This window comes from Salvelinus alpinus, chromosome 31 (genome assembly GCF_045679555.1).
Source record: "Salvelinus alpinus chromosome 31, SLU_Salpinus.1, whole genome shotgun sequence".
Classification (NCBI taxonomy): Eukaryota; Metazoa; Chordata; class Actinopteri; order Salmoniformes; family Salmonidae; genus Salvelinus; species Salvelinus alpinus.
In genome coordinates this window covers 28,694,567-28,811,154 of record NC_092116.1, presented here as the reverse complement: position 1 = coordinate 28,811,154, position 116,588 = coordinate 28,694,567, and the positions used below count along the sequence as shown (strand labels likewise).

General features: G+C 42.0%; 4 protein-coding genes across 4 annotated transcripts; 1 reads left to right on the top strand and 3 right to left on the bottom strand.

Moving 5' to 3' along the window:
• Positions 1-10,687: 10,687 nt before the first annotated feature.
• LOC139561449 (zinc finger protein OZF-like) lies at positions 10,688-13,087 on the bottom strand. Its single transcript, XM_071378549.1, has 2 exons — positions 12,818-13,087; positions 10,688-12,473 (listed from the first exon to the last, which is right to left on the bottom strand). The coding sequence occupies exons 1-2, from the start codon at positions 12,981-12,983 to the stop codon at positions 11,386-11,388; spliced, it is 1,254 nt and encodes a 417-aa protein (XP_071234650.1). The 5' UTR covers positions 12,984-13,087; the 3' UTR covers positions 10,688-11,385.
• A 6,813-nt stretch (positions 13,088-19,900) lies between these two features.
• Positions 19,901-57,548, bottom strand: LOC139561603 (zinc finger protein 665-like). The gene is made up of 6 exons (XM_071378824.1): positions 57,224-57,548; positions 47,123-47,940; positions 38,871-39,011; positions 28,745-28,888; positions 27,201-27,420; positions 19,901-25,004 (listed from the first exon to the last, which is right to left on the bottom strand). Exons 1-6 carry the CDS (start codon positions 57,393-57,395, stop codon positions 23,926-23,928), a joined length of 2,574 nt encoding a protein of 857 aa, XP_071234925.1. The 5' UTR covers positions 57,396-57,548; the 3' UTR covers positions 19,901-23,925.
• LOC139561442 (zinc finger protein 3 homolog) lies at positions 36,027-42,458 on the top strand. Its single transcript, XM_071378540.1, has 2 exons — positions 36,027-36,302; positions 38,935-42,458. The coding sequence occupies exons 1-2, from the start codon at positions 36,137-36,139 to the stop codon at positions 40,434-40,436; spliced, it is 1,668 nt and encodes a 555-aa protein (XP_071234641.1). The 5' UTR covers positions 36,027-36,136; the 3' UTR covers positions 40,437-42,458.
• Positions 57,549-70,653: 13,105 nt separating the features above from the next.
• LOC139561453 (chorion transcription factor Cf2-like) lies at positions 70,654-74,738 on the bottom strand. The gene is made up of 2 exons (XM_071378572.1): positions 74,459-74,738; positions 70,654-72,026 (listed from the first exon to the last, which is right to left on the bottom strand). The coding sequence occupies exons 1-2, from the start codon at positions 74,622-74,624 to the stop codon at positions 71,119-71,121; spliced, it is 1,074 nt and encodes a 357-aa protein (XP_071234673.1). The 5' UTR covers positions 74,625-74,738; the 3' UTR covers positions 70,654-71,118.
• Positions 74,739-116,588: the final 41,850 nt, after the last annotated feature.

Here is a 116,588-nt window from a genome sequence, read left to right as displayed (position 1 = left end):
CACAGCTGTAATCGTTGCCAAAGGTGATACTAACATTTATTGACTCATTTTCAAAAAAATTGGAAACATTTCTAAAAACACGTTTTCACTTTGTCATTATAGGGTATTGTGTGTTGATGGGAGCGACAAAAATACATTTTGTATTCCGGCTGTAACAACAAAATGTAGAATTAGTCAAGGTGTATGAATACTTTCTGAAGGCACAGTAGCTAAGTACCTATTTTACGTTGTGGTATCTCTGGAGGGATCCGCAGCAGTCTCCGTAGCCGATCATTCTCCTCCTGGTATTCAACTACCGTTTTCTCAACTGCCCCGAAAATCTCCACAGCTGCCGCCGTTAAACGCTCATTTAAAAACACACTCAACAACTGTAGCTTAGACATTTTCAGTCGAATGAGAGTTGGGTAGCCTATTTAGTAGAGTCAGTATGTATTTCTTTACCCCACACAAGGAATGCAAAATCAAAACAGAGTCGTTTCCAATCCTACTTCCGTGTTCTAGTCAAGGAATTTTAGAAAACTCCTTGATTTTAGTGGGTGGCAAACCCAGAAACGCACAGCAACGCCGCCAACTGGATGGGAGTTTAACTACTGTGCAAGAAAGTTTACAGACCAGTAGTAAAGGGAAACCATAAATACATGTACACAAACAGTGGTTATCATAAGTATAGGATAATCTGTCATAATCAATTCTTCACCAGGAGTCGACTGTATATCAGCGTTAACTTTGGCAGCTATTTTAGATTTAGTTTTAGTCAGGGGTGAAAGCAATGCGGTATGGTCCGGTACGGCGTTCCAGACAAATAAATAGTGGGAGTAGCCCGTACCGGTAAAACATAAGCCTATCACAATAATTAAAACAAAATGTCAAGAAAACTGTAGGCTATTACACACGTATTTATCATTACGCATGTCAGAGGAATTAACAATTTGCGAATGGACTTGTGGTATTGCCTACAATCCAAAATGCAATGTGGTTCTATGATAACACTGACATTTTGCCAAGGCAGAGATGAGTGGCCGACACCAAGATGCGCGCGGGGACAACTGTGAACGCATAAATTCTGGCCCTAATGACAATCGGCCAATGTCATTACACTTTTTGGTGTTTTGTGTAAAATAGGTCTCTTTCCATTCACCACTGTTTGTAGGCTGGAAATATGGTAGGGGAGAGCGAGGTATGTTGACACACTTTTCACACTGTCTAACATTTACTTGGCACAATACATCACAATGGAGCACAATACATCACAATAGTATACATGTCATACCAAATGAAATAAGGAAGTCTTGGGCACATACAGTGGGGAGAACAAGTATTTGATACACTGCCGATTTTGCAGGTTTTCCTACTTACAAAGCATGTAGAGGTCTGTAATTTTTATCATAGGTACACTTCAACTATGAGAGACGGAATCTAAAACAAAAATCCAGAAAATCACATTGTATGATTTTTAAGTAATTAATTTGCATTTTATTGCATGACATAAGTATTTGATACATCAGAAAAGCAGAACTTAATATTTGGTACAGAAACCTTTGTTTGCAATTACAGAGATCATACGTTTCCTGTAGTTCTTGACTAGGTTTGCACACACTGCAGCAGGGATTTTGGCCCACTCCTCCCTACAGATCTTCTCCAGATCCTTCAGGTTTCGGGGCTGTCGCTGGGCAATACGGACTTTCAGCTCCCTCCAAAGATTTTCTATTGGGTTCAGGTCTGGAGACTGGCTAGGCCACTCCAGGACCTTGAGATGCTTCTTACGGAGCCACTCCTTAGTTGCCATGGCTGTGTGCTTCGTGTCGTTGTCATGCTGGAAGACCCAGCCACGACCCATCTTCAATGCTCTTACTGAGGGAAGGAGGTTGTTGGCCAAGATCTCGCGATACATGGCCCCATCCATCCTCCCCTCAATACGGTGCAGTCGTCCTGTCCCCTTTGCAGAAAAGCATCCCCAAAGAATGATGTTTCCACCTCCATGCTTCACGGTTGGGATGGTGTTCTTGGGGTTGTACTCATACTTCTTCTTCCTCCAAACACGGCGAGTGGAGTTAGACCAAAAAGCTCTATTTTTGTCTCATCAGACCACATGACCTTCTCCCATTCCTCCTCTGGATCATCCAGATGGTCATTGGCAAACTTCAGACAGGCCTGGACATGCACTGGCTTAAGCAGGGGGACCTTGCGTGCGCTGCAGGATTTTAATCCATGACGGCGTAGTGTGTTACTAATGGTTTTCTTTGAGACTGTGGTCCCAGCTCTCTTCAGGTCATTGACCAGGTCCTGCCGTGTAGTTCTGGGCTGATCCCTCACCTTCCTCATGATCATTGATGCCCCACGAGGTGAAATCTTGCATGGAGCCCCAGACCGAGGGTGATTGACCGTCATCTTGAACTTCTTCCATATTCTAATAATTGCGCCAACAGTTGTTTCCTTCTCACCAAGCTGCTTGCCTATTGTCCTGTAGCCCATCCCAGCCTTGTGCAGGTCTACAATTTTATCCCTGATGTCCTTACACAGCTCTCTGGTCTTGGCCATTGTGGAGAGGTTGGAATCTGTTTGATTGTGTGTGGACAGGTGTCTTTTATACAGGTAACGAGTTCAAACAGGTGCAGTTAATACAGGTAATGAGTGGAGAACAGGAGGGCTTCTTAAAGAAAAACTAACAGGTCTGTGAGAGCCGGAATTCTTACTGGTTGGTAGGTGATCAAATACTTATGTCATGCAATAAAATGCAAATTAATTATTTAAAAATCATACAATGTGATTTTCTGGATTTTTGTTTTAGATTCCGTCTCTCACAGTTGAAGTGTACCTATGATAAAAATTACAGACCTCTACATGCTTTGTAAGTAGGAAAACCTGCAAAATCGGCAGTGTATCAAATACTTGTTCTCCCCACTGTATGTTGTATTCATTACATCTTCATATCTTATTTCAGTAGGGAGTTGTAGACCGTTAAATATAGAGTGTGCACTTGTGACAATTTATCCCATCAGCGGGTAAATTGTCACACTACGTCTGGTAAGTTATCACATTGGATTATCAACAAATAAGAACAGCCTGTCTGAGCTAGTGCTAGGCAGGGCTGGAATGGTGCTGGGGCCTGGCAGGGCTGAAATTGTGCTGGGGCCTGGCAGGTTGGTGCTGGGGCCTGGCAGGGCTGAAATGGTGCTGTAGCCTGGCAGGGCTGAAATGGTGCTGGAGCCTGGCAGGGCTGAAATGGTGCTGGAGCCTGGCTGGTTGGTGCTTCTCCTTTGAGCACTTCGTATGCTCAACAAAATGTTTCAGGAAGTCAACAAAGTGCACATCTTTCATCCACCCAGAGGCATTTGCCCCTCCTTTGCTGCCAGGTGGCCCGTTGATCAGGAAATGATCGCAGAAGTTGACACGGGGGGAATAAAAACCAGCCCTGTCGCGGACCCCGATGTCTTGCTCCCAGACAAACTAAACAACTTCTTCGCTCGCTTTGAGGACAATACAGTGCCATCGACACGGCCCGCTACCAAAACCTGCGGACTCTCCTTCACCACAGCCAACGTGAGTAAAACATTTATTCGTGTTAACCTTCGCAAGGCTGCCGGCCCAGACGGCATCCCTAGCCGCGTCCTCAGAGCATGCGCAGACCAGCTGGCTGGTGTTTATGGACATATTCAATCAATCCCTATCCCAGTCTGCTGTTCCCACATGCTTCAAGAGGGCCGCCATTGTTCCTGTTCCCAAGAAAGCTAAGGTAACTGAGCTAAACGACTATAGCTCCGTAGCACTCACTTCTGTCATCATGAAGTGCTTTGAGAGACTAGTCATGGACCATCTCACCTCGACCCTACCTGACACCCTAGACCCACTCCAATTTGCTTACCGCCCCAATAGGTCCACAGACGACGCAATCACAATCACACTGCCCTAACCCATCTGGACAAGTGGAATACCTATGTAAGAATGCTGTTCATTGACTACAGCTCAGAATTTAACACCATAGTGCCCTCCAAACTCGTCATTAAGCTCGAAACCCTGGGTCTCGACCCCGCCCTGTGCAACTGGGTCCTGGACATTCTGACGGGCCGCCCCCAGGTGGTGAGGGTAGGAAACAACATCTCCACCCCGCTGATCCTCAACACTGGGGCCCCACAAGGGTGCGTTCTCAGCCCTCTCCTGTACTCCCTGTTCACCCATGACTGCATGGCCATGCACGCCTCCAACTCAATCATCAAGTTTACAGACAACACTACAGTGGTAGGCTTGATTACCAACAACGACAAGACAGCCTACAGGGAGGAGGTGAGGGCCCTCGGAGTGTGGTGTCAGGAAAACAACCTCACACTCAACGTCAACAAAACAAAAGGAGATGATCGTGGACTTCAGGAAACAGCAGAGGGAGCACCCCCCTATCCACATCGACGGGACAGTAGTGGAGAAGGTGGAAAGTTTTAAGTTCCTCGGCGTACACATCACGGACAAACTGAAATGGTCCACCCACACAGACAGCGTGGTGAAGAAGGCGCAGCAGCGCCTCTTCAACCTCAGGAGGCTGAAGAAATTTGGCTTGTCACCAAAAACACTTACACATTTTTACAGATGCACAATCGAGAGCATCTTCTCGGACTGTATCACCGCCTGGTACGGCAACTGCTCCGCCCACAACCGTAAGGCACTCCAGAGGGTAATGAGGTCGGCACAACGCATCACCGGGGGCAAACTACCTGCCCTCCAAGACACCTACACCACCCGTCACAGGAAGGCCAAAAAGATCGACAAGAACAACAACCACCCGAGCCACTGCCTGTTCACCCCGCTATCATCCAGAAGGCGAGGTCAGTACATGTGCATCAAAGCTGGGACCGAGAGACTGAAAAACAGCTTCTATCTCAAGGCCATCAGACTGTTAAACAGCCATCACTAACATTGAGTGGCTGCTGCCAACATACTGACTCATCTCTAGCCACTTTAATAATTAAAAATTGGATGTAATAAAGGTATCACTAGTCACTTTAAACAATGCCACTTTATATAATGTTTACATATCCTACATTACTCATCTCATATGTATATACTGTACTCTATACCATCTACTGCATCCTGCCTATGCCGTTCGGCCATCGCTCCTCCATATATTTATATGTACATATTCTTATTCATTCCTTTACACTTGTGTGTATAAGGTAGTTGCTGTGAAATTGTTAGATTACTTGTTAGATATTGCCGCATGGTCGGAACTAGAAGCACAAGCATTTCGCTACACTCGCATTAACATCTGCTAACCATGTGTATGTGACCAATAAATTTGGATTTTATTTTAATATAAAATACGGAGGTATACTATTCCCTGTGGCTGAGACAGCACAGGCCAGTGTGACGACAGGTTCCCCTTTCAGCGGAGGCCAGTCTGACGACGGGTTCCCCTTTTCAGCGGAGGTCAGTGTGACGACGGGTTCCCCTTTCAGCGGAGGTCAGTGTGACGACGGGTTCCTCCTTTCAGCGGAGGTCAGTGTGACGACGGGTTCCCCTTTCAGCGGAGGTCAGTGTGACGACGGGTTCCCCTTTCAGCGGAGGTCAGTGGGACGACGGGTTCCCCTTTCAGCGGAGGCCAGTGTGACGACGGGTTCCCCCTTTCAGCGGAGGTCAGTGTGACGACGGGTTCCCCTTTCAGCGGAGGTCAGTGTGACGACGGGTTCCCTTTTCAGCGGAGGTCAGTGTGACGACGGGTTTTCCCTTTCAGCGGAGGTCATTGTGACGACGTGTTCCCCCTTTCAGCGGAGGCCAGTGTGACGACGGGTTCCCCTTTCAGCGGAGGTCAGTGTGACGACGGGTTCCCCTTTCAGCGGAGGTCAGTGACCCTACTTGTTTGAATCCACGTCTGCCCACCACTTTGCCAGGTTTATGTCCATTCCATATGTCTCCTGGTCCAAATTGATATCTCTGTAGCACTTCTGCTACATTGTCGTAGAACTCTTTAAGAACCCTGTAAACCACTCCAAGTTGCACTTTTTCTGCCCCCTTTTGCGCAAACTTCAGCTGGTGTGCCACAGAAAACTGGTAGCCTCACTTGGCGACAGACCAAAATAAATGTCAGCTGACCTAGTAATATACTGAACAAGCTGCATCTCCAAATCAGGTGAAAAAAAACTCTACCGTGGCTAGTATAGCCAACCACGGTTGTTGGCGTGGCTGTCTGACTTTCAACTTCTTCTCTGGTAACCTTGTGACAATACCTAGTCAGAGTACGGTAATTTATGTCGAAATACTTTGCTCCTGATTGATTTGTTCTGCAAGTTCACCTGCCTCACTGCCTTTAACATTATGCCAGGTGGTGTGCTGCCATTCTCGGTCTTTCTTTTATAATTTCTAACCTTCCTTCCTTCCTTCCTTCCTTCCTTCCTTCCTTCCTTCCTTCCTTCCTTCCTTCCTTCCTTCCTTCCTTCCTTCCTTCCTTCCTTCCTTCCTTCCTTCCTTCCAAAACACATTTCCTCATTGCAATTACGTATTCATTACATTACATATCATTGTTGCCACAATGCAATTCATAACACCACATGCAATTCCACCTGGCTACCCCTACCCCGGTCAACTGCCCTGCACCCCCCACAGCAACTCGCCCAAGCCTCCCCCATTTCTCCTTCATCCAAATCCAGATAGCTGATGTTCTGAAAGAGCTGCAAAATCTGGACCCCTACAAATCAGCCCGGCTAGACAATCTGGACCCTCTCTTTCTAAAATTATCTGCCGAAATTGTTGCAACCCCTATTACTAGCCTGTTCAACCTCTCTTTCGTATCGTCTGAGATCCCCAAAGATTGGAAAGCTGCCGCGGTCATCCCCCTCTTCAAAGGGGGAGACACTCCAGACCCAAACTGCTACAGACCTATATCTATCCTACCCTGCCTTCCTAAGGTCTTCGAAATCCAAGTTAACAAACAGATCACCGACCATTTCGAATCCCACCGTACCTTCTCCACTATGCAATCTGGCTTCCGAGCTGGTCATGGGTGCACCTCAGACACGCTCAAGGTCCTAAACGATATCATAACTGCCATCAATAAGAGACAATACTGTGCAGCCGTATTCATCAACCTGGCCAAGGCTTTCGACTCTGTCAACCACCACATTCTTATCGGCAGACTCAACAGCCTTGGTTTCTCAAATGACTGCCTCGCCTGGTTAACCAACTACTTCTCTGATAGAGTTCAGTGTGTCAAATCGGAGGGCATGTTGTCCGGACCTCTGACAGTCTCTATGGGGGTGCCACAGGGTTCAATTCTCGGGCCGACTCTCTTCTCTGTATACATCAATGATGTCGCTCTTGCTGCTGGTGATTCTCTGATCCACCTCAACACAGACGAGACTATTCTGTACACTTCTGGCCCTTCTTTGGACACTGTGCTAACTAACCTCCAGACGAGCTTCAATGCTATTCAACTCTCCTTCCGTGGCCTCCAACTGCTCTTAAATGCAAGTAAAACTAAATGCATGTTCTTCAACCGATCACTGCCCACACCTGCCCGCTCATACAGCATCATTACTCTGGACGGTTCTGACCTAGAATATGTGGACAACTACAAATACCTAGGATTCTGGTTAGACTGTAAACTCTCCTTCTGGCCCCACATTAAAAATCTCCAATCCAAAATTAAATCTAAAATCGGCTTCCTATTTCGCAACAAAGCATCCTTCACTCATGCTGCCAAACATACCCTCGTAAAACTGACTATCCTACAGATCCTTGACTTCGGCGATGTCATTTACAAAATAACCTCCAACACTCTACTCAACAAATTGGATGCAGTCTATCACAGTGCCATCTGTTTTGTCACCAAAGCCCCATATATTACCCACCACTGCGACCTGTATGCTCTCGTTGGCTGGCCCTCGCTTCATACTCATCGCCAAACCCACTGGCTCCAGGTCATCTACAACTCTTTGCTAGGTAAAGCCCTGCCTTATCTCAGTTCACTGGTCACCATAGCAGCACCCACTCGCAACACACGCTCCAGCAGGTATATTTCACTGGTCACCCCCAAAGCCAATTCTTCCTTTGGCCGCCTCTCCTTCCAGTTCTCTGCTGCCATTGACTGGAACAAACTGCAAAAATCACTGAAGCTGGAGACTCTGATCTCCCTCACTAACTTCAAGCTCCAGGTGTCAAAGCAGCTTACAGATCATTGCCGCTGTACATAACCCATCTGTAAATAGCCCATCTATCTACCTACCTCATCCCCATACTGTATTTATTTATTTTGCTCCTTTGCACCCCAGTATCTCTACTTGCACATTCATCTTCTGCACATCTATCACTCCAGTGCTTAATTGCTATATGGTAATTACCTCGCCACTATGGCCTATTTTATTGCCTTACCTCCCTTATCTTACGTCATTTGCACACCTTGTATATATACTTTCTACTGTATTATTGACTGTATGTTTTGTTTATTCCACGTGTAACTCTGTGTTGTTGTCTGTGTCGCACTGCTTTGCTTTATCTTGGCCAGGTCGCAGTTGCAAATGAGAACTTGTTCTCAACTAGCCTACCTGGTTAAATAAAGGTGAAATAAAAAGTTGTAAAAAATTAATGACACTGTATGAAGTAGTGTGTGTGAGTGTGTGTGGATATACTGTCTCATACAGTAGGCATGCAGTGTGTTAGCACACACACACACACACACACACATCAGAGCCTGTCTTGTGTAGTCCAGGGACATGTCTGCTGCTCTAAACTATACGTACATATAATAATCCATTTACTGTAACCATTTAATACTATTATCAAAGCTGATTACACAATATCACAATGCTTTTTGAGCTATGTGTCTATGTATACTGGGGCAAGTTGTCACATGTGAAGACTTGTCCCAAGGTCATTGAGACAACTTGCCCCAAACTGACATGTGTGCTAATGTTGGCTAAATCTCAAGGTTAGCTCAACATAGAACTGCAGCTAAAGTATCAAAAATACACATTATTGTCTCCTCTACTCAGTGTAAAATTATAATTTTTGAACATTCATACCTCACATAGTTGTATTGCATAAAATGTATAGTGGTACATTTTTTACTTTTGAAGGGGGGAAAAAATTAACTTGTGCTCCCCTCAGATTAGAGTGACCTTGACCACATGTGAACAGGAAGTTGACCATAGAACATAGTCACAGAAAGTAGCTGTTTGATTTGAGCTAGCGCCTCTAGTGTTGGAGGTATGAACAGTTTACCCGCGTGACAACTTACCTCGCTCTCCCCTATGTTGCGAGTGGATGAACTTGCAAGGGTAGCCTAGTAAAGCAGCTCTTTGAAGTGATTGTTTAACAATCAGATGAAAACATCATGACTGGTTGTGTTTATGCCACAATAAAAGGTAAAACTTTAAAAAGTTAAATGACAAATCTTTACGACTAGGCCCACAGAGATCCTATTGAATTAATAGGGGTTCTATATGGAATTCTATGACTAGAATCATAAAAAATAAAATATGAGCCTATTTTTATGGGACCTCCTATGTGTGCACACATACTGTAGGAGGTCCCATACCGGGAAGAAATTCAATCTGCTTTCATCCCTAGTTTTAGTCTTAAAATATATAATATAATGCAGATTTTTTTTTGGGTTGCCTGCACTGAAAACGTCTATATCAGTGCGCTAATACAGGACTAGTAAAGGCCCAGTGCACTACATTTGTGAGCAAAAAAATATACATATACTTTTTTTCATTCAGATTTTTCAGGGGGGTGCAGCACCATCACGACAACTACTTCCCACAGCTATGCCTCCTTCTCAACACTCATTGGAGGAGAATGTCAGAGAGGCTGGACCTCTGGCTTGCTCATCCAATAGGTTTTAAGAAGGAGGCGAAAAGAGACGTGAGAGGACGCAAGGAGTACGCAATTGAGATTCTCCCGGACAATGAAATTTAAAAAAAATTACCTTTTTATACAATTAGATTTGCTAAACTCTTGCGTCCTCTCTCCTCAGTCCTCTCTCGCCTCCTTTTGAAAAAGGTCAAAGTTAATCGAGGAGAGTCAGCGAGCAGAGTGAAAGTGGATGGAAATGCGCTTGTTTGAAATGAGACGGTCCTCCACTCTTTCATCATTAGGCAAATTACGTTTAGTAAATACGTTTCGAACACTTTTTTTCTTCTTAAATCTGCATTGTTGGTTAATTAAAGGCTTGTAAGTAAGCATTTCACTGTATGGTCTATACCTGTTGTATCCGTTCATGTGACAAATACAATTTGGATCCCAAACTAAATGTGTAAAGTGCTCAAAACAAATTAAGTTCGTTGTGGAAGCCATTTTATAGATAAAAACAATATGCTACTTATCGTTTTAAAAGTGTTTATGGTTTTCTACTCCGACAATACAACTGCTGATTTAAAGGGGGTGTGGAAGATAGCAAAACTCTTCCGTGGTAGGATACACCTGTACTTCCTCGCCAAAAAATAGGCTACCTAGGAGTGGATGACACTCGACTGTACATCAATACTCCATAAAATATTAAATCAACATCATGAACGAGCAGCAGTAGGTCAACATTTCTGAGAAATACTCTTGGACAAATTGGGGGAGATATTTCCCAGAAAGTAAACATGTTTTAATGTATCAATGACATCAGTCAGACCATTCTCTCATCACCTGAGAGATGGAACAGATGTTAATCGTACTCTCCTTGCGTTGTGTTTTGTTCAAATAAATCACCCAGTGGTCCCAGTTGAGCGTTATTTATTATCTGTTGTTAAATAGGAAACAGCAACGTTAGTTGTGCAGGTCTTAACGATGTTGATGGTTGTCGATGGTAAAATCTGTAGCATGAAAACTAGTAGTGGGCTTATGGGACCATTACATCAGTGCATGCTAGCTAACACACTTATATACAGTAATCATGTAGTAACCAAAAAAGTGTTAAAACAAAGCAAAATATATTTTAGATTCTTCAAAGTAGCCTCCCTTTGCCTTGATGACAGCTTTGCACACTCTTACAATGTAGAAAATAAAGAAAAACCCTTGAATGAGTAGGTGTGTCTAAACTTTTCACTGATACTGTATATGTTGCCACCTTAGGGTCACGCACTACTCATGAAGCAAATGTAGAATTTTAACTATTCAAAAACATAAAATAGCTGCAAATACCATCCATTAAAAAATATATACAGTGGGGCAAAAAAGTATTTAGTCAGCCACCAATTGTGCAAGTTCTCCCACTTAAAAAGATGAGAGAGGCCTGTAGTTGAAGTGTACCTATGATGAAAATTACAGGCCTCTCTCATCTTTTTAAGTGGGAGAACTTGCACAATTGGTGGCTGACTAAATACTTTTTTGCCCCACTGTATATACCAGCCCTACTTAAAAGTGTTGTCCACATCCTGCCTTTTAATTCCCATCTTCTGACAGAACATCTTTGTCCTAATTTTCATCCTGCTTTCCTCCTTTGTGTATGTTTTTCACATGCGTCAGCAGGTTAGTCTTTTGAGTAAAGCTTTTCCCGCAGTCACCACAGCTAAATGGTTTCTCTCCTGTGTGAGTCAGTTTATGCCTGGTTAAGTTCATATTGAGACTGAAGCTTCTCCCACAGTCACCACAGCAAAATGGTTTCTCTCCTGTGTGAGTCAGTTTATGCTTCCTTAGGTTCCCCTTCAGATTGAAGCTTTTCCCACAGTCACCGCAGCTAAATGGTTTCTCTCCTGTGTGAGTCCGTTTATGATCTGTAAGGTGTCCCTTCTGATAGAAGCTTTTTCCACAGACACCACAGATAAATGGTTTCTCTCCTGTGTGAATACCCATGTGCCTGGATAGATCTCCCTTGTGTTTGAAGGTCATGCCACAAATAGGGCAAGTGCAGCATTTCTCCATGTGACAGAGTTGGACATGGGCTTCCGGTTTACAGGTGGAGTTGTACTGTTTATTGGAGAAGTGACATTCGCTGAGTCTCTTCTTGGTAAGAGTCACGTGCCTCTGCAGGTCAGCTTTCAGAGGAAACGTTTCACCACAGTCACGGCAGTGGGGAGTTTTTCTAGACGTGGTGCTGGGTTTGGAACCGTGTTCCCCCATTGACGTGTTTGGATCTAATGGTGGGCTGATGTCAAGTCCTACTGGGTCACTGCTTATGGCTGAACTGTGGCTGGAGGCATTGCTTTGATTATATGGCGATAAACAGGGAATGTGAAGATCCTTAATATGGGTCACAGTGCCAAAAGGTTTCAGATCCACTGGTTTAGAGTGACTCTCTCTGTTCTCCACAGTCTTGGTTTGGGGAAGAGTCAAGGACCAAAGTGGGTCCTCCAGATCACATTCACTTTTCACACAGGAAGGAGTGAAAATGAATTCTATGACATCAGCCTCCAGCCCTGGAAGCTGGTCTGCCTCCTGATTGGTCCTAATTTCCTCTTGTTTCCCTTTCATCTGTGTGGGCTCTGGGTCCTCCTGTCCCAGACTGGGGCTCCACTCCTGCTCAGGGGGAACCTCCTCTTCAGAGACAGAGAGCTGCAGGGAGTCTGGAGGGAAAGAGGGCTAGAGTTTACCTAGACTTTAGACATCAGCATTGGGGTCAATTTTAATTAGGTCAACTGTACTTCCAACTCAATAACTGGAGAACTATAATCTATTTTCGACTATTTCTCAATAAATATAGAGAATCATATTTATTTATAAAGTTTTTCCATTTTTTATTATACATCCAAATCACTTCCTGGTTTTTATGGTACAATTTTTCATCCATGAGCGGTAAATTAAAAACAACGTCTTAAAATGTATGTAATGATGATCACTGTTAGCCGAAACAGTTTATCAATGAGGTAGAAAGAACTATAGCTAGCTATCAGTAAATATACATACGAACCTATTCTACATAGCGGTATCTCTGGTGTGATCCGCAGCAGACTCCGTAGCCGATCATTCTCCTCCTGGTACTCCACTACCGTTTTCTCAACTGCCCCGAAAATCTCCACAGCAGCCGCCGTTAAACGATCATTTAAAAACAGACGCAACAACTGTAGTTTATACATTTTCAGTCGAATGAGAGTCGGGTATCCTATTCAGTTCAGTTAGTGGATATTTTGTTACTCCACGCAATGAATGCAAAATCAAAACAGAGTGGTTTCCAATCCTACTTCCGTGTTCTAGTCAAGGAAATTTCAGAAAATACCTCGGTTCTAACTAGTTGGTGGCAAACCCGGAAATGCACAACAGCGCCGCCAGCTGGATGGGGGTTTACTACTGTGCACGGCAGCCTACATGCAGGAGTCGACTGTATAGCATTAGTTTATACAAGATTAATTCAATATCATGAGTGAGGAGCATTAGGTGAGAATTTGTATTTAACAGGGAGTCATACTGAGACTAAGCCCTGTAATTACAAAAATATACACATTAATACAATATGAAAAGCAAAGCAGAGATACAAAACAGTCATAGAAAACAAACACATACTACAAAACGTCCTCAATCAGCGTCCGAAATGCATTAGAGGTACCAAATCATCACCTTTTGAGAGTTTGAGATTGTTCCACAAGTAAATTGCAAAAAAAACCTCAAAGCTGATTTACCTAACTATAGAGAACGAAGGAATTTCCAGAGTTAGCCATCCTTGTTAAATTGTACTTCTAAAAAGTTATTAATGATGTTAGGTATAGTGGGAGTTTTTGTGAAAAATGTTATGACCTGTTACAGCTCCCTCCCAACTCAACACACCTAGTCTCCCAGTGTGTATCATTTTATGACCTGTTACAGCTCCCTCACAACTCAACACACCTAGTCTCCCAGTTTGTATCATTTTATGATCTTGGATGATATCTGGGAAGAAGCCCTGTCTAGAATTCACTTTTGTTCCATCAATGCCACCAGGTATCAATTGATACAATGCAGGGTCATGCACAAACATGGATACTCTTACTGACAGTTGTGGCTGCTTTGCGTGATGTGTTGTTGTCTCTACCTTCTTGCCCTGTGTGCTGTTGTCTGTGCCCAATAATATTTGTACCATGTTTTGTGCTGTTGTCTGTGCCCAATAATGTTTGTACCATGTTTTGTGCTGTTGTCTGTGCCCAATAATGTTTGTACCATGTTTTGTGCTGTTGTCTGTGCCCAATAATGTTTGTACCATGTTTTGTGCTGCTACCATGTTGTTGTCATGTTTTGTTGCTACCATGCTGTGTTGTTGTCTTAGGTCTCTCTTTATGTAGTGTTGTGTTGTCTCTCTTGTCATGATGTGTGTTTTGTCATATATATATATATATATATATAGGTGGATACCAAAAGCCACCTGCGGGGACAGGCCCCCGTCCCCGCAGATGGCTTTTGGTAGGCCGTCATTGTAAATAAGAATTTCCTCTTAACTGACTTGCCTAGTTAAATAAAGGTTAAATAAAAAATAAAAAAAATTACTCCAAAACAAAACTATATAGAATCTACCTCCATGTTTCTCCAATGTGTGACAGGTGTAAACTATATAGAATCTACCTCCATGTTGACAGGTGTAAATCTTCTTCTATGGTTTAATGGCGGTCCGCAAACAAACGTTCAAGGTGCATACCACCACCTACTGTTCTGGAGTGTGCGATCAATCATGGTTTGCCTAGTTCTGTACCACTAAAATAAATAAACAAATAAATCCCTACTAACGTAGGGACAGCACATTTATCAGAGCAAGATTTCTGAATAGGAAACCGTGTCAGGACTAGTAGGGACACCAGTTCTGACAGTAGCTCCACATACGACGGAAGACGCCATGGTAACGACATCCGTCCGCCTAGTAGTCACACCATTCTGGCAGGTAGCCTAGCAGTTAAGAATGTTGGGACAGTAACCGAAAGGTTGCTGGTTCGAATCCTCGAGCTGGCAATGTGTAAAAAATCTTCTGTTCTGCCCTTGTGCAAAGGGGTCTGATTCAGAGGGATCGTATTAAATGCGCAAGACACATTTCAGTTGAATGCATTCAGTTGTGGAACTGTTTAGGTATCTCTGGGCCTCTCTCTGCACCTGGCATCCACCAAATTATTTGGTGTTCCTCCCCACAATTACAACCCTTAGCCTTCACATTGTTCCCACAGTCACTGCAATCATGACGCAAATATTTTATTTCCTTGACAACACATGTCTCATTCTTTGGCATTCAAAACACTACAATGGGGGTGGGACAAATTCTTGGACATTGAAACTAAGGAATCTTTTTGGGAAAGCAGCTAATCTCATGCTATTCTAGAAAATGTTGCTTTAATGCTGAGAGAAAATGTTGCTGTTTTAAAGTAAATTTCCTGCAATTCTATCTGCTTTCCACCAATCTGAGTCGTGTTGATAACCTTTCCAATGACACCTGAGGGGGGCCAGGTTGGATTGGGCCAGGCACGTCCATGTGTCAGACCAGGGTGTCCTCAGTCGCCGTCCAAGAGCCTAAAGCCCTCCGGAAGGGGAGACAGAGACAGAGAAAATATGAGGGTTTAGTGAGAGCATGACTAAACCCATAGTACACCACATGCACAGGGGGGGGTAGAGAATAATCAAGTGTTGCTGTGGACGCTGGATAATATGACTAACACACACACACACCTGTTTGACCTCGCTGTGATACTGTAGGACTACTTATGTTATCTGTCGGAAAGATATCAGTTTGTCCTCTGACAAATCAACTGTACATTTCGGTGTTCCTCAAGGCTCCGTTTTAGGACCACTATTGTTTTCACTGTATATTTTACCTCTTGGTGATGCCATTCGGAAACATAATGTTAACTTTCACTGCTATGCGGACGACACACAGCTGTACATTTCGATAAAACATGGTGAAGCCCCAAAATTGCCCTACCTGGAAGCCTGTGTTTCAGACATAAGGAAGTGGATGGTGGCAAATGTTCTACTTTTAAATTCGGACACAACAGAGATGCTAGTTCTAGGTCTCAAGAAACAAAGATATATTCTGTTGAATCTGTGAATTAATCTTGATGGTTGTACAGTCGTCTCAAATAAAACTGTGAAGGACCTCGGCGTTACTCTGGACCCTGATCTCTCTTTTTGACGAACATATCAAGACTGTTTCAAGGACAGCTTTTTTCCATCTATGTAACATTGCAAAAATCTGAAACTTTCTGTCCAAAAATTATTCTCACCAAATTGTAAGCGTTGTGGAGGTCCAGTTTGGTGAAGAATTGGGCCCCTTTGGCCAGCTCCAAGGCGGCGGACATCAGTGGTAGGGGGTAACGATTCTTAAATCGTAATCATGTTTAGCCTTTGGTAATAGATGCAGGGACGCCGACCTACATCCTTTTTCCCCACGAAGAAGAAACCTGCACTAGCTGGGGATGTTGAGGAGCGAATGAAACCTGCCTCCAGCGACTAGCGGATGTAATTGTCCATGACAGCAGCTTCAGGGATCGAGAGCGAGTAAAGATGGACCGGGGAGGAGTTCTATGGCGTAGTCTTATTGACGATAAGGAGGGAGGGTGGCGGCTTGCATCTTACTGAAGGCTTCCCGGAGGTCGAAGTATTCGGGAGGGAGAGCGGAGAAGTCTTGGTCTTCAATGGATGCAGGGGGACGCAGCGAGGCTCTAGGTGGGGGTCTTAGACATTTAGCCTGGCAGTTCTTACCCCAGTCTAGTAGGTGTCCCGTTGGACCAGGAGAGTAATGGGTTATGTAGTGCTAGCCAGGGGTATCCCAGAATAAGGGGATTCTCGGGAGCCGTGATCAAAAGAAAACTAATAGTCTCTGAGTGATTCACCCCAACCTGCAGTAGAATGGGCTTGGTCTGATATTCCACCTGGCCGGAGCCAATGAGGCATCCAGCAAGGCTTGAATCTGCAGAGGGATGGGACATTTCACGCAGGGGATTTGTAATTCTCTGGCAAAGTCTTGATCAATGAAATTATCTGCGGCCCCAGAGTCCACCGCTTCTTGTTTGCCGACTGGGTGGTCGAAGACTCGTCGCAGCTCGGCAGTGAAGGCTAAAATAGAGCTGCAGGATGGTGGCTGCTGGTCCCACACCGCCGTTGCCCAAGCCAGGGCCTTGCCTGAGAGTTGAAAGATAATGTAGGCGATCATGCCCGATCGGTGTGGAACGAGGAGGACTGTAGCTCGAACACCAGAGAGCACTGAGTGAGGAACCCCTTGTATCCTCCCGGGTGGCAGTCATACCGCTCGGGGGCTGGGATCTTGGGTTCCCGGTGCAGGTTCCCTGGAGGAACTACGGCAACGCCTGTAGCACTGGGTGATGAGACTTGGGTATTGGCTCCTCCTGGCTTGAGGTTGGACTGCGGTTGGAGGAGTCGGTAAGTACCCGGAGGGTCTCTGATATTTGGGAGAGTTGTTCTTGCTGCCGCCCCAGCAGTGCTCCTTGGTGGGTTACAACCTTCTTGATCTGGGTGATCTCTACTGGGTGCATGTTTGAGGCAGAAGCTTGCTGTGATGTGGTAAGGTTGGACCCAGGTACAGAGAAAAGACCAGATGAGGAATCAGTAGTTAAGGATAAATATAATACTTTACTGAGAACGGTAGCCGAAGGATTACAGTAACACAGGAAAAACAACAAAAAACACTAAGTCTCAAAAACTCACTCAGGAAACAAATACACACAGTAAACAATTCAAGCTTCTGCAAAGGAAACCAGAAAACACACCTCTTTTAACAGGGAAATCATAATGAATAATAGGACATACCTGAGTGTCACTAATGTCTCTAGGATGGTCTCTGCCGCCCTCTGGTGACAGGTGGAACAAACGACACGGACTGTATCTGCGAGCTGTTGGCTAGAGCGCTTGTGCCAAGAACATGGCTTGCGGAAATTAAACGTAACGAACCCAAAGTTAAAAGTGATTGCTTTTGTATTGGAACCGCAGCCCGGGCATTCTTTTACGTGGAAAAGTGCTTTAAAAAATAAAATAAAATAAAAACTTCTGTGGGTTTTATGGCAGACTACAACCCAACAAGGTGTATTGCCGCCACCAACTGGGCGGGTTGAACAAAAAAAAAAAGTTAAATATCTAATCCATACGTGACAGGGAAACAAATTTATAATCCAACCAAATAAAAATAGTAAAATGACAAACAAAAAACCTCCCACTTCATCCTTCATATCTCCCTTCTCCAGGGTCTGAGAGGGTGGTACAGTTTGTGACGACATCCACAATAATAACATCTATTTTCCTGGACCTTCTCTCCACCTTGGCAGTTCCATTTATCACCACAGCTATAAAGGCTACAAAGTCCACCTTCTTAACCTTTCAAATATCAGGGTCCAGCTGGTGAAAGGAAACCCCTGCAGCCTGCGGTGATGGCCTATCCACCTCCATGGACTCTTCAGGAGCACCATTCACACCCTCAACCCTTTTTAAAAGTTGGACAACCATGACTTTGGTCACCTCGTTTTCTTTTTGCAATACTTCACATTTTCATCACTTATATAACACAGGATATGATCTTTTCCACACCTTGGACATCTCGGTTTCTCCCTACTGCAAACACTTGAAAACACCACAAAAATCTTTTACAATGATCACACTGCATTGATCTTGGGATAAATGCTCTGACTCTGTAGTGTACAGTGCCTTCGGAAAGTATTCAGACTCGTTGACTTTTTCCACATTTTGTTATGTTACAGCCTTATTCTAAAATTGATTACATTGTCCCCCCCCCCCCATATCAATCTACACATAATACCCAATAATGACGAATACATTTTTCTTAATTTATTAAAAATACAAAACTGAAATACACTTACATAAGTATTCAGACCCTTTATTCAGTACTTTGTTGAAGCACCTTTCGCAGCGATTACAGCCGCGGGTCTTCCTGGGTATGAAGCTACAAGCTTGGTACACCTGTATTTAGGGAGTTTCTCCCATTCTTCTTTGCAGATCCTCTCAAGCTCTGTCAGGTTGGATGGATGAGTGTCACTGCACAGCTATTTTCAGGCCTCTCCAGATTTGTTCGATTGGGTTCAAGTCTGGGCCACACAAGGACAACTCCTGCATTGTCTTGACTGTGTCACTACAGAACCTGGTTTGATTCCAGGCTGTGTTGCAGCCGGCCGTGACCGGAAGACCCATGAGGCGGCGCACAATCGGCCTAACGTCGTCAAGGGTTAGGACAGGGTTTGGCTGGCCGGGATGTCCTTGTACCATCGCACTCTAGCGACTCCTGTGGCGGGCCGGGCGCATGCACGCTGACACGGTTGCCAGGTGTTCAATGTTTCCTCCGATACATTGGTGTGGCTGGCGGGGTTGTGTTTCAGAGGATGCACGGCTTTCGATCCTTTCCAGGATGCTCAATGGAGACAGGAAGCACCTGTCTCATAGCAATATGTAAATAAGGTATTTCATATTTTTTTGTTATAGATTTGCAAAAAGTTCAAAAAACCTGTTTTCACTTTGTCATTATGCGGTATTGTGTGTAGATTGTTGAGGAAAGGCTGTAAAGTAACAAAATGTGGAAAAAGTCAAGCGGTCTGAATACTTTCCAAAGGCAGTGTATATATCCTAACTGCACTTGAGTACGGAGAGACTCCATATCTGTCACGTATACTCCCTCTCCGGCGCTCGTCGGTCACGTATACTCCCTCTCCGGCGCGCGTCTGTCACGTATACTCCCTCTCCGGCGCTCGTCTGTCACGTATACTCCCTCTCCGGCGCTCGTCTGTCACGTATACTCCCTCTCCGGCGCTCGTCGGTCACGTATACTCCCTCTCCGGCGCGCGTCTGTCACGTATACTCCCTCTCCGGCGCGCGTCTGTCACGTATACTCCCTCTCCGGCGCTCGTCTGTCACGTATACTCCCTCTCCGGCGCTCGTCTGTCACGTATACTCCCTCTCCGGCGCTCGTCTGTCACGTATACTCCCTCTCCGGCGCTCGAGGTCGCCCGCCTGCTTATTATTACACACACCTATCACCATCGTTACGCTGTGGTGGAAATTCTACCTTTATTAACTAATAATGAGGAGAGGCAAAGTCAATAATTAATCAAGGTATTACTTTTATTAAAAACATTGCAATAAGGAAACTGGTTATACCACAAACAAAGTGAACGGAGTGAGAGCAAAAAGAGTACGGAAGTCTTATATAGACAAGCCTTCTCATACAAACATCTGCTAAACACGTGACCTTATGTATGTGTGTGTGTGTGTGTGGAGAGACACGAAACTAGGTTACAGGGTACAGACTATAATGGAGAGGTTGTCTCAGTCTGTCACAACTGAGTGAGGACAATAGGTGCCCAAAGTGACAGGAAGTCACTCCAGACATACTTCCTCTAACAGTAGGTCAACGGTTCCCCCAAGTTGGGTGAGCAAGCGCCTTTGACTATCGGCCCAGATGATGTATGGTCCTACTGGTCACACACACACACACACACAAAACATTAATATTTCGCCCGGAAACAGGCTCCAAACAGAACAACAGCTTTATCACTGGTGGGCAAGATATAACCTTTACTTTGTCTCCAGTTAAGCTAAGAGGAACCAGTCAGTTTCCCCAGACATCGTGGGGTCATTCTACACACCCACAGAACAGTTAGAACAAACCTCTACTTATGCACACACACTTTTCTATCTTATTATGAGTTTGTAAAAGGAACTATCTCAAGCCCAATGCCTAGTCTTAAAGAACAATATTTTAGTACACTAGCATTAGTAAGGTTAAACAGAAAATACCCTCACAGCCTACACAATAAATAACTTGTAATATTGGTACTAACCATCTGGATGTCACCGTGATACAAGTCATGGGAGCAATATTAGCATTTTTCGCACGTCATGTTTTCTAACATCTATAAGTGACTTTGTTGAGCTTCAAAATCAATTGGATACTTTTGGATGATTTGGACATGTGCGAAAAATGCCAATATCGGTCCCATGAATTGAATTGGGATTTGTGCCAAAAATGCTAAAACATTAGCATGTGGAAACAGTCCCAGGGAATATAAACCAAAGCATGGTTTGTTGTCATACCCTTGTCCATAGACTAGTTACAGGGTAAGGAAACCAATGTGTTATTTTGTAATTTGGGTGAACTATCCCTTTAACCACACTGCTAACCTTATGCCTAACCCTAAATTAAGACCAAAAAGCTCATTTTGACTTTATGCCTAGAGAAGCTAGTAGAAAGAAAAACAAAAGGTTGTCACTCATTAGTTACCACAGTCACAAAGTCAAATCACACCTATTTCTACAATTTCTCTTCTTAAAATCCAATTTTAAACACCCTAACCCTAACTCCACCGTTAACCTATTGCCTAATCCTAACTTTAAATTAAGACCAAAAAAGTAATTTTGGTTCTCGTTTATTTTTTACGATAGACAATTTTGACTTTGTGACTGTTGTAACTAGTGACAACGCAAAACAAAACTGCATTTTCTTCTTCCGTGTATCGTGTTAATAAAAAATAAAAAACACAGCACAGTGCTCCCTGGTGGACGGAGGTCTACTACAAGCTGCAGACCAGTGGTAATATTTTTATAAATTTAACTAGGCAAGTCAATTAGGGACAAATTCTTATTTACAATGAAAGCCTAGCAACAGTGGGTTAACTGCCTTGTTCAGGGGCAGAACAACAGATTTTTACCTTGTCAGCCCGGGGATTTGAACTAGCAACCTTTCGGTTACCGGCCCAACGCCCTAAGCACTAGGCTACCTGCTCTCCCGTGAATCAAATCAAATCTTATTGGTCACATACACGTTTAGCAGATGTTATTGCAGGTGTAGCGAAATGCTTGTGTTTCTAGCGCCAACAGTGCAGTAATATCTAACAATTTCACAACAAAACACACAAACTTAAAGTAAAGGAATTAAGAATATATACAGTTGAAGTCAGAAGTTTACATACTTAGGTTGGAGTCATTAAAACTCGTTTTTCAACCACTCCACAAATTTCTTGTTAACAAACTACAGTTTTGGCAAGTCGGTTAGGATATCTACCTTGTGCATGACACAAGTCATTTTTCCAACAATTGTTTACAGACAGAATATTTAATTTATAATTCACTGTATCACAATTCCAATGGGTCAGAAGTTTACATATACTAAGTTGACTGTTCCTTTAAACAGCTTTGGAAATTCCAGAAAATGATGTCATGGTTTTAGAAGCTTCTGATAGGCTTATTGACATAATTTGAGTCAATAGGAGGTGTACCTGTGGATGTATTTCAAGGCTTACCTTCAAACTCAGTGCCTCTTTGCTTGACATCATGGGAAAAATCTAAAGAAATCAGCCAAGACCTCAGAAAAAAAATTGTAGACCTCCACAAGTCTGGTTCATCCTTGGGAGCAATTTCCAAACGCCTGAAGGTACCACGTTCATCTGTACAAACAATAGTACGCAAGTATAAACACCATGGGACCACGCAGCCGTCATACCGCTCAGGAAGGAGACGCGTTCTGTCTCCTAGAGATGAACATACTTTGGTGCGTAAAGTGCAAATCAATCCCAGAACAGCAAAGGACCTTGTGAAGATGCTGGAGGAAACAGGTACAACAGTATCTATATCCACAGTAAAACGAGTCCTATGTCGACATAACCTGAAAGGCCGCTCAGCAAGGAAGAAGCCACTGCTCCAAAACCACCATAAAAAAGCCAGCCTACGGTTTGCAACTGCACATGGGGACACAGATTGTACTTTTTGGAGAAATGTCCTCTGGTCTGATGAAACAAAAATAGAACTGTTTGGCCATAATGACCATCGTTGTGTTTGGAGGAAAAAGGGGGAGACTTGCAAGCCGAAGAACATCATCCCAACCGTGAAGCACGGGGTGGCAGCATCATGTTGTGGGGGTGCTTTGCTGCAGGAGGGACTGGTGCACTTCACAAAATAGATGGCGTCATGAGGTAGGAAAATTATGTTGATATATTGAAGCAACATCTCAAGACATCAGTCAGGAGGTTAAAGCTTGGTCGCAAATGGGTCTTCCAAATGGACAATGACCCCAAGCATACTTCCAAAGTTGTGGCAAAATGGCTTAAGGACAACAAAGTCAAGGTATTGGAGTGGCCATTACAAAGCCCTGACCTCAATCCTATAGAAGATTTGTGGGCTGAACTGAAAAAGTGTGTGCGAGCAAGGAGGCCAACAAACCTGACTCAGTTACACCAGCTCTGTCAGGAGGAATAGGCCAAAAATCACCCAACTTATTGTGGGAAGCCTGTGGTAGGCTTCCACGAAATATTTGAACAAAGTTAAACAATTTAAAGGCATTGCTACCAAATACTAATTGAGTGTATGTATGTAAAATTCTGACCCACTGGGAATGTGATGAAAGAAATAAAAGCTGAAATAAATCATTCTCTCTACTATTATTATGACATTTCACATTATTAAAATAAAGTGGTGATCCTAACTGACCTAAAACAGGGAATTTTTACGAGGATTAAATGTCAGAAATTGTGAAAAACTAAGTTTAAATGTATTTGGCTAAGGTGTATGTAAATTTCCGACTTCAACTGTATATATTTGGATGAGCAATGATGGAGCGGCATAGAATATAATACATACAGCACCAAAGATGTATTTATTTGTACTATTTTCTACATTGTAGAATAATAGAAGACAAAATATGAAATAACTCATATGGAATCATGTCGTAACCTAAAAAGTGTTAAATAAATCAAAATATGTTTTATATTTGAGATTCTTCAAAGTAGCCACCCTTTCCTTTGATGACAGCTTTGCACACTCACTCAGGCATTCACCTGTCATCACCCTGGGAAACATTCCAAAACAAATGATCAAGAATTCCTGTTATAATGACGTGAAAATATCAACACTTTGAACAGCAGAGCTGTGATTGTCCTAAAAAACTGTGTAGTGTTTGATCACTACCTCATCATTCAAATCAAACTTAATTCCATAAAAATGTTTACATAACTTTCTCACGTCCAATTACCTGAGACCAACAGGAAGTTGCTCTGCTCACATCCTGCTTTTTTATTCCCGTCTTCTGACAGAAGATCTTAGTTCTAATGTAATTTTTTTCTTTCAGTATTCATCCTGTTCTCTTCCTTTGTGGATTTTTTTGAAATGCGTCAGCAGGTTAATCTTCTGGGTGAAGCTCTTCCCACAGTCACCACAGATAAATGGTTTCTCTCCCGTGTGAGTCAGTTTATGCACGGTTACATGTTCCTTGCGATTGAAGCTCTTCCCACAGTCACCACAGATAAATGGTTTCTCTCCCGTGTGAGTCAGTTTATGCACGGTTACATGTTCCTTGCGATTGAAGCTCTTCCCACAGTCACCACAGCTAAATGGTTTCTCCCCTGTGTGAGTCCATTTATGTTTGGTTAGATACTCCTTGCGATTGAAGCTCTTCCCACAGTCACCACAGCGAAATGATTTCTCTCCTGTGTGAATACTCATGTGCCTGGACAGAGCTCCTTTGTATTTGAAGGTCTTTCCACAAACAGGGCAGGTGCAGGGTTTCCCACTGTGACAGAGTTGGACATGGGCCTTCAGTTGACAGGTGGAGTTATAGCGTTTCTTGCAGAAGCTGCATTCACTGGGTCTCTTCCTGGTGTGAGTCACATGCCTCTGCATGTCAGCTTTCAGAGCAAACGCTTCACCACAGTCACGGCAGTGGTGAGTTCTTCTAGACGTGGTGCTGGGTTTGGAACAGTGTTTCTCTAATGGTGGGCTGGGATCCAATGGTGGACTGGGATCCAATGGTGGGCTGGGATCCAATGGTGGGTTGCTGTCAAGTTCTACTGGGTCACTGCTTATGGCTGAACTGTGGCTGTAGGCATTGTTTTGATTATCTGGAGGGTCACAGGGAATGTCCAGACCCTTTAGGTGGGTCACAGTGCCAAAATGTTTCAGATCCCGAAGTGGGTCCTCCAGATCACATTCACGTTTCACACAGGAAGGAGTGAATATGAACTTTATGATATCAGGCTCAACCCCTTGAAGCTGCTCTTCCTCCTGACTGGTCCTGAGTTCCTCCTGTTCCTCTGCAATCTGTGTGGTCACTGGGTCCTTCTGCCCCAGACTGGGGCTCCACTCCTGCTCACAGTGTTGCTGCTCAGGGGGAACCTCCTTTTCAGAGACAGAGAACTGCAGGGAGTCTGGAGGGAAGGAGAGGAGGAGCAGAGTTTACCTACCTAGAGACTTTAGACATCAGGGTTGTTGTCAACTTGAATTTATAAACCAGTAAATTCAAGACTAGGTAAACTATCATTCCAAATCAATACCTGAAAACTATAATCTAGTTTCAATTACTTCTCAATAAATTGTAGAGAAGAAGCAATTTATTAATAATGTTTTTCCATAAAAATAAAAAAAACATACATTTAAAAAAATGTATTAAACAAAAGAGGATTAGTCACAAGCAAACAAGAATACATAAACAATTTACATTGCCAGAAATCCTAAACAAACAAATCATATTCATTAATAATACAACAAGTTTTAATTGCCTTTTTGTTTTTAAATTTTAGTTATAGTGCCATAATGTTTAAATTAATTTATAAAGTGAAAAAAAGTTAGGTTTTGAATTAGACCATTTGCAAATATGAAATGTACCTAGTATCATTAGCAGTTGAATTAAATATATTACATATTTATCTGTCAGAATTTCTGAAATAAATCATTATACAAAACCATAAAATGGTACAACCGATCCTATTTTTTTGTAACAAAATTCTGTATGTCAATCCCAAAAAATTCTACTATAAATACAGGCAAAAATAAATGCAAAATGGTCTCCTTCTCCATTCCACAAAAATCACATTTGTAGTCAATATTCAGCTTGATTCTTTCCAAAACATGTTTCACAGGATAATTTCTATGTAACATTTTAAATGAAACTTCCTTTACCTTGTTACTGATACAATATTTGTTAGCAATTTTCCATGCTTTCCCCCATTGTATATCACCATAGATATTCAACCAAAAGAGTCTTGATGAGGGAATTGTAGTTTCACAAACAATATTCCTACTCTGTTTATTACTACATTTATCTTTGATGTTAATATTGCCAATGAATATATTTTCATGTAAATCTATGTTACTTACTTCAACCACAGAGGAATTTAAAAGAGATACAACCCCCCTTGGAATCGCATCAAAAACAATTGCATATTCTTTCGGGGTTATAGGAATTTTAAACTTATCAAGAAATCCCCTATATGAGAGTAGATATCCATCCTCATTCAGTAACTGACCAACCAAAATAATTTGATTCTCAAACCAGTTAAATCGTATATCTTTGTTGTTCTATATAAAGTATCTGTGAGGGGGGAAATTGTGTTTATATGCTAACATCCAAGCTAAAATTGCCTGTTTATGGAATTTGGCCAACTTAACTGGGATTTTATCAACATCAAAATTACATCGAAGCAAAAATTCTAACCCACCAACAGAATCAACTAAATACTTAGGGAAGACATTCCAAATACTGTTCTGGTTCTTAACATATTTCAGGATGCAATTTATTTTAAAAGTATTATTTAGAGTATTGAATTCTAAAACCTCAAGACCTCCTTGTTCTTGGGTATTAGTGAGAATATATTTTCCTCAGCATTGAAATCAATCGATTTCTTCAGGTTAACGATACCGATAGTGTTATTTTTCACCAAATCCATGATGTCATCTGCGCTCTCTTTGATTTTAGCCGTGAGGATGCGGACGATGTTGTCCTGTAGCTGGCTCAGTGATGGTTCACTTCTCAGCATCTTTGGAAGTTGCTCCTTGGTTGGGGTATTCGGGTAGGAATCAGATTCACCCCCCTTTTTTTAAACTGCAACTGCATATGAGTTTGTTTCAACAATGCCTCTTTTCTCCTTGTAAGTTTCAACATCCATTATCTCAGCAACAGTTTAGTCATGTTCTGATTCCATGCTACTAGCTATGAAGACGCTAGCAGGCTAACTTAACTACACATGCTGAAACTTTTCGTTAGCTAAGTTAGCTTGTTCGTTGGAAATCGTCAAATATATTTCAATGGTTTGATTAATTACAAAATTATTCAAAATAGCTACATTGAATGGTTATATCTATTTTTTTGTGAAAAACAAAACAAATTGCAACTGCAGTGTAAACTATAAACTTTGTGAGAAAACCCTAAAATTGTTCCTCAGCTAGAAATATTACACCCTCTCATCCCGCCATCTCGAGCCTTTTAAAAAGTTACATTCAAATCACTTCCTGGTTTTTGCGCGGTAAATTTAAAAACCACTTCTTAAAATGGATCAAATGGTGGTCAGTTAAATGTATCAATAAAGTAGAACTATAGCTAGCTATCAGTAGAGCTACATACGTACCTTTTCTACATAGTTGATTCTCCGGTGTGATCCGCAGAAGTCTCCGTAGCCGATCATTCTCCTCCTGGTACTCCACTACCGTTTTCTCAACTGCCCCGAAAATCTCCACAGCAGCCGCCATTAAACGCTCATTTAAAAACTCACGCAACAACTGTAGTTTAGACATTTTCAGTCGAATGAGAGTTGGGTAGCCTATTCCGTTCAGTCGGTATGTCTTTTTTTACTCCACACAATGAATTCAAACTCTTTTCCAATTCTACTTCCGTGTTCTAGTCAAGGAATATCTTAATTTTTATCCGTCGTTCTAGTTGTTGACGAACCCAGAAACACACAACAGCGCCACCAGCTGGATGGGGGTTTACTACTGTGGAAGGCAGCCTACAGGCCAGTAGTAAAGGAAAACGATAACTACATGTTGACAAACAGAGGTTATCATAAGTAATGGATGATCTGGGAGAATCAATTATTAATCAGGAGTCAACTGTTTATCATTACTCTATACGAGATGAAAGCAATATCATAAAGGAGCAGCATTAGGTCAGAATTGATGAGAAATACTCTTGGACAAATGCAAGGAGTCCTTTTCTGGAATTATATTTAATATAATATATCAATAACATCAGCCCGACCATTTTGTCATCACATTAAAGACAGTCCAAAAAAAAATATATAGATTTTCCTGTTTCTAATGACGGGAAAATTGAACAGACTTTGTACAGCAGACCTGTGAATGTCCTACAATACTCTATACCGCTTAATCATTACCTCATCATTCAAATCAAACTTTATTTACATACAACGTTTTACGACATTAAATTCATTAAAGATCTATTTATCTGAGACCCATAGTATGAATGGTCTGGAGTTGCTTTCCTTTCCCAAGAGTGTTGTTCACATCCTGCCTTTTTATTCCCATCTTCTGAAAGAAGATTTTCTTTCTTCTGTCTGTTTCTCTCTCTTTGTGGATATTATCCATATGTTTCAGCAGATGAGTCTTCTGAGCGAATATTTTACCACAGACTGAGCAGCCATGTTGTTTCTCTCCTGTGTGAGTCTGTCTATGTTCAGTTAGGTGCTCCTTGCGATTGAAGCTCTTCCCACAGTCACCACAGCTAAATGATGTGAAACCTCATGTGCATGGACAGATGTCCTTTTTGTTTGAAGAGAAGGTCTTGCCACAAAAGGGGCAGGTGCAGGTTCCTCGATTTGAGCGTTCAAATCCAATGGTGGGTTGGGATCCAATGATTGGCTGCTGTCAAGTCCTTCTGGATCGCTCCATATGGCTGAGCTCTGGCTGTAGGCATTGTATTGATTATCTGGAAGGTCACAGGCAATGTCAAAACCCTTTAGGTTGGTCACAGTGCCAAAAGGTTTAGGACTCACTGGTTTAGAGTAACTCTCCTAGTTCTCTACAGTCTGGGTTTGGGGAAGAGTCAAGGACTGAAGCGGGTCCTCATGATCACGTTCACTTTTCACACAGGAAGGAGTGAATATGAACTCTAGGATATCAGGCTCCACCCCTTGAAGCTGCTCTTCCTCCTGACTGGTCCTGAGTTCCTCCTCTTCCTCTTAATTCTGTGTGGGCTCTGGGTCCTCCTGCCCCAGACTGGGGCTCCACTCTTGCTCACAGTGCTGCTGCTCATGGGGAACCTCCTCTTCAGAGACAGCGAGGGAGAGCTGCAAGGAGTCTGGAGAGAAGGAGAGGAGTGTAGAGGTTATACAGCCTTTAGACCAACTGCACCGTCTATACAGTACCAGTCAAAAGTTTGGACACACCAACTCATTAAAGGTTTTAAAAAATAAAAAATGTAAACTATTTTCTACATTGTAGAATAATAGTGAAGACATCAAAACTATGAAATAACACATGGAATAACTACATGGAATCATGTAGTCACCAAAAAAGTGTTAAACAAATCCAAATATATTTTAGATTCTTCAAAGTAACCACCCTTTGCTGTGATGACAGCTTTGCACACTCTTGGCATTCTCTCAAGCAGCTTCACCTGGAATGCTTTTCCAACAGTCTTGATGGAATTCCCACATATGCTGAGCACTTGTTGGTTGCTTTTCCTTCACTCTGCGGTCCAACTTATCCCAAACCATCTCAATTGGATTGAGGTCGGGTGATTGTGGAGGCCAGGTCAACTGAAGCAGCAACTCCATCACTCTCCTTCTTGGTCAAATAGCCTTTACACAGCCTGGAGGTGTGTTGGGTCATTGTCCTGTTGAAAAAGACAAGATAATCCCACTAAGTGCAAACCAGATGAGATGGCATATCGCTGCAGAATGCTGTGGTAGCCATGCTGGTTAAGTGTGCCTTGAATTCAAAATAAATCACTGACAGTGTCACCACCTACACCATCACACTTCCTCCTCCATGCTTCACGGTGGAAACCACACATGTGGAGATCATCTGTTCACCTACTCTGCGTCTCACAAAGACACGGCGGTTGGAAGCAAATCTCAAATTTGGACTCAAATTTACCAGTCTAATGTTTGTGTTTCTTGGCCCAAGCAAGTCTCTTCTTCTTCTTGGTGTCCTTTAGTAGTGGTTTCTTTGCAACAATTCGACCATGAAGGCTTGATTCACACAGTCTCCTCTGAACAGTTGATGTTGAGATGTGTCTGCTACTTGAACTCTGTGAAGCATTTATTTGGGCTACAATTTCTGAGGCTGGTAACTCTAATGAACTTATCCTCTGCAGCAGAGGTGACTCTGGGTCTTCCATTCCTGTGGTGGTCCTCATGAGAGCCAGTTTCATCCTAGCGCTTGATGGTTTTTACGACTGCACTTGAAGAAACATTTTCCGTATTGACTGACCTTCATGTCTTAAAGTAATGATGGACTGTCGTTTCTCCTTGCTTATTTGAGCTGTTCTTGCCATAATATGGACTTGGTTTTTTATCGAATAGGGCTATCTTCTATACCACTCCTACCTTGTCACAACACAACTGATTGGCTCAACAGAAGTAGTAGTACAGGGATATAACATCTACAGATGAGACAGGAATGCCTATGGGGGAGGTGTTGTTGTAAATGTTCAGAGCTATATTCCTGTAAAGCTTAGAGTGGATCTGTTGTGGTTGCAAGTTCACAAGCCTTATCTACAGCCTTAGTTTTACAAGTCAAATAATACCAGGGCATATCAAATCATATAAGCACAATTAACATGTACACAAGCCTCTTCTTTTATGGTGTTGCTAGAAATGGATAATACGATGATAGTTGGAGCTGTATTGTTAGATTTCAGTGCAGCCTTTGATGTTATTGGTCATACATTGTTATTGAAGAAAGTCACTTGCTATAGCTATACATCACCTGCCATCACAGGGTTGCTATTGCTTTACATCACCTGCCATCACAAATCAAATCAAGTTTATTTTATATAGCCCTTCGTACATCAGCTGATATCTCAAAGTGCTGTACAGAAACCTAGCCTGAAACCCCAAACAGCAAGCAATGCAGGTGTAGAAGCACGGTGTCTAGGAAAAACTCCCTAGAAAGGCCAAAACCTAGGAAGAAACCTAGAGAGGAACCAGGCTATGAGGGGTGGCCAGTCCTCTTCTGGCTGTGCCGGGTGGAGATTATAACAGAACTATGCCAAGATGTTCAAAATATTCATAAGTGACAAGCATGGTCAAATAATAATCATGAATAATTTTCAGTTGGCTTTTCATAGCCGATCATTAAGAGTTGAAAATAGCAGGTCTGGGACAGGTGGCGGTTCCATAACCGCAGGCAGAACAGTTGAAACTGGAATAGCAGCAATGCCAGGTGGACTGGGGACAGCAAGGAGTCATCATGCCTGGTAGTCCTGACGTATGGTCCTAGGGCTCAGGTCCTCCGAGAGAGAGAAAGAAAGAGAGAATTAGAGAGAGCCAAGATTTTCAAAATGTTCATAAATGACAAGCATGGTCAAATAATAATCAGGAATAAATATCAGTTGGCTTTTCATAGCCGATCATTAAGAGTTGAAAACAGCAGGTCTGGGACAGGTAGGGGTTCCATAACCGCAGGCAGAACAGCTGAAACTGGAATAGCAGCAAGGCCAGGCGGACTGGGGACAGCAAGGAGTCATCATGCCGGTTTGCCGTGACGTATGGTCCTAGGGCTCAGGTCCTCCGAGAGAGAGAAAGAAAGAGAGAAGGAGAGAATTAGAGAGAGCCAAGATTTTCAAAATGTTCATAAATGACAAGCATGGTCAAATAATAATCAGGAATAAATATCAGTTGACTTTTCATAGCCGATCATTAAGAGTTGAAAACAGCAGGTCTGGGACAGGTAGGGGTTCCATAACCGCAGGCAGAACAGCTGAAACTGGAATAGCAGCAAGGCCAGGCGGACTGGGGACAGCAAGGAGTCATCATGCCCGGTTTGCCGTGACGTATGGTCCTAGGGCTCAGGTTCTCCGAGAGAGAGAAAGAAAGAGAGAACGAGAGAATTAGAGAGCATACTTAAATTCACACAGGACACTGGATAAGATAGGAGAAGTACTCCAGGTATAACCAACTGACCCTAGCCCCCCGACACATAAACTACTGCAGCATAAATACTGGAGGCTGAGACAGGAGGGGTCAGGAGACACTGTGGCCCCATCAGAAGAAACCCCCGGACAGGGCCAAACAGGAAGGATATAACCCCACCCACTTTGCCAAAGCACAGCCCCCACACCACTAGAGGGATATCTTCAACCACCAACTTACAATCCTGAGACAAGGCCGAGTATAGCCCACAAAGATCTCCACCACAGCACAAACCAAGGGGGGGCGCCAACCCAGACAGGAAGATCACGTCAGTAACTCAACCCACTCAAGTGACGCACCCCTCCCAGGGACGGCATGAAAGAGCACCAGTAAGCCAGTGACTCAGCCCCTGTAATAGGGTTAGAGGCAGAGAATCCCAGTGGAGAGAGGGGAACCGGCCAGGCAGAGACAGCAAGGGCGGTTCGTTGCTCCAGAGCCTTTCCGTTCACCTTCACACTCCTGGGCCAGACTACACTCAATCATATGACCTACTGAAGAGATAAGTCTTCAGTAAAGACTTAAAGGTTGAGACCGAGTCTGCGTCTCTCACATGGGTAGGCAGACCGTTCCATAAAAATGGAGATCTATAGGAGAAAGCCCTGCCTCCCGCTGTTTGCTTAGAAATTAGGGACAATTAGGAGGCCTGCGTCTTGTGACCGTAGCGTACGTATAGGTATGTACGGCAGGACCAACTCGGAAAGATAGGTAGGAGCAAGCCCATGTAACGCTTTATAGGTTAACAGTAAAACCTTGAAATCAGCCCTTGCCTTAACAGGAAGCCAGTGTAGGGAAGCTAGCACTAGAGTAATATGATCAAATTTCTTGGTTCTAGTCAGGATTCTAGCAGCCGTATTTAGCACTAACTGAAGTTTATTTAGTGCTTTATCCGGGTAGCCGGAAAGTAGAGCATTGCAGTAGTCTAACCTAGAAGTAACAAATGCATGGATTAATTTTTCTGCATCATTTTTGGACAGAAAATTTCTGATTTTTGCAATGTTACGTAGATGTAAAAAAGCTGTCCTTGAAACAGTCTTGATATGTTCGTCAAAAGAGAGATCAGGGTCCAGAGTAACGCCGAGGTCCTTCACAGTTTTATTTGAGACGACTTTACAACCATCAAGATTAATTGTCAGATTTAACAGAAGATCTCTTTGTTTCTTGGGACCTAGAACAAGCATCTCTGTTTTGTCCGAGTTTAAAAGTAGAAAGTTTGCAGCCATCCACTTCCTTATGTCTGAAACACAGGCTTCTAGCGAGGGCAATTTTGGGGCTTCACCATGTTTCATTGAAATGTACAGCTGTGTGTCATCCGCATAGCAGTGAAAGTTAACATTATGTTTTCGAATAACATCCCCAAGAGGTAAAATATATAGTGAAAACAATAGTGGTCCTAAAACGGAACCTTGTGGAACACCGAAATGTACAGTTGATTTGTCATCACAGGGTTGCTATGGCTTTACATCACCTGCCATCACAGGGTTGCTATGGCTTTACATCACCTGTCATCACAGGGTTGCTTTGGCTTTACATCACCTGCCATCACAGGGTTGCTATGGCTTTACATCACCTGTCATCACAGGGTTGCTTTGGCTTTACATCACCTGCCATCACAGGGTTGCGATGGCTTTACATCACCTGTCATCACAGGGTTGCTATGGCTTTACATCACCTGCCATCACAGGGTTGCTATGGCTTTACATCACCTGTCACCACAGGGTTGCTATGGCTTTACATCACCTGTCATCACAGGGTTGCTATGGCTTTACATCACCTGTCATCACAGGGTTGCTATGGCTTTACATCACCTGTTATCACAGGGTTGCTATGGCTTTACATCACCTGTCATCACAGGGTTGCTATGGCTTTACATCACCTGTCATCACAGGGTTGCTATGGCTTTACATCACCTGTCATCACATGGTTGCTATGGCTTTACATCACCTGTCACCACAGGGTTGCTATGGCTTTACATCACCTGTCATCACAGGGTTGCTATGGCTTTACATCACCTGTCATCACAGGGTTGCTATGGCTTTACATCACCTGTCACCACAGGGTTGCTATGGCTTTACATCACCTGTTATCACAGGGTTGCTATGGCTTTACATCACCTGTCATCACAGGGTTGCTATGGCTTACATCACCTGCCATCACAGTGTTGTAGAGTTATTTATCCAGTAGAACCCAGAGGGTGTTCTTCAATGGAAGCTTCTCTAACGTTAGATATTTATACTGCGTTGTCCCTCAGGGCAGTTGCCTTGGGCTGTTAGTCCAATCAAATTTTATTTGTCACATGCTTCGTAAATAACAGGTGTAGACTAACAGTGAAATGCTTACTTAGCCCTGATCCAGCTCAGAGAGGCCCAGCTCATGAGCTCCATCAGCAGCAGATTGTAATTTAGAATGATAATTGTCTGTGTTTATGCAACAAATGTTAGTGCATCGTATTGCGTTTAACCAATTCTCACCGATTCGTTCCTCTAATCAAACCGAATTGCACTGAATCTTTTCAAACTAAAACGTATCGTTCCTGTATCGGAGACCATGTATTTAGATTTGAAAGGGAAAGATGCAAATCCCTACAAGTTACATTACCCAAAAGGTGAAACGACCCAAGTATCACTACGTAAAGGTTGGTTAATAGTTGTTGTACAATATTGTCAATAGATCCTTTGTCAATGGACCCTCTGCCCGACCTCAGGCACAAGCTTTATCTATGGTGCTGGAGATTCAAGCCAACTTGGCTCTGTAGATCATAGAGATGTATCATTTACGTGTATAATTGAAGTGTTCTCTTTAATTATGTGGTATATAGGTAACCTCTGCCCCTCCTCTCCTTCCCTCCAGACTCCCTGCAGTTCTCTGTCTCTGAAGAGGAAGTTCCCCCTGAGCAGCAGCACTGTGAGCAGGAGTGGAGCCCCAGTCTAGGGAAGAAGGACCCAGAGCCCACACAGATTGCAGAGGAACAGGAGGAAGTCAGGACCAGTCAGGAGGAAGAGCAGCTTCAAGGTCTGGAGCCTGATATCATAGAGTTCATATTCACTCCTTCCTGTGTGAAAAGTGAATGTGATCAGGAGGACCCACTTTGGTCCTTGACTCTTCCCCAAACCCAGACTGTGGAGAACCCGAGAGAGTGACTCTAAACCAGTGGATCTCAAACCTTTTGGCACTGTGACCCACCTAAGGGGTTTTGAATTTGCCTCTGACCCTCCAGACAATCAAAACAATGCCTCCAGCCACGGCTCAGCCGTATAAGTAGGAACACATTTGGACTTGACAGCTGCCCGCCGTTGGATTCAAACACACCAATGGGGGAACCCTGCACTTGCCCCTTTTGTGACAAACAAAAAGGAAATCTGTCCATGCACATGAGGATTCACACAGGAGGGAACCTATTTAGATGTGGTGAATGTGAGAAACACTTCAATCTCAAGGAGCAACTAGCCAGACATACTGTATATGCATTCACAGAGGACAGAAAACATTCAGGATGTAATTTTCGCTTTTAAAAGCTTCAATCAGAAGGGGGACTTAAGGAGGTACATACTGACTCACACAGGAGAGAAACAATTTAGCTGTGGTGACTGCGGTAAAGGCTTCATTTGCAAGGAGCACCTAATTGCACGTATAAAGACTGACACGGGATAAGTTTCGGTCTCAAGCAGAATCTTACCATGCATAAACTGGTAAATAGATCTATGATGGATTTACTGTCGTAAAACATTGTATGTAAATAAAGTTTGATTTGAATGATGAGGTAATGATTAAGCGGTATAGAGTATTGTAGGAAATTCACAGGTCGACTGTACAAAGTCTGTAGAATTTTTCCCTTCATTAGAAACATGAATATCTGGTTGTTGTATTTGGAATGTATTCAAGGTGATGACATAATGGTCTCTAAGGTGATGACATAATGGTCTCTAAGGTGATGACATAATGGTCTCTAAGGTGATGACATAATGGTCAGGATGTTGTAATTTATAAATTATATTAAATACAATTCCAGAAAAGGACTCCTTTCATTTGTCAAAGAGTATTTCTCATCAAGTCTGACCTAATGCTGCTCATTCATGATTATTGATTTGATATTGTATAGAGTAATGATATACTGTCGACTCCTGATTAATAATTTATGATAACCACTGTTTGTCAACATGTAGTCATCGTTTCACTTTACTACTGGCCTGTAGGCTGCCTTGCACAGTAGTAAACTCCCATCCAGCTGGTGGCGCTGTTGTGTATTTCTGGGCTCGTCACCAACTTGAACAAAGGACTTTATCAAATTCCTTGACTAGAACACGGAAGTTGGATTAGATACGAGTTTGTTTTGATTTTGCATTCCTTGTGTGGAGTTAACAAATACATACTAACTGAACTAAACCGGCTACCAAACTCTCAATCGACTGAAAATGTCTAAACAACAGTTGTTGCGTGAGTTTTTAAATGATCGTTTAACGGCGGCTGCTGTGGAGATTTTCGGGGAAGTTGAAAAAACGGTAGTGGAATACCAGGAGGAGAACGATCGGCTACGGAAACTGCTGGGGATCTCACCCGAGATACAACTATGTAGAATAGGTTCGTATGTAGATCTACTGATAGCTAGCTATAGCTATGTTTTATCAGTTGTGGAAAAAGTAGCCAATTGTCATACTTGAGTAAAAGTAAAGATACCTTAATAGAAAATGACTCAAGTAAAAGTCACCCAGTAAAATACTACTTGAGTAAAAGTCTAAAAGTATTTGGTTTTAAATACACTTGTCTTAAGTATCACAAGGAAATGTAATTGCTTAAATATACTAAAGTATCAAAAGTTTACGTATAGCATGGGCCACACTCCCAACATAATTTACAAACAAAGCATTTGTGTGTAGTGAGTCCGCCAGATCAGATGCTGTTGGGATGACCAGGGATTTTCTCTTCAAGTGTATTGGACCATTTTCCTGTTCTGCTAAACATTCAAAATGTAACGAGTAATTATGGGTGTCGGGGAAAATGTTTGCAGTTGAAAGTACATTATTTTCTTTAGGGATGTAAAAGTTGTCAAAAATATAAATACTTATCCCCAAAAATTACTTAAGTAGTATTTTACAGTATTTAACTTAAGTACTTTACACCACTGTATTTGATTGATAAACTGTTAACTAACTGCTCACCATTTCATTAATGAAGTTGTTTTTAATCTTGAGGAGAAAAACATTGTCATGAAAACCAAGAAGTGATTTGAATTTGTAATTCAAAAAAGGATTATAAAAAAATAAGTAGCTCATTCTCTTCAATTTATTGAGACATTTAAAAATAGATTCTAGTTTTCAAATATTGAATTAGAATTATAGTTCACGTAGTCCTGATTTAACTGGCTTAAAGGTTCAAAGTGACTCTAAAGTCTGTATAGGCAGAGATACTGAGAATGGTACAATTTGGGGCATTGCTGCATGTGTGCATTATATATTGGTAAATTTAAAATGTTTAAGCTAAGACAGGCGGGGGTGCTCTAGTACAGTAGGAGGCGATAATGCAAAATAACGTTGTATGCAGATAAACCCAACAGAAGAAGAGGTGGGGCTGACACTTGTAGCTAGCTAGTACACGGGTAGACCTTCTCCCCGACTGTCGGACACTGTTTTCCCGTAGTCCTGTTAACGATGTCGAGGGAAGGTGTTCGGGAAGCGGGAGTGAAGGACACTGTGTGCTAGTAAGGAGAACTCCAGTAGGCGGGGCGACACAGTGTGCTAGCTAACTAGCAAGCTAGCTAGCGCAACACCGATAGACCATGTTTCGACCCCATCTTTTGGGCACTGTTTTCCCGTAATTCTGTTAACAACGGTGTGGGCAGTTTTTCGGCAGTTGGGAGTGAAGGACACTGTCTACCGGTGTCGCCCCTGCCTCCCGCTAGATGGTAAGGAGGACTCTGGTACACAGCAGGGCAAAAAAACTCATAATACTTCCATTCACTTTTGACCCACATTCAAAAGTGTCACACAAGCATGAAGATGTCATGCTCAATCGGGGGGCGTTCATGAAGAAACCAACGGGATGCTGGGAAGGCGTTTATGAAGAAACCAACAGGATGCTGGGTGGGGGGGGCGTTCATGAAGAAGCCAACGGGATGCTGGGGGGGCATTCATGAAGAAACCAAGGGGATGCTGGGGGGGGGGGTTCATGAAGAAACCAAGGGGATGCTGGGGGGGTTCATGAAGAAACCAACGGGATGCTGGGAGTGGCAATGTGGCAATGGTCAGGCTGTCTATTCCTCTCTTTGGATTGGTGGATACATCTCATTATTTGAATACTTTTTTTGAATATTAGAAAAATCAACCGCCTCTATTCAATGGAGAGTGAGATGCTGTGATCACATAATGATCACAGTATTCTAGATAACAGAACAGACTATAATAGCATAGTGTAACATTACTGAAAGACTAAAACATAACAGACTATAATAGCATAGTATAACATTACTTAAAGACTAAAACATAACAGACTATAATAGCATAGTGTAACATTACTGAAAGACTAAAACAGAACAGACTATAATAGCATAGTGTAACATTACTGAAAGACTAAAACATAACAGACTATAATAGCATAGTATAACATTACTGAAAGGCTAAAACAGCACCACATTCAATCGTGCATCACAATTCTTCCAAGTTTTACCGGTGAAACATCCCACGCAGCGTCATTCTGCATAGTTAACCGTTTGATCTCGGTCAATTTCATGGGGATATGCGTTTTGGATCTTCCTGAGTTATGCAGTATTGTTTTTAAGTATCCTACTGTGTTGTCTTGAAGTGAATACATTTTTAGGGCAGATTGGGTTTAAAAGCTGTAGCATAGCCTACCTGTGTATTTTGCCTAGTGGTGCGCACTATTTGGCCTCAAGATCATTTTTTATTTTATTAAATTGGGTTCTGTTATGTACAATGCTTTGATCTTGTTGACACTGATTTACCTTTATTAAACGAGCACCAGAACAGCGTGTTCTCTACATGTAGTAGAATAGACACATAGTGAATGGCAAAGAAGCTTCGGGAAGCTCCAGATCTTTTAGTGAAGGGGACTAAAGATCTGGAAAAGATCCTGCAGCCACTCAGTAATAATGAATCATCTGCTTAACGTGGAAAGATTTTTGGCGGAGTAAACCCTCTCGCTTCGCTTCTTCCTCTCTGGTATAGGTAACTTCTGTTCCTCCTCTCCTTCCCTCCAGACTCCCTGCAGCGCTCTGTCTCTGAAGAGGAGGTTCCCCCTGAGCAGCAGCACTGTGAGCAGGAGTGGAACCCCAGTCTGGGGCAGGAGGACCCAGAGACCACACAGATTAAAGAGGAACAGGAGGACCTGAAGAGCAGTCAGAAGGAAGAGCAGCTTCAAGGGGTGGAGCCTGATATCATAGATTTAGATTTCACTCCTCCTTGTGTGAAAAGTGAATGTGATCTGGAGGACCCACTTTGGTCCTTTACTCTTCCTCAAACCAAGACTGAGGAAAACAGAGAGAGTGACTCTAAACCAGTGGATCTCAAACCTTTTGTCACTGTGACCCACATTAAGGGTCTCAACATTCCCTGTGACCCTCCAGATAATCAAAACAATGCCTCCAGCCACAGCTCAGCTGTAAGCAGCGACACAGTAGGACTTGACAATAGTCCACCATTGGGTCCCAGCCCACTATTGGATCTCAACTCACCATTGGATCCCAGCCCACCATTGGGTTCCAGCCCACTATTGGATCCCAGCCCACTATTGGATCTCAACTCACCATTAAATCCCAGCCCACCATTGGATCTCAGCCCACTATTGGAGGAACACTGTTCCAAACCCAGCACCACATCTAGAAGAACTCACCACTGCCGTGACTGTGGTAAAACGTTTGCTCTGAAAGCTGACCTGCAGAGGCATGTGACTCTCACCAAGAAGAGACTCAGTGAATGCCGCTTCTGCAAAAAACGCTACAACTCCACCTGTCAACTGAAGGCCCATGTCCGACTCTGTCACAGTGGGAAACCCTGCACCTGCCCTGTTTGTGGAAAGACCTTTAAATACAAAGGAGTTCTGCCCAAGCACATGAGGATTCACCAAGGAGAAAAATCTTTAAGCCGTGTTGACTGTGAGAAAAGCTTCAGTCACAAGGATGCCCTAAACTTGCATAAACTGACTCACACTGGAGAAAAAACATTTAGCTGTGGTGACTGTGAGAAAAGCTTCAATCTCAAGAATAACCTAACCAGGCATAAACTGATTCACACAGGAGAGAAACCATTTAGCTGTGGTGACTGTGGGAAAAGCTTCAGCCTCAAGAATAACCTAACCAGGCATAAACTGATTCACACAAGAGAGAAACCATTTAGCTGTGGTGTCTGTGGAAAAAGCTTTAGTCAGAAAGGGGACCTAGGGAGGCACAAACTGACTCACACAGATGATAAACCATTTAGCTGTGGTGACTGCGGGAAAAACTTCAGACAGAAAGGGGACCTAAGGAGACACATACTGACTCACACAGGAGAGAAACCATTTAGCTGTGGTGACTGTGGGAAAAGCTTCAATCAGAAGGGGGACCTAAGTAGGCATAGACAGACACACACAGGAGAGAAACAACATGGCTGCTCAGTCTGTGGTAAAAGATTCATTCGTAAGGCTCATCTGCTGAAGCATGTGAATAACGTCCACAACGAAAGAAAACAGGATGAAAACAAGAACAACGAAAATGAGGATTAAAATCTAGTTAGGACAAAGAGGATCTGCGGTTATAGCAGATGGGAATTAAAAGACAGGATGTGAACACTTAGAAAAACAAAGCAACTCTGCATTATTGACGCTGTGGTTTTTCAAATAAATGAATGTGTGATGGATTTACTTTTTGTGAAACGTTTTATACGAATAAAGTTTTAATTTGAACGATGAGGTAATGTTCAAAGAGTAGCATCCCAGTATTATGGGGATCTCACAAATCTGAGGGATTTACTACAAAGCAGGAGTTAGCCAGCTGGCCATGCCTAAATATTCTGATATCATTTTTAAAAATATATATTTTTTAGACAGATCTAATGGTCTAATTGATTCAACAAACAAAAAAACACAAATTTAAGATTTTTTTAAATGACCCAGAAAAGCAGTAGTTATATCTGGTTGCTTATCAAAGATCAACAGCTAAATCCTTGATTCTGCTTTGTAGTAGACCCCGCTGCTATTACACGTTAGTCATTTAGCAGACGCTCTTATGCAGAACGACTTACAACTTACAGGAGCAATTAGGGTTAAGTGCCTTGTTCAAAGGGCATATCAACAGATTTTTCACCAAGTCGGCTCTGGGATTTGAACCAGCGACCTTTCGGTTACTGGTCCAACCCCCGTTAACAGCCTGGCTACCTGCCGATCCTGTCTAAAGTCTGTTGATGTTTTCACATCATAAAAAATATATATTTTATCTGTTTGTTTTGAAATGTCTCTCAGGGTGATGAGAGAATTATCTGACTGATGTTATTGATACATAGATTTTTTTTTTGTCTGAATTTTTTTTTCATTCATTTGTCCAAGTGTATTTATAATTAATTTTTACCTAATGCATCTTATTAATGGTATTGATTTGATCTTGTATGGAGTAATGATATACAGTTGACTCCTGATGAGTGATGAATTGATTTTCCCAGATCATCCTGTATTTATGATAACTATTGTTCAGGGTTGGGTAGTAACAGATTACATGTAACAGGGATTAGTTCATCCAAATTACAAACAAATAAAGTAATTAATCAACCCGGATTACTTAAAAAAAAAAGTGTAATCGGGTTTACAATTACATTCTTAAAAACAGCTGATTATATTTTCATTCTTCATCTAATATCAATGGCCAGTGATGACTCAATGTGCCTTTTAAAGGAAATTCTGCTACTTTGTGCCGGAGCGGGACCTGTTCCAGAATGTCCCTACCCTATTTATCTGCCATGACCTTCAACAGTCTAATCAACAGATCGGGCAGGCAAGGTTCTCCCTTACTGCTTTTGGCAGTAAAGCGATTGTAAATACAGGAGGTCACATATTGAGGTCGCACGCAAGCGGCTCATAAATCTGTACGCTCAGATTTATGACTAAGTCACAAAAGACAAGTTTGTATCAGTAAAAATACAAACATATAACAATAGACAATTCTCTAAGTAAAAACAGCATAGGATGTCGAATTAAACAGTTAGTATGTCATGAATATTACATTTCCACCACAGGATGTTTTCAGCAGCAAGGACTGGGAGACTAGTCAGGATCGAGGGAGAGATAAATGGAGTAAAGTACAGAGAGATCCTTGATGAAAACCTGCTCCAGACCGCTCAGGACCTCAGAATGGGGCGAAGGTTCACCTTCCAACAGGACAACGACCCTAAGCACACAGCCAAGACAACGCAGGAGTAGCTTCGGGACAAGTCTCTGAATGTCCTTGAGTGGCCCAGCCAGAGTCTTGGAGAGACCTGAAAATAGCTGTGCAGAGATGCTTCCCATCCAACCTGACAGAGCTTGAGAGGATCTGCTGAGAAGAATGGGAAAAGGTGCTTCAACAAAGTACTGAGTAAGGAGTCTGAATACTTATGTAAATGTGATATTTCAGTTTATTTATTTATACATTTGCAAAAATTAGAGTATTGTGTGTAGATTGATGAGGGGAAAAAAAACATTTAAATCAATTTTAGAATAAGGCTGTAATACATAACAAAATGTGGAAAAAGTAAAGGGGTCTGAATACTTTCCAAATGCACCGTATGCCCCCTTTTATTTATCCTACAGTTCTGACTTGGTGTACAGGGAGAATACTGTAAGAATGTCCCATGTAGCTGGCATGCATGCATCAACAACATTTATTTTGCCCCACCAAGATTTACATACTAAAATCGGGTTAAATGCAGAACTTTATTTCAAGAATAAAGTTGAAATAAAATAGTGAATTAAAGTGGCAATATTTGGAGAATAAAGTTAAAATAAAATGTTGTGAATGAAGGGGCAATATTTGGAGAATAAAGTGGCAATATTTGGAGAATAAAGGGGCAATATTTGGAGAATAAAGGGGCAATATTTGGAGAATAAAGGGGCAATATTTGGAGAATAAAGGGGCAATATTTGGAGAATAAAGGGGCAATATTTGGAGAATAAAGGGGCAATATTTGGAGAATAAAGGGGCAATATTTGGAGAATAAAGGGGCAATATTTGGAGAAAAGTTGCAAAATTTCAAGGAAATAAAGTTGCAGTTCTATTTTAAGAGGGGATTTGGTTAAATGCATGTCTGCCTGGCTCCCTATTGCTGGGCACGCCACCGTTGAAATGCCTGAGTTACATGACTTGATGAAACTATACTTTAGAATTGGCTTTAGTAACAAGGAAATCCTTGCTCTTTTAGCACATAATAACCATAGAATTATAAGTATTAGGACCTGGAAAATGTGCCACAGATTATTTTCAGGAGGAACCGTGGTTACATACATAGGTAGAGACGGGCGCTTTGGGTTTGTATGCGTGCAGGTGTGTGTGTGCACTCACGCGTATCAATCTAATGATCTGTTCAGTTGTAAATAAAGAGTAAAAACTCACGGACGATTATTAAAACTCAAACCAAGTTTATTCACCCACTGGGTCACACAGCTGCATAAGACCAAGACATATTCACACAAGTACTGGTATTTATCCCTTTCTCCTCTGCTGAATCTCCTCCTTACACATCTGATGCTAGGCAGAACTTTAGTGATATCTGTTCTTCCTCACTTCATCTGACCTGACCTCGGGGCCCGAAATCCTCACCCCTCCCCAACAGGATGTCCTGTTGACTTGTACCAGACTGTGGCCCTTCTCCTTCCCATAGGATCCCCGATGTCTAACAATAGCATATTCTGACAGAATGTAAACATTCTACATTCCCCTCTCTCCCCCAGTAACATGAATAAGGATATTTCATATTTTCAAGTTTAGAAGTCAGAACCCATCAGATCTAATAACTTGTAATTTCACACTCTTCTAACGGCCACGGTGTGTTATGAGCAGAAAACAAAAAAAACTTTATTGCCGCTGTCACTGAACACGAAGAGAACTGGGGTTGAGTCGCATATACCCGTGGTATATGGTCTGATATACCAAGGCTGTCAGCCAATCAGCATTCAGGGCTTGAACCACCCGGTTTATGTTAGACCATATTTTTACTACAAAAACATTTTTTTTTACTGGTCTAATTATGTTGGTAACCAGTTTATAATAGCAATAAGGCACCCCCGGGGTTTGTGGTATATGGCCAATATACCACGGCTAAGTGGTGTATCCAGGCACTCCATGTTACGTCATGCATAAGAACAGCCCTTAGCCATGCTATATTGACCATATACCACAGCTCCTAGGGCCTTATTGCTTAATCAGAACAGTCAGAATAAGTTAAATCGACATCCATTGATGGAAAATGATCTGGCGAGTTTAGTAAGGGCGATTTATAATTTCTCTTGCCACATTCAAATTCCTTTATTACATCATGACATAGCTCCCAATAACTATTTTGAGGAAAACCGAATTTTGCATTTAACGTCGTTACTACGATATTCCTTCTTATTTGGCTCGACAATGTTATGTGAAAAAAATTGAGGCTAGTTTGTAAGCCTTTTGGGCGGGTTTTCAGTCGTCATTTGGCAAAAAATGTTTACTTAACCTGGCAACCCTGTCCTGAACTATGCTACTTTCTGAGCTAATGGAAGAAAGGGAGGGAATTAAAACGTTGGCTCGAATCTTTTGTATTGAGAAAGTTATTTTGGGATGATAATTAAGTTGAGTGTTGAGGTTTCCAAAACCGTATAGCCATCAAGGATAAATTGTTTTTAGATAGACCGTTTTATACTTAGACAAAATTTCCTCAGCTAAACAAAAACAAGATTCAATGTCTCCAATGAAACACATTGAAGTCAGAAGGGCAAAGGTTTTTGTGACAGACAACTTTTTAAACATGTATGGTGAATTTACATTAAACTCTTCTTTAAAAATGGTGATCACTGCTTGCCTAAACAGTTTATTGAGTAGAACTATAGCTAGGTATCAGTATCAACATACGTACCTATTCTACATAGTTTTATCTCCGATGTCCTCTGCAGAAGTCTCCGTAGCCGATCGTTCTCCTCCTGGTACTCCACTACCGTTTTCTCAACTGCCCCAAAAATCTCCACAACAGCCGCTGATAAACGCTCATTTAATAAACACAGGCAACAATTGTAGGTTTAGCCATTTTGCGTCGAATGAGAGTTGGGTAGCCTACTGGTCAGTCAGTGGGTCTTTATTTACTCAACACAAGCTGTGTTTTGGTCAATGAATTTTAGAAAGCTTATTGGTTCTAGTCAGTGGGTGACGAGCCCAGAAACGCAAAATAGCGTAGCCAGCTGGATGGGGATTTACTACTGTGCAAGGCAGCCTACAGGCCAGTAGGAAAAGGAAACAATGACTACATGTTGACAAACATTGGTTATCATAACTATAGGATGATCTGAGATAATCAATTATTTTATGAATTTATGAGAAATACTCTTGGACAAATGGAATTTATTTAATTTAATGTATCAATTACAACAGCCCGGCCATTATGTCATCACCTTGAGAGACCATTATGTCATCACCTTAGAGACCATTATGTCATCACCTTGAGAGACATTTCAAATCCAACAACCAGATATTCATGTTTCTAATGAAGGGAAAAATTAAACAGACTTTGTACAGCAGAACTGTGAATTTTCTACAATACTCTGTACTGTTTTATCTAGGGGTGCACGATATAATCGGTGAGCATATCGGAATCGGCCAATATTAGCTGAAAATGCCAACATCGGCCCGATGTCTAGTTTAACGCCGGTGTGTAAAACCGATGTCAAAGCTGACGTGCATACCTATATAACGTAGGTAGATGATATAATGACGCCACGAAAAATACAGCGCTACACCAAAAACAAAACCAGAAAAATACTAAACACACACTTCCAACAACTAAACAAGTTGAAGTCCAGCAGTCATTTGAAAGAGTAAGAACATTTCAGCGAGACAACTCAAAGGTGAAATCCATTAACGCCAAGATAATGGAATTCATTGCCTTTGACAATCAACCGTCCTCTGTCGTGGATGATGTTGGCTTTCGCCGACTGGTCGAGCCCCGGGTACACACTATTTTTCAGATGTTGCCCTACCGGAGTTACACAGTATTGTTGAAACGTACATCTATGAGCGTCACTGCTTTTAGCTTCACGACTGACATTTGGACCAGCGATGTCAGCCCCATGAGCCTGCTGAGACTGACAGCACAGTGGGTCCACGAGGATTTCGTCCTGAGAAAAGCCGTATTGCTACCTCAAGAATGTGCTGGTTGTCATACTGCTGCTGCCATTTCAATGGCATTTGAGAACATGTTTGAAACTTGGAAACATGAACACACTTCTAGCTCCATTGGAACAACTGACTGGAGAAATAAGCTCATCAACTGCGTCTGCAGCAGACGTGATACCCTCTGTCATGGCATTTAAACGCTCAACAAAACTGCCAACACAGACCGTGGGGTTAAAACTCTACTAGAGGCTGTGAACAAGGGATTCGGTGGCATTCTCTCTGAGCCTCTTTACTGTGTCGCCACCATGCTCGATGCTAGGTACAAGGACCGCTACCTCGATGCAGACAAAGAAACAGGGTTTACATGAAATGTTAGACACAGCTGGACAAGATGGAAACAGACACAGTGACATTGCGCACCGAGGAAGAGAGGCCACGGACAGACAGCTGAAACTACACTTCAGTAGTTTCATTCTCATAACCATGTATACATAATAATACGTAATACATGTATGATGAAATTCTGGTTGAGAATGAAACTACTGAACAAATTAACGAAACAGCACAGCAAGTAAGTGAAAGAAATAGGTTTTGATTATGTTTTACTGGTAATGGGGACATACGTAAATGCTAACAAAATAACTTTTTGGTCAGTGTGGTGTGTAACCTATATTTAACTAGGCAAGTCAGTTAAGAACAAATTCTTATTCACAATGACGGCCTACCCCGGCCAAACCAGGATGACGCTGGGCCAATTGTGCACCGCTCTATGGGACTCCCAATCACGGCCGGATGTGATACAACCTGGATTCGAACCGGGGACTGTAGTGACGCCTCTTGCACAGAGATGCAGTGCCTTAGACCACTGAGTCATGTGTATGTGTGTGTGTTAACTCTTTAACTGTACTAGAATGCTTAAAAGTCCGCAAAAAAATGTAATATCGGTTATCGGTATCGGCCAAAAATCTCATATCGGTGCACCCCTAGTTTGATCATTACCTCATCATTCAAATCAAACTTTATTTACATACAATGTTTTACGACAGTAAATCCATCAGAGATCTATTTGCCAGTTTATGCATGGTTAGGCTCTGCTTGACACCGACACTTCTCCTGTGTGAGTCCGTATATGTGCAATTAGGTGTTCCTTGCGAATGAAGCCTTTACCGCAGTCACCACAGCTAAATGGTTTCTCTCCTGTGTGAGTCAGTATGTGTCTCCTTAGGTCCCCTTTCTGATTGAAGCTTTTACAGCAAAAATGACAGCTGAATGGTTTCTCTCCTCTGTGAATGCGTATATGTCTGGTTAAGTGCTCCTTGCGATTGAAGCGTTTCCCACAGTCACCGCAGCTGAAAGGTTTCTCCCCTGTGTGAATCTTCATGTGCATGGACAGATTTCCCTTTTGTTTGAAGGTCTTGCCACAAAAGGGGCAGATGCAGGGTTCCCCCATTGGTGCGTTGGGATCAAATGGTGGTCTGATGTCAAGCCCTACTGGGTCGCTGCTTACGGCTGAGCTGTGGCTGGAGGCATTGTTACGATTATATGGAAGGTCACAGGGAATGTCGAGACCCTTTAAGTGGGTCACAGTGCCAAAAGCTTTGAGATGCACTGGTTTAGAGTGACTCTCTCTGTTCTCCACAGTCTGGGTTTGGGGAAGAGTCAAGGACCAAAGTGGGTCCTCCTGATCACATTCACTTTTCACACAGGAAGGAGTGAATATGAATTCTATATCAGGCTCCAGCCCTTGAAGCTGTTCTTCCTCCTGACTGGTCCTGAGTTCCTCCTCTTCGTCTATAATCAGTGTGGGCTCTGGGTCCTCCTGCCCCAGGCTGGGGCTCCACTCCTGCTCACAGTGCTGCTGCTCAGGGGTAACCTCCTCTTCAGAGACAGAGAGCTGCAGGGAGTCTGGAGGGAAGGAGAGGAGGAGCAGAGGTTATCTGAAGTGCCTTCAGAAAGTATTCACACCCCTTCTTTTCCCAAAAATGTTGTTGTGTTACAGCCGGAATTTAAAATGGATTAAATTTAGATTTTGTGTGGCACACAATACCCCATAATGTCAAAGTGGATGTTTTTAAACAAATTAATTAGAATTGAAAAGCTGAAATATCGATAAGTATGCAACCCCTTTGTTACGGCAAAACTAAATAGGTTCAGGAGTAAAGATGTGCTTCACAAGTCACAAAAGTTGCATGGACTCCCTTTGTGCAGTAATAGTGTTTAACATGATTCTTAAATGACTACCTCATCTCTGTGCCCCACACATACAATTATCTGTAAGGTCCCTCAGTCGAGCAGTGAATTTCAAACACTGATTCAACCACAAAGACCAGGGAGGTTTTCCAAAGCTAAGCAAAGAAGGGCACCTATTGGTAGATGAGTAAAACATTTTAAAAAGCAGATATTGAATATCCCTTTCAGCATGGTGAATTTATTAATTACACTTTGGATGGTGTATCAATACACCCAGTCACTACAAAGATACAGGCGTCCTTCCTAACTCAGTTGCCGGAGAGGAAGGAAACCACTTAGGGATTTAACCATGAGGCCAATGGTGACTTTAAAACAGCTACAGATTTTAATGGCTGTGATAGGAAAAAACTGAGGATGGATCAACAGCACTGTAGCTACTCCACAATACTAACATAATTGACAGAGTGAAAAGAAGAAAGCCTGTACAGAATACAAATATTCAGAAACATGCATCCCGTTTTCAATAAGGCACTAAAGTAAAACTGCAAAAAATGAGGCATAGAAATGAACTTTATGTCCTGAATATAAAGCGTTATGTTTGGAGCAAATCCAACACAACACATCACTCTTCATATTTTCAAGCACGGTGGTGGTGGCATCATGTTATGGGTATGCTTGTCATCAGCAAGGACTAGGGAGTTTTTTAGGATAAAAATAAATGTAATAGAGCTAAGCACAGGCAAAATCCTAGAGGAAAACCTGGTTCAGTCTGCTTTCAACCAGACACTGAGAGACGAATACACTGAGAGACGAATGCACCTTACAGCAGGACAATAACCTGAAACACTTGCAAATCTGTGGCAAGACTTGAAAATGGCTGTCTAGCAACTATCAAATTTATAGAGTTTGAATACTTAAAAAAAAAAATAATGTGCAAATATTGTACAATCCAGGTGTGCAAAGCTCTTAGAGACTTACCCAGAAAGCCTCTCAGCTGTAATCGCCTCCAAAGGTGGTCCTAACATGTATTGACTCAGGGGTGTGAATACTTATGTAAATGTGTTTCATTTTCAATTAAAAAATAATAATAATCTAAAAACATGTTTTCATTGTGTGTAGATGGGTGAAGGCACTGTATATACCACATAATTAAATAGAACACTTGAATCATACATTTGAACTATACATTTATAAGAGCTATACAGCCTAGCAGATAGCTAGGGCCAGCTTCTAGACAGAGACTGTATTCTATACAGCCTAGCAGATAGCTAGGGCCATCTTCTAGACAGAGACTGTATTCTATACAGCCTAGCAGATAGCTAGGGCCATCTTCTAGACAGAGACTGTATTCTATACAGCCAAGCAGATAGCGAGGGCCAGCTTCTAGACAGAGACTGTATTCTATATAGCCAAGCAGATAGCGAGGGCCAGCTTCTAGACAGAGACTGTATTCTATACAGCCTAGCAGATAGCTAGGGCCAGCTTCTAGACAGAGACTGTATTCTATACAGCCAAGCAGATAGCGAGGGCCAGCTTCTAGACAGAGACTGTATTCTATATAGCCAAGCAGATAGCTAGGTGCCAGCTTCTAGACAGAGACTGTATTCTATATAGCCAAGCAGATAGCGAGGGCCAGCTTCTAGACAGAGACTGTATTCTATACAGCCTAGCAGATAGCTAGGGCCAGCTTCTAGACAGAGACTGTATTCTATTTACCATCCGGGTGTCTGTGCCTGTTTGGCAACGCTTTTCCCCCGTTGGAGGGTATATCTGTGGTTGATGGACGTTTCTGATAAGGAAAGTGTAGTTTTTATTGCCGAGTGGTGCCCAGGAAATAATTAATTATTAGATGCTAACACACCCCTCTCCCCTCCTCCAAACCAAAACCAGACATGGATGTTAATGTTTACACTAGGGTTGCAAAGGGTCAGAAACTTTCCGGAAATTTTCCATGGGGAGTTAAGCCCGGGAATTTGGGGAATTTTGCTTAATTTCATCAAAAAAGTTAGCTTATAACAGTGAACCTTTTTTTGTGGGATACACAAGGCAATTCTAGATCTTGTGGCATATTTTGGTTAAACAATCCCCAATTCAATGGAATTGCAACCCTCTGCATGCACAGTGCATTCTTCTATCACATGTACAGCTGATTCTCAAGATCTTGCACACTAATGAGATGCTATTGAGCCCACACTACTACACTGTCTGAGCCAAGGACTACGTGCTTTCTGGTAAGTTTTGACTACAATACTGGATGGGGTGAATATATTTTATATGACATACATAATTTTTTGTTAACTAGGAAATAGTAGCCTACAGCAAAGTGTGTTTAAGTCATTTCTAACTTTTTAACAATTTCTGCTAGTTAGCTTTTGCTACCATGTGGGTTTTAGCTTGCTTGAGCCATACATGTTTCATTTTAAAACATGTATCTGTATTTACCTATACATGGAAAAAAAATTACTCCTTTTTTCCTCATCTTTACAGGAAAATGGCACAGGCACTATCTAATGTGTGGAGACATTTCACTGCAGCTAATGTAGATGGAAAAGCTGTGTACATTTGCAAATACTGTGCCAAATCATATGTGAAGAATGCAACAAAGATGTAGAATCATCTGGCCAAGTGCATAAAGTTCCCCAGCGCTCACAACAAGCAACTTCTGACAAAAGTCCCTCTACTTCCATTCGAGGTGAAAATTATGAATCAGACACCTTATCGATAGCAACAGCTCATGGTCCTCCTGGAATCAGAAGTTTTTTTGACTCAATGGAGGAACGTAGTCAGAGAAATGCTGATGAATGTCTTGCTTGAGCTGTGTATGCAACTGGTTCACCTCTGATGCTCACAGGCAATGTGTATTGGAAGAGATTTCTGAATCTTCTTCACCCAGCATACACCCCTCCAACCAGACATGCTTTATCTACTAATTTGCTGGATGCAGAGTTCAGAGTTCAAGTGAAGGTCAAACAAATCATAGGGAAAGCAGACTGTATTGCAATAATCTCTGATGGGTGGTTGAATGTTCGTGGGCAAGGAATAATTAACTACATCATCTCCACCCCTAAACCAGTATTCTACAAGAGCACAGACACAAGGAACAACAGACACACCGGTCTCTACATTGCAGATGAGCTGAAGGCCGTCAATGACCTTGGACCACAGAAGGTATTTGCACTGGTGACAGACAATGCTGCGAACATGAAGGCTGCTTGGTCTAAAGTGGAGGAGTCCTACCCTCACATCAAATCATTGGCTGTGCTGCTCAAGCATTGAAGAGAGCCAAGGAAATGGTCTGGTATGTGAAGGGTCATCAGGTTATAGCAGCAATCTACCTCACCAAGCAAAGTGAGAAGAATAAGAGCACCACATTGATGCTGCCCAGCAACACCCGTTGGGGTGGTGTTGTCATCATGTTTGACAGTCTCCTGGAGGGGAAGGAGTCTCTCCAAGAAATGCCCATATCATAGTCTGCCGATATGGGCCGCTCCATCAAGAGGATCCTCCTGGATGATGAATTTTGGGAGAGAGTGGTAAGCAGCCTGAAACTCCTGAAACCTATAGCAGTAGCCATTGCATGGATTGAGGGAGACAATGCCATCCTGTCTGATGTTCAGACTCTGCTTGCAGATGTAAGAGAAGAAATCCGTACTGCCCTGCCCACTGCACTGTTGCTCTAAGCAGAGGAAACTGCAGTTCTGAAATACATGAAAAGGCGTGAAGACTTCTGCCTGAAGTTGTTGGACCCCAAGTATGCTGGCAAGAGCATCCTGTCTGGTGCTGAAATCAACAAGGCCTATGGTGTCATCACTACCGTGTCTCGCCACCTTGGCCTGGATGAGGGCAAGGTTCTTGGCAGTCTGGCGACGTACACTTTCAAGCAAGGGCTTTGGGATGGAGATGCAATATGGCAGTCGTGCCAACATATCTCATCAGCCACCTGGTGGAAGGGACTTTGTGGATCTGAGGCTCTTTCCCCTGTTGCCAACATCATCCTCCAAATCCCACCAACATCAGAGTGCAATTGGTCCTTGTGTGCGGACACACACACCAAAGCACGCAACAGGCTGACCAATACAAGGGTTGAAAAATTGGTGGCCATCCGGGCAAATTTGAGGCTTTTTGAGCCTGACAACGAGCCATCCTCAACTAGGTTGGAAAGTGACAGTGAAGATGGGGCCTCAGAGTCTGATGTTCAAGAGGTGGACATTGAGGAAGTCCAGGGAGAAGACATGGAAGCCTGAGAGGAAGACAATCAAAGCTTTAGTTTCTAGACTATCATTTTACAGATGTATGTTGAAAACGTTTTTGGGAGACGTGATGTATCATTCAATATTCCCTTTCTTTTGTTGTTCAGTGAAATCATCCCATGTGAAGAGTCAACTCATTTAATTAAAGTTAAATTCTAAAAAATAAAAAATAAAGTTTTTATTTATTGCTATTGGAAGGATTTAATCATTTGCAATTATGTCTATTTATGAAAAGGTAAAAGGTTTATTTTTCTGTCTCCATATGATATGATAAATATATCCAATGCAAAAAACATCTACATTTAAATGGTAATAATATTATTTGGAAATCTATTTCCCGTTAATTCACATGGAAAGTTTTCTCTGTATATTCCCCAAAATGTGCAATCCTAGTTTGCGCCCACTCTCTTCGTTCTACTTCCTGTCTGCAGCTGGGCTAAGTTATGCCCCTGCCTATATCCCATTTCAATCCGTTTTTTATGACAAAGACAACTATTTAATCATGCCCAGTTAATGTGGTAATAGTGGCTATTCTTTTAACCTTGAGGAATATTTTTTATCATAGTCCAATGGTTTATTCAATTCTTCAAATGTTTCATGACTTTGTCAATCAACTTGTTCTTCATGAATCTTAATTATTGTTTCATGTTTCTGTATCAATATGGACTTTGTAAAAAAATAAAGGTCCATTGGAGTCATTTTGACCCCAGCCAAAACATCTAATTCCGCCTATAGTAATGTGAGAAATAGGACCTTCATTTGACTCCAGGTTTCTCTGGAGACATAATTACAAGGTTATCCATACCACCAGAGGGAGGAGGGGACCTGTATTAGTGATTTTTTACCAGATAGACAAATCACCAGCAGATAAATAAACTGAGTATTCAAAACATTAAGAACACCTTCCTAATATTGAGGAGAGGAGCCAGGTTAAAGAAGGATTTTTAAGCCTTGAGGCTATTGAGACATGGATTGTGTATGTGTGCCATTCAGAGGGTGAATGGGCAAGACAACATATTGAAGTGCCTTTGAACAGGGTATGGTAGTAGGTGGTAGTAGGTGCCAGGCGCACCGGTTTGAGTGCGTCAAGAACTGCAACACTGCTGTTTTTTTTCACACTCAACAGTTTCCTGTGTGTATGAAGAATAGTCCACCACCCAAAGGATAAAGCCAATTTGACACAACTGTGGGAAGCATTGGAGCCAACATGGGCCAGCATCCCTGTGGAACTCTTTAGACACTTTGTAGAGCCCATGTCCTGACGAATTGAGACTGTTCTGAAGGCAAGGGGGGGGGGGGGGGGGGGTACAACTCAATATTGCAAGGTGTTCCTAATGTTTTGTAGACTCAGTGAAACTATATACAGTATGCATATGGTGGTGTGTAGAGACAGTATGGACATTCTTTTGGAGAGATTGGAAACCCAAATTAGTCTACACGGACAAGTTCTGGCCTGGTTTAGATCTTATCTGTCGGAAAGATATCAGTTTGTCTCTGTGGATGGTTTGTCCTCTGACAAATCAACTATAAATTTCAGTGTTCCTCAAGGTTCCGTTTTAGGACCACTATTGTTTTCACTATATACACTGCTCAAAAAAATAAAGGGAACACTTAAACAACACAATGTAACTCCAAGTCAATCACACTTCTGTGAAATCAAACTGTCCACTTAGGAAGCAACACTGATTGACAATAAATTTCACATGCTGTTGTGCAAATGGAATAGACAAAAGGTGGAAATTATAGGCAATTAGCAAGACACCCCCAATAAAGGAGTGATTCTGCAGGTGGTGACCACAGACCACTTCTCAGTTCCTATGCTTCCTGGCTGATGTTTTGGTCATTTTTGAATGCTGGCGGTGCTCTCACTCTAGTGGTAGCATGAGACGGAGTCTACAACCCACACAAGTGGCTCAGGTAGTGCAGCTCATCCAGGATGGCACATCAATGCGAGCTGTGGCAAGAAGGTTTGCTGCACATTTGTGGCCTGCTGGAGGTCATTTTGTAGGGCTCTGGCAGTGCTCCTACTTGCACAAAGGCGGAGGTAGCGGTCCTGCTGCTGGGTTGTTGCCCTCCTACGGCCTCCTCCACGTCTCCTGATGTACTGGTCTGTCTCCTGGTAGCGCCTCCATGCTCTGGATACTACGCTGACAGACACAGCAAACCTTCTTGCCACAGCTCGCATTGATGTTCTGGCCTTTCTAGGGAGTTTTTCCTAGACACTGTGCTTCTACACCTGCATTGCTTGCTGTTTGGGGTTTTAGGCTGGCTTTCTGTACAGCACTTTAAGATATCAGCTGATGTAAGAAGGGCTTTATAAATAAATTTGATTTGAATAGTGTCATCTACACACAATACGCCATCACACACACCATACGCCATCACACACACAATACGCCATCACACACATACACACAATACGCCATAATGACAATGTGAAAACATGTTTTTCGAAATGTTTGTTAATATATACAGAAATGTATCTAATGTACATGAGTCAATACCTGTTAGAATCTCCTTTGGAGTCGATTACAGCTGTGAGTCTTTCTGGGTAAGTCTAAGAGCTTTGCACACATGGATTGAACAATAGTTCAAAATATTACAATATTTCAAAAAAATTAAGTTCTGTCAAGTTGGTTGTTGCTCATTGCTAGACAGCCATTTTCAAGTCTTGACATAGATTTTCAAGCCGATCTAAGTGAAAACAGTAACTTATGCCACTCAGGTACATTCAATACAGTCTTGGTAAGCAACTCCAGTGTATATTTGGCCTTGTGTTTTAGGTTATTATCCTGCTGAAAGGTACATTTGTATCCCAGTGTCTGTAGGAAAGCAGACAACCAGGTTGTAAATAAAAACGAGGCTGCATTACAGCCTTACAATGGATATTCCCACCCTGAGCCCCGGCCTGCTCTGCTCTTGCTGATAAAAACAGTTTTACTGTGTGCTGCTTAACCAATGGCTGTGCTGCGTAAGCCTACAGTGGAAGGTCGGGAATAGAGTCTAAGGCTTCTTCCAGATTTCTGTTATTGATTGATTAGGCCTAGTTCCAAAAAAAATCCTCTGTGTAATCACAGCATTTGGAGATATTTTAACAAAACAATTTTGTGGTAAGTTGACCTAGTTTTTTGACACTTTGAAAAAGTTGTAGACATATTCCAATGAAGTTTGATCTATAATTGTTTTTTAAATATACAAGTAGGAAACCCTTAAGATAAATAATCCACTTGTTTAGAGAGAAAATGTTAGATCATTTTTGAGTAAAATAGTAATATGTTGGATGAGTGTGTTTGGGGCAACCCCCCCCCCCCCTCCCCAGGGACTAGTTACCTCTTTATGGTTATGAATGTGTTTCTACCTGTCATCTAGACAATGACCAGTGTATGCTAACTTGCTAGCTAGCAACTTCACTAGCAGTAAATGCTAGCCAGATAGTTAGCTAGCAAACTTACTACCAGATCGTCTGAGGTAAAATACAGTAAAAAGATAATGTAACTTAATTGCAGTTGAAATGTTTCCACTAGCTAGCTATGTTTTTAAGAGAGAGCTTTTCAATTGGCACCTCTGCCCGTTTTCAGTCACAGGTGGGGACTGGATTAGGTGTGAGCAGTGCAGGAGGTGGGCCCATGAGTTGTGCTCCAATTTGACTGGGGATAGCTTTATTTGTGACCATGTAAATGTGATATTTCTTATTTTTTGTAAAGCACCACTCATTTGAAGGGGGGGTGTAACTAAAAAAAGTGTCAACCGTAACCGTAGCCATTTATTTCCCTTAATAGTTTATTCACCTAAGCGTGACCTTCATCCACATACTATCCCCCCCAAACATTGCTTTTTTTGTGTCAGCAATTAGACATTGTCTTAGGGGGTCTAGTTACACCCTAGTACCCTACCATGCTGCCTCGTTGACAAGATGTCACAATGGTCCAGATTACTGTTCGAATTTGAGGTCACTCTTCCCTCCCCGCTTTCGCACGATGACGTGACAGGCCGGGGATACCCCGGGCCAGATTAATCGAGCCCCCTCTATATTAGCCCACACAGCTACAAGGGTCCACTTTCATGCCAGGTTTAAGACCTCATATTGAAACCCATAGAGACCCTAACTGATGTAATATATAATTTTCCAATTATCAACTTCGGTTTAGAGACAAGCTTCATGTAACCTGTAAACAAGGGCGGCTCCGTTTACCCCACTCTGCTCTAGGCGGTAATATCTCTCTAGGAGCTGATCTGATCCGTCGTCAGTATTGTGAAACAATTAAACATTAAAGTAAGATTTGAATAGAGAAAGCTGGTCTGAGAGCAGGGCTGACTTTCTTTCGATCCTATATGTAGTTCTATCGACACGCACTCCAACGACGCACTAGTGAATGTTCTCTCTGCTTGGTGTTTTTGGAAACGTATGTGACATCTTCGGCCGTTTTAGGAAGGTTGTCACAAGTTACCACATCCACAAAGTCATAAACCCCGCCCATTTCTTCCATTTCTCTTCTTAAAACGTTATTTTAAACCTAACCTTAACCACAGTGCTAACCTTATGCCTAACATTAAATGAAGACCAAAAATTAAATGTTGGTTTTCATGAATTTTTACGATATAGCCAATTTTGACTTTGTGGCTGTGGTAACTAGTAGAAACCTTATAGGAACGATGCATCTTAAAAACACTCGTAAGCTTAAATTCCATCGCTATTGCAAAACCAGGCGTTCAACTACAGCTAGCTATCAGTAGATCTACATACTAACCTATTCTACATAGTTTTATCTCCGGTGTGATTCGATTCCGCAGCAGTCTCCGTAGCCGATCATTCTCCTCCTGGTACTCCTCTACCGTTTTCTCAACTGCCCCGAAAATCTCCACAGCAGCCGCCGTTAAGCGCTCATTTAAAAACAAACGCAACAACTGTAGTTTAGACATTTCAGTCGAATGAGAGTTGGGTCGTCTATTCAGTTCAGTCAGTATGTCTTATTTTTACTCCACTAAATTATTGCCAAAACAAACTCGTTTCTAATCTTACTTCCGTGTTCTAGTCAAGGAATCTTACAACATCGTTTGTTCTAGTGGCTGGCGATCCCAGAAAAACACAACAGCGCCGCCAGCTAGATGGGAGTTGAATACTGTGCAAAGCAGTTTACAGACCAGTAGTAAAGGAAAACGAGAACTACACAGTAGCGGTGCGTGGGTAAAATCACATGGGAAGCCAATCCAGGAAAAAAAAGAAGCCATATTACAATCTATGTGTGGTGATAATTGAGTTGTTTGCTCTATAACCTTTTAGTTCATACGCGTTGCGACCGTGATATATAGGTCTAAATAAAGGCCAAGACAATAAGAAGACACAGTGGCAGAATAAATTCAACCACACCTATGTTTAAAAAAAAAAACGAAGAGCAACCTCTGTTTGGTGAAGTCCTCAAAGAATATTGCATGTTACAAACAGTTACCTGACCTTCAGCATGGTCAAGCAAGTTAATGTTTCAGACATTTTCGGGCCACTAAACAACTATTGATTTAGAACCACAGTGTTACTGCAAGTTACAAAGAAAACAGCACTATTCCAGCACCATTTCAACTACACTTACAGTGACAACTAAAAGAAAACAAAAACGATTTAGTCCAATCAACGTAAGCTAAATGTGATGTGGCTGTCCATGATATTGATTTCTGTGTGTGTGCGTGCAAGTAGAAAAAACATGTTGACTCACCCTACTTGCAGAGAAAAGCCAATACCATCCTCCTCTTTCATGTTGACTAATGCTCTTAACACTCTGTCATGCAGTACACACTTTTAGGTTTTGTTGTCTTAGGCTACCTTACTAAAATGCTAGCCTAACTACCTTTCAAGGGCAACAATGCACCAGGCCAGCTAGTTAACATTAGCACACTACATCTAGCTATATGTTGAACTTCCATCCTCTCAGCCCAGGGGCACAATGTAAACATTTATGGTTGGATCAGAATCGCCGTTATAATCATTGGCCAGAACAAATAATGAGAGTTAAACAACAAGTCCAAATCCCTACCTCCATCAATGGCTAATTTAGGAAAGGAACAAATTTAGCTAGCCAATAGAGGACGACAACACAAGGAGATGCAACAATTCAAGTTTTTTTCTGTCAATAATGACGTTTGGCTTGTGATGTGATTGGTCTGAAGCCAAATCCAAACTGGCTTGCCTAAACACTTTTTTTGGTGCGCCAGGACCATTCAGAGCTGAGCTCACTCAGTTTAGCTCATCGCCGATTAGCTGTTATTTTTAAGAAGGGAGGCCAAATGCTTGCTGGCTTCCCTTGCATTCATTGCTACGGGAGGCAACAATGTCATACTCTTTCTGACCAGACAGCATCAGATAGATACGCTTCACGTACTGAGACAGAGGGACGCTGTTTTGTTTACTAGGATGATTTCTCCGGTGAGACACATTAAGCCGCTTGCAAATCGAAGGAAATGTATTAAACACAGAGAGACGAAAGAAAAACAATATTTTGTATGTATTGTATGTATTTTTTTCTCTGTCAATTTTGGGGGGAAGCCTGGCTGCCCTTGGCACCCATGAATACATGCCACTGTAACTACATGTACACAAACACTGGTTATCATAAGCATAGAATGATCTGAGATAATCAATTCTTCATCAGGGGTCAACTGTACAGCATTGCTCTATACAAGATCAAATGTAAGATTTCATGAATGAGTAGAATTGGGTCAGAATTGATGGCAAACACTCTTGGAGAAATGCTTGTTGTGTTATTGACTGTACGTTTGTTTATGTGTAACTCTGTGTTGTTGTTTTTGTCGCACTGCTTTGCTTTATCTTGGCCAGGTCACAGTTGTAAATGAGAACTTGATCTCAACTGGCCTAACTGGTTAATGCGATTGCATTAAGAACAAGTGTATCTTTAATTCTGTGTAAAACATGTATCTTTCATCAAAGTTTATGATGAGTATTTCTGTTATTTGACGTGGCTCTATGCAATTACTACGGATATTTTGGAGGCATTTCTGAACATGGCGGCAATGTAAACCGAGATTTGTAGATATAAATATGCACATTATCGAACAAAACATAAATGTATTGTGTAACATGATGTCCTATGAGTGTCATCTGATGAAGATCATCAAAGGTTAGTGATTAATTTTATCTTTATTTCTGCTTTTTGTGAGTACTATCTTTTGCTGGGAAAATGGCTGTGTTTTTCTGTGGCTATGTACTGAGCTAACATAATTGTTTGGTGTGCTTTCCCCGTAAATCCTTTTTGAAATCAGACATGTTGGCTGGATTCACAACATGTGTAGCTTTAATTTGGTGTCTTTCATGTGTGATTTCATGAAAGATTGATTTTTATAGTAATATATTTGAATTTGGTGCGCTACATTTCTTCTGGATTTTGGCCAAGTGGGACGCTACCGTCCCACCTATCCCAGAGAAGTTAACCCAACACCTAGCAACCTTAACCCAACACCTAGCAACCTTAACCCAACACCTAGCAACACCTCTTGGTGTAACGGTTAATTAAGGTATTAGCTTGACAGTAGGACTGGACCTTGGTTCGAGACCAGGTCGAGGCTACTCTCTGAATTCGCTACATTGCCTCAGAAGAGTGATGGTGCCCGTGAGGCCATCAGAGACGCGTGTATACAAGAGGAGCTTGTTATAGATGGAAGGGGGTAATGTAGTGACCTTAACCTAGTCAAGAGGTTCAGACCAGGGATGTGACAAATAAAATAGAATATGTATATTGCATCTTTAACATTCAAAGGTCCCAATATTTTTGGGACTACCAAGAAATTGGTGAATTATAGTGGTGAATTATATGAATCATGCATTGAACTGAATCCATCTATTCTGACAACAGAATAGAATATTGAGTCAAATATAACCTATTTTTAAAACCTTCTATGAAGTTGGATTTAGAGCATAAACTGGAGATTTGATATTGACTGATATGATTGTCTGTTTCATATCTGCAAAGCACTTAAAACGCTGTTAGTTCAACTTTAACCATAGCCAGACAATATGCTGCGGCAGCTGTAGAAAGTCGAGAACATTCTCCTCCGACCTTGTACTCTGCTACCATTTTCTCAACGGCTCCTAAATTCTCCACAGCAGCCACCCTTAAATGCTAATTTAAAATATCACGCAATGACTGCAGTTTAGGCATATTTCAGTCGAATGAGCGTTGGATATTCCTTTAGGCACTGCCTTCGTCCACGAAGACAGAATGCCGGTCACAAACAAAAGAAACCCGCAAGGAGTTTCACTTCTGCATTATTATTTTTCTTCTTCGGTGGGGTTTAACGGCGGTTGGCATCTAATATGTTGCAATACCGCCCCCAACTGGAATATAGTATAAATCCATTATACTTTGTGACGGAAAAGGGGGAGAAAAAAATTAATCACACATCTATTTATCTGAAACCCAGAACATGAATGATCCAGAATTGCTTTGCTTTCCTACAAGTATTGTCCAAATCCTGCTATATTACATGGATTTATTAGACTTTTTAAAATGGTTTGTAGGCTTTGATTTGTACTTTTATGTTAATTAACGGTCAATTACCGACTGACGAAATTTCGTGACCGCCACAGCCCTAGTGGTGGCAGCATCATGTTGTGGGGATGTTTTTCAGCGGAAGAGACTGGGAGACTAGTCAGGATCGAGGCAAAAATGAACAGAGCAAAGTACAGAGAGATCCTTCATGAAAACCTGCTCCAGAGCGCTCAGGACCTCAGACTGGGGCGAAGGTTCACCTTCCAACAGTACAACAACCCTAAGCACACAGCCAAGACAACGCACGACTGGCTTCAGGACAAGACTCAATGTCCTTGAGTGGCCAGCCAGAGCCCAGACTTGAACCCGATCGAACATCTTGTCATTATGGGGTATTGTGTGTAGATTGATGATGAAAAAAACGCACAATTTAATAAATTTTAGAATAAGGCTGTAATGTAACAAAATGTGGAAAAAGTCAAGGGGTCTGAATAATTTCCAAAGGCACTGTACATGTTGAATGCCCTTCCTTATGAGCCTGCTGAGAATCTGTGGTTAATTTGCTTACTGTGAAATAGCATTGTATCTGGTCAAACTTTCCCCAACAGTTTACTAAGGGTTGGTAACAAGCTGATTGGCTGATTGCTTGGCTGTTTGAGCCAGTAAAGGGTACGTGCTATTCTTGGGTAGCGGAATAACGTTTTCTTCCCTCCGGGCCTGGGGGAACACACGTTCCTGTAGGCTTAGATAGAAGAGATGGCCAATAGGAGTGGCAATATAGTTCACTATCATTCATCTAAGTTGTCAAATCCAGGTGGCTTGTCATTGTTGATAGACAACAATCATTTTTTCACCTGTTCCACACTCACTTTACAAAATTCTAAATTGCAATGCTTGTCTTTCATAATTTGGTCAGTTATGCATGGATGTATAGGTTCAGAATTTGTTGTTGGCATGTCATGCCTAAATTTGCTAATCTTGCCAATGAAAACATTAAAGTAGTTGGCAATATCAGTGGGTTTTGGGATGAATGAGCCATCTGATTCAATAAATGATAGAGCTGAGTTTGCCTTTTTGCCCAAAATTTAATTTAAGGTGCCGCAAAGCTTTTTACTCTCATTCTTCATATCATTTATCTTTGTTTCATAGTCAAGTTTCTTCTTCTTTATGTTCAGTTTAGTCACATGATTTCTCAATTTGCAGTATGTTTGCCAATCGGCTGTGAAGCCAGACTTATTTGCCATTCCTTTTGCCTCATCCCTCTCAACCATAAAAATTTTCAATTCATCATCGAAAACACAGGGATTTCATCGTTTTAACAGTAATTATCTTAATTTTGTAATAGCTTATTAGTAACTGGAATAAAACATTTAATAAATCTGTCAAGTGCAGGTTGCTCCTTATTACACACCACAGACCAGCAAATATTCTTTACATTTCCTACATAGGAATCCCGACAAAACGTATTATATGACCTCTTATACACTACATTAGGCCCAGCCTTTTGAACTTTGGTTTTCCTAGATATGGCAACTATATTGTGATCACTACATCCTATGGATTTGGATGCTGCTTCAGAGCAGATTTAGAGCAAAATATACCTCTCTATTGATATCACATACATTATCAAGCATGTCACACATATTATCCAGATACTGTTAGCACTTGGTGGTCTATAGCAGCTTACCACAAAAATGGGCTTTAGGTGAGGCAGGTGAAACTGAAGCCATATTACTTCAACAGCTAAGCTTTACAGGAATATGACTCTGAACATAAACAGCAACACCTCCACCATTGGCATTCCTGTCTCTTCTGAAGATGTTGAAACCATGTATTGCTACCACTGTATCATCAAAGATATTATCTAAGTGAGTTTCAGAGATAGTCAGTACATATCTGTTACTAGCAAGTTATCAATTTCATGAACCTTGTTTCTTAGTCTACATATGTTAATGTGGGCTATTTTTAGCACTTTTCTGGGTTTCTTTATTGTTTTTATTGCTCTACTGGGACGCTTATCAGAGGTAGACATGACAATGTTATTTATGTTTGAGCTGATAGTGCAGGTGAGCTGCACACAGTGGAATTCCTATTAGGGCAAACCACATCAGTGCTAACAGTATAACTCAGGTTCATGATTACTGCATACAATAGCTATAGGATTGACATATGCATTTAGGGGAGTTAGAGGGACATAAATGAGGTTACTTACGTTATGACTGCCAACGCCCCTGGAACAATGTACATTTGCAGCAGCACTACGACAGCTCAACAACACAATGGTAGGGATTATCTGAGCAGGACTTGGGTCACTGATAAGTCATTGTCTCAACGCAGCCTTGAAATGCGGGTACACAGTCCAGGAGCCAAGATTTGGATGGACTCCGTCATTCCCATAGAGCATCTTCTGTTTCCAAAAATATATAATATAAAAGTAATACCAACAGAGCTACAGTAGTCTTTTAGCCAGGTGTGTAATGCCAGTAGCCCGCTGAATCTCTCAGAGCGACGGTACCGGACCGGAAATAATTGGCCTCTTTTTGGAATCTTTCAGAGCTAGAATCAGTCATTTAAAATGAATTTTCAGCAGTTCTGCGCCAACTGTTGTAGAATGGTAGGCAATATAAAAAAAAATTATAAACAGTTATTGAGACGGTAGGATTCAAGAAATATGTTGTTTCATTTAACATGTCCAAACAGGAATGGAAAGTAAAGATATTTTGATGTGTAACATAATCCAGTGTTAGGAATGAATGTTTGGTGCAATTAGGCTATTGTCAAAATAGGGCTCCAGATTTGCATATTTATTTAGTTCAATAGAGAGGAATTTGCGTACCTATTTTTGTGTACACATATTACATAGGCTCAACCACTTGAGGCTAATCACAAAGTGGAAACTCAAAATCCATGAGCTAGATTGCTTTGTACTGCTAGTTAGCAGTGTAATTAATTAATCTAACAGTAAATGTAATGTCTTTAAAAACTTTGCAGCATACTACCCAATGATGTTGCCTCATTATACCCAATGACGTTGCCTCTATATACCCAATGATGTTGCCTCTATATACCCAATGACGTTGCCTCTATATAGCCAATGACGTTGCCTCTATATACCCAATGATGTTGCCTCTATATACCCAATGATGTTGCCTCTATATACCCAATGACGTTGCCTCTATATAGCCAATGACGTTGCCTCTATGTAGCCAATGACGTTGCCTCTATATAGCCAATGACGTTGCCTCTATATAGCCAATGACGTTGCCTCTATATAGACAATGACGTTGCCTCATTATACCCAATGACTTTGCCTCTATATAGCCAATGACGTTGCCTCTATATAGCCAATGACGTTGCCTCTATGTAGCCAATGACGTTGCCTCTATGTAGCCAATGACGTTGCCTCATTATACCCAATGACGTTGCCTCTATATAGCCAATGACGTTGCCTCTATATAGCCAATGACGTTGCCTCTATATAGCCAATGACGTTGCCTCATTATACCCAATGACGTTGCCTCTATATAGCCAATGACGTTGCCTCTATATAGCCAATGACGTTGCCTCTATATAGCCAATGACGTTTCCTCTATGTAGCCAATGACGTTGCCTCTATGTAGCCAATGACGTTTCCTCTATGTAGCCAATGACGTTGCCTCTATGTAGCCAATGACGTTGCCTCTATATAGTCAATGACGTTGCCTCTATATAGCCAATGATGTTGCCTCTATATAGCCAATGATGTTGCCTCTATATACCCAATGATGTTGCCTCATTATATCCAATGATGTTGCCTCATTATACCCAATGATGTTGCCTCATTATACCCAATGATGTTGCCTCTATATACCCAAGGATGTTGCCTCTATATACCCAATGACGTTGTCTCTATATAGCCAATGACGTTGCCTCTATATACCCAATGATGTTGCCTCTATATACCCAATGATGTTGCCTCATTATACCCAATGACGTTGCCTCTATATAGCCATGATGTTGCCTCTATATACCCAATGATGTTGCCTCTATATACCCAATGATGTTGCCTCATTATATCCAATGATGTTGCCTCATTATACCCAATGATGTTGCCTCATTATACCCAATGATGTTGCCTCTATATACCCAAGGATGTTGCCTCTATATACCCAATGACGTTGCCTCTATATAGCCAATGACGTTGCCTCTATATACCCAATGACGTTGCCTCTATATACCCAATGACGTTGCCTCTATATACCCAATGATGTTGCCTCATTATATCCAATGATGTTGCCTCATTATACCCAATGATGTTGCCTCATTATACCCAATGATGTTGCCTCATTATACCCAATGATGTTGCCTCTATATACCCAAGGATGTTGCCTCTATATACCCAAGGATGTTGCCTCTATATACCCAATGATGTTGCCTCTATATACCCAATGACGTTGCCTCTATATAGCCAATGACGTTGCCTCTATGTAGCCAATGACGTTGCCTCTATGTAGCCAATGACGTTGCCTCTATATAGTCAATGACGTTGCCTCTATATAGCCAATGACGTTGCCTCTATATAGCCAATGACGTTGCCTCTATATAGCCAATGACGTTGCCTCTATATAGCCAATGATGTTGCCTCTATATACCCAATGATGTTGCCTCATTATACCCAATGATGTTGCCTCTATATACCCAAGGATGTTGCCTCTATATACCCAATGACGTTGCCTCTATATAGCCAATGACGTTGCCTCTATATACCCAATGACGTTGCCTCTATATATCCAATGATGTTGCCTCATTATATCCAATGATGTTGCCTCATTATACCCAATGATGTTGCCTCATTATACCCAATGATGTTGCCTCTATATACCCAATGATGTTGCCTCTATATACCCAAGGATGTTGCCTCTATATACCCAATGATGTTGCCTCTATATACCCAATGATGTTGCCTCTATATACCCAATGATGTTGCCTCTATATACCCAATGATGTTGCCTCTATATACCCAATGATGTTGCCTCTATATACCCAATGATGTTGCCTCATTATATCCAATGATGTTGCCTCATTATACCCAATGATGTTGCCTCATTATACCCAATGATGTTGCCTCATTATACCCAATGATGTTGCCTCTATATAGCCAATGACGTTGCCTCTATATACCCAATGATGTTGCCTCATTATATCCAATGATGTTGCCTCATTATACCCAATGATGTTGCCTCATTATACCCAATGACGTTGCCTCTATATAGCCAATGACGTTGCCTCTATATAGCCAATGACGTTGCCTCTATATACCCAATGATGTTGGCTCATTATACCCAATGACGTTGCCTCTATATACCCAATGACGTTGCCTCTATATACCCAATGACGTTGCCTCTATGTAGCCAATGACGTTGCCTCTATATAGCCAATGATGTAGCCTCTATATAGACCTATTGGTGTGTCCCGTGCTCCGTGGACTAGGCTATGGGTCTATCTCAGAGTACTAGTGAAAAATGTATAAACTACGTACTAGGACTACTCCGGTTCAAACGGTGCTAATTAGAGTTGGGAAATAAATGTAATACCTACAGAAAGCTAAGACCCTCATCACTCCAGTAGGTTTCAAAACTTGGTTGGAAATGTTTGCCGCATATTTCAAAGCACATAACTAGGGCTGAGGCAGTCACGAAATTTTGTCAGCCGGTGATTGTCAAGCAAATAACTGTTGGTCTCAGGGTAATTGACGGTTAACTAACATAAAAGTACAAATCAAAGCCTATAAACCATTTTAATAAATCATGTAATATAGCCTACACCTTCACAATAAATCCATTATTTATTTTAGACAGGTCTAAAGAGGCATGATATGAAGAAAATGTCTGAGTTGTCCTTATGTTAGATCCTGATCTGGCGATGCCAAATGGCTGTGGGCTACACTAGTTCATTGAGCAAACAAGATTTCCTTATAGTATGAAGAATACAATTGAACAAAGCTGAATAAAATAGAAAGGATATTGTCTCCAAATGATTTGGGGGAGTGCGCACATGTGGCTATTCTGTGTTGAGTGGTTAACAAAGAAATAGGTACACCTACAATTGAAGTCAGAAGTTTACATACACCTTAGCCAAATACATTTAAACTCAGTTTTTCACAATTCCTGACATTTATTCCTAGTAAAAATTCCCTGTCTTAGGTCAATTAGGATCACCACTTTATTTTAAGAATGTGAAATGTCAGAATAATAGTAGAGAGAATGATTTATTTAATCACATTCCCAGTGGGTCAGAAGTTTACATACACTCAATTAGTATTTGGTAGCATTGCCTTTAAATTGCTTAACATGGGTCAAACATTTCGGGTAGCCTTCCACAAAAAGTTGGGTGAATTTTGGCCCATTCCTCCTGACAGAGCTGGTGTAACTAAGTCAGGTTTGTAGGCCTCCTTGCTCGCAAACGCTTTTTCAGTTCTCCCCACAAAGTTCTCACAAACTTTCTATAGGATTGATGTCAGGGCTTTATGATGGCCACTCCAATACCTTGACTTTTTTGTCCTTAAGCCATTTTGCCACAACTTTGGAAGTATGCTTGGGGTGGCAGCGTAACCTAGTGGTTAGAGTGTTGGGCTAGTAACCGCAAGGTTGCAAGATCAAATCCCTGAGCTGACAAGGTACAAATCTGTTGTTCTGTCCCTGAACAAGGCAGTTAACCCACTGTTCCTAGGTGTCATTGAAAATAAGAATTTGTTCTTAACTGACTTACCGAGTTAAATAAAGGTAAAATAAATCAATTGTCCATTTGGAAGACCCATTTGTGACCAAGCTCTAACTTCCTGACTGATGTTGCTTCATTATATCCATGTAATTCTCCTGCCTCATGATGTCATCTATTTTGTGAAGTGCACCAGCCCCTCCTGCAGCAAAGCACCCCCACAACATGATGCTGCCACCCCCGTGCTGCACAGTTGGGATGGTGTTCTTCGGCTTCGGCCCTTTTTCCTCCAAACATAACGATGGTCATTATGGCCAAACAGTTATATTTTTGTTTCATCAGACCAGAGGACATTTCTCCAAAAAGTACGATCTTTGTGCAGTTGCAAACCGTAGTCTGGCATTTTTTATGGCGGTTTTGGAGCAGTAGCTTCTTCCTTGCTGAGCGGCCTTTCAGGTTATGTCGACATAGGACACGTTTTACTGTGGATATAGATACTGTTGTACCTGTTTCCTCCAGCATCTTCACAAGGTCCTTTGCTGTTCTGGGATTGATATGCACTTTTAGCACCATAGTACATTCAACTCTAGGAGACAGAACGCGTCTCCTTCCTGAGCGGTATGACGGCTGCGTGGTCCCATGGTGTTTATACTTGCGTACTATTGTTTGTACAGATGAACGTGGTACCTTCAGGCGTTCGGAAATTGCTCCCAAGGATGAACCCAACTTGTGGAGATCTACAATTCTTTTCTGAGGTCTTGGCTGATTTCTTTTGATTATCCCATGAGTTTGAAGGTAGGCCTTGAAATACATCCATAGGTACACCTCCAATTGACTCAAATTATGTCAATTAGCCTATCAGAAGCTTCTAAAGCCAAGACATAATTTTCTGAAATTTTCCAAGCTGTTTAAAGGCACAGTCAACTTTGTATATGTAAACTTCTGACCCACTGAAATTGTGATACAGTGAGTTATAAGTGAAAAAAATCTGTCTGTAAACAATTGTTGGCAAAATGACTTGTGTCATGCACAAAGTAGATGTCCTAACCGACTTGCCAAAACTATAGTTCGTTAACAAGAAATTTGTGGAGGGGTTGAAAAACTAGTTTTAATGACTCCAACCTAAGTGTATGTAAACTTCCGACTTCAACTGTATATGCTTACTTTAGAGTTATTTATGTAACTTTAGTTGTTCTACAAACATTGGGCTATGTTTAATACATTTTAAGGCTGCATGATGAGACTAATGATGATTTGAAAAAAGTTGCTTGAAAAGGCAAGAGCTCTGCTTTGTTTTTTTGCACAGACTGCAAACACTACATCAGTCTCTCATTCACAATTGGACAAGCGTTTGATAATGCCTCAACTTCCATAGCGGCATCCCCTTTGTGTGGCCGTAACGCACCCTAAAAAATCCATGCCTTTTGCGGCTAGTGGCCGTTGTGCCCTTCTCCCTGAGTGCTACACGCTCTGAATCACAGCTCACATGGCTTTCCGTCACGTGATCGGGTCTTTCTCACAGGCTACAAGTGAAGACAGACACATCGGGGACGCAACTGCGCGAGTCCTTTTCCAATTCCGAGGTGCATATTGAAAATAATGGAAGAACTGTCCACAATTTACTTTTCGTCAGTCAACAAGATGAGTAGGCCTAAAGAACAGCAACATCACTAGCCTATGTCAATCTACTATCCCCTATAGTACAAAAGTCGACCTATTCTATTCTGTGCGAGACATAAATATTCCAAACATAGTCTGGGACAGTTGTGGGATGCGATAGATTCCAAATTAATGCAAGCATCAAAAAAACTTTTTTTATGCAATGTGGCTGACACAACAGATCAGAACGTTAAGCTTAAAATGTTTAATAAACTATTAGGCTATTTCTTCACATTATAAGTGCTGCAATGCGCACATGGTAGTAGGCTATAAGCGTGAATGTTCCATTAGTGGAAAACACCATTACCAAAAGTGACCGCAAATGCAATTATGCATGTAATATTTTTATTATAAAGGTGCATTTTTAATGGTGAAAATTATCTTCCGCAAACTTGAAACTCACGCGCTGCTTATGTATGCCAGTTAGGCTTTACACCACTTGTAAAGTAGATTGTGCTAAATTTTAATTTGTTATTTGGCCACTTTAGTTGTGATACAAACCTAATTAAAACATATAGGCCTATGGGCTAGGCTACATGAGGTTGTGTGACTATGATTGAACAAGTCGTAAAAGAAAGGCATTGTTTCTTATGCTGGGCATCATTCACAAGTGAAATATAATTCACAAGTGATAGGCTAATTTTGTCACCCATCAGACTATTCTTGATTTAATCTTGTCTTTGCATATACTAAGTAATATGTGTGACATTTGTTTTGATTTAGAATGGACCATTAACATGCACCTGTATCGAAACAGGGGCAGATGGAAAAATGACATGTCATCTATGTCTTTAAATAGCGAGGGGTTTATTTTCATGCCAGCCAGGTAGGCTATGCTCCTGTTATAAATATAAGCAATGTGGTTAATATTAGGAAAGCTTAAAAATAAATATAGTAGGCCTAGCCTATGGAAAGCTGATGGGATCCTCCTCTTTTTAGTAGAGGCAATCACTCCGTTTTCTCCCGGAATTGCTTAGCTTATTGACATATTGCGCAACATGGGCTCTCATGAAGTGTTTGATTCGATTTTAGAATACATTTGCATTGATGTCAGAGTGATTTAGAGGGACAATAGACAATGCTGAGTACCAGGCAGTTAGCAAGTTTGACCATCAGCAGCATCAGAGCTTGGAGAAGCCTAATTACCGTGACTAAACGGTCAGGTGGAATTTGACTGCCTTCGTGACTCGTGATTGCTGGTGTGGTGGTAATATGGTCACCATAACAACCCTACTACACATAACCAGATATTGCGGTTTCTAATGACGTGAAAACATCAAGACTTTGAACAGCAGATCTGTGAGATTCCCATAATACAGGCACTACTGTTTGTTCATTATTAAATGTTTTAATTGACATCAAACTTTATTTACACAAAACATTTTACTAAAGTAAATCCACCGTGTATCTATTTATCTGAAACCCACAGCAGGAATGATCCAGAGTAGCTTTGCTTTTCTAAGAGTGTTGTTCACATCCTGCCTTTTCATTCCCATCTCCTGACAGGAGATCTTTGTCCTAACTGTCTTTCTTTGCTTTCCTAAGAGTGTTGTTCACATCCTGCCTTTTCATTCCCATCTCCTGACAGGAGATCTTTGTCCTAACTGTCTTTCTTTGCTTTTCTAAGAGTGTTGTTCACATCCTGCCTTTTTATTCCCATCTTCTGACAGTAGATCTTTGTCCTAATTTTCTTTCTCCTTTGCGTTTTCATTCTGTTGTTTCTTTGTGGATGTTTTTCACATGCGTCAGCAGGTTTACCTTCTGAATGAACATTTTTACCACAGACCATGTGATTACTCTCCAGTGTGAGTCCGTATATGTGCAGTTAGGTGCTCCTTGCGAATGAAGCCTTTACCACAGTAACCACAGCTAAATGGTTTCTTTCCTGTGTGAGTCAGGATATGCCTCCTTAGGTCCCCCTTCTGAATAAAGCTCTTCCCACAGTAACCACAGGTAAATGGTTTCTCTCCTGTGTGGATTCTCATGTGAGTGGACAGATGTCCTTTTTGTTTGAAGGTCTTGCCACAAAAGGGGCAGGTGCAGGGTTTCTCACCGTGACAGAGTCGGACATGGGCCTTCAGTTTACAGGTGGAGTTGTAGCGTTTTTTGCAGAAGCTGCATTCGCAAGGTCTCTTCTTGGGGAGAGTCACATGCCTCTGCAGGTCAGCTTTCAGTGCAAATGTTTCACCACAGTCACGGCAGTGGTGAGTTATTCTAGATGTGGTGCTGAGTTTGGAAGAGTTTTCCCCAAATGGTGTGTTGAGATCAAATGGTAGACTTCTGTCAAGTCCTACTGGGTTGCTGCTTATGGCTGAGGCATTGTTCTGATTATCTGGAGGGTCACAGGGAATGTCCAGGCCCCTTAGGTGGGTCACAGTGCCAAAAGGTTTAGGATACACTGGTTCAGATTCACGCTCTCTGTTATCCACAGTCTGGTTTTGGGGAAGAGTCAAGGACGGAAGTAGGTCCTCCTGATCATATTCATTTTTCAAACAGGAAGGAGTGAATATGGAGTATTTCGTATCAAAGAGCCCTTGAAGCTGCTCTTCCTCCTCACTGGTCCTGAGTTCCTCCTGTTCCTCTTTAATCAGTGTGGTCTCTGGGTCTTCCTGTCCCAGACTGGGGCTCCACTCCTGCTCACAATGCTGCTGCTCAGGGGGAACGTCCTCTTCAGAGACAGAGACAGACAGCTGCAGTGAGTCTGGAGGGAAGGAGAGGAGGAGCAGAGGTCATCTATACAGTAGCAACGGTAGTTAAAATTGATAAAAGGTCAAATTTTACACGTAAACAATTGTATAATAAGAAAATCCATGGAATCCAGACATTTTGGTGGGACTTCTTGCATTTAATTGAATGTCAAATATAAAAATGTTTCTTCTTTGAAATGATACATTCCAAGATTTTTTAAACCACATAATGGCCCTTTTATAAGTTTTAACTATATTTATTAGACATTTATTAACGTTTGAACTACGGATTAAAGCACACAAAGAAAAATAACACAGTTACACAGGTCAAACACAGGTACAAGGGTAGGGATTAAAGAATGGACATGTTTACAGTTTGGGCTGATGACGTAATCGATTACGTAAATCGGAGGTAGACTCCGCCGGCACTCAACACAACTGATGTGTATATGGTGGAGTCGAGTTCTCTCAGCTAGCCATTTCAAAACGCATGACACAGACCACAATTTAATCATACATATGAATTGCTTATTGGTTCGTTTTATCTTAAAGGGTACACAGCTTAAAGCCGAAATGCCGTATATATTATTTATAAAGATAAATAAATGGAGAGAGCAATTAGTTGTTTAGCTAGCTAGATAAATGAACGTTAGAAACATTCAAAAACTATGTCTTACATTTTTTTTTGTTAAATGGTGATCTCTATTTGCCTAACCAGTTTACTAATTGAGCAGAATTATATACCTAACAGTAGATTTACATACTTTATTGTATTTAACCTTTATTTACCTAGGCAAGTCAGTTAAGAACAAATTCTTATTTTACAAGGACGGCCTACCCCGGCCAAACCGGGACAACGCTGGGCCAATTGTGCGCCGCCCTATGGGACTCCCAATCACGGCCGGGTTGTGATACAGCCTAGAATCGAACCAGGGTCTGTAGTGACGCCTCTAGCACTGAGATGCAGTGCCTTAGATCGCTGCGCCACTTGGGAGCCCATACTAACCTATTGTACCAGTGGATGCTCCCCTCCTCTGTGAATTTCATAAAAATAAAAATTGTGAGAAATTAAAAAAGTTATCCTTTTTATATAAAACTATACTAAATATATTCACATGCCCTCAAATAATTGATTTAAACACACTGTTTTGCAATGAAGGTCTACAATAGCCTCAGCAGCAGTCTGTAGGGTAGCACCATGGTGTAGCCGGAGGACAGCTAGCTTCCGTCCTCCTCTGGGTACATTGACTTCAATACAAAACCTAGGAGGCTCATGGTTCTCACCCCCTTCCATAGACTTACACAGTAATTATGACAACTTCCGGAGGACGTCCTCCGATCTATTAGAGTTCTGCAGCATGAACTGACATGTTGTCCACCCAATCAAAGGACAAGAGAATGAATCTAGTACTGAAAGCATAAGCTACAGCTAGCTAGCATTGCAGTGCATAAAATGTGGTGAATAGTTGACTCAGAGCTAGCTGTATTTCATTATTTATTTTTTTCACTTTCAGTTACTTGGCTTGCTAATGCTGCTAACTAGTTTAGCCTACTCAAACACCTGGCTCAAACAGAGGGATGCTATGTTAGCTAGCTGGCTATCCAACACTTGAACTCTTCCAAGTCAAGGTAAGCTTTTGGTTTTACGAATTTATTGCTACAGAGGCCCGCCGGAGTAACTACTAAACTGCTTACTGACTGTACACTGTATTGCATGACGGTAGCAGGTTTACTAACGTGTTAGTTCTATTAGTACTGTTGACTATGATGTTATAATAAGGTGACAATGATGAAGGCTGTGTGTAGCGGTTATGATATGATGGTTTGGCTTGGAAAGGTTTTTTCACCTGGTCACAGACAGGTGGTGTTGCACATTGAAGTCCACAAGTGAAGGGAAAAGGTGAGAGGAGGAGAGCTCATAGTTGCGAGAAGGAATACAACGAGCTGTTTGTATGTGGCTGTTATGAAAGTAAACAGTGTTTGTGTGTGATCAAGAGTGTATTCATTCCACCGACTCCGTTGAAAAACGTTTCTTAAATGGAAACAAACGGAACAAGGATAAACTTAACTGAATTTGTCCAATAGAAACTCTTGTTTTCAACTGTTGGACTAATGATTACACCCTAGATAAGGTAGATGCAGGCAAGGTGGTATTTTATGTGTCACTGTCTGTCCATGTGTCGCCTCAATTTTTTTCTCTAGATCTGTGTGACCCTATTTTGTCAACTTTCATTCATTCATAGGCTAGGTTGTAGCAACCTCATGATGGGTATAGGTGACATTTGAGTATTATGTAGTAGCCTAAACATATCGATGTTACATTGAGCTGGGTGAATGGAATATGAATGAGTCAACCAATATGCTGTAACAGAAATAAGCCAATGCGCATAAATCAACTAATCGTCCTCCCTCATCTTAAATGGCACCGACAGCAACTGAGTCTTACCTATTTTACATAGTTGATTCTCCGGTGTGATCCGCAGCATGCTCCGTAGCCGATCATTCTCCTCCTGGTACTCCACTATCGTTTTCTCAACTGCCCCGAAAATCTCCACAGCAGCCGCCGTTAAACGATCATTCAAAAACACACGCAACAATTGTAGTTCAGACATTTTCAGTCAAATGACCTTTGTGTAGCCAATTCAGTTCAGTCAGTATGTCTTTCTATACTGCAAACAAGCAATGCGAAATGTAAACTCGTTTCCAACTACTTCCGTGTTTAAGTCAAGGAATTTTTAAAAACTCCTTCACTCTAGTGTGTGGCAAACTTGGAAACGCACAACAGCGCCGCCAGCTGAATGGGAGTTTACTACTGTGCAAGGCAGCCTACAGCCCAGTAGTAAAGAGAAACGATCATTACATGCGGAGAGTGTTGTTCATAAGTATAGGATGATCTCAATTCATCATGAGGAGTCGTCTGTATATCATTACTCTATACAGCATTACATCAATAATCATGAATGAGCAACATTATAGGTCAGAATTTACGAGAAATAATCTTGGACAAAAATGCAAGGAGATGTTTTCTTGAAAGTATATTTGAAATGTATCAATATTATTTATGTATAAAACCACAGGTTTTACTTCGAGGTACAGACAAGTGATAATGGGAATAGATAACTACACGGGGGGGAAATAGTTACAAGACGTAATAGGGTGATCTAAGATGATAATTTCTTGTATGAACTGAATTGAAAGACAACACATTGTAACACTCCTGACAACAGCACTTGCTTGGGACTGATGTGACAACGTGCACAAAACCACAGAATGCAGTTATCAAGAGGATATTACAAAGAATGTTATTGAATTGGGACTGGAAAAACACTGTAGTTCACTTAAAACAGAGTTTGCATTTATCATTTTTTTGAAATGCACTCATCAGGATTCAAATATTTATCATTATTTCCCAAAATATTCAAACAATATTATGAATGAGCAGCATTAGGTGAAATGGATGAGAAGACAGGTGGAAAGAGAGATTTTATTTTTTTTTAATTAAAAATGTATGCAACATCAGTCAGAACATTGTGTCGTCACCCTGAGAGACTTCAAAAACAAACAACAAATTCCTGTTCCTAATGACGTGAAAACATCCATAGACTTTGAACAACAGACATGTGAGCTTCCTACAATATCGTGCCACAGTGATGTTGTCATAAGCGGTCAAATCATACTCAAAATTAACTTTTTGTTATTGTTGAATGTTGTTGACGTTATTGACATTTGTATTCTGATACCCATCATTTCTTTTTACTCTTCGTAATTTATTCTATTGATTGAAAGTGGTCAAACACGGAAATGGTTCCAATCGTTTGTTCACCATTTATTTTTCCAATTGGGGAGTTTCAAGTGATTTAAACATGAAGTGAGTTCGGAAAATCCGGAAGTGCGCATCTTAGAAATAGTTTTCACATATAAAGTCCCATTTAATACAACTGTCGCAGGCTCCGTCCCTCTACCGCCTCGATTTAGAGCCGCACCTCATAGTCGTGTGATTCGCTCAGAATTTGAATTGATTAGCGATGTCACTCAGTAAATCCACACCCCCTAAATTACAAACTGTCCCACAGTGTCACAAGGCTCTCTATACGCCACCAATTCAAGGCTGGGGACGAGGTTATACATAACATGACATATAAACATCTGACTTAAAGTAAAAATCATATTATTTATTAATCAATGCCACAAACCTTGGACATGGAAGAGCACCATATCAACTATAATTACTATCTAAGAACACAAAGATTCTTCTTTTTTTTCATTATAGAAATTACAGGTAACTGCTAAAATAAAGGAAACACCAACATAAAATGTCTTAATAGGGCGTTGGGCACCACGAGCAAGAACAGCTTCAACGCGCCGTGCAGAGATTCTACAAGTGTTTGGAACTCTCTTGGAGGGATTTTGGGGCAGCAGGCAGGCTAGAGGTTAGAGCGTTAGGCCAGTAACTGTAAGATTGGTGTATCAAATCCCCAAGCTGACAAGGTAATAATCTGTCCTTCTGCCCCTGCCCCGGTAGGCCGTCATTGTAAATAAGAATTTGTTCTTAACTGACTTGCCTAGTTATATTTAAAATAAATTAAAGAATTATTCCACAAGAAATTCCATTATTTTGTGTTTCATTGATGGTGGTGGAAAGCGCTGCTCCAGAATCTCCCAGAAGTGTTCAGTTGGTTTGAGATCTGGTGACTGAGACGGCCAGCAGAGGCTTCTCAGAGGAGAAAGGGGAGAACCATCCTCCTTGGTGAATTTCAGAAAAATGAAAATTGTGAAATATAAAAAAAAGTGATCCTTTTTAGATAAAACTATACTAAAAATATTAACGTCACCAAATAATTGATTAAAACACACTGTTTTGCAATGAAGGTCTACAGTGGCCTCAGCAGCACTCTGTAGGGTAACACCATGGTGTAGCCACACACTGGACTCTACCCCCACACTGACTCTACCCCCACACTGAACTCTACCCACACACTGGACTCTACCCACACACTGGACTCTACCCCCACACTGGACTCTACCCCCACTGACTCTACCCCCACACTGGACTCTACCCCCACACTGGACTCTACCCACACTGACTCTACCCCCACACTGAACTCTACCCACACACTGGACTCTACCCACACACTGGACTCTACCCCCACACTGACTCTACCCCCACACTGACTCTACCCCCACACTGGACTCTACCCACACACTGGACTCTACTCACACTGGACTCTACCCACACACTGGACTCTACCCACACTGGACTCTACCCCCACACTGGACTCTACCCACACTGACTCTACCCCCACACTGGACTCTACACCCACACTGGACTCTACCCACACTGACTCTACCCCCACACTGACTCTACCCACACACTGGACTCTACCCCCACACTGACTCTACCCACACACTGACTCTACCCCCACACTGGACTCTACCCCCACACTGACTCTACCCCCACACTGGACTCTACCCACACACTGGACTCTACCCACACACTGGACTCTACCCCCACACTGGACTCTACCCACACTGGACTCTATCCCCACACTGGACTCTACCCACACTGACTCTACCCCCACACTGGACTCTACCCCCACACTGGACTCTACCCCCACACTGGACTCTACCCACACTGACTCTACCCACACACTGGACTCTACCCCCACACTGACTCTACCCACACACTGACTCTACCCCCACACTGGACTCTACCCCCACACTGACTCTACCCCCACACTGGACTCTACCCACACACTGGACTCTACCCCCACACTGGACTCTACCCACACTGACTCTACCCACACACTTGACTCTACCCCCACACTGACTCTACCCCCACACTGACTCTACCCACACACCGACTCTACCCCCACACTGACTCTCCCCACACACTGGACTCTACCCCTACACTGGACTCTACCCACACACTGGACTCTACCCACACACTGGACTCTACCCCCACACTGACTCTACCCACACACTGGACTCTACCCACACACTGGACTCTACCCACACACTGGACTCTACCCCTACACTGGACTCTACCCACACACTGGACTCTACCCCCACACTGACTCTACCCCCACACTGGACTCTACCCACACACTGGACTCTACCCCCACACTGGACTCTACCCCCACACTGGACTCTACCCCCACACTGGACTCTACCCACACACTGGACTCTACCCCCACATCGACTCTACCCCCACACTGACTCTACCCCCACACTGGACTCTACCCACACACTGACTCTACCCACACACTGGACTCTACCCACACACTGGACTCTACCCACACACTGGACTCTACCCCTACACTGGACTCTACCCACACACTGGACTCTACCCCCACACTGACTCTACCCCCACACTGGACTCTACCCACACACTGGACTCTACCCCCACACTGGACTCTACCCCCACACTGGACTCTACCCACACACCGACTCTACCCCCACACTGGACTCTACCCACACACTGGACTCTACCCCCACACTGGACTCTACCCCCACACTGGACTCTACCCACACACTGACTCTACCCACACACTGGACTCTACCCCCACACCGACTCTACCCCCACACCGACTCTACCCACACACTGGACTCTACCCACACACTGGACTCTACCAACACACTGGACTCTACCCACACACAGGACTCTACCCCCACACTGACTCTACCCCCAAACTGGACTCTACCCCCACACTGACTCTACCCCCAAACTGGACTCTACCCCCACACTGACTCTACCCCCACACTGGACTCTACCCACACACTGGACTCTACCCACACACTGGACTCTACCCCCACACTGGACTCTACCCACACTGACTCTACCCACACACTGACTCTACCCACACACTGGACTCTACCCCCACACTGACTCTACCCCCACACTGACTCTACCCCCACACTGGACTCTACCCCCACACTGGACTCTACCCACACTGGACTCTACCCCCACACTGGACTCTACCCACACTGACTCTACCCCCACACTGGACTCTACCCCCACACTGGACTCTACCCCCACACTGGACTCTACCCACACTGACTCTACCCCCACACTGGACTCTACCCACACTGACTCTACCCCCACACTGACTCTACCCACACACTGGACTCTACCCCCACACTGACTCTACCCACACACTGACTCTACCCCCACACTGGACTCTACCCCCACAGTGACTCTTCCCCCACACTGGACTCTACCCACACACTGGACTCTACCCCCACACTGGACTCTACCCACACTGACTCTACCCACACACTGACTCTACCCACACACTTGACTCTACCCCCACACTGACTCTACCCCCACACTGACTCTACCCACACACCGACTCTACCCCCACACTGGACTCTACCCACACTGACTCTACCCCCACACTGGACTCTACCCCCACACTGGACTCTACCCCCACACTGGACTCTACCCACACTGACTCTACCCCCACACTGGACTCGACCCACACTGACTCTACCCCCACACTGACTCTACCCACACACTGGACTCTACCCCCACACTGACTCTACCCACACACTGACTCTACCCCCACACTGGACTCTACCCCCACACTGACTCTACCCCCACACTGGACTCTACCCACACACTGGACTCTACCCCCACACTGGACTCTACCCACACTGACTCTACCCACACACTTGACTCTACCCCCACACTGACTCTACCCCCACACTGACTCTACCCACACACCGACTCTACCCCCACACTGACTCTACCCACACACTGGACTCTACCCCTACACTGGACTCTACCCACACACTGGACTCTACCCACACACTGGACTCTACCCCCACACTGACTCTACCCACACACTGACTCTACCCACACACTGGACTCTACCCACACACTGGACTCTACCCACACACTGGACTCTACCCCTACACTGGACTCTACCCACACACTGGACTCTACCCACACACTGGACTCTACCCCCACACTGACTCTACCCACACACTGACTCTACCCACACACTGGACTCTACCCACACACTGGACTCTACCCACACACTGGACTCTACCCCTACACTGGACTCTACCCACACACTGGACTCTACCCCCACACTGACTCTACCCCCACACTGGACTCTACCCACACACTGGACTCTACCCCCACACTGGACTCTACCCCCACACTGGACTCTACCCCCACACCGACTCTACCCCCACACTGACTCTACCCCCACACTGGACTCTACCCACACACTGACTCTACCCACACACTGGACTCTACCCACACACTGGACTCTACCCACACACTGGACTCTACCCCCACACTGACTCTACCCCCACACTGGACTCTACCCGCACACTGGACTCTACCCCCACACTGGACTCTACCCCCACACTGGACTCTACCCACACACCGACTCTACCCCCACACTGGACTCTACCCACACACTGGACTCTACCCCCACACTGGACTCTACCCCCACACTGGACTCTACCCACACACTGACTCTACCCACACACTGGACTCTACCCCCACACCGACTCTACCCCCACACCGACTCTACCCACACACTGGACTCTACTCCCACACTGGACTCTACCCACACTGGACTCTACCCCCACACTGGACTCTACCCCACACTGACTCTACCCCCACACTGGACTCTACCCCCACACTGGACTCTACCCCCACACTGGACTCTACCCACACTGACTCTACCCCCACACTGGACTCGACCCACACTGACTCTACCCCCACACTGGACTCTACCCCCACACTGACTCTACCCCCACACTGGACTCTACCCACACACTGGACTCTACCCCCACACTGGACTCTACCCACACTGACTCTACCCACACACTTGACTCTACCCCCACACTGACTCTACCCCCACACTGACTCTACCCACACACCGACTCTACCCCCACACTGACTCTACCCACACACTGGACTCTACCCCTACACTGGACTCTACCCACACACTGGACTCTACCCACACACTGGACTCTACCCCCACACTGACTCTACCCACACACTGACTCTACCCACACACTGGACTCTACCCACACACTGGACTCTACCCACACACTGGACTCTACCCCTACACTGGACTCTACCCACACACTGGACTCTACCCACACACTGGACTCTACCCCCACACTGACTCTACCCACACACTGACTCTACCCACACACTGGACTCTACCCACACACTGGACTCTACCCACACACTGGACTCTACCCCTACACTGGACTCTACCCACAGACTGGACTCTACCCCCACACTGACTCTACCCCCACACTGGACTCTACCCACACACTGGACTCTACCCCCACACTGGACTCTACCCCCACACTGGACTCTACCCCCACACCGACTCTACCCCCACACTGACTCTACCCCCACACTGGACTCTACCCACACACTGACTCTACCCACACACTGGACTCTACCCACACACTGGACTCTACCCACACACTGGACTCTACCCCTACACTGGACTCTACCCACACACTGGACTCTACCCCCACACTGACTCTACCCCCACACTGGACTCTACCCACACACTGGACTCTACCCCCACACTGGACTCTACCCCCACACTGGACTCTACCCACACACAGACTCTACCCCCACACTGGACTCTACCCACACACTGGACTCTACCCACACACTGGACTCTACCCCCACACTGGACTCTACCCACACACTGACTCTACCCACACACTGGACTCTACCCCCACACCGACTCTACCCCCACACCGACTCTACCCACACACTGGACTCTACCCACACACTGGACTCTACCAACACACTGGACTCTACCCACACACAGGACTCTACCCCCACACTGACTCTACCCCCACACTGGACTCTACCCCCACACTGACTCTACCCCCACACTGGACTCTACCCACACACTGGACTCTACCCACACACTGGACTCTACCCCCACACTGGACTCTACCCACACTGACTCTACCCACACACTGACTCTACCCACACACTGGACTCTACCCCACACTGACTCTACCCCCACACTGACTCTACCCCCACACTGGACTCTACCCCCACACTGGACTCTACCCACACTGGACTCTACCCCCACACTGGACTCTACCCACACTGACTCTACCCCCACACTGGACTCTACCCCCACACTGGACTCTACCCCGACACTGGACTCTACCCACACTGACTCTACCCCCACACTGGACTCTACCCACACTGACTCTACCCCCACACTGACTCTACCCACACACTGGACTCTACCCCCACACTGACTCTACCCACACACTGACTCTACCCCCACACTGGACTCTACCCCCACAGTGACTCTTCCCCCACACTTGACTCTACCCACACACTGGACTCTACCCCCACACTGGACTCTACCCACACTGACTCTACCCACACACTGACTCTACCCACACACTTGACTCTACCCCCACACTGACTCTACCCCCACACTGACTCTACCCACACACCGACTCTACCCCCACACTGACTCTACCCACACACTGGACTCTACCCCTACACTGGACTCTACCCACACACTGGACTCTACCCACACACTGGACTCTACCCCCACACTGACTCTACCCACACACTGACTCTACCCCTACACTGGACTCTACCCACACACTGGACTCTACCCCCACACTGACTCTACCCACACACTGGACTCTACCCACACACTGGACTCTACCCCCACACTGGACTCTACCCCCACACTGGACTATACCCACACACTGACTCTACCCACACACTGGACTCTACCCCCACACCGACTCTACCCCCACACTGACTCTACCCCCACACTGGACTCTACCCACACACTGACTCTACCCACACACTGGACTCTACCCACACACTGGACTCTACCCACACACTGGACTCTACCCCTACACTGGACTCTACCCACACACTGGACTCTACCCCCACACTGACTCTACCCCCACACTGGACTCTACCCACACACTGGACTCTATCCCCACACTGGACTCTACCCCCACACTGGACTCTACCCACACACCGACTCTACCCCCACACTGGACTCTACCCACACTGACTCTACCCCCACACTGGACTCGACCCACACTGACTCTACCCCCACACTGACTCTACCCACACACTGGACTCTACCCCCACACTGACTCTACCCACACACTGACTCTACCCCCACACTGGACTCTACCCCCACACTGACTCTACCCACACACCGACTCTACCCCCACACTGGACTCTACCCACACACTGGACTCTACCCCCACACTGGACTCTACCCCCACACTGGACTCTACCCACACACTGACTCTACCCACACACTGGACTCTACCCCCACACCGACTCTACCCCCACACCGACTCTACCCACACACTGGACTCTACCCACACACTGGACTCTACCAACACACTGGACTCTACCCACACACAGGACTCTACCCCCACACTGACTCTACCCCCACACTGGACTCTACCCCCACACTGACTCTACCCCCACACTGGACTCTACCCACACACTGGACTCTGGACACTGGACTCTACCCACACTGGACTCTACCCCCACACTGGACTCTACCCACACTGACTCTACCCCCACACTGGACTCTACCCCCACACTGGACTCTACCCCCACACTGGACTCTACCCACACTGACTCTACCCCCACACTGGACTCTACCCACACTGACTCTACCCCCACACTGACTCTACCCACACACTGGACTCTACCCCCACACTGACTCTACCCACACACTGACTCTACCCCCACACTGGACTCTACCCCCACAGTGACTCTTCCCCCACACTGGACTCTACCCACACACTGGACTCTACCCCCACACTGGACTCTACCCACACTGACTCTACCCACACACTGACTCTACCCACACACTTGACTCTACCCCCACACTGACTCTACCCCCACACTGACTCTACCCACACACCGACTCTACCCCCACACTGACTCTACCCACACACTGGACTCTACCCCTACACTGGACTCTACCCACACACTGGACTCTACCCACACACTGGACTCTACCCCCACACTGACTCTACCCACACACTGACTCTACCCCTACACTGGACTCTACCCACACACTGGACTCTACCCCCACACTGACTCTACCCACACACTGGACTCTACCCACACACTGGACTCTACCCCCACACTGGACTCTACCCCCACACTGGACTATACCCACACACTGACTCTACCCACACACTGGACTCTACCCCCACACCGACTCTACCCCCACACTGACTCTACCCCCACACTGGACTCTACCCACACACTGACTCTACCCACACACTGGACTCTACCCACACACTGGACTCTACCCACACACTGGACTCTACCCCTACACTGGACTCTACCCACACACTGGACTCTACCCCCACACTGACTCTACCCCCACACTGGACTCTACCCACACACTGGACTCTATCCCCACACTGGACTCTACCCCCACACTGGACTCTACCCACACACCGACTCTACCCCCACACTGGACTCTACCCACACTGACTCTACCCCCACACTGGACTCGACCCACACTGACTCTACCCCCACACTGGACTCTACCCACACACTGGACTCTACCCCCACACTGACTCTACCCACACACTGGACTCTACCCCCACACTGGACTCTACCCCCACACTGACTCTACCCCCACACTGGACTCTACCCACACACTGGACTCTACCCCCACACTGGACTCTACCCACACTGACTCTACCCACACACTTGACTCTACCCCCACACTGACTCTACCCCCACACTGGACTCTACCCACACACTGACTCTACCCCCACACTGGACTCTACCCACACACTGGACTCTACCCCTACACTGGACTCTACCCACACACTGGACTCTACCCACACACTGGACTCTACCCACACACTGACTCTACCCACACACTGGACTCTACCCACACACTGGACTCTACCCACACACTGGACTCTACCCCTACACTGGACTCTACCCCCACACTGGACTCTACCCCCACACTGGACTCTACCCACACACTGGACTCTATCCCACACACTGGACTCTACCCACACACTGGACTCTACCCACACACCGGACTCTACCCACACACTGGACTCTACCCACACACTGGACTCGACCCACACACTGGACTCTACCCACACTGGATTCGATCCACACACTGGACTCTACCCCCACACTGGACTCTACCCACACACTGGACTCTACCCACACACTGGACTCTACCCACACACTTGACTCTACCCCCACACTGGACTCTACCCCCACACTGACTCTACCCCCACACTGGACTCTACCCACACACTGGACTCTACCCCCACACTGGACTCTACCCACACTGACTCTACCCACACACTTGACTCTACCCCCACACTGGACTCTACCCCCACACTGACTCTACCCACACACCGACTCTACCCCCACACTGGACTCTACCCACACACTGGACTCTACCCCTACACTGGACTCTACCCACACACTGGACTCTACCCACACACTGGACTCTACCCCCACACTGGACTCTACCCCCACACTGGACTATACCCACACACTGACTCTACCCACACACTGGACTCTACCCCCACACCGACTCTACCCCCACACTGACTCTACCCCCACACTGGACTCTACCCACACACTGACTCTACCCCCACACTGGACTCTACCCACACACTGGACTCTACCCACACACTGGACTCTACCCCTACACTGGACTCTACCCACACACTGGACTCTACCCCCACACTGACTCTACCCCCACACTGGACTCTACCCACACACTGGACTCTATCCCCACACTGGACTCTACCCCCACACTGGACTCTACCCACACACCGACTCTACCCCCACACTGGACTCTACCCACACACTGGACTCTACCCCCACACTGGACTCTACCCCCACACTGGACTCTACCCACACACTGACTCTACCCACACACTGGACTCTACCCCCACACCGACTCTACCCCCACACCGACTCTACCCACACACTGGACTCTACCCACACACTGGACTCTACCAACACACTGGACTCTACCCACACACAGGACTCTACCCAAACCACACACTGGACTCTACCCCCACACTGGACTCTACCCCCACGACTGGACTCTACCCACACACTGGATCTCTACCCCCACACACTGGACTCTACCCACACACTGACTCTACCCACACACTGGACTCTACCCCCACACTGGACTCTACCCACACACTGGACTCTACCCACACTGGACTCTACCCACACACTGGACTCTACCCACACACTGGACTCTACCCACACACTGGACTCTACCCACACACTGGACTCTACCCCCACACTGGACTCTACCCACACTGACTCTACCCACACTGACTCTACCCACACACTGGACCCTACCCACACACTGGACTCTACCCACACTGGACTCTACCCACACACTGGACTCTACCCACACACTGGACTCTACCCACACACTGGACTATACCCACACACTGACTCTACCCCCACACTGGACTCTACCCACACTGACTCTACCCACACTGACTCTACCCTATATAGAGGGGCTATGGAGGGGTATATATGGAGGGCTATATAGAGGGTCTATGGAGGGGTATATATGGAGGGGCTATGGAGGGGTATATAGAGGGGTATATAGAGGGGATATATAGAGGGGTATGTGGAGGGGATATATAGAGGGGTATGTGGAGGGGTATATAGAGGGGTATGTGGAGGGGTATATATGGAGGGGATATATAGAGGGGTATGTGGAGGGGTATATATGAAGGGGATATATAGAGGGGTATGTGGAGGGGTATATAGAGGGGCTATGGAGGGGTATATAGAGGGGTATGTGGAGGGGTATATAGAGGGCTATATAGAGGGGCTATGGAGGGGTATATAGAGGGGTATGTAGAGGGGTATATATGGAGGGGTATGTGGAGGGGTATGTAGAGGGGTATATAGAGGGGCTATGGAGGGGTATATAGAGGGGTATATAGAGGAGCTATGGAGGGGTATATAGAGGGGTATATAGAGGGGCTATGGAGGGGTATATAGAGGGGTATGTAGAGGGGTATATAGAGGGGTATATATAGGGGTATGTAGAGGGGTATATATGGAGGGGATATATAGAGGGGTATGTTGGAGGGGTATATAGAGGGGATATATAGAGGGGTATGTGGAGGGGATATATAGAGGGGTATGTGGAGGGGTATATAGAGGGGTATGTGGAGGGGTATATATGGAGGGGATATATAGAGGGGTATGTGGAGGGGTATATAGAGAGGCTATGGAGGGGTATATATGGAGGGGATATATAGAGGGGTATGTGGAGGGGTATATATGAAGGGGATATATAGAGGGGTATGTGGAGGGGTATATAGAGGGGCTATGGAGGGGTATATAGAGGGGTATGTGGAGGGGTATATAGAGGGCTATATAGAGGGGCTATGGAGGGGTATATAGAGGGGCTATGGAGGGGTATATAGAGGGGTATGTAGAGGGGTATATATGGAGGGGTATGTGGAGGGGTATGTAGAGGGGTATATAGAGGGGCTATGGAGGGGTATATAGAGGGGTATATAGAGGAGCTATGGAGGGGTATATAGAGGGGTATATAGAGGGGCTATGGAGGGGTATATAGAGGGGTATGTAGAGGGGTATATAGAGGGGTATATATAGGGGTATGTAGAGGGGTATATATGGAGGGGATATATAGAGGGGTATGTTGGAGGGGTATATAGAGGGGATATATAGAGGGGTATGTGGAGGGGATATATAGAGGGGTATGTGGAGGGGTATATAGAGGGGTATGTGGAGGGGTATATATGGAGGGGATATATAGAGGGGTATGTGGAGGGGTATATAGAGAGGCTATGGAGGGGTATATATGGAGGGGATATATAGAGGGGTATGTGGAGGGGTATATATGAAGGGGATATATAGAGGGGTATGTGGAGGGGTATATAGAGGGGCTATGGAGGGGTATATAGAGGGGTATGTGGAGGGGTATATAGAGGGCTATATAGAGGGGCTATGGAGGGGTATATAGAGGGGCTATGGAGGGGTATATAGAGGATTATATAGAGGGGCTATGGAGGGGTATATAGAGGGGTATATAGAGGGGCTATGGAGGGGTATATAGAGGGGTATGTAGAGGGGTATATAGAGGGGTATTAGGGGTATGTGGGTATATAGAGGGGTATGTGGAGGGGTATATATGGAGGGGATATATAGAGGGGTATGTGGAGGGGTATATAGAGAGGCTATGGAGGGGTATATATGGAGGGGATATATAGAGGGGTATGTGGAGGGGTATATATGTGGAGGGGCTATGGAGGGGTATGTGGAGAGGTATATAGAGGGGTATATATGGAGGGGTATGTGGAGGGGTATATAGAGGGGTATATATGGAGAGGTATGTAGAGGGGTATATATGGAGGGGTATGTGGAGGGGTATGTAGAGGGGCTATGGAGGGGTATATATAGAGGGGATATATAGAGGGGCTATGGAGGGGATATATAGAGGGGTATGTGGAGGGGTATATATGGAGGGGATATATAGAGGGATATGTGGAGGGGTATATAGAGGGGCTATGGAGGGGATATATAGAGGGGTATGTGGAGGGGTATGTAGAGGGATATATAGAGGGGATATATAGAGGGGTATATATGGAGGGGTATGTGGAGGGGTATGTAGAGGGGTATGTAGAGGGATATATAGAGGGGATATATAGAGGGGCTATGGAGGGGATATATAGAGGGATATGTGGAGGGGCATATTAAACTATTAATTATAGGTCATAATTCATAGAAATTTGGAAACACTGGACAGTTACTTTAAAGGTTGAAAAAATCCACAAAAATAACGGCTTTAAAATGTATAACTGATCAATCCCCCATCATACCAGGTCATTTAATGCTTAAAAACAACATTATGAATACGATATTTGGCTACAGAAATGCCCTTTCTTACTGATCTCTTCAGCTTCCGTTCAAAAACAAATCCTGTGGAACGATGTCAACACATACTGGAGGAGTTACTGGCTAGCTACAGTGGTTAGCTTAGCTAATGAACTAGCTACGTCGGTCACGACACGCATGACCAGAAGGACACATAGATGAGTCACCAAAGGCACACCACATTTATATTTTTTTAAATTGAGAAAGAGGATGAGTTGGACCGTTTTTCGTGCCCAAAGTTGACCGTTAAAGCAGAGGTGGGGGAAAATCGAGCTGTCCTGAATATTGGGGGGGGGGGGGACATACATTTCTCCTATGTTTTAAACAAGAGGTCAGTGCAGGCTTTAGCCTAGAAGATCATATTGAGATGTCGAGTCAGTCAGGAAGAGAGAAGTCTTTAACTTAAAAACTTCTCTCCATAGCAAAGCTAGCTTAGCTTCCCTCGCTGTTGGTAAGTTACTCACTACTTTCCTTATGGGTGTTATGACTCACACTGTGGTACTCTATGGTCGTCACTATTTACCACAGCCACGTATTTTTACAATTTATAATGTTCTTAACATCTGCTTTTAACCATAACCACGTTGCTAACCTTAAATAAAGAACAAAAAGTACATTTGTGTTTTCATGAATTTTTTAAATAAAAGCCTTTTTTAGTGTGGCTGTGGTAACTAGTGACAACTGTACTCTGGGCGGCAGGTAGCCTAGTGGAGTATCGTTCCTCGCCCTGAAAGTAGTTTATTGGCCAAGAGAAACTGTAATCCATGGTTCCGTTTTCTTTTGTAGTTTCTCTTTTCAAGTGCAAAAAATGTTATTTTACAGGGACATCATTCTGAATGTGGCAAATGTCACAACCATCTTCCTGAAATTGTGAGTTGTAAAGGTTTTCATAAAAGGAATTGAAAAATGTTGATATTGTAATAGATCTTTGCATAACACATAATTAATTTTAAGTGCACTTATAGATTTTCTTTTGTAGTTTCTGAGTCAATTGCATCTGAGTCAATTGCATCTGAATAATCTAGAAGGTCCAAGACTAAACGAATGTTAGAGCTTATGTGACGGCCCTTCATAAATCCTGTTTGAGTCTCATTTATAATGGTATCTATTCCTTTCATTCATCTTTTGGCATAAACCAGAGCAATCAATTTGTAATGAATATTTAATCAAGTAATTGGTCTCCAATTGTCAATAAGAGAAGGGTCTTTATCGGGCTTCAGTGAAATAAAGCCCTGTTTCATAGTGGAAAACGTTTCACCTTTTTCAATGCAATCTTGAAACATTAAAAATAGTGTGTTCTAGTAACCTCCAAAACTGTCTATAGAATTCAACTGACAGGCCATCAGTGCCAGGAGATTTCCCATTCTTCATTGAATTCAGAGCCTCTCTAATTTCTTCAATTGACAGAGGTGAATCGCAAACTGAGTGGAAATCATCCTCAACTACAGGGACATCAGTATGAATGTGGCAAATGTCACAACCATCTTCCTGAAATTGTGAGTTGTAAAGGTTTTCATAAAAGGATTTGACAAATGTTGATATTGTAATGGGATCTTTGCATAACACATCATACATTTTAAGTGCAGTTATAGATTTTCTTTTGTAGGTTTCTCTTTTCAAGTGCAAAAAATGTAACTAGTGTTTCCTTCCCCCTCTTCAATCCAGTTTGCTCTTGATCTGACAAAGGCACCCTCTGCCAGGTCTGTGTAAAGCTGTTCTAAAGATAAACAAATAGCAGAGGATGGTTTCGATCCATCGACCTCTGGGTTATGGGCCCAGCACGCTTCCGCTGCGCCACTCTGCTAGACAGGCAAACACGACATGTCCCGGTTGAACTACTCCAGGAAATGACGTTGCAGGCTAGCTCAGTGCTGCCCCCTTTCATTGAGTAACTCCAGTTGAAGGCCGACCGGGGTACTGCAGGCTGTCATTAGCACGACACAGAACAAAAATATTAACGCAACATGCAACAATTTCTAAGATTATACTGAGATACAGTTCATATTAGGAAATCAGTCAATTGAAATACATTCATTAGGCCCTAATCTATGGATTTCACATGACTGGGAATACAGATATGCATCTGTTGATCACAGCTATCTTAAAAATTAAAAAAAAATATATATATAAAATGTAACCTTTATTTAACTAGGCAAGTCAGTTAAGAACAAATTCTTATTTACAATGACGGCCTACCCCAACCAAACCCGGATGACGTTGGGCATATTGTGCGCCGCCCTATTGGATGCAGCCTGGTACTTGCACTGAGATGCAGTGTTACACCACCGCCCCACTCAGGACCCCCAAAGGGTAGGGGCGTGGATCAGAAAACCATTCAGTACCTGGTGTGACCACCATTTGATTCCATATGTGTTATTTCATAGTTTTGATGTCTTCACTACTATTCTACAATGTAGAAAATAGTAAAAATAATGAAAAACCCTTGAATGAGTAGGTATGTCCAAACTTTTGACTGGTAGTGATACCTGTATGTACTTGTGATAAAACTTAATCCACAGGTCTTTTTTTATCAACTTTGATCACAGAAATAAACTCTCTGAAAGGTATTGGAAACTCTTTCAATATTATAAATTGTTCATATGTGAGAATATTACCCTTGTTGTCAAAAACATCAAGAACAAAGTCAATATTCCTCTCATGCCAGCTGGGGTAGAACAATGACTTATTCCTTACAGTTATGTCTGAATTATTCCACAAAAGAGCTTTATGTGGGGATAAATTGTGCAGGAAACATATTTTCCAGGCCATTAAAGCTTGCTGGTGAAACCTAGCCAATTTAGCAGGTAAACTTTCAGGAATATAATTACATTTCAGTAAAAATTGAAGACCTCCCAACTTATTAAACACATTATTTGGAATGAAAAACCATATTGAATCAGTACTGATCAAACATCTTGTCAACCAGTTGATCTGGAAAGTGTCATTTATGTCAACAAAACCCAACACTTCCAGACCTCCTTCAGGTCTTTTATTACACAGGACTGACTTCTTTAGTTTGTGAGACTTATTTTTCCAGATCAAGTCAAGAAAGGTCTTGTTGATCTCTTTACAATTAGAGGGATTTACAAATATGAGGGGTACACAAAGCGAGACAGTCTCTCTGCCTTGGACAGAAGTATAGAAAGGTCTCTTTGTAGCCAATTATGAAATTGATTTTTGGTTTTCTTAATTTTAGGAGAGAAATTCATATGTTGTCTGACTAAGTGTTTTTTTGACAGATGTATTCCTAAATATTTAACACAGTACTTTAGAGGAATGTTTTTCATTTCTTTATCATCAGAGTCATATAAACATAATATTTCACATTTAGAAACGTTCAGTTTTAATCCTGATGCAATAGAAAATGCAGTTATAGCATTAAGGGCATGGGCGACCTGGTCTTTGTCTCTTAACAAAAGAGTAGTATCATCAGCCAATTGGGACATTTAGATTTCTTTGTTAAAAATGGTTAAGCCATACAAATGTGCATTATTCAGAATATCTAGAGGTAGAAGTTCCACAACCAAAATGAATTAAAATGGCGAAATTTGGCATCCCTGTCATACACTTCTGTTGATACTGAATCTTTTGGATGTATTAAGTTTTAGTAACACAGAACTATTTATATCCTTGTAAAACATGAGAATGACTGATAAAATGTCAAACGAAACCAAAAAGTTTAAGTGACCTAAAGAGAAGTTCATGTTCCATTGTGTCAAAGGATTTACAGAAGTCCAAAAATAAGACAACCGCATCTGAGTCAGTTGCATCTGAATAATCTAGAAGGTCCAAGACCTTCTGGAAACCGTTTCACCTTTTTCAATGCAATCTTGAAACATTAAAAATAGTGTGTTCTAGTAACCTCCAAAACTGTCTATAGAATTCAACTGACAGGCCATCAGTGCCAGGAGATTTCCCATTCTTCATTGAATTCAGAGCCTCTCTAATTTCTTCAATTGACAGAGGTGAATCGCAAACTGAGTGGAAATCATCCTCAACTACAGGGACATCAGTATGAATGTGGCAAATGTCACAACCATCTTCCTGAAATTGTGAGTTGTAAAGGTTTTCATAAAAGGATTTGACAAATGTTGATATTGTAATGGGATCTTTGCATAACACACCATACATTTTAAGTGCAGTTATAGATTTTCTTTTGTAGTTTCTCTTTTCAAGTGCAAAAAATGTAACTAGTGTTTCCTTCCCCCTCTTCAATCCATTTTGCTCTTGATCTGACAAAGGCACCCTCTACCAGGTCTGTGTAAAGCTGTTCTAAAGATAAACAATTAGCAGAGGATGGTTTCGATCCATCGACCTCTGGGTTATGGGCCCAGCACGCTTCCGCTGCGCCACTCTGCTAGACAGGCAAACACGACATGTCCCGGTTGAACTACTCCAGGAAATGACGTTGCAGGCTAGCTCAGTGCTGCCCCCTTTCATTGAGTAACTCCAGTTGAAGGCCGACCGGGGTACTGCAGGCTGTCATTAGCACGACACAGAACAAAAATATTAACGCAACATGCAACAATTTCTAAGATTATACTGAGATACAGTTCATATTAGGAAATCAGTCAATTGAAATACATTCATTAGGCCCTAATCTATGGATTTCACATGACTGGGAATACAGATATGCATCTGTTGATCACAGCTATCTTAAAAATTAAAAAAAAATATATATATAAAATGTAACCTTTATTTAACTAGGCAAGTCAGTTAAGAACAAATTCTTATTTACAATGACGGCCTACCCCAACCAAACCCGGATGACGTTGGGCATATTGTGCGCCGCCCTATTGGATGCAGCCTGGTACTTGCACTGAGATGCAGTGTTACACCACCGCCCCACTCAGGACCCCCAAAGGGTAGGGGCGTGGATCAGAAAACCATTCAGTACCTGGTGTGACCACCATTTGATTCCATATGTGTTATTTCATAGTTTTGATGTCTTCACTACTATTCTACAATGTAGAAAATAGTAAAAATAAGGAAAAACCCTTGAATGAGTAGGTATGTCCAAACTTTTGACTGGTAGTGATACCTGTATGTACTTGTGATAAAACTTAATCCACAGGTCTTTTTTTATCAACTTTGATCACAGAAATAAACTCTCTGAAAGGTATTGGAAACTCTTTCAATATTATAAATTGTTCATATGTGAGAATATTACCCTTGTTGTCAAAAACATCAAGAACAAAGTCAATATTCCTCTCATGCCAGCTGGGGTAGAACAATGACTTATTCCTTACAGTTATGTCTGAATTATTCCACAAAAGAGCTTTATGTGGGGATAAATTGTGCAGGAAACATATTTTCCAGGCCATTAAAGCTTGCTGGTGAAACCTAGCCAATTTAGCAGGTAAACTTTCAGGAATATAATTACATTTCAGTAAAAATTGAAGACCTCCCAACTTATTAAACACATTATTTGGAATGAAAAACCATATTGAATCAGTACTGATCAAACATCTTGTCAACCAGTTGATCTGGAAAGTGTCATTTATGTCAACAAAACCCAACACTTCCAGACCTCCTTCAGGTCTTTTATTACACAGGACTGACTTCTTTAGTTTGTGAGACTTATTTTTCCAGATCAAGTCAAGAAAGGTCTTGTTGATCTCTTTACAATTAGAGGGATTTACAAATATGAGGGGTACACAAAGCGAGACAGTCTCTCTGCCTTGGACAGAAGTATAGAAAGGTCTCTTTGTAGCCAATTATGAAATTGATTTTTGGTTTTCTTAATTTTAGGAGAGAAATTCATATGTTGTCTGACTAAGTGTTTTTTTGACAGATGTATTCCTAAATATTTAACACAGTACTTTAGAGGAATGTTTTTCATTTCTTTATCATCAGAGTCATATAAACATAATATTTCACATTTAGAAACGTTCAGTTTTAATCCTGATGCAATAGAAAATGCAGTTATAGCATTAAGGGCATGGGCGACCTGGTCTTTGTCTCTTAACAAAAGAGTAGTATCATCAGCCAATTGGGACATTTAGATTTCTTTGTTAAAAATGGTTAAGCCATACAAATGTGCATTATTCAGAATATCTAGAGGTAGAAGTTCCACAACCAAAATGAATTAAAATGGCGAAATTTGGCATCCCTGTCATACACTTCTGTTGATACTGAATCTTTTGGATGTATTAAGTTTTAGTAACACAGAACTATTTATATCCTTGTAAAACATGAGAATGACTGATAAAATGTCAAACGAAACCAAAAAGTTTAAGTGACCTAAAGAGAAGTTCATGTTCCATTGTGTCAAAGGATTTACAGAAGTCCAAAAATAAGACAACCGCATCTGAGTCAGTTGCATCTGAATAATCTAGAAGGTCCAAGACCTTCTGGAAACCGTTTCACCTTTTTCAATGCAATCTTGAAACATTAAAAATAGTGTGTTCTAGTAACCTCCAAAACTGTCTATAGAATTCAACTGACAGGCCATCAGTGCCAGGAGATTTCCCCTTCTTCATTGAATTCAGAGCCTCTCTAATTTTTTCAATTGACAGAGGTGAATCGCAAACTGAGTGGAAATCATCCTCAATTACAGGTACATCAGTCTGAATGTGGCAAATGTCACAACCATCTTCCTGAAATTGTGAGTTGTAAAGGTTTTCATAAAAGGATTTGACAAATGTTGATATTGTAATGGGATCTTTGCATAACACATCATACATTTTAAGTGCAGTTATAGATTTTCTTTTGTAGGTTTCTCTTTTCAAGTGCAAAAAATGTAACTAGTGTTTCCTTCCCCCTCTTCAATCCAGTTTGCTCTTGATCTGACAAAGGCACCCTCTGCCAGGTCTGTGTAAAGCTGTTCTAAAGATAAACAAATAGCAGAGGATGGTTTCGATCCATCGACCTCTGGGTTATGGGCCCAGCACGCTTCCGCTGCGCCACTCTGCTAGACAGGCAAACACGACATGTCCCGGTTGAACTACTCCAGGAAATGACGTTGCAGGCTAGCTCAGTGCTGCCCCCTTTCATTGAGTAACTCCAGTTGAAGGCCGACCGGGGTACTGCAGGCTGTCATTAGCACGACACAGAACAAAAATATTAACGCAACATGCAACAATTTCTAAGATTATACTGAGATACAGTTCATATTAGGAAATCAGTCAATTGAAATACATTCATTAGGCCCTAATCTATGGATTTCACATGACTGGGAATACAGATATGCATCTGTTGATCACAGCTATCTTAAAAATTAAAAAAAAATATATATATAAAATGTAACCTTTATTTAACTAGGCAAGTCAGTTAAGAACAAATTCTTATTTACAATGACGGCCTACCCCAACCAAACCCGGATGACGTTGGGCATATTGTGCGCCGCCCTATTGGATGCAGCCTGGTACTTGCACTGAGATGCAGTGTTACACCACCGCCCCACTCAGGACCCCCAAAGGGTAGGGGCGTGGATCAGAAAACCATTCAGTACCTGGTGTGACCACCATTTGATTCCATATGTGTTATTTCATAGTTTTGATGTCTTCACTACTATTCTACAATGTAGAAAATAGTAAAAATAATGAAAAACCCTTGAATGAGTAGGTATGTCCAAACTTTTGACTGGTAGTGATACCTGTATGTACTTGTGATAAAACTTAATCCACAGGTCTTTTTTTATCAACTTTGATCACAGAAATAAACTCTCTGAAAGGTATTGGAAACTCTTTCAATATTATAAATTGTTCATATGTGAGAATATTACCCTTGTTGTCAAAAACATCAAGAACAAAGTCAATATTCCTCTCATGCCAGCTGGGGTAGAACAATGACTTATTCCTTACAGTTATGTCTGAATTATTCCACAAAAGAGCTTTATGTGGGGATAAATTGTGCAGGAAACATATTTTCCAGGCCATTAAAGCTTGCTGGTGAAACCTAGCCAATTTAGCAGGTAAACTTTCAGGAATATAATTACATTTCAGTAAAAATTGAAGACCTCCCAACTTATTAAACACATTATTTGGAATGAAAAACCATATTGAATCAGTACTGATCAAACATCTTGTCAACCAGTTGATCTGGAAAGTGTCATTTATGTCAACAAAACCCAACACTTCCAGACCTCCTTCAGGTCTTTTATTACACAGGACTGACTTCTTTAGTTTGTGAGACTTATTTTTCCAGATCAAGTCAAGAAAGGTCTTGTTGATCTCTTTACAATTAGAGGGATTTACAAATATGAGGGGTACACAAAGCGAGACAGTCTCTCTGCCTTGGACAGAAGTATAGAAAGGTCTCTTTGTAGCCAATTATGAAATTGATTTTTGGTTTTCTTAATTTTAGGAGAGAAATTCATATGTTGTCTGACTAAGTGTTTTTTTGACAGATGTATTCCTAAATATTTAACACAGTACTTTAGAGGAATGTTTTTCATTTCTTTATCATCAGAGTCATATAAACATAATATTTCACATTTAGAAACGTTCAGTTTTAATCCTGATGCAATAGAAAATGCAGTTATAGCATTAAGGGCATGGGCGACCTGGTCTTTGTCTCTTAACAAAAGAGTAGTATCATCAGCCAATTGGGACATTTAGATTTCTTTGTTAAAAATGGTTAAGCCATACAAATGTGCATTATTCAGAATATCTAGAGGTAGAAGTTCCACAACCAAAATGAATTAAAATGGCGAAATTTGGCATCCCTGTCATACACTTCTGTTGATACTGAATCTTTTGGATGTATTAAGTTTTAGTAACACAGAACTATTTATATCCTTGTAAAACATGAGAATGACTGATAAAATGTCAAACGAAACCAAAAAGTTTAAGTGACCTAAAGAGAAGTTCATGTTCCATTGTGTCAAAGGATTTACAGAAGTCCAAAAATAAGACAACCGCATCTGAGTCAGTTGCATCTGAATAATCTAGAAGGTCCAAGACCTTCTGGAAACCGTTTCACCTTTTTCAATGCAATCTTGAAACATTAAAAATAGTGTGTTCTAGTAACCTCCAAAACTGTCTATAGAATTCAACTGACAGGCCATCAGTGCCAGGAGATTTCCCCTTCTTCATTGAATTCAGAGCCTCTCTAATTTTTTCAATTGACAGAGGTGAATCGCAAACTGAGTGGAAATCATCCTCAATTACATAATTCTGAATGTGGCAAATGTCACAACCATCTTCCTGAAATTGTGAGTTGTAAAGGTTTTCATAAAAGGAATTGACAAATGTTGATATTGTAATGGGATCTTTGCATAACACATCATACATTTTAAGTGCAGTTATAGATTTTCTTTTGTAGGTTTCTCTTTTCAAGTGCAAAAAATGTAACTAGTGTTTCCTTCCCCCTCTTCAATCCAGTTTGCTCTTGATCTGACAAAGGCACCCTCTGCCAGGTCTGTGTAAAGCTGTTCTAAAGATAAACAAATAGCAGAGGATGGTTTCGATCCATCGACCTCTGGGTTATGGGCCCAGCACGCTTCCGCTGCGCCACTCTGCTAGACAGGCAAACACGACATGTCCCGGTTGAACTACTCCAGGAAATGACGTTGCAGGCTAGCTCAGTGCTGCCCCCTTTCATTGAGTAACTCCAGTTGAAGGCCGACCGGGGTACTGCAGGCTGTCATTAGCACGACACAGAACAAAAATATTAACGCAACATGCAACAATTTCTAAGATTATACTGAGATACAGTTCATATTAGGAAATCAGTCAATTGAAATACATTCATTAGGCCCTAATCTATGGATTTCACATGACTGGGAATACAGATATGCATCTGTTGATCACAGCTATCTTAAAAATTAAAAAAATATATATATATAAAATGTAACCTTTATTTAACTAGGCAAGTCAGTTAAGAACAAATTCTTATTTACAATGACGGCCTACCCCAACCAAACCCGGATGACGTTGGGCATATTGTGCGCCGCCCTATTGGATGCAGCCTGGTACTTGCACTGAGATGCAGTGTTACACCACCGCCCCACTCAGGACCCCCAAAGGGTAGGGGCGTGGATCAGAAAACCATTCAGTACCTGGTGTGACCACCATTTGATTCCATATGTGTTATTTCATAGTTTTGATGTCTTCACTACTATTCTACAATGTAGAAAATAGTAAAAATAATGAAAAACCCTTGAATGAGTAGGTATGTCCAAACTTTTGACTGGTAGTGATACCTGTATGTACTTGTGATAAAACTTAATCCACAGGTCTTTTTTTATCAACTTTGATCACAGAAATAAACTCTCTGAAAGGTATTGGAAACTCTTTCAATATTATAAATTGTTCATATGTGAGAATATTACCCTTGTTGTCAAAAACATCAAGAACAAAGTCAATATTCCTCTCATGCCAGCTGGGGTAGAACAATGACTTATTCCTTACAGTTATGTCTGAATTATTCCACAAAAGAGCTTTATGTGGGGATAAATTGTGCAGGAAACATATTTTCCAGGCCATTAAAGCTTGCTGGTGAAACCTAGCCAATTTAGCAGGTAAACTTTCAGGAATATAATTACATTTCAGTAAAAATTGAAGACCTCCCAACTTATTAAACACATTATTTGGAATGAAAAACCATATTGAATCAGTACTGATCAAACATCTTGTCAACCAGTTGATCTGGAAAGTGTCATTTATGTCAACAAAACCCAACACTTCCAGACCTCCTTCAGGTCTTTTATTACACAGGACTGACTTCTTTAGTTTGTGAGACTTATTTTTCCAGATCAAGTCAAGAAAGGTCTTGTTGATCTCTTTACAATTAGAGGGATTTACAAATATGAGGGGTACACAAAGCGAGACAGTCTCTCTGCCTTGGACAGAAGTATAGAAAGGTCTCTTTGTAGCCAATTATGAAATTGATTTTTGGTTTTCTTAATTTTAGGAGAGAAATTCATATGTTGTCTGACTAAGTGTTTTTTTGACAGATGTATTCCTAAATATTTAACACAGTACTTTAGAGGAATGTTTTTCATTTCTTTATCATCAGAGTCATATAAACATAATATTTCACATTTAGAAACGTTCAGTTTTAATCCTGATGCAATAGAAAATGCAGTTATAGCATTAAGGGCATGGGCGACCTGGTCTTTGTCTCTTAACAAAAGAGTAGTATCATCAGCCAATTGGGACATTTAGATTTCTTTGTTAAAAATGGTTAAGCCATACAAATGTGCATTATTCAGAATATCTAGAGGTAGAAGTTCCACAACCAAAATGAATTAAAATGGCGAAATTTGGCATCCCTGTCATACACTTCTGTTGATACTGAATCTTTTGGATGTATTAAGTTTTAGTAACACAGAACTATTTATATCCTTGTAAAACATGAGAATGACTGATAAAATGTCAAACGAAACCAAAAAGTTTAAGTGACCTAAAGAGAAGTTCATGTTCCATTGTGTCAAAGGATTTACAGAAGTCCAAAAATAAGACAACCGCATCTGAGTCAGTTGCATCTGAATAATCTAGAAGGTCCAAGACCTTCTGGAAACCGTTTCACCTTTTTCAATGCAATCTTGAAACATTAAAAATAGTGTGTTCTAGTAACCTCCAAAACTGTCTATAGAATTCAACTGACAGGCCATCAGTGCCAGGAGATTTCCCCTTCTTCATTGAATTCAGAGCCTCTCTAATTTTTTCAATTGACAGAGGTGAATCGCAAACTGAGTGGAAATCATCCTCAATTACATAATTCTGAATGTGGCAAATGTCACAACCATCTTCCTGAAATTGTGAGTTGTAAAGGTTTTCATAAAAGGAATTGACAAATGTTGATATTGTAATGGGATCTTTGCATAACACATCATACATTTTAAGTGCAGTTATAGATTTTCTTTTGTAGGTTTCTCTTTTCAAGTGCAAAAAATGTAACTAGTGTTTCCTTCCCCCTCTTCAATCCAGTTTGCTCTTGATCTGACAAAGGCACCCTCTGCCAGGTCTGTGTAAAGCTGTTCTAAAGATAAACAAATAGCAGAGGATGGTTTCGATCCATCGACCTCTGGGTTATGGGCCCAGCACGCTTCCGCTGCGCCACTCTGCTAGACAGGCAAACACGACATGTCCCGGTTGAACTACTCCAGGAAATGACGTTGCAGGCTAGCTCAGTGCTGCCCCCTTTCATTGAGTAACTCCAGTTGAAGGCCGACCGGGGTACTGCAGGCTGTCATTAGCACGACACAGAACAAAAATATTAACGCAACATGCAACAATTTCTAAGATTATACTGAGATACAGTTCATATTAGGAAATCAGTCAATTGAAATACATTCATTAGGCCCTAATCTATGGATTTCACATGACTGGGAATACAGATATGCATCTGTTGATCACAGCTATCTTAAAAATTTAAAAAATATATATATATAAAATGTAACCTTTATTTAACTAGGCAAGTCAGTTAAGAACAAATTCTTATTTACAATGACGGCCTACCCCAACCAAACCCGGATGACGTTGGGCATATTGTGCGCCGCCCTATTGGATGCAGCCTGGTACTTGCACTGAGATGCAGTGTTACACCACCGCCCCACTCAGGACCCCCAAAGGGTAGGGGCGTGGATCAGAAAACCATTCAGTACCTGGTGTGACCACCATTTGATTCCATATGTGTTATTTCATAGTTTTGATGTCTTCACTACTATTCTACAATGTAGAAAATAGTAAAAATAATGAAAAACCCTTGAATGAGTAGGTATGTCCAAACTTTTGACTGGTAGTGATACCTGTATGTACTTGTGATAAAACTTAATCCACAGGTCTTTTTTTATCAACTTTGATCACAGAAATAAACTCTCTGAAAGGTATTGGAAACTCTTTCAATATTATAAATTGTTCATATGTGAGAATATTACCCTTGTTGTCAAAAACATCAAGAACAAAGTCAATATTCCTCTCATGCCAGCTGGGGTAGAACAATGACTTATTCCTTACAGTTATGTCTGAATTATTCCACAAAAGAGCTTTATGTGGGGATAAATTGTGCAGGAAACATATTTTCCAGGCCATTAAAGCTTGCTGGTGAAACCTAGCCAATTTAGCAGGTAAACTTTCAGGAATATAATTACATTTCAGTAAAAATTGAAGACCTCCCAACTTATTAAACACATTATTTGGAATGAAAAACCATATTGAATCAGTACTGATCAAACATCTTGTCAACCAGTTGATCTGGAAAGTGTCATTTATGTCAACAAAACCCAACACTTCCAGACCTCCTTCAGGTCTTTTATTACACAGGACTGACTTCTTTAGTTTGTGAGACTTATTTTTCCAGATCAAGTCAAGAAAGGTCTTGTTGATCTCTTTACAATTAGAGGGATTTACAAATATGAGGGGTACACAAAGCGAGACAGTCTCTCTGCCTTGGACAGAAGTATAGAAAGGTCTCTTTGTAGCCAATTATGAAATTGATTTTTGGTTTTCTTAATTTTAGGAGAGAAATTCATATGTTGTCTGACTAAGTGTTTTTTTGACAGATGTATTCCTAAATATTTAACACAGTACTTTAGAGGAATGTTTTTCATTTCTTTATCATCAGAGTCATATAAACATAATATTTCACATTTAGAAACGTTCAGTTTTAATCCTGATGCAATAGAAAATGCAGTTATAGCATTAAGGGCATGGGCGACCTGGTCTTTGTCTCTTAACAAAAGAGTAGTATCATCAGCCAATTGGGACATTTAGATTTCTTTGTTAAAAATGGTTAAGCCATACAAATGTGCATTATTCAGAATATCTAGAGGTAGAAGTTCCACAACCAAAATGAATTAAAATGGCGAAATTTGGCATCCCTGTCATACACTTCTGTTGATACTGAATCTTTTGGATGTATTAAGTTTTAGTAACACAGAACTATTTATATCCTTGTAAAACATGAGAATGACTGATAAAATGTCAAACGAAACCAAAAAGTTTAAGTGACCTAAAGAGAAGTTCATGTTCCATTGTGTCAAAGGATTTACAGAAGTCCAAAAATAAGACAACCGCATCTGAGTCAGTTGCATCTGAATAATCTAGAAGGTCCAAGACCTTCTGGAAACCGTTTCACCTTTTTCAATGCAATCTTGAAACATTAAAAATAGTGTGTTCTAGTAACCTCCAAAACTGTCTATAGAATTCAACTGACAGGCCATCAGTGCCAGGAGATTTCCCCTTCTTCATTGAATTCAGAGCCTCTCTAATTTTTTCAATTGACAGAGGTGAATCGCAAACTGAGTGGAAATCATCCTCAATTACATAATTCTGAATGTGGCAAATGTCACAACCATCTTCCTGAAATTGTGAGTTGTAAAGGTTTTCATAAAAGGAATTGACAAATGTTGATATTGTAATGGGATCTTTGCATAACACATCATACATTTTAAGTGCAGTTATAGATTTTCTTTTGTAGGTTTCTCTTTTCAAGTGCAAAAAATGTAACTAGTGTTTCCTTCCCCCTCTTCAATCCAGTTTGCTCTTGATCTGACAAAGGCACCCTCTGCCAGGTCTGTGTAAAGCTGTTCTAAAGATAAACAAATAGCAGAGGATGGTTTCGATCCATCGACCTCTGGGTTATGGGCCCAGCACGCTTCCGCTGCGCCACTCTGCTAGACAGGCAAACACGACATGTCCCGGTTGAACTACTCCAGGAAATGACGTTGCAGGCTAGCTCAGTGCTGCCCCCTTTCATTGAGTAACTCCAGTTGAAGGCCGACCGGGGTACTGCAGGCTGTCATTAGCACGACACAGAACAAAAATATTAACGCAACATGCAACAATTTCTAAGATTATACTGAGATACAGTTCATATTAGGAAATCAGTCAATTGAAATACATTCATTAGGCCCTAATCTATGGATTTCACATGACTGGGAATACAGATATGCATCTGTTGATCACAGCTATCTTAAAAATTAAAAAAATATATATATATAAAATGTAACCTTTATTTAACTAGGCAAGTCAGTTAAGAACAAATTCTTATTTACAATGACGGCCTACCCCAACCAAACCCGGATGACGTTGGGCATATTGTGCGCCGCCCTATTGGATGCAGCCTGGTACTTGCACTGAGATGCAGTGTTACACCACCGCCCCACTCAGGACCCCCAAAGGGTAGGGGCGTGGATCAGAAAACCATTCAGTACCTGGTGTGACCACCATTTGATTCCATATGTGTTATTTCATAGTTTTGATGTCTTCACTACTATTCTACAATGTAGAAAATAGTAAAAATAATGAAAAACCCTTGAATGAGTAGGTATGTCCAAACTTTTGACTGGTAGTGATACCTGTATGTACTTGTGATAAAACTTAATCCACAGGTCTTTTTTTATCAACTTTGATCACAGAAATAAACTCTCTGAAAGGTATTGGAAACTCTTTCAATATTATAAATTGTTCATATGTGAGAATATTACCCTTGTTGTCAAAATACATCAAGAACAAAGTCAATATTCCTCTCATGCCAGCTGGGGTAGAACAATGACTTATTCCTTACAGTAATGTCTGAATTATTCCACAAAAGGGCCTTATGTTGGGGATAAATTGTGCAGGAAACATATTTTCCAGGCCATTAAAGCTTGCTGGTGAAACCTAGCCAATTTAGCAGGTAAACTTTCAGGAATATAATTACATTTCAGTAAAAATTGAAGACCTCCCAACTTATTAAACACATTATTTGGAATGAAAAACCATATTGAATCAGTACTGATCAAACATCTTGTCAACCAGTTGATCTGGAAAGTGTCATTTATGTCAACAAAACCCAACACTTCCAGACCTCCTTCAGGTCTTTTATTACACAGGACTGACTTCTTTAGTTTGTGAGACTTATTTTTCCAGATCAAGTCAAGAAAGGTCTTGTTGATCTCTTTACAATTAGAGGGATTTACAAATATGAGGGGTACACAAAGCGAGACAGTCTCTCTGCCTTGGACAGAAGTATAGAAAGGTCTCTTTGTAGCCAATTATGAAATTGATTTTTGGTTTTCTTAATTTTAGGAGAGAAATTCATATGTTGTCTGACTAAGTGTTTTTTTGACAGATGTATTCCTAAATATTTAACACCGTACTTTAGAGGAATGTTTTTCATTTCTTTATCATCAGAGTCATATAAACATAATATTTCACATTTAGAAACGTTCAGTTTTAATCCTGATGCAATAGAAAATGCAGTTATAGCATTAAGGGCATGGGCGACCTGGTCTTTGTCTCTTAACAAAAGAGTAGTATCATCAGCCAATTGGGACATTTAGATTTCTTTGTTAAAAATGGTTAAGCCATACAAATGTGCATTATTCAGAATATCTAGAGGTAGAAGTTCCACAACCAAAATGAATTAAAATGGCGAAATTTGGCATCCCTGTCATACACTTCTGTTGATACTGAATCTTTTGGATGTATTAAGTTTTAGTAACACAGAACTATTTATATCCTTGTAAAACATGAGAATGACTGATAAAATGTCAAACGAAACCAAAAAGTTTAAGTGACCTAAAGAGAAGTTCATGTTCCATTGTGTCAAAGGATTTACAGAAGTCCAAAAATAAGACAACCGCATCTGAGTCAGTTGCATCTGAATAATCTAGAAGGTCCAAGACCTTCTGGAAACCGTTTCACCTTTTTCAATGCAATCTTGAAACATTAAAAATAGTGTGTTCTAGTAACCTCCAAAACTGTCTATAGAATTCAACTGACAGGCCATCAGTGCCAGGAGATTTCCCCTTCTTCATTGAATTCAGAGCCTCTCTAATTTTTTCAATTGACAGAGGTGAATCGCAAACTGAGTGGAAATCATCCTCAATTACATAATTCTGAATGTGGCAAATGTCACAACCATCTTCCTGAAATTGTGAGTTGTAAAGGTTTTCATAAAAGGAATTGACAAATGTTGATATTGTAATGGGATCTTTGCATAACACATCATACATTTTAAGTGCAGTTATAGATTTTCTTTTGTAGGTTTCTCTTTTCAAGTGCAAAAAATGTAACTAGTGTTTCCTTCCCCCTCTTCAATCCAGTTTGCTCTTGATCTGACAAAGGCACCCTCTGCCAGGTCTGTGTAAAGCTGTTCTAAAGATAAACAAATAGCAGAGGATGGTTTCGATCCATCGACCTCTGGGTTATGGGCCCAGCACGCTTCCGCTGCGCCACTCTGCTAGACAGGCAAACACGACATGTCCCGGTTGAACTACTCCAGGAAATGACGTTGCAGGCTAGCTCAGTGCTGCCCCCTTTCATTGAGTAACTCCAGTTGAAGGCCGACCGGGGTACTGCAGGCTGTCATTAGCACGACACAGAACAAAAATATTAACGCAACATGCAACAATTTCTAAGATTATACTGAGATACAGTTCATATTAGGAAATCAGTCAATTGAAATACATTCATTAGGCCCTAATCTATGGATTTCACATGACTGGGAATACAGATATGCATCTGTTGATCACAGCTATCTTAAAAATTAAAAAAATATATATATATAAAATGTAACCTTTATTTAACTAGGCAAGTCAGTTAAGAACAAATTCTTATTTACAATGACGGCCTACCCCAACCAAACCCGGATGACGTTGGGCATATTGTGCGCCGCCCTATTGGATGCAGCCTGGTACTTGCACTGAGATGCAGTGTTACACCACCGCCCCACTCAGGACCCCCAAAGGGTAGGGGCGTGGATCAGAAAACCATTCAGTACCTGGTGTGACCACCATTTGATTCCATATGTGTTATTTCATAGTTTTGATGTCTTCACTACTATTCTACAATGTAGAAAATAGTAAAAATAATGAAAAACCCTTGAATGAGTAGGTATGTCCAAACTTTTGACTGGTAGTGATACCTGTATGTACTTGTGATAAAACTTAATCCACAGGTCTTTTTTATCAACTTTGATCACAGAAATAAACTCTCTGAAAGGTATTGGAAACTCTTTCAATATTATAAATTGTTCATATGTGAGAATATTACCCTTGTTGTCAAAATAATCAAGAACAAAGTCAAAATTCCTCTCATGCCAGCTGGGGTAGAACAATGACTTATTCCTTACAGTAATGTCTGAATTATTCCACAAAAGGGCCTTATGTTGGGAAAAATTGTGCAGGAAACATATTTTCCAGGCCATTAAAGCTTGCTGGTGAAACCTAGCCAATTTAGCAGGTAAACTTTCAGGAATATAATTACATTTCAGTAAAAATTGAAGACCTCCCAACTTATTAAACACATTATTTGGAATGAAAAACCATATTGAATCAGTACTGATCAAACATCTTGTCAACCAGTTGATCTGGAAAGTGTCATTTATGTCAACAAAACCCAACACTTCCAGACCTCCTTCAGGTCTTTTATTACACAGGACTGACTTCTTTAGTTTGTGAGACTTATTTTTCCAGATCAAGTCAAGAAAGGTCTTGTTGATCTCTTTACAATTAGAGGGATTTACAAATATGAGGGGTACACAAAGCGAGACAGTCTCTCTGCCTTGGACAGAAGTATAGAAAGGTCTCTTTGTAGCCAATTATGAAATTGATTTTTGGTTTTCTTAATTTTAGGAGAGAAATTCATATGTTGTCTGACTAAGTGTTTTTTTGACAGATGTATTCCTAAATATTTAACACCGTACTTTAGAGGAATGTTTTTCATTTCTTTATCATCAGAGTCATATAAACATAATATTTCACATTTAGAAACGTTCAGTTTTAATCCTGATGCAATAGAAAATGCAGTTATAGCATTAAGGGCATGGGCGACCTGGTCTTTGTCTCTTAACAAAAGAGTAGTATCATCAGCCAATTGGGACATTTAGATTTCTTTGTTAAAAATGGTTAAGCCATACAAATGTGCATTATTCAGAATATCTAGAGGTAGAAGTTCCACAACCAAAATGAATTAAAATGGCGAAATTTGGCATCCCTGTCATACACTTCTGTTGATACTGAATCTTTTGGATGTATTAAGTTTTAGTAACACAGAACTATTTATATCCTTGTAAAACATGAGAATGACTGATAAAATGTCAAACGAAACCAAAAAGTTTAAGTGACCTAAAGAGAAGTTCATGTTCCATTGTGTCAAAGGATTTACAGAAGTCCAAAAATAAGACAACCGCATCTGAGTCAGTTGCATCTGAATAATCTAGAAGGTCCAAGACCTTCTGGAGACCATTTCACCTTTTTCAATGCAATCTTGAAACATTAAAAATAGTGTGTTCTAGTAACCTCCAAAACTGTCTATAGAATTCAACTGACAGGCCATCAGTGCCAGGAGATTTCCCCTTCTTCATTGAATTCAGAGCCTCTCTAATTTTTTCAATTGACAGAGGTGAATCGCAAACTGAGTGGAAATCATCCTCAATTACATAATTCTGAATGTGGCAAATGTCACAACCATCTTCCTGAAATTGTGAGTTGTAAAGGTTTTCATAAAAGGAATTGACAAATGTTGATATTGTAATGGGATCTTTGCATAACACATCATACATTTTAAGTGCAGTTATAGATTTTCTTTTGTAGGTTTCTCTTTTCAAGTGCAAAAAATGTAACTAGTGTTTCCTTCCCCCTCTTCAATCCAGTTTGCTCTTGATCTGACAAAGGCACCCTCTGCCAGGTCTGTGTAAAGCTGTTCTAAAGATAAACAAATAGCAGAGGATGGTTTCGATCCATCGACCTCTGGGTTATGGGCCCAGCACGCTTCCGCTGCGCCACTCTGCTAGACAGGCAAACACGACATGTCCCGGTTGAACTACTCCAGGAATTACGTTGCAGGCTAGCTCAGTGCTGCCCCCTTTCATTGAGTAACTCCAGTTGAAGGCCGACCGGGGTACTGCAGGCTGTCATTAGCACGACACAGAACAAAAATATTAACGCAACATGCAACAATTTCTAAGATTATACTGAGATACAGTTCATATTAGGAAATCAGTCAATTGAAATACATTCATTAGGCCCTAATCTATGGATTTCACATGACTGGGAATACAGATATGCATCTGTTGATCACAGCTATCTTAAAAATTAAAAAAATATATATATATAAAATGTAACCTTTATTTAACTAGACAAGTCAGTTAAGAACAAATTCTTATTTACAATGACGGCCTACCCCAACCAAACCCGGATGACGTTGGGCATATTGTGCGCCGCCCTATTGGATGCAGCCTGGTACTTGCACTGAGATGCAGTGTTACACCACCGCCCCACTCAGGACCCCCAAAGGGTAGGGGCGTGGATCAGAAACCCATTCACTACCTGGTGTGACCACCATTTGATTCCATATGTGTTATTTCATAGTTTTGATGTCTTCACTACTATTCCACAATGTAGAAAATAGTAAAAATAATGAAAAACCCTTGAATGAGTAGGTATGTCCAAACTTTTGACTGGTAGTGATACCTGTATGTACTTGTGATAAAACTTAATCCACAGGTCTTTTTTATCAACTTTGATCACAGAAATAAACTCTCTGAAAGGTATTGGAAACTCTTTCAATATTATAAATTGTTCATATGTGAGAATATTACCCTTGTTGTCAAAATAATCAAGAACAAAGTCAAAATTCCTCTCATGCCAGCTGGGGTAGAACAATGACTTATTCCTTACAGTAATGTCTGAATTATTCCACAAAAGGGCCTTATGTTGGGAAAAATTGTGCAGGAAACATATTTTCCAGGCCATTAAAGCTTGTTGGTGAAACCTAGCCAATTTAGCAGGTAATCTTTCAGGAATATAATTACATTTCAGTAAAAATTGAAGACCTCCCAACTTATTAAACACATTATTTGGAATGAAAACCCAGATTGAATCAGTACTGATCAAACATCTTGTCAACCAGTTGATCTGGAAAGTGTCATTTATGTCAACAAAACCCAACACTTCCAGACCTCCTTCAGGTCTTTTATTACACAGGACTGACTTCTTTAGTTTGTGAGACTTATTTTTCCAGATCAAGTCAAGAAAGGTCTTGTTGATCTCTTTACAATTAGAGGGATTTACAAATATGAGGGGTACACAAAGCGAGACAGTCTCTCTGCCTTGGACAGAAGTATAGAAAGGTCTCTTTGTAGCCAATTATGAAATTGATTTTTGGTTTTCTTAATTTTAGGAGAGAAATTCATATGTTGTCTGACTAAGTGTTTTTTTGACAGATGTATTCCTAAATATTTAACACCGTACTTTAGAGGAATGTTTTTAATTTCTTTATCATCAGAGTCATATAAACATAATATTTCACATTTAGAAACGTTCAGTTTTAATCCTGATGCAATAGAAAATGCAGTTATAGCATTAAGGGCATGGGCGACCTGGTCTTTGTCTCTTAACAAAAGAGTAGTATCATCAGCCAATTGGGACATTTAGATTTCTTTGTTAAAAATGGTTAAGCCATACAAATGTGCATTATTCAGAATATCTAGAGGTAGAAGTTCCACAACCAAAATGAATTAAAATGGCGAAATTTGGCATCCCTGTCATACACTTCTGTTGATACTGAATCTTTTGGATGTATTAAGTTTTAGTAACACAGAACTATTTATATCCTTGTAAAACATGAGAATGACTGATAAAATGTCAAACGAAACCAAAAAGTTTAAGTGACCTAAAGAGAAGTTCATGTTCCATTGTGTCAAAGGATTTACAGAAGTCCAAAAATAAGACAACCGCATCTGAGTCAGTTGCATCTGAATAATCTAGAAGGTCCAAGACCTTCTGGAGACCATTTCACCTTTTTCAATGCAATCTTGAAACATTAAAAATAGTGTGTTCTAGTAACCTCCAAAACTGTCTATAGAATTCAACTGACAGGCCATCAGTGCCAGGAGATTTCCCCTTCTTCATTGAATTCAGAGCCTCTCTAATTTTTTCAATTGACAGAGGTGAATCGCAAACTGAGTGGAAATCATCCTCAATTACATAATTCTGAATGTGGCAAATGTCACAACCATCTTCCTGAAATTGTGAGTTGTAAAGGTTTTCATAAAAGGATTTGACAAATGTTGATATTGTAATGGGATCTTTGCATAACACATCATACATTTTAAGTGCAGTTATAGATTTTCTTTTGTAGGTTTCTCTTTTCAAGTGCAAAAAATGTAACTAGTGTTTCCTTCCCCCTCTTCAATCCAGTTTGCTCTTGATCTGACAAAGGCACCCTCTGCCAGGTCTGTGTAAAGCTGTTCTAAAGATAAACAAATAGCAGAGGATGGTTTCGATCCATCGACCTCTGGGTTATGGGCCCAGCACGCTTCCGCTGCGCCACTCTGCTAGACAGGCAAACACGACATGTCCCGGTTGAACTACTCCAGGAAATGACGTTGCAGGCTAGCTCAGTGCTGCCCCCTTTCATTGAGTAACTCCAGTTGAAGGCCGACCGGGGTACTGCAGGCTGTCATTAGCACGACACAGAACAAAAATATTAACGCAACATGCAACAATTTCTAAGATTATACTGAGATACAGTTCATATTAGGAAATCAGTCAATTGAAATACATTCATTAGGCCCTAATCTATGGATTTCACATGACTGGGAATACAGATATGCATCTGTTGATCACAGCTATCTTAAAAATTAAAAAAATATATATATATAAAATGTAACCTTTATTTAACTAGGCAAGTCAGTTAAGAACAAATTCTTATTTACAATGACGGCCTACCCCAACCAAACCCGGATGACGTTGGGCATATTGTGCGCCGCCCTATTGGATGCAGCCTGGTACTTGCACTGAGATGCAGTGTTACACCACCGCCCCACTCAGGACCCCCAAAGGGTAGGGGCGTGGATCAGAAAACCATTCAGTACCTGGTGTGACCACCATTTGATTCCATATGTGTTATTTCATAGTTTTGATGTCTTCACTACTATTCTACAATGTAGAAAATAGTAAAAATAATGAAAAACCCTTGAATGAGTAGGTATGTCCAAACTTTTGACTGGTAGTGATACCTGTATGTACTTGTGATAAAACTTAATCCACAGGTCTTTTTTATCAACTTTGATCACAGAAATAAACTCTCTGAAAGGTATTGGAAACTCTTTCAATATTATAAATTGTTCATATGTGAGAATATTACCCTTGTTGTCAAAATAATCAAGAACAAAGTCAAAATTCCTCTCATGCCAGCTGGGGTAGAACAATGACTTATTCCTTACAGTAATGTCTGAATTATTCCACAAAAGGGCCTTATGTTGGGAAAAATTGTGCAGGAAACATATTTTCCAGGCCATTAAAGCTTGTTGGTGAAACCTAGCCAATTTAGCAGGTAATCTTTCAGGAATATAATTACATTTCAGTAAAAATTGAAGACCTCCCAACTTATTAAACACATTATTTGGAATGAAAACCCAGATTGAATCAGTACTGATCAAACATCTTGTCAACCAGTTGATCTGGAAAGTGTCATTTATGTCAACAAAACCCAACACTTCCAGACCTCCTTCAGGTCTTTTATTACACAGGACTGACTTCTTTAGTTTGTGAGACTTATTTTTCCAGATCAAGTCAAGAAAGGTCTTGTTGATCTCTTTACAATTAGAGGGATTTACAAATATGAGGGGTACACAAAGCGAGACAGTCTCTCTGCCTTGGACAGAAGTATAGAAAGGTCTCTTTGTAGCCAATTATGAAATTGATTTTTGGTTTTCTTAATTTTAGGAGAGAAATTCATATGTTGTCTGACTAAGTGTTTTTTTGACAGATGTATTCCTAAATATTTAACACCGTACTTTAGAGGAATGTTTTTAATTTCTTTATCATCAGAGTCATATAAACATAATATTTCACATTTAGAAACGTTCAGTTTTAATCCTGATGCAATAGAAAATGCAGTTATAGCATTAAGGGCATGGGCGACCTGGTCTTTGTCTCTTAACAAAAGAGTAGTATCATCAGCCAATTGGGACATTTAGATTTCTTTGTTAAAAATGGTTAAGCCATACAAATGTGCATTATTCAGAATATCTAGAGGTAGAAGTTCCACAACCAAAATGAATTAAAATGGCGAAATTTGGCATCCCTGTCATACACTTCTGTTGATACTGAATCTTTTGGATGTATTAAGTTTTAGTAACACAGAACTATTTATATCCTTGTAAAACATGAGAATGACTGATAAAATGTCAAACGAAACCAAAAAGTTTAAGTGACCTAAAGAGAAGTTCATGTTCCATTGTGTCAAAGGATTTACAGAAGTCCAAAAATAAGACAACCGCATCTGAGTCAGTTGCATCTGAATAATCTAGAAGGTCCAAGACCTTCTGGAGACCATTTCACCTTTTTCAATGCAATCTTGAAACATTAAAAATAGTGTGTTCTAGTAACCTCCAAAACTGTCTATAGAATTCAACTGACAGGCCATCAGTGCCAGGAGATTTCCCCTTCTTCATTGAATTCAGAGCCTCTCTAATTTTTTCAATTGACAGAGGTGAATCGCAAACTGAGTGGAAATCATCCTCAATTACATAATTCTGAATGTGGCAAATGTCACAACCATCTTCCTGAAATTGTGAGTTGTAAAGGTTTTCATAAAAGGATTTGACAAATGTTGATATTGTAATGGGATCTTTGCATAACACACCATACATTTTAAGTGCAGTTATAGATTTTCTTTTGTAGTTTCTCTTTTCAAGTGCAAAAAATGTAACTAGTGTTTCCTTCCCCCTCTTCAATCCAGTTTGCTCTTGATCTGACAAAGGCACCCTCTGCCAGGTCTGTGTAAAGCTGTTCTAAAGATAAACAAATAGCAGAGGATGGTTTCGATCCATCGACCTCTGGGTTATGGGCCCAGCACGCTTCCGCTGCGCCACTCTGCTAGACAGGCAAACACTACATGTCCCGGTTGAACTACTCCAGGAATTACGTTGCAGGCTAGCTCAGTGCTGCCCCCTTTCATTGAGTAACTCCAGTTGAAGGCCGACCGGGGTACTCCAGGCTGTCATTAGCACGACACAGAACAAAAATATTAACGCAACATGCAACAATTTCTAAGATTATACTGAGATACAGTTCATATTAGGAAATCAGTCAATTGAAATACATTCATTAGGCCCTAATCTATGGATTTCACATGACTGGGAATACAGATATGCATCTGTTGATCACAGCTATCTTAAAAATTAAAAAAATATATATATATAAAATGTAACCTTTATTTAACTAGACAAGTCAGTTAAGAACAAATTCTTATTTACAATGACGGCCTACCCCAACCAAACCCGGATGACGTTGGGCCAATTGTGCGCCGCCCTATTGGATGCAGCCTGGTACTTGCACTGAGATGCAGTGTTACACCACCGCCCCACTCAGGACCCCCAAAGGGTAGGGGCGTGGATCAGAAAACTATTCAGTACCTGGTGTGACCACCATTTGATTCCATATGTGTTATTTCATAGTTTTGATGTCTTCACTACTATTCTACAATGTAGAAAATAGTAAAAATAATGAAAAACCCTTGAATGAGTAGGTATGTCCAAACTTTTGACTGGTAGTGATACCTGTATGTACTTGTGATAAAACTTAATCCACAGGTCTTTTTTATCAACTTTGATCACAGAAATAAACTCTCTGAAAGGTATTGGAAACTCTTTCAATATTATAAATTGTTCATATGTGAGAATATTACCCTTGTTGTCAAAATAATCAAGAACAAAGTCAAAATTCCTCTCATGCCAGCTGGGGTAGAACAATGACTTATTCCTTACAGTAATGTCTGAATTATTCCACAAAAGGGCCTTATGTTGGGAAAAATTGTGCAGGAAACATATTTTCCAGGCCATTAAAGCTTGTTGGTGAAACCTAGCCAATTTAGCAGGTAATCTTTCAGGAATATAATTACATTTCAGTAAAAATTGAAGACCTCCCAACTTATTAAACACATTATTTGGAATGAAAACCCAGATTGAATCAGTACTGATCAAACATCTTGTCAACCAGTTGATCTGGAAAGTGTCATTTATGTCAACAAAACCCAACACTTCCAGACCTCCTTCAGGTCTTTTATTACACAGGACTGACTTCTTTAGTTTGTGAGACTTATTTTTCCAGATCAAGTCAAGAAAGGTCTTGTTGATCTCTTTACAATTAGAGGGATTTACAAATATGAGGGGTACACAAAGCGAGACAGTCTCTCTGCCTTGGACAGAAGTATAGAAAGGTCTCTTTGTAGCCAATTATGAAATTGATTTTTGGTTTTCTTAATTTTAGGAGAGAAATTCATATGTTGTCTGACTAAGTGTTTTTTTGACAGATGTATTCCTAAATATTTAACACCGTACTTTAGAGGAATGTTTTTAATTTCTTTATCATCAGAGTCATATAAACATAATATTTCACATTTAGAAACGTTCAGTTTTAATCCTGATGCAATAGAAAATGCAGTTATAGCATTAAGGGCATGGGCGACCTGGTCTTTGTCTCTTAACAAAAGAGTAGTATCATCAGCCAATTGGGACATTTAGATTTCTTTGTTAAAAATGGTTAAGCCATACAAATGTGCATTATTCAGAATATCTAGAGGTAGAAGTTCCACAACCAAAATGAATTAAAATGGCGAAATTTGGCATCCCTGTCATACACTTCTGTTGATACTGAATCTTTTGGATGTATTAAGTTTTAGTAACACAGAACTATTTATATCCTTGTAAAACATGAGAATGACTGATAAAATGTCAAACGAAACCAAAAAGTTTAAGTGACCTAAAGAGAAGTTCATGTTCCATTGTGTCAAAGGATTTACAGAAGTCCAAAAATAAGACAACCGCATCTGAGTCAGTTGCATCTGAATAATCTAGAAGGTCCAAGACCTTCTGGAGACCATTTCACCTTTTTCAATGCAATCTTGAAACATTAAAAATAGTGTGTTCTAGTAACCTCCAAAACTGTCTATAGAATTCAACTGACAGGCCATCAGTGCCAGGAGATTTCCCCTTCTTCATTGAATTCAGAGCCTCTCTAATTTTTTCAATTGACAGAGGTGAATCGCAAACTGAGTGGAAATCATCCTCAATTACATAATTCTGAATGTGGCAAATGTCACAACCATCTTCCTGAAATTGTGAGTTGTAAAGGTTTTCATAAAAGGATTTGACAAATGTTGATATTGTAATGGGATCTTTGCATAACACATCATACATTTTAAGTGCAGTTATAGATTTTCTTTTGTAGGTTTCTCTTTTCAAGTGCAAAAAATGTAACTAGTGTTTCCTTCCCCCTCTTCAATCCAGTTTGCTCTTGATCTGACAAAGGCACCCTCTGCCAGGTCTGTGTAAAGCTGTTCTAAAGATAAACAAATAGCAGAGGATGGTTTCGATCCATCGACCTCTGGGTTATGGGCCCAGCACGCTTCCGCTGCGCCACTCTGCTAGACAGGCAAACACGACATGTCCCGGTTGAACTACTCCAGGAAATGACGTTGCAGGCTAGCTCAGTGCTGCCCCCTTTCATTGAGTAACTCCAGTTGAAGGCCGACCGGGGTACTGCAGGCTGTCATTAGCACGACACAGAACAAAAATATTAACGCAACATGCAACAATTTCTAAGATTATACTGAGATACAGTTCATATTAGGAAATCAGTCAATTGAAATACATTCATTAGGCCCTAATCTATGGATTTCACATGACTGGGAATACAGATATGCATCTGTTGATCACAGCTATCTTAAAAATTAAAAAAATA

What these genes read in the sequence shown, in the direction of transcription:
- LOC139561449 (XM_071378549.1), bottom strand. Translation starts at nt 12,983, where the DNA reads ATGTATAAACTACAGTTGTTGCGTCTGTTTTTAAATGATCGTTTAACG. An exon ending in GATACCGCTATGTAGAATAG is followed by an intron (nt 12,474 to 12,817) that starts GTTCGTATGTAT and finishes CTTTCCCTCCAG; the next exon opens with ACTCCCTGCAGCTCTCTGTC.
- LOC139561442 (XM_071378540.1), top strand. Translation starts at nt 36,137, where the DNA reads ATGTCTAAACAACAGTTGTTGCGTGAGTTTTTAAATGATCGTTTAACG. An exon ending in GATACAACTATGTAGAATAG is followed by an intron (nt 36,303 to 38,934) that starts GTTCGTATGTAG and finishes CCTTCCCTCCAG; the next exon opens with ACTCCCTGCAGCGCTCTGTC.
- LOC139561603 (XM_071378824.1), bottom strand. Translation starts at nt 57,395, where the DNA reads ATGTCTAAACTACAGTTGTTGCGTTTGTTTTTAAATGAGCGCTTAACG. An exon ending in GATAAAACTATGTAGAATAG is followed by an intron (nt 47,941 to 57,223) that starts GTTAGTATGTAG and finishes CCTTCCCTCCAG; the next exon opens with ACTCCCTGCAGCTCTCTGTC. An exon ending in GGAAGAAGCGAAGCGAGAGG is followed by an intron (nt 28,889 to 38,870) that starts GTTTACTCCGCC and finishes CCTTCTCTCCAG; the next exon opens with ACTCCTTGCAGCTCTCCCTC.
- LOC139561453 (XM_071378572.1), bottom strand. Translation starts at nt 74,624, where the DNA reads ATGTCTGAACTACAATTGTTGCGTGTGTTTTTGAATGATCGTTTAACG. An exon ending in GAATCAACTATGTAAAATAG is followed by an intron (nt 72,027 to 74,458) that starts GTAAGACTCAGT and finishes CCTTCCCTCCAG; the next exon opens with ACTCACTGCAGCTGTCTGTC.